This window comes from Sinohyriopsis cumingii, chromosome 5 (genome assembly GCF_028554795.1).
Source record: "Sinohyriopsis cumingii isolate HCF-2022 chromosome 5, ASM2855479v2, whole genome shotgun sequence".
Lineage (NCBI taxonomy): Eukaryota > Metazoa > Mollusca > Bivalvia > Unionida > Unionidae > Sinohyriopsis > Sinohyriopsis cumingii.
Window position 1 is genome coordinate 72,347,721 of NC_142965.1, and position 138,983 is coordinate 72,486,703.

The following is a 138,983-nucleotide window of genomic DNA, read 5'->3' on the forward strand; positions in this document are numbered from 1 at the left end:
AATATCGTCTAAACTTTGTATAATGTTTGAATGGTTCCTTTCACAACACATTGTAAGTATTGTCTGTAATTAATGAGGTGAATATCAACGAAAAGCACCATCCATGTACATAGGCAACGTAACAAATCTAATTTGTTAAGTTCTCAGATTCCGCTTGAGAGAGAAGGAGCGAGAGGGACAGAACGAGAGAGAGAGAGAGAGAGAGAGAGAAGAGAGAGAGAAGGAGAGAGAGGAGAGAGAATATTAATGTTAATTAAAGCAGAATAACAACAGATAAACAAAATATTTTAAACATTTTTAATTACCTCTTGTAGGTTCGCCATTTCGCTTAGTTTCTATTCCACGCTAATTTCCATACGCCAGTATGTAAATACCTACGCGTTCAGTGTGTACAAGAAGCTAACGCGTTCGTAGTGCTCTACATTCTTAGTAAAAGCAATCTGTCATCTTTAAATCTCACAGTAATATCTGTATCCCAGGAATCCGGTGATAGTGGTAATGGTATCGAAATGGTCATCGTGATGATAGACGTGAATGTATTTTCCATCCTTAAAGTCTTGGCCTCGAAACAACAGAGGCCCACGCATTTCTTGAGGGTGCACTTTCAAGGTGTAGCGTGGAACTTGGGCATCTTGCAATTTTTGCATTTCAGGAATGCCACAGGGTGTGTCTTTGGGGAAGCCAGCTTGTTGTAACAGGAGTTCTGCTTCGTTTCGTTGTTTGGCTCGATCGGATTGTCGAATAGTTTTCCAGGTTCTTTTCCATTCTACCGTGTCGTTCTTGTTGGCATAGGTTAGTCCCACCACGATGGCACGGGCTAAACACATCTGGTCTTCAGGGTTGTGAATTCGGACGAGACTTGTTTTGGTGCTGCGAAGCTCGTCCACCAATAACATCTTTTTGCGTCCAGTCCCTTGATGAGGAGAGACGTGGGTCATGTCCAGTGTGGCTTTTCCATCGGTGATGTCAAACTGGTCATTGGATTGTTGTACGTGTTGAATCTTGTCCATGACTTTGGAAGCGGTCAATTCTGCAGGGCTGCTAAACTCGATCCAAACAGGGGATTTCAAACCGTCGTGTTGTATGGAAAGTCTCAAGCGATCGTCTTCTTTGGGTTGACATTGTCGCTTGAGTGTGGTAAGTAAAGAATCCCACACCCCAGTGATGAACCCTTCTGCTTTATCCAACGGTACTTCGGACTTGAAATCTTTAAACTTCACCGTGTATTTGTAAGCCGTGGTTCTAAATTTTCTAGAGGAGCGCTTTTCTGTATCTCGAATGTCATAGTACTTTTCAGGGTTAACTAAGGGTGGTGAACTTTGTTTAGAGGGTTTGGATTCTGGTTCACTCATGTCCTCTTCAAAATCACTGGCATGAATCTGTGCCAAGACTTCAGCCCTGGTACGAGGCAATAGATCACGTTTCTGCGTCTTACTTTCTTCTTTCTTCTCAAATGAATTGGATCGTTTCATCTTGATAGAAAAACGTCAAATGACTAAAGTTTAAACACCATGGACTAATTTATAGTCCTAGCAGACCAGCGTATATAAAAGGGTGTGTGTCTTGTCCTTTCACTATTCATTTCACTCTCAAACCGAACACAGCGATGGAAGAGACTACCCAAATCGAACATTTCATCAGAGCTTTGCGAGGGGTCATTAGAAAATTTTCTTCAGACCAGCCGATGGACTACTCTCTTTCCTTGCGAGATAAAAATCAAGATACTTGCTATATCTGTCAGAAGAAAGGGCATCGGTCTTCAGAGTGTCCAGACCGTCAAAAAAGAAAAAAAAGGGCTAAAAGAGACAAAAGTCAAGATACCTGTTATTATTGTCAAGAAAAAGGACATTGGTCTCCAGATTGCCCAAAAAAGAAACAAAAGGAGTCAGAAGAAGAGAGGGATTCTTCAGAGGAAGAAGAGGAAGAAAGAAGACAATTCTATTTATAAGAGGCAAAGAAAAAGAAACAGGAGAAGAAAAGAAGGGAAGAAAGTGAGGAGGAAGAAGAGGAAAAGCCTGTGACGGTGAAGAAATTCAAAAAACAGAGAGAGTGAACAATGAGACAGAAGAAGTCTATGAACTTTTTAAAGGGATTTGTTGTGAACTGTGAATTGGATTGTAACTATTGATAAAAGAATAAATTAGATATAAAGGTAAGTGTCTTTGGGTTTTGATTTTAAAATAAGAACGTACACTCACACACCCATACACAGACACGTACTATAGGGGTAAAATGTTTTTTTTTTTTTAGTTATTGGCAATTGAAAGTCTATCTCTTTTCGAGAGACGTGGGTGGCCCCGAAAAGGGCCTTTGGTTTTTGGTGTAGGGGTGAGTTTAAGCAATCAACTTTAACTGTCTTAAGCCTTTACCACGGCCGAGGCCTACTTCTGGACTGCGTACTGTTGATGATGATGATTTAGTTGAAATCACTAAGGGTAGCACGATAGGCTTAGTCACAAGGTTGGAGTGTTTAGCTCGGGAAGGTCGTATTCTCTTCGGTCGTGATAAAGAAGTCTGATACATTTGTTTCAGACTTCTTAACTCCCCTAAAATGTCCAACAGTACCGTGGCCGTTTGGTTTTCACACCCTTGTTTCTTTGCTAGTGCTACTTCTTCTTCTTCTTGTTTTTTTCTTACCTCTTCTTCTTGCTGCTGTTGCTGTAGGAGAAAAGCTTGTTCCGCTTCCTTTTGTCGTTGTATAGATTTCTCCAATTCTTCTTTCTGTCTCTGTCTAAAATTCTACACGTGCGGTAATGAAGAAGGTGACGAAGGTTCCGGAACAAATTCTTGCGAGGTAAGAAAATCCACAAAATCCCAATTTACCTCTTCTGAAAGTAAGTCCGGGTTCCTTGGGTGGTCTCCACTGCTGGTGCACCCCAATTTATCGTTTTCTGAGTTTCCGTCATGTTGAATAACTGTCGCATGGATTGACAGCGCACATGCGCTAGCGAATCTATATAGACCACGTGACGTCACAGACTGTTCTCTTCGGATTGGATGCGGGCTGACTGAATTTTGTAACGTGTGTTTGGATTGGTCAATGAACTCAATCCGTTTCAATCCTTCCTCTACCTATAAATAGGTAGATTGCTTCACCTGTTCTCGGCGCCTCAAGATGTGGACCACAGTCGAATCATAAACCCTTGTGTCAACAATGATGTTCAGGACGGACATACCGATGTATGTCCGATCCAAATGGACAGTTATCCATAGGTCCGACACCAGCCTATGGATACGAAGAGTCTATGTGGAGAGGCAAGGATGCCTCAAAAGAGTGTTAATGTATGGTCCTACAGTGAGGCGAAGCTTAAGAAGAAGAAGAAGAAGATGTCACAGATGCCCTTTACGTTAAGGGTGTATTAACAAATCCAAAGGCCCTTTTCAGGGCCACCCACATTTCTCGAAAAGAGATAGACTTTCAATTGCCTACCCCATTTTTTATTTTTTTTTGTTTTAAAAAAATAGAGACCCCTCCCTGTTTCAATTTTCGTATGTTCCATTTCCATAGACCCATCAGGTCGGGACCCTATTAAAATAGGGTCCCGACCCTGTTCCATTTTCCCTTGTCGCTCAACAGACCCAAGATTTTTTTTTCCATGTTCAATTCCCCTTGAGGCTAGAGTGGCCCAAGACTCTTTCATGTTCAATTCCCCTTGAGGCTAGAGTGGCCCAAGGGGTCCTGTAATGCTAATTTCCATTGAGGCTAGGGTGGCCCACCTTACTACTCATGTTCCCATCGCCGAATGAATGGGATATTTTCCAACATGTACGAGATCTTTGTTGGATGGTCGAGAACTCTTCTCTGGTTAACTTAAGCAGATCCTTGTAAGTGTTTGGATAGTGGTCAAAATGTGGATGATGGTATACATTTTTGGTCTGCTTTTATAGTAGTCAAAAACTTGTTATTGGATTGTATATGTGCAGATTGTTGTATCTAAAACTTTTAACGGTACATTCCTATCGTGATATACAGATTGTGAATCTAAAACAAACTTTTGAAATCAAACGCTGACTAAACTTCGTTTGCTTGCTCGTAGTTGTCTTAAAAGCGTAAACTCGTAACATGACAAGAAATAAAAATATATATATATACCTCCGCTCACATAAAATAAAATCGTTGCGTAAGTTATAATGTATGATCTGTAATAAACGTGAGATGACTAAGCTACTATTCTAGCTGACATTCTATAAAAGACACTTTGCCGACATTGGAGAGATTGTTGATAAAACAAGTGTTGGTAATGAATGCAACAATTTACAAGTTATTCCATTGATACAGTAGGCAAATATATATTGATATTATAGGAGGGAAACTTTCAGTACGATTTCAAGATATATGCATGCCAGTTATCAGAGATTATAGTAAACATAACATACACTCAATAAACAACAGGCGATAAAATATATGGTGGACTTAAGAAATTAGATAAAAGTAAAATGGAACACAATTACTCTCGCGAAAATCTTACCATATTTTCACAGTGTTACAATAGCTCCATTTCCTTATCACAAAATCACATGGTAGTAAATTTAAAAATATTAAAATGTACGAAAGGTTTTTGAAAACGTTTAATTGTGCACTTACTGTTTTTACAACATCCCATTTTAACACAATGTCTGCATAAATGAGACGTGCCAGACTATGCAATTCCGGATCATACATAGAGATGTAGGTGTGACATTCAAAATTCATTAGTGAAAAATACACCTGTTTTTATCTTCTCGTCTTACTCGGGAATTTCCGTAATGACGTAAACTACATAGTTACACATCGATTACTTATTATATATATATATATATATATATATATATATATATATATATATATATATATATATATATATATATATATATATATATATATATATCGGTGTGCATTTGTGTCCGTGTTTGAGTCTGTGTGTGCAGATTGTGCTAGGAGCATGATTGATCTTAGTATAAAGTTAAGAATATGAACAGCTCGACGTGAAGGAAATATTTCATGAATTAGTCGCCTGTGCAGGCACTGGTACTTTGAGTATAAATCACGAATATCTGGAGTCTGAGAGGTCCTGCGGTTGAGTCTCTGTTTTCTCTGGGAAGATCGCTTAAAGATGTACGACTTGTGTATTAAGTAGCTATTTACTGGAAATTACTAACACAACTAAATTAGGTAGATCTAACTTCAAAACAGTAGTTTTGCGTTAATTGATTGTCATTACATTTATTCATTTTAAAGAATGCCTTTTGCTGTTGTTGGTTTATTTTGCTTTTATTCTTGCAAATACTTTCCTAACGAGATAACTGGTTACAAACGTTAACACTCCCATTTAATTTTCAGATTTATTATAGTATTTGTCTCTGCCTTATCTAAAGTTAACATCTATATTCTCATTTATAACGAGAACAGACACCCAGATCTGGTATAATCGAGGATTCAAGCCGCTGGCCTTTACAAGAAAGAATTCTGCACAACGAACACCCTATCTCTAATCTGCAGGCAAAATGGATTCAATCGTTGTCCTGATTATTGTTATTCTCCTTCTGAGTGCCAGAGGTGTCGTACTCAAAGGTAAGTTAAATCTGAGTAAGCGTTACTTTGCTTGGGTAAAATAGAGACTTGAAATGATTGCAAATCTTTACAGAAAGGCTAAGGGTTTCTTATTCCTCGTTGACAGTTATAGTGAATAGGTGGTACTGAATCGATTTGTTTATGAAGTGACCCTTAATAACAAACAATATTTTAAGCTATGAAAGCAGTGTCGTACACTGAAGTCATTATTACACACGTCCAGTGTTTCAATTCAACACAGGTATAATTTTATTCTTAATTATTAATTTATTCATCCTCTCTACAATTTTCATATCTTTCAGGGACACAATGGGACAATCTCAGAGGTAAGAACTATCCTATAAAATATTCGAATGTTGAATAATAAACGGTCTAAATAACAATTATCTTTATATTGGTTGGCAGGTCTTAATGTTTTAATTAATCTTAAAACTGATTATTAAGCCATAGGTTTTATTCATTTTGATTTTTATGCTGGGAATCCTTAAATTAGCGCCATTATTGAAAATCTAACACATTCATGATATTAGGGACAAACTATGTACTTTACATTCGAGATTCTCGAAATACAAAATCTTCTGTATGATAGCAGGTTTTATTATTTTTGCGTATTCTAGCGACACCATAGTATGCTACTAACATGGATTAACCTAACCCTCAGTGTTATTTATTTATTTATATCATTTAGTGACGTGGGGAATGGATTCATTCAACCCGAATAACTTCGCCTCCATGCCAAAAACAGAGCAGGACGCCATGTCTGAAGGGTGGGTCATAAAGTCGGATTGCAGTGGTAGGCAATACAGTACGAATACATATCCTGGAAATGCAAACAATTTCACGATTTTATATCCTCTTTTCGGTTGGTTTAGATGATATGCATGTAGACGAACTTTATTCCTAATATAACTAATTCCGTTTACACACTCTTACACAGTCATTACAGATAAATGTAGATTTATTCGTAATTTATAGGAATTATTTTTGGCTTCGTAAGACAATGCAACACGTGAGATATTTAGAGGATCAATACCTCCGAGAGTTCTCTGTCGACTTTAATAAGAAATTTAAAGTTTCAGCCTGCTCGTACTAATGATTTTTAGTGACTCTGATTTGTCAATTCATAATCCAGTAGACGCTTCTGAGGCAAAACTGTGTCGTGAATAACAACTATTAACTGACTATGCAGAATTTTATACAATATTAATCACCATATTGGTTATAACAAACACGTAAATTTAGCATGCACTTCGTTTAATGCTCAACTGAGAGCGAAACTTTGGGTAGTACTCTCGTCTTCAACTTTTATATTTAGTCACACCAATGTATACGATTTGAGTTGAGCATGTTGGTTGTTGTGTTTGGGCAGAACGTTGATACTTGTATAGCGTAAACCTTACTTAGAACATGTTTATACTTCGCAATTTCAGCTTGGAGACATTTTGCTGGCAAGAGATATTGGAAAAACGATTACCCTTCCGTGATGTTGCTATACGATGTTAATGGCTAAATAGGTGGGATACAGATGGGGGTAGGTGTAGATCATCAGCCATTCACATCTAGTTATTTATGTTGTAATATTTATGAGCCAAACAACACAATTTGTAATTTGTTTGAAAAGGATACAGGTCATTTTAGTTCTCTTATATTTAAGATAGTAGTCTCATAGCAAAAGGAAATTCATTCCTTTCTCAACACGTTTTCAAAACAATAACCTTTAGCAGCTGCAATGTTTTGGGAATAGTTTAATCGGAATAATCATAGATACTACTAAATGGCCTAACATGAATGCAACAAATTTCTGTACATAGCTACTGATATAAAAAGATACATGGCTATGGAATGGTGGGTTGTTGGTGGTTGTTTTAGGGTTTAAAGCCAGTGGCGAACGAAAGCTAAATGAAGATAAAGGCCTAAAAAGGTTTTGGCGCCACGATCTCTGCTGCCCGTGGAATTGGTGCCCCAAGACCTCTGGCGCAAGGAGCAAAATACTTATCACCCTCCATCCCCCTTATGAACCTACTGGTCATCGCCATTTCACATCACACAACAGGCTATATATGGCAGCCAATGGTGGATCTATTTCAGGTTAACCCAGGAAAACCCAGTGAGAACCACCAATACACCAGAACGACTGTCTCACGTACCAGCATAGGCCAAGCCTGAGCCTGGAATCCACTAGGATATATATTACATGAAAACAATCCTATATATATATATATATATATATATATATATATATATATATATATATATATATATATATATATATATATATATGAAAACAATCCTATATCGAATGTACTGAGTGAATGGAAGTATACCCCCATATTCAATTTCATTCCAATTAGATATATCTTAAATATAGTGTTAATTAATGTTAAACAATCTTGAAACTGGTCTGTGATACGAAGTGGAGGTGTTTTTTATTGCTTGTGACATGGGAAAGACGCATCACGTCTGATGTTTTCATACATTGATCTGACAAATTGCTATATTAATAAAGATAATATGGCAACTGCCAAATTATTTACAGCAGAAACTATTAATATATTTAGTAAATAAGTAATATAATTATGGTGGATTGAGACAAGGAAATCCTAGTCAAGGGATAATATATATTATTTGTCTCCCCATAAGGATATGCCATGTGGGGAGACAAATAATGTTCCTCCGCGATTTTGATTTCCTTGTCTTGGTACAAACAACGTGGCCATTGTTATTACCTGGAGTTCAGAAGTAATTTTTTAAAAGAAAACTAAGCCGATTACTTTTAAAATTTCTTTTTATGCATTTGGTAACTAATCCATTGGACTTTTTTTTCAGAAGCTGATCTTGTCACGTCTGACAAAGTTAATTTTCCCTTTTTTAAGAACTGCTAACGATAGTGTATTTTAGACCAATGCATGCTGATTTTTCGATAACTTTGAATAATACATAGCTAATAGTTTATCAGAGTGCATGTTGAATATTAGGATCATTATCAAGGAGACTATGTTTACCATATTTTTATTATCATTTTTGAAACAATATATTCTTGAGATGAATGTTTTTCATATATCCTGGCTCTTAGTATGTGTCTTAGCTTTTAATATAATCTTGTTTATTTAAATATTATTCATTCCTGTTCTGTGAATAGAAAGCAGATTCGTTTGTATTGTGTGTTTAGTATTTGGATTTGGGTGAAATTATTTATTCAACTTAATTATGCACTGAAAATACAAAGTGGTCATAAAGTATTATTCAACAGAGACATTAACTGGGAATAATAGTGAATTTAAACAAAACCATCATGGATTATATTATTGTGACTCATTGAATGAGTGTGGACTTATCTCGACGTCACGGGGACATCAACAACTTCAGCGGTGAATGTTATCTCAAAAACCATTTGGAGGCAAATATACCTTTTTCATCATTACTGGTGATAGAACTTGCAAGCCTATTGGGAATTTAATTCTCAATGCTGGAATTTCTTTTAAACATTTTATTTTTGTGTTCTAGTAAATATTACTTGTTAAATTTTAAAAATCTTTTTGGTTTTACTCTATTTTATATAACTTTGTATTGTCGCAGAATAGAAACCAAGTGTGTCTCTGGACTAAATGAAGACAAATACAGTGTGAGAAAGATGGAAATTTATGAAATTAATGAATTAAAAAAAAATATATGATGTAAAAATACAATGATCCTCTCACGCTCTCAACATACGATTGACTCAAATCACTTTTCACAACATTCACACATTGAAAATAGACCAAAATATGAAATCAGTATGAAGTGCAAATCCAAGAAACCTCATGGACTGCAAATACGCTTCAAACAGTATTATACCAACAAGAGAGATTCACATAATCTCAAATATGAACTCCGAATAAGATTCAAAATAATCTTATGAACACAACTAAGATTCTAAATAATATTATTAACACAACTAAGATTCAAAATAATCTTATGAGCATAAAAATACAATTGGAACAATAATTGAACCAAACGTATGCTTCTAGACCCTTTGTACAGTCGCACGATTCTTTGGGTTGGCCCACACTCTTATCGGCCGCTCGCACCCTTTATGGATCCACCACATGTATAGTCATACGTATACACAAGTACATACAGCATGCAGCACCCTTTTGAATTTGCTACGTCTACGTCCGTGGAACATACATACGTACATACATACATACGTATCGACAGCACGCAGCCTTTAATACTCTGGAAACTCTAGACATCTCTAAACAACTTTAGACAGCTTCAGACAGCTTGAAGCAGCTTCAGACAGCTCTAGACATTTCTAGTAAACTCTAATCTGCTATAGTCTCTCACAGTCACAATCACAGCGACAGTCAAAATCAGCTACAATAAAACTAAATTGGTCATAATACTAGTTTCTATATAATCTCTATATATATGCCAATACATTAAACTCTAATAGTGACTTGTAATTCAACGTTCAAATCTGCGTTGTAATAAATGCATTATTACTCGATAAGACATTACAACCGAATATGCCTCGCATATCAAATGAAATGTAAATTTAACACTTACCCCTATGGCTGGAGAACAATAGAGAGCGTACACTCCTTGACGTAATCCAAAACGACCAGTGTCGGTTTTAGAAATTGATCTTACTTAAATCTATAGGAGAGTGAGCAAAAGTCAGGGTAAAATATCGGTGCATATCATGTTTTTAATGTCCCTTCGTCACAAGTAATGTCTTGCGAGGTACATGTTAATACAGTCGCTTACCTGGAAAAACACGTATTCACCTTAGATAACGTTGTACGCATGTACAGGGAGAAATAGTCAAATAGTTCTAAGGCAAAACCAAGTTATTTCTTTGCCTAATTCTGTGACATGTATAATACCATAATGTCGTAACGACTACTGGTCTGAATGAATCTTATGATAGTAAGTTCCATCGCTTAAGTGAATAGTATAATGTTCAAACGAAAGGAAGGAGGTTTTAGTGGTATTTATAATTATATGAAAGCAATAAAATAGTTTAACCACTTGGACACATGACATAGAACCCATCCAAAAATATCCAGTACGAATATACTTTTCTGGAACTACTGTTGTTGTACTGGCTTATATTGATTAAATCCTAGAATGATTTGTGTATGTCTTTGTTCGAAAACACTTATATACTCATGTGGTGGAATTTCTTACCCTTGGCATACTCAGATCCTTGTCACGTAAGTATATATTACTTATATCGGTTGATAAAATGGATATTTAATCGGTTTCCCAATGGATAATGATTCGTCCACTTCTCTAATATATCCTCCACCCCCATAACCCATATTCTATTCTATTCATCATAGTTTACATAGCGATTCACCTAATCGCAAAGAACTTGTTATCAAACAAACGTAAATGCTATTGGTTGGAAGAATGTCACAAAGTTGTTCCATCATGCTTTCATGGAAAGTGTAACGTCTATCATCTGTGAAAGTATTAGATGTAAACACTACATTTTACATCCCCCTCCCAGTTCGATCCTCACAATTCAGTAAATATGTCAATTAAACGCCTAACGGTAATATTTTTGTTCCTTGATACACTTAAGTTCGTAATAGATTTTTATTAAATTAGAACTAAATGTTGGATTCAGTTGTAGTAGCAACTTGTCATTTACATATAAAACATACAGTGTCATTTGGTTTTAAATAGTGTTGTTTTCAGTTGTGAAGATATATGTTTACAGATATCACTCAAATTTCGTAGATTGTTTACAAACTCTCTTTCAATTTTCATAAATTATATAATTTTGCAAAGGAACATGTCAGCCGTTATCAGGAACTTGAACTAATACAAAATATAACACACTTTTTCTAAGCTCTTTTATACACCAATGATGTACATTTGTTATCGATGATTGTCAGTTTCGGTCCTTATCTTATAAACATCTGGCAAATACTATCTTAGAAAGCAATAATAATTTTAGCAAAGTTTGGTCATAATCCCAAGGTATGTATTTATGATCCGTATATGCAGGTCTATCGCACAGCAGATGGATGAAAAAGACAGAACGGCGTAAAAAAGGAAAGGAAAAAAGAAAACTAGGGATAAAGGGATATCGTTTTTGCTGATTCAGCGAAGTATCCCAATTTTAGAAGAGATTGCATGGAAAAATTACTACATACAGAAAATTACTTTAGTTACATGGTAAATATACTATGACATCACTTTGCAGATGGAATGTCATTCATAAAAAGAATTAGTATCATGACACATTTAAAAATATTGCATATATAATGTGTTTCACGCTTAAAGAGAACTTCGCGTATTCTTGAACGGCTGCAATATATTGTACCATGATCAACATAATTGGTAAATATGCAGACATAATTAAATTCAGACTTGAACACTAAGTTGTCAAAGTATTATCTACTTTAGATTAAAAAAGATGTGAAAACCTGGAGTGGTGAGGATTACCCATTTCAACAGCAAATCAACGCTCCATTCGTGGATGACGGTATTCTATATCTCATCACAGCCTATTTTACAGAGCCAGGTAGGTTACCTTTTTCCAATGCAATGTCATTTGGATACATGTATCCCTACATTTCTAAAAATTGTTGTAAGTACTTATGCGGTCTAATCTTTAAAAATGCAGTATCCTACGAAGCAAACATTTACAAGAAAATATATTACACTGTAAGGGTATGATTATTTGGAAGAAAGTTCTAACATTGAAGATATCGACATATGTTCGGAAATATATTTTACTATTTACAAGTGTGCAGAAACAAAAATGAAAATGAAAATAGGGTCGCCTATGCAACATTTCGAACGGATGTTCCATACACAAACTATCATAAATTATTTCAATCACGGAAACTTGTAAGCGTATTCTCTTATATTTATTTGTTTTAATTATAAATTGTATTGTCTTCCTTGTTGGTACTAGATAAGTACCAGAGTGGTGTACACTAAGACTTTTATACCTGATTTACTCATATCTTTTCAATATCTAAAATATCCAATTGAGAGCAGTCTCAACATAATTGATCCAAATGATTATGAACAATTCTATAAGGGTAGGACTTTTTATAGGGATAGTAAACAGCCATTTTGTGTTTTATTGTAATAATGCATGAATATGAAAGTAATACATATGTTTATAATCATTTGATTTAAGCGATTGTATTCTTTTCTTTTACTACTACTCATTATCAATATTCGTTTCGTTTATTATTTTCCATCTTACCATACTTATGTGGAGATATTATAACAATTCCAGGATATAACGCAGATATTGTAAAGTCTCTTCTGAAACAAATCCAGGATCTAATCAGGATATTGCAATGACTAGACTGAAATAAATTCAGGATCTAACCAGGATATTGTAATTTCTCTACTCAAATAAATTCAGGATCTAAAAAGGATATTGCAATGATTCGACTGAAATAAAGTCAGGATCTAACCAGGAAATTGCAATGACTCTAATGAAATAAATTCAGGATATAACCAGGACATTGCCGTGATTCTACTGAAACAAATCCAGTATTAACCAAGGATATTGCAATGACTCGACTGAAATAAATTAAGGATCTAACCAGGATATTGTAATTGCTATACTGAAAAAAATCAGGATCTTAAATGAACATCGCATTAAGTCTGCTGACATAAATTCAGAACCTAACCAGGATATTGCAATGATTCAGCTAAACTAAATTCAGGATCTAAAAAAGGATATTGCACTGATTTTAGTAAAATAAATGTAGGATATCACCAATATATTGTAATTACTTTCATATTCAGTATAGCTTTTACAATTCACACAATCAGTACAAAACCTATGTGTTACTCTGGACAGTACTCTCACATTGCACCAACATGTCATGAACATATGCAAGGCTGCATATCTTGAGCTGAGACGCATCAGCTCCATTTGCAAATATCTTTCAGTTGATGCCACTAAAACACTTGTGTGTTCATTAGTACTTTCAAGACTGGACTATTGTAACTCAATTATGTCTGGTTCATCTCAATATCTGCTCCAGAAACTTCAAAAAGTTCAAAGCACAGCTGCTCGGATCATTCTTAGAGTACCACTACCAGAGCACACCTTCCCGCTGCTCTGTACCCTACACTGGCTATCCATTCGATCCAGAATCAAACACCAAATTGTTCTCTGTGCTACGTTTCACTGTTGGACTGTAGTCCAACATACGTATCCGACCTCACCCATGTGTACAAACCAGCAAGATAATTACGCTCCTCTTCTGACAATCGTATACTCATTATTCCCACTAAGAAAACAAAATCATATGGACAGCGTTCTTTTGCATACCAGGGCCCAGCAACGTGGAATAAATTGCACCCTGAACTTAGATAGAAATACACAGTTATCACACTCACGAGGGCTCTGAAAACTTACTTATTTCGACTGCAAGAAGACACTTAAAGACCTAATAATGTTTCCTACCTTAAATATTCTCAGCATGTTTTTTTAATGTTTCCTTATTTCATGGTGTTTGTTTTTTTAATCATATCATTATATGCTTTTTATCTTATAGGTGTTGTTTAATGTTGTTAGGCGCTTAGAGCTTCTAAAGATTAGGCGCTATACAAAGTCCTCATTATTATTATCATTATTATTATTTTTATTATTATTATTATTACTATTATTATTATTATTGTTGTTATTATTATTATTATTATTATTATTATTATTATTATTATTATTATTATATTGCAGTGATTTTGCACATAAGTATTAGATCAATCAAGAACAAAATCAATTTATTATTTAGAATTCTGTCTGAAGCTTTTCTCAACTGTATGCTTAAGTGGAGCGCTTTTGTAATTTAGCAACAATGCATGAAAATACAGGTGATATACAGCATACAAAGAATGCGTTTAACACGTTATATACCTATTTGAATTATTATTATCGTCTTTGTACTGTCCTCAAAACAAAACTGCTTCTTAGGCAGATTAACTATAACGCCTTTATTCCTTAATGTGCGTTTGAAAGAAAACCGGATTCAAAATTAGGCGAGTGTTTATACAGATAGGAGCGAACAGTTTCCTACTACTAAGTGTTACATTTGCAAATCAAAATTTAGAGTTTCATCTTCTTCCTCTGCCCCGAAGTTACGTAAGAGGTTATCTATCAGGTGATTGTCCTACTGATTTTATTCTAAGGTCACGACATTGATATTGGTTACTGTTAATACTATTAATAACAAAGTGTTTGCAATCATTTGACTGATAAAAGGAAAGGCTTTCATTTTGTTGAATCATCTTTTTAAGGTTGAGAAATTACATTCAGCTTTGACATTTTTGTGTATTCGAAATTAGAAAAAAGAGCGATACGGAAATAACTTGTTTTGATTTATTTCATTGTACAGTCGGGGCAGACAAGACGAGAGGGGCAACCGCGGAAATGTCTCGTAAGGGGGCCCAGGTCGAACAACACCTTTTAATTTTATAAAAGAAATGTTTTGTTTGAAAAAGATCTAAGAGAAGCCCAGGTATGTTTTACCCCAGGGACGGTGATCGCTCTCTACAGCCCTTTTTACGCTTCCCCATCAAAGGAGGAACAATTTCCTAAAAACAAACGAAGCGTTATAAACAATAATGTATAAAGAGATTTTATTTTTTATTTCCTTTCTCAGAACGGGTATCAGCCGCATTGTTTATAATACGAAGTGTGGGGGCAATCATTGCTAAACTTAACACTATCCTAACAGCTTATATTTGTAATTTCTCTAATCTCTACCTTATGTTGAAATATTCACCCATCCCACTCAAAATCCACATATTCTAACATAGACCTTTGTATATGCAGAAAAACTTAATTCTAATGATTTTCTGCACAGATTTTATTTTATGGCTCATAAATTAGTTAACAATATAGATTTTTTCGTAATCAAATTTGCAATATGCAGCTCCAAAGTGTATGCATTGTTAAGCTTACTGCAGAGCTTTGTCGGCAGCAATGTCATAAATATTACGCACTTTCACTTACACACACATATATACAAACACACTCACACACACAGATGCACAGAAGCTAACATAATATAAAATCTTCTTATTTAATCGCATATTATTGAATCAGCTTTTTACGAACTTGTTTCAAATTTCAATGAGTCTATGGTAGGGTTTGCATCGAGACAAGGAAGTCCCAGTCAAGGGATGACGTTATTAATGTTACCACGCGCTTGTTATTTCATTGTCTTCGCAAAACACTGACATGGATTAATTTTCTCACCATATTCTTCCACTTCGATTAAAAAAATACTCCGCGCATCTGTAATATAGTTCGAAGATTCAGCGCACTTATTGTTAACTAGATACTGTTATTGTCTTTCGATTTATATAATGATCATAGTGTCCTATACTAATATATGAAAATCTGAATAATTACCTATGTAGATATAGCTGTACAAACAGAGTAACATAAGTTACGTGTTGGAAGTATTCCACTTATTTGTATCGGTATCAACGTGAATTTGTTTGTTAGTACAGTCATTAATATGCTTTTGTTCACGAGGACAGTGGGGGTGACCTGTCGACCGTACGCAAACATACAATAACGTATATTTCTACAGTATTATCACATTTAATCGATGGATGTGATATAAAGATAAATCAAAGAATTAATTAATTAATATATTTTACAAGGATAATTGTTAAATTTCACCGGTTTCAATTCGGAGAAAGTTACATGATAAACATTAGTGAAATGAATAATGGGAAGAAAACTTCCAAGTGTGTAATGTCTGTGAGGACATTTCTAATTCACGAGTTTCTTGGAAATATCCATTGTTTGTCATAGAAGCATGGCAATACGCTACATTGAAATCGTCCTGTGGAATAGTGAATGAACCAAATTAATCAATAAGTGCCGGATATTTGACTTCAATGGCATTATTTTATTTGATTCAATTAGGGAGGTTAGGTGGTGTTGCACAAATGTTCCATGCTGCTGCTGTAGTGGTGATTAACGCCATTTCTCAGTACATGATAGGCTATATATGAGGCCACTATAACTGGTAGAGGGACAACCCGATAAAAACACTGGGAAGAGCTACCGACAAGCGGGAAGCTACTGACAAAATTTCACTCGAACCCACATTGGCTGACCGTGAGACTCGAATCCACTCAGACAGAGCTTAGACAACAGTGATCCGTAGCGGTGAGCGCTTTAGACCACTACGCCACCCGAGGCCCAGAAAATGTTGTACGAACGGAGGTCTAACAACAATACAGTTCTGATTGTTGCCATTTTTGCAGTAGCTTTTGAGAGAGTGGTATACTAGTGGTCTATGTTATGCTTGCATGTTTGAGCTCTATGAAATAGCTAGACGCCGTGTGCATGTGTGTCTCACTGTTTACAACGTTATAGAGACCTTAAGCTGCTTAGAAACATGCATATCATCTATATCACACAAAAACACAACAATATGGTTAGTTCTTTCGAATAGTCGTTCATAGAGCGAGGACACCATTGCTGAGACAACCAGACTTGTACAAAAATAATGATTTAAGTAAGGTAATTTTAAAAAATCGGCTAGATTTCTTTATTGTAGTAAATATAAAGTACATAACAAATCAGGAAGTACGCCAGAAAAAGACATATTTGCTTATATGTAAATTACCCATGACTATAGTAACATTTCATATTTTCGCAGCTATTGTCTCTACCGTCGGCCGAACACAGTCAGATATCAACACCCACGGTATAGGAGAGCATCTGTATATCCAAAACGGCACACTCCCCACTGACGTCATCACAGCACCTACAGGTGAGAGTGAAATGGCATCTACTGGGTGGACGAAAGGAAAATGCTTCACATCTTTGTATTTGTTAAATCTGGTGGAATTGCCATAGTTGTTTTCTTATTCTATCCGATGTCTAGATTTCCCACCATAGTATCACCGGAATTTATTTCAAAATTGTCCTTGACAAAGTTTACTTTTGTTATAAAATCGTTAGCGGTCAACGATGTATTATCGAGCTGAATATTAAATATTTATTTTCCACACGTATCTTTATTTCCAGCCATTCTTCCAACAATTAATGACAATTAGTTCTTATCGTCCGCGCTAAGCACTGCAAAAATGACTATTTGTGCGTTAGTTATGTTAGAAGGAGTTTATTTTGTTTCAAGATGTATTATTGTTTTTCCGTTCATATTGATATTTCCAGTCATTTTTCCGCGTTTTAGCGATAACTTGCTGTTATCGATCTACCTAATTTGAGCATGTAAGTTTGTATGTTATCTGTGTTGATAGTTGGATATGTGTTTTCAAGGTCTAACACTTGCAGATCTGACATATTTAAGTTACCTGTCATTGTATTGTATCTCCAACTTTTTTAATGTAATTTATGAATATGAATAAATAAGAGCTGCTTAGTGAGTATAACGAAAAACTCAAGAATGAACTATGCATTGGTGACGATATATTTATCATAAAACAACATGAAGATATCATTCATGTTACCGAGCTAGATTTTGACGAGCATAAAGTAATTACCTTTGATGACATCCCAGTCAGCAACAGGAGACGGATAAGATAAAATCTTACTTGTCACTGTCGCCAAACAGAAAATATAATGCTGTCTATCTGGCACAAGGTTTTAATACGTATCTCGATTTATTAGGAGAAATTCAGGTTTTTTGCATTATTCGCCGGACTCGACAACATCGACGTACACAATTATAGCACGAGCACAGTGTGGAGGTTTATTAAAAGATAATGTTGCTGAGAATTATCATGATGCTACTCACTGGTGTCGAATCAGTCTGCTGCTCAGGGTAATTATAATGTCTTTGTATTTGATAAACTAAGACGAGATGGAAATAACATGTTCAGATATGGAATAGACACGTTGTTTGGAATGTGTAAAATAATCTAACAGATAGTTATAAAACTGGATTCGAAACAAATAGATGTTCTAAAGAAAGTTGTTGCAACGAGAGCTGCATTTAAGACAAATGTTGAACAGGAAAGGCGAGGGCAACAACAGAGAGCAGAAGAAACTGCTAAACTGTTAAAACTAGTCAATGAAGCTGTACTTGGCAAACAACCAGATAGTTATGAGGCATCACCTGAAGATATCGAAAAGTTAAAAAGAAGAATTACTTGGTAGACTTGAAGAAGGACAACAAAAAACTCAGCAAATTATTGAGCGAATAAGTGATCCGAATGTTGCAGAACCAAGAATTTGACTAAAAAGTAAATATTAATGATATTATTGATGATGGTCTGGGCAATATCTTTCAAACAATTGTTGATAAAGAGTATGATGAATTGTACAATAAAACTATTTCAGCACATGCTATGGACACTACGATTACATGATTATCTAGAAAGAAGATCATAGGGCATTTTTAATGAATTTATTTGATGATATAAAAAAATAGTAATGAGGCTCCTTTGAAAATGTATAGACCATCATGACCAGGTTGAAAAGAAACGTTGTTATAGCTGATGCTCACAAAAAAAGGATGACGAAACTTTTAAGAAAAATTAGAGAGGCTAGTTTTAGCAAATGGAAATATTCTCAATACTTTAAAAGATCTGATTTTGATAGCAAAACTCCATGAATTGTTTTGGTCGTGGAATCAAAATCTATAACTCTCGAATAGATGATTGATTGATGCTATTAATCTCATCAAAATAAGCCGGAAATGTGAACACATATTTTATCAGATAATTTTGAGATTCTGAGCTCGTTCCAAACTATATCACATTATGATCAAGATGAACACTAAAATCAACCTGTTGTTCATCTCAGTAAACAAGATACAATCGAATCATTACTCGGATTCAATAAACAACAGTATGGATCTGCAACAGTGGCAACAATTCCGTATGATAGTGAATCAGCTGTCAACGCACATAAATATTTACAATTTTGATAAATTGTTCCATTGCCACATTATCGTATTCAGCACGGAGTAGGCAAGTACAAACAATTTATTATTTTAGTCCCCAGGTTGCAACTGGTTCAGTAAAACCAGTAAATCTAAGATTGATAATATACCATTTTGCTAATGTCGAAAGTCAAATATTGTCTGTGATGATGACGCTGAATGACCAATCAGGTTGACAGCTAAATCTCAATAACGAATTTGTAACATATTATCTGCCCTTGATGTAAGTGAGCTAACTGATAACAGTCAATTATGTCAGAGAATTTTATATAAGAACATGAAACAACGAACAATTTATGACAGACAATTTGTAGAGATCTTTTTGGAAATATATCATTTAACATAATTGAGAATGTACCTGGAATTGCAAATAATGTAACACCTATTGCGTTAGACGCACCAGACACTGTTGCCATAGCAGCCTCTTTTTCAGCAGGTGCAGCCTCGGACAAAACATATCTAATATTGCCCCAACATCAGAAACAGCTACGGTGTTGATACAAAAGACAAAAACACTGTTATCTCTGCCAGGCGAAGATATTTTTAGAAAATTAGTAATTTAAACACGACCTCAGACTGGGGTTCGGTTTGGTGATGTTGTGTCGTTTTAGTGTACAACGCTTGCGATTTTAGCAAACAATTACATAATATTGTCTATCAAAAATTACATTGACCTGACCGAGGAAAAAACTACATATACCTCAAGAACTAGATGACAATTCAAATGAGCCTGGGAAACAATTACCGGTAACGGTATCAATTAGGAATTTAATGAAATAAAATAAAAATGCCTGGAAATCCTAAAACAGGAGCGAAACATCAAAAAACACAACCAGAATAAAGAGAACCTCAACGACAACGAACCGATAAGCCGCCCAAGGTTTATTGATAGGTCCACTGCTTGCAGGAATTGCGGGAAGTTTACTTCCCAATATGTTGGGGACAGGACGTGGGACAGGATGCATGCTACATAGTACCCGCAGTTTAACAACTTTGACATTAGTCATAAACTAAAATATATCAACGGTCTTATCGGAGGATTTTCTCAAGATGAGTTATCACTTCGCTCAGGCAACAGCTGCAGCAAGTTGTTTAATAAATATTCAAATTTGTAACGATGAATCTGATGATATAAACGATTATTTTGGTTCCTTTGGTCTACTACCAAGTGATGTTGTCAAATAGTGCGTGCTATCATCCAAAAAGTACCAAACGTTATTACTCTTTTAACCAACTTCAGCCAGTAGGAACTGCAGCTTGTTCATATTATTATGTTTATTAAACTAATGTTTTTCTTCAGAAATTTGAATTGAAGTTTGCAACTAAATCAAGCTTGGAAAACGAGAAAATTGCAAATGTCTAATAAATAAATATAAAAATAGCTACATATTGCCTCAAGTGCAGAAGTAAAACGGAACATACAAACGAAACTACGGAGACAACTAAAACAATAGACTAAAGCTTAAAAGTATATTTGCTACCTGAGGCAGTAGAAATAGTTTGCTTCTAGAAAAAGCTAACAGAGTGGTTCACTGCCAGGAGGAATGCCAGAAATTTATGATGTTATTTTAGTCAACGATTAAACTATAATCACAATGTAAAGTGTAAAGCTGACTACAGTATGTGTATAGAGCTGGATAAAATAATAACTTATTGTCAGAGTTGTAATCAGCGAGCTGTAATATGATTCGGCATGGATATTCACAGGTTAATTGGAATCCGCTCGATATACAGCTTGTTTAAAACGCCAATCCAATTCCGGTTATAGTGAATGTTTTAATAGTTGGATGCCAATTAGTGAAATCAAACATTTTAATCGCAGAGTGGGGAACACCCCACGATCCAGTCACAATAAATCTTTCGTATTTCAAAAGGACAGACTTGCATTTCACTGGTCTGCATACTCATATCAAATGTTGTCTCTGCATTGTTATTAGTGATTAGTGCTCGCACTCTCGCATCAGGTAAAATATCTTAAACACAAAATCAAATTTTATATTTTTCGACGACCATTAACTTCTAGCTCTCCACAATTCATGAACGGCTTTAATATTTCCCAAAATATCTGATGCTCAGAGAAAGTAAAATTAAACTTTTAAAAATCTTTTTAGCAAGATGATATTTTAAATTGCACTGTGATTTTCTGCGACATAAACTTGCTCGTTTTCGGGTACTATACCTGGTTATCAGTAAAATTATCATCGACAACCGGAAATAGATACGTTTCTAGATCAAACCCGGAGTGTTTTGTATTGACATTCTTTGCATCGGGATGTAACTCACTCGGAGTGCTTGCACTCTACACTATTACGATCGGAATAGGACTAAAGATCTGATAATACTTTCGCCAACAACAAACTTGTTTGGGACATCGTATTGAAAAACACTTTAATATAATTAGTGTCAGATAATGTACGTTGAAATAATAAACTTCATCAGAGGTAAAATCTTAAATATCAACTGTCATTCGACGCTGTCAAGCTATTTATGAGCAACGAAAAACAAAGCAAAAATATATGAATTTTATAGTTAAATATTATCCTTATTCGGCGTTTAATGTGCTACTAAAATATTCCGAGGTAACGGAACTTAAGAAATCCCAACAAACATGTGTTCCATTAGAAAGGGAAACGGTAATGAAGTGGACTCACTGTTGTTTTACAAGGAAAGAAGGAAAAAATATTTTAAAATTGATCGGTGAATAAACTGCTAGCAGCAGAGAGCAAACCATTCTTGTGTGATAATTACTAAGATAATGTGTTAAAACCTAATCAGCTAGAAGAAATATATTATGCGGAGGGAGCAATGTTGTGAATTAGAACATAGTATTTTTGTTTATCTTGCTGAGCAATTTTAAGGTCAATACGGCAATATCCTGGTAGAATAAGATACGGAAACTTTAAGCAAAAATATCCATTTCTGTTTGACAAGCAACGACGTTGGGCAAATATTAAATAGCAGGTGATTTGTATTGAAAGAAGATTCTGAAATTAAATCTGTTTGATAATTCTGATTATGTCGTACTATCAGAAACATATTGTATTGGTGCTGAGCAAATAGCAAATGTTTCGCTACTGCTGAGATTGATGAAAATTATATTTCTTCAGCTATGATAGAATTATTTGCCATTACAGGTCTAAATTATTTCAAGTTGTCACAATTTCCAGCACTCACTCGCCTAGTTTTTTCTTTTTGTGTAACAAGGTCAAAATTCTCCAGACGGTTACCGGTTTTAGTATTTTTAAGATGATCAATAACTAAGCCAACTGAAATAATGCCATAAAATTCCTCAAACATGAACCTATGAGATATATAACAAACGTGATTAGCGTTAGTTCATCGAATCATCACGTTCAAATAACCATGATTATTATTATTTCCACCAACGTTTTTTGTTTTAATATTCCTAATAATGCCTCGATCGTTCGACTCGTAAAAATCATAGACCGAATGTGGTTGAAACTCGTCTTGGAATGATAAATTGGCGATATGGTTGCCAGTTACATGTCCATTCACTTGATAAACATGCATTCCCGTTGGAATCTTATCACAAACCAACGTTTAAATAAATTCGTGTAAGAACATTTCAGTGTGCTCGGTACCATCTTCACTTTTTACTCGAATTGTATAACCCTTTGAAGTTCTAATTACAATCGAGGCTTTAGTTTTAAGATTAATCACCACTTCCAGCATAGTTCAAGCATAACAATTGTACTTCTGGTGAACGTAGAATATATCCTGCTCACAAACCGTTGGTTTAAGTCTACTAAGCATAATTTTGCTCATGGTTTAATAATGACGATTTTGTTCCTTTTATTGATATTTTCGTATCATACTATTAGAGAACTGCAAAACAGCAGATGTAGCGATGTAGAAATTAAAAGATATTACAAAGAAAAATTTATTCTCGACAGAAAGCTATCAGTCTAACAAAATTGCAATAGCATTTGCTGGGATCGATAACATTGGGAGATTTGATAATAAGCTTGTTCTAACTAATTTATTTCTTATACCACATCAAAATCTCGTAGAATTTTAACTGGGACAGATTTGATATATTTGGCCGATATTATATTTAAGGAAATATGGGGAAAAACGATGAGTACACAGCATCAGGATCAGGTTGGAGATTTGATAAAATGACATAAACATTATTTCGCACTATTACATTTAATCCACTGCGATGTATCAAACATGTCGAGCTGCCAACTAAAATACAAAATCAAAATGTGAAGAACAGTGGCGATAATACTGTTTTTTCAATAGGCTATATTATCCAAGTTATTCCCAACACGGGATCGTCTTTATTGAGTATATAAATAATAGTCATATTAACAATCTAAACTCTAGCGGGATTGACTTTCCTGTTGCTGAGAATCAAATCACAAAATTTGAAAAACAAATCTATCTCCCGTTATCAAGGGGTATTAATGTCTTCTCAGTCGATGGTGAATCACAAAAGATATATATCAGATACATCAGCAAGCGAGCATCATCAGATTTCGCCATATCCGTACAAACAATAATACGTTTATTTTATACGAATCATTATGCGTGGATAAAAAACTTTAACGGGCTAGTCGGAGATCAGTACAAGAAAGATAAGTAAAATAAATATTAATGTTTGATATGCTTGCAAGGCTGTAAGTCGCAGCTGGTTATCGATCGACATCGCGAGTATTTCTCTGACGTACATAGGATAGTTATGCCTGGTGTGGATGAAAAAAGATTACAATTTACAGACTACATAATAAAATGAAAGTGCCTTTTGTTATTTAAGAAGATTTCGCGTCTGTTTTACTTCGAGCCAGTGCTAGGACCAGAAAATAACACTGATATATCTTAGACAAGAAAAATACAAGAACATATTCCTTATGGAGTAGCATACAAAGTTTTCTGTGCCACTGATAAACGTTTATTGAAATCGATAAAAATTTATCGAAGAGCGGATCTTGTTGCAGCAAACATATGTTATGTTTGTGAGTAGGCGCTTGATCACAATAAAGTAAAAGATCATTGTCACATAACTGGAAGCATCGCGTTCCAGCACATGCCAAGTTTAAGTTAAAATATATCGCACCAGATTTAGTTCCTGTAGTCTTTCACCATTTCGGAGGATATGATTCTCATATTAAAGTTGAAGCGTTCGGCAACAAGGATATAATAAACTGTCTGCAAATTAACAACAACAATATAATAAAGTTCATCCCAAATCACAATTAAAAATACATGGTTGTGACACTAGGTAAGATAACATATATATTGATAGTTTGCAGTTTATGGCTGCATCATTGGTAGAACTTGTAATTTTGATAATTTGATTGAGCATTTCAGTGACAAGTCAGGCTTGCTAACACGAACATGAATTTTCACTTATGAGTGTCTTGATAATTGAGATAAATGTTATGAAAACATTTTACCTGACAACGATAAGTTTCATTTCTCGGACAGATCTTTAGAGTGTCAGCGATGATAATTATTCCTATGCTAAATCAATATGGGATACGTTCGACCACAAAAACGTCGGTGATTATCATGACATGTATTTTATCACAAATGTGTTGTGCGTTCACAGATATATTTAAAAATGTCAGAAATATCAGCGCTGATAACTACAGACTCGACATAGCTTGGTACTGTTCTGCACCGGAACTAAGCTGGGATGAATTACTGAAACATAGCAAAATAAAACTGGAGTTGTTAATTGACCCAGATATGTTCTGTTTCATCGAGCTGGGAATCAGAAGCAGGATAATATTCATAACAAAAATATATAAAGACCAAAAACAAGTATTTACACGAATATGGTGATAAAGTGCCATCAGGTGTTATAACCTATCTCGATAGCAACAACATGTATGAATGTGGCATGTCCGAGACCATAACCGTTGGTGATATCAGATGGATCAGTGAAAAACAGTTTTCGGATGAAACTGATCACCTGCAAGCATCCTGATATTAGTTATTTATTAAAGTTGATCTTGACTATCATGTTGACCTTCATGATAAGCATAATGATTATCCATTTTATCCAGACTCAATTCTGATAGACTATAGTTTTACAGAAAAACAACACAATTATTTGCAGTGTAAATCTGTTGCAAACAACACTGTTGTTCGAACACTAGTTCCTAATCTGCTTGACAGGGAGAGACACATTTTATACAATAAAATCTGAAACAGGCACTAGATCATGGTCTGGCTTTAAGACAAGTTAATAGTGTGCTAAAATGTAATCAATCAAGTTGGATGAAATATTAAATCGACGTTAATACTTTATAGTGTCAGCAATGATAAGTATGCATATGAGTTAATATTGAGATTGTTAATAACGTGGAACGTCATAATAAACTTGTTGCATCTGATGATTTTGTTAGTATGAAAATATGTAATGAAAATCTAGCAACCGTTAATATAAGAAAGACAAACTTGAAGTTGATCAAGCTAGTTTATGTCAGAATGGCAGTACTTAGATACGAAAGAAGTTAATGTACTGGTTCCACTACGATATTTTTAAGGTTAAGGGGCCTGATGCAGACCTGTTATTTACAGACACTGACTCTCTAATGTGCAAGATATTATCTGATGATATTTATCAAGCGTGTTACAATAGCCTAGAACTATTTGATCTTTTATATTATCCAAGAAACAGCAGATCTCACTGTGACAATAACAAAACGTTTTATGAAAATTTAAAGATGAGACATATTTTGTTCCTATCGTCGAGTTTATCGGATTGCTAAGTAAGATGTATTGCTTATAAATGGCAGATAATAAAGTTTAAAAAAAACGAGCGAAAAGCATCAAAAGAAATTCCAGTAGGAAAGGTAATAGGTTTTGATAATTATATGGATGCGCTAGACTGATTTTCGGGTTTTGTTGAGATGATGGCAATAAGATTACATTGTCATAAAATTGAGACTGATGTTATTATAAAATATGGTCTGTGTGATAAGTGATATTGTTCTGATGGGTCAGTAACGTTCACTTTAGCAAAGTGGAATTTTTAGATTGATTATTACAGTACGCTTTGGGTGTATATTAGGTACAGTAACATTTTGTGTAAAATATAAAATATAAACCGCAGAAGACTTGTATAAGGGGATTGTTTCTTAGCCCAACCCCTATTTCGTCTGACGTCGATGATAATTTCCTTGATAGGTCCTCGAGTTTGATAATCGATAATGAAATCGACGTTGATGCCTCAACAAAGCAGACTACTGACGTTATCCTTTGTTTGGATATTAGATCTGCCACAAACAAAATAGCAAGCATCCTCCTACCGTCAAAGCACACCTCCCTCTATTATACCCATGCTTGTGGTGCGTGATCATTTCAATGCGTAATAATTTCACCAACTACTTTATTATTATCTAGATTGCTCTTAAATCAGATATCCCTTCATCAAGATTTCTCTTTTGTTTATTTTACAGATATGATGTTTGATATTTTGTTGCGGTTTGTTTTGTTTGATTTTTAGCTGTTGATGCTCTTTTAAACATATTGTTACTTTCTAAATATGTCAATATGATTAAATTCGAAATACCATAGATACAATCTTGATATGTGCCTACTTTGACACCGATCGTCACACTTTATTTGCTGGACACTGTTTTGTTGAATTATTATAGGGTTCATACCTAATATTATGGCTTCATTACGGTCATCATAAATGCACATATAAAAGTAATCATGCATTGTCGAAGTTGTCTCTGGAAAATACATACGATAATTTGCTTTAGTTGCAAAGACATTTTAAAAATATCCTCACATTCTCTGCCCTATTTTCATCGTCTATTGAGAAGAGATCTAAGCTAAAAGTAAACGAATATTACATAGAAAACTGAACTGCCGTATCTCTTCGTTCCATGTAAACATCAGTTAGATGAGGAGATATAACACAATATGTTGTCACTCTAACATCTTTGAACATTCGATATTTCGGTTTGATTTCTTTCATTCAACATAACCCTACAAAGAAGAGAATATATGAGTTGTATAACCTTGCAGTCCAGCAAATTATATAAAAAGTGGTGGTTCCTGAAAGATACATGTAATATGCTCCCACCTACATATACGTAGTTACATAGTTTGAAAGAAAGAACAGAGAACACGAACAAGTTCATATAATATTATATTTATTCAAAAATGTAATAAAACGGGGACAGATACAGATATTAGTTTAGTCAAACTGAAAAGAAATTACAGTTTTAAAATGCCATTGATTAATATAGTCGTTACCAACTAATATTATTACAATTAAAATATTCCTATTTTAGACCTGCACGTTGGTACCGATATTTTAAGAGCTGTTTGGTCTTTTCTCAATACTTTTAGAAAGATCCTGTTTAACGGTACCTCATTGTTTAGAAACGTTTAATTTCTTTCAAAGTAATTCAGAGTTCAATCACCGAAGTTTCTTTATGTTTTCATGTCCATAAGAAAGATTAGCACAGTGGGGTTTACAGTTGTGTGTAAATAATATATTTATATTTACAAATGGTCGGATATAGTATTTCAAAAATATCTTTTCAGACTTTCAGTGCAAAATGCATGTAACAATTTTTTGATAGTAAATATTATGACCGTCAAACATTTGATGTTTTATATTTGTGTACTAATATACTAACCTTTCTCAAGTTATAATACCTGCTGTTACTTCTACATTATTTTATGAAGTGAAATTGATTTAGTTGCATGTCTGCTACTTAATTATAGGACAACCGATAAGTTTGGGATATTAAACATATGGATAATTATGGGATATTTATTCTGTTTTTATAGTTTTCATATCAAAGATTACATCAGAAATACACCATAAAGGAAACAATATGTTAATTGAAGGGACAAAAATATCAAAAAAGTTGGCAGTAAGAGCACTCGTGCCAAATTTTAAAACAAAGTCAATGAAACCATGCTTTTAAAATTGAACCAAGATCTAGTTGGCTGCACAACTTACCAATTTTTATGACGTAGACCCTGACAAAAATATATTTCCTAGTTGGAACAAGAATTGTCATAGAAATGACACCTTTGTTAATTATTTGGCGAGAGCCAAAGATTTAACATCGCATGTGTTTTCGGTCGATAATGACATTTGTTTGGAAAATCATATACGGAAAACATATTTTAAATTGACACCATGCACCCATATCCTTTCCATGTTTTGCGAAACATTGCAAAGTTTTGATGTTCTCCAACAGAAAGCAACAGCTATGTTCAAACAATTTAAAAACAACCGTAAATAAATGAGTTACCTTTCAGAGCCAAAGTGTTCTTCTACACATGGATGAGATGTTATTGTCAACACATTTAACACGTAGACATACTATATATATATATATATATATATATATATATATATATATATATATATATATATATATATATATATATATATATATATATATATATATATATAATGTGTAAAGGAAAACACAAAAATGCCACAAGAGACTTTATAGGAGATTCGCAAATTTGAAAAGAATAACACATTCAATTCTAAAATATAAAACTACAAAGTTACAAGAGGGGACAAAGGTTTCATCAAGTGGATAAATAAATGGTGATGACATGATTATCATAAAGACAAAAGAATTTGAACTGTTTTCTGTTACTAAATGGGTTTTGTTGACATATCGAATCTTCGTATGAAATGTACATGTTGCCATCTTGAAGAATCATTAATTAATCCTTATCGTTTCTGTTTCATAAGCTTGCTGACTGCATATCAAATCATGAATGTAAAATAGATCCGATGCTCTCTAGTTATCATAATTAGTGGATTTTAAGACATACCGGGTGCTTATGAATGTTTCTTAAATGTTTCCAGTGATGTAAGTGAGACGAGCACAACAAGATGGATTGAACTTAAAAATATTAATCAGAAGAAGGTTTGTATCAGTAAATCAATGCGAATTGGGATAATTCCTCAGTTATTCCATCACTGGATTATATTAAAGGACATAAGAATAAAATATGATAATGTAAATGTCAATGAAGAAATCTAAGAGATAACAAGAAAATAAAATTTGCTTAACGAAAAGTGTATGATAAAGTTCCACACAAAAACATATATAAATCCAAAGCAGTATAATGAACCAACCTAACTGCAATATAAAAGCACACCATAATTTTAGAAAAAATGATAAAAAGGAGACAGTCTATATACAAAAGGGTGATATCGCATCAAATCACCGACATTCGATTCTGAGTTATTTATACTTTCTATCAAAACGCCTTTTTATATCAACTCATAACGTGAAAGGTAAAATCTAATTGCATTAACGTTAAAATACTTAAGTAATTAGATGTCAGAGGATAAATAAGTCAGTATGATGATCAGCATCTTAATCTAAAAGAACCAGATGATTGCAGTTTCTTTGAATCCGTCGCATTTATGATAGCATATATAGCAATATTACTCTCCTAAATGTTCCTTAACTTCATGGATAAGTACTGAAGCGCATTTGTAAAGGAAACAATGTACTAAAATGTAATATAAAAACCGGATGTGACAATATACAAATATTAATAAATTGATAGTCCTTTACCCAAATCCGTGCTATCCATTTGGTTTAATATTGTTGTCTTTTTCATTAGTTTATTTGCTATTCTGTATGTTAGTAGAACAATACAGCTATGAAGATTTAATGATAGTTGTGTCACATAAAAACCTTTGTTTAAAATAAAATATTATGACTGCTAAGAAGTGCCAATATATACATTAAAGTTAAAGGTCCGTGCAATTCGTTTATTTGAAATATCAATCAACAAACTTAAAGACCTAATATCGATTCCTACCTTAAATATTTTCAGCATGTTTCTTATATTTTCTCATTTCATGGTGTGTTTTTTTTATAATCATATCATTATATATGTATTTTATAGTATAGGTATTGTCTAATGTTTTAAAGCGCTTAGAGCTTCTAAAGATTAGGCGCTATTCAAAGTCCTCATTATTATTATTATTATTATTATTACTATGATCATAGAGTTCGTGATCTATTGTTCTTAGCAGAGTTATGGAACCAACGTTGTTTCGATCTGTTTCTGTTTCACTTTCGCACTTGCTCTGCAGACTGAAACATAGCAACGTCGAATTTCCTTCGGCCAGGTGTCTGTACTGTTAAGTAATTTTCACAATTTGCAACGATTCTGAAACGTTTAAAATCATATTCTCTTAATTAAATATGTAATATTAGAATTTACGATTCGTACTACAGTTTAGATTAGCTCGACAATGTAACTGGACACTAATTAATATTCGAAACATCTTTGAAGCCAAAACTATGCAAATAACGTCAAGATATTTGTATTTAATTCAATAATTAACGTGGGACGTTATAGCTATTTCAAATATATATATATATATATATATATATATATATATATATATATATATATATATATATATATATATATATATATATATTGTATTCATACTTACCGTTTCTCCTTTTGGAAGCAGCACTTCATGATAATTATTCCAACAATCACCAACGCAATGACGAAGGACACCACACTAACAGAAACTATTATAGTCGTAATTGCCATTGAGACTGGTAGATCAGTCTTGCTGCCTACACACTCTACAAGAAGAAACATTTTTAAGTTTGCAGTAGAATTGTTAGAATGAATTTGTTAACTATGTATAAGTCCACTGATATTTATTTTTATTTGTAATGTATTGCATAGAAGTCAGCAGTCAGTACTATTCGTGTTACTAGCATGGTCACTAATTGACTATTGTATATTCACTAAACACAAAATGCTCGTTCTTACTATACATGAGCTATATACAGGGACTTAATGCAAAATTATGAGATGTACCATCTCCTCGAAGAAAAGGTATTCCGTTCAGGCAATGATGGCTGAAACAAAATATGTATCAGAATACAATGTTATGTCTATGCAGAATGCATAAATTACTATTTGAATATAATCAAATCGCATAGAAGGAATAATATTACTAAAGATATGGTATTAATGTCAGCAGGATTAGGAGGTTATATTTAAAATAAAACACTCTTGGATAGTCTTGCCTAAATTCAGTGAAAGTGCTTATGTTTACACTTCTCCGACAATCCATATAATAACATTTAGTAGCATCCAAAACGATAATAATTTATATTTCAAGACCACGTACAACTGTTTCTGTCTACTGTCGTTGTTTTCAGGGATAAAGTTATTCTTGATTATACATTTCGGATGCTTTGTCATGCGAGTTATTCTTACTGATTAGTTTGATACCAATAGTCATCGCTTTAGCAACCGAAATCAGTACATCGAGGTGTATGTTGTTGATATGCTAATGCATTACTGACGATTTACGATGAATATTCGGCTTGGAAAGATTCTATATTTCAGTAAACATATGTTGTGTATATTTATGCTGTCAACGAAATCCATCTTATGCAGACTATATTACTTGTGTTTGTTTTACAGTTAGATAGGTTATGTATTTAACATCGTCTAAGTAAATAAAAGTAAGCAAAGATAATACAATGGATGAACAAATTCACTTACAATGATGTAAATGGTTACAAACCGAACGACCAAATATGTTCATTAAATATTATAATTCTTAATACCATTTAATTAAAACGTATGTATCATGCACATATATTCTAAGTAAGACACGTTTAGCGTCATGACGTTTTGTTTTCATTTTCGTATTCTTAACTTTAATTTTGTTTTAGAACTAAAATTATAGTGATGTTGCTTTGGTAAAATGCAGTGGTTTTTATGACAATTGAGAGTTGTGTATGTACCTTTAGGAGTTTTAACACAGAATAAAAGTCAATGAACATTACTTCACAGCAATGTGGTCCGAAGCTTAAGAAGAGACGTTTTATAATATGATGACAGGAAAACGAGAAAAAATTGTTCACATTTTTGAAAGCAACTGCTTCAAATGAGCATCATACGATATTTTCACGTTCGACGTCTAAAGAGAAGTTTGTGAAATAAGGAGACTTGGATCAAACTGGGAATGCATGTGCCGTTACCAACGTTGCAAATTACGCAGCTCAAGGATCTGCTATAAATATATTCTCACTTGTAAAGCGTGCAGGAAACATGTCATTCCCACACGTGAAACATAACAGGCGTGTGAAAGGCGGTTTACTGCAACATACGTCATTCATAGTTATTAATATAAACAATTCTTGGTGACAAGTCGAGTTATGCGGTTCTTTATCGTTTTATAGACGTGATTATTCCTATTCACGTTTTTATTTAAGGACCATTTGCAGAATATCTTACGTTTTTACTTCATATGTCAAGTTCTAAATAAAGTGCATCGTCTGCTAATTTAACACTATTGCTGACTCTTTTGGCAATCAATTAAAAGCTTAGAAGTTATAAAGTAAATTTAGATATGCTTTGCATTTGTAAATAAGAACACGAGAAGAAAGCATAAGGCGTCTGATCAAAAATATAATCACATTTTGCTTTGCAATATCTGATGGCACCAATAATGTTTTTTACTTGTATTCAAAAGTCTTATTTGAATAAGGTCAAAACACTGGCCGTACCTGATCTGATTGTAAATATTTGACAGTTTCCAGATAAGTACTATTACTTACTGTAAGTCCAAGAGAATTGATTGCTAGTCGGCTGACATTGCATACATGTATCAAGCGAGTCTTCTTCTCCTGCACTGTAGCACGTACCACTTATAAAACACGTTCCATCCTTTCAAGAAATATAACAAAATTATTAATAATACCACATACATGTTTTAATAGTCTTTCATATTAATTTACAAACGTACGAACGAAATATCATCCACTTTTTATCTTGATATTAACGGTATTTTTTAAATATTACTTAGTTGAAAAGCATTTTTCAGAAGGTATACACAGAAGTGGTGAATATGGAATCACATTTCTTTTAACCTTTTTTCACTTAACAGAAGATTACTCGTGTTACTTTTAAATTTGTACCATTTTAGTACACTTACGTCTTTAAGGTCATGAATAATTATTAATCAAAACGCGATGCATGCATGGTTTTCAATAAAAGACATGTTTGTAAGAAAATTATACCAAGCTATTAATATTTCTTAAAGTTCGAATGTTCTGGTTTCCTTTGTTATTTTTAGTTGTATATTTGTTATTGCCATGATTGATAAGATACAATTGGTTAATGTACCAGAAGATAAAATATGTATCCATTCGTATCATTCAAAATCCCCTGGCATTTGGTGTCAAAAATGTAATAAGATTTGGTGGAGCCGTAGTTTGTACCATCATTTGTCAAGGATACACGTGCTCCTGTGACAAATGGTATCGAACTGTTGTCTGAGTCTGTTGAGCGTCGAAGTCTATTTTGGCAAGGAACGTTTATCTGCCCTTCATAAGGGTTTATAATAAAAATGGCTTGTTCGCTTGGTTCCTCGACAACTGTGGTTCCATTGAGATATATCTGGAACAAATGTTTCACAAATCATACATATCTGTCATAATCATTGCTTTCACAATAAGAAAGTCATTAATTATAACTAAGACAACACACAGAGCAAAAACACGTAGATGTTTTAAAAGGAACATTGATGGTTACACTTGATTATTTTGATGTGATATTTAAAACCTTTGGCTTGACCATTAGTAAATCACTGCCCGTACAATACAATCATATATAAAAGGACTGACCAGCCATGTGTTATAAAGACAGATTAGTGATGTTTATTGAACTCTGTTCCGTTACTTTGCCCTGTATATATAAGCATATTCCAAAGTTTTGGTTTTAATTTATGCATTCGTTTTGTTATAGAATTATTATTGACAAAGGTATAAGACCAGTCGGTCACTGTTGGTTATATTGGTAACTGATTAAATTTGATTGAATACATTACGAAGGTGAACATAAGTTACATGCACGTGTCAAGCATTGTATGACTAACAAAACAATATTGGTAAGGTATGCAATATAGTGTCTATAGGTTAAAATGGCAGACATTCATGTATGATAATCGATCTATTAGGTGCTAACCTGCGATTGTCCGTTGTTTTCTTAATTGGTTTTTAATGTATAACAATTGACAGGCGTAATAAAAATAATTGTAAAGATGGAGTGGATTATAGTTTCTAAATAAACTAAAGCAACATATTGGCATAACATCTTTTAAGATAAGACCATGAAAAAGGTGTCTTCGGAGGTCCAAACAATGGACGGAACTCTTTGTTTAGAATTAAGATTATTATTCATTAAGAAGCAAATGATGAATATTGAACTTTGATGCTTACATCAAATATCTCTAGTCTTTGTTTGGTAATGCCCATAACAAATCGAGATCCATATATCGAAATTTCTCCGCAGCACTCATCCGTATCTTTCTGACACAGTCCGCCAGAGTACGTGTCTTCTACTTCAGGGTATTTGCTTAAGGACACGGAACAATCCTCCTCGATATACAAGTCATGACAAATACATGATCCTGCAATAATTAAGACAGAACTAAATAGTACATTACTGATACTAGAACTCAAAATAAACTATAAGTTGTAATTTATAAATTACTAACTGCAACAAGTTTACTTTAAATGCGCATATCAATTTCATTTTAACAAAATGATTTATTATTGTAACCTTATCTACGCTATAGTGTCGCATTGTATGATATTGCCGGAAAGAGTATAAATAGAGGATCTCAAATAGGTAATGATTTAATAGTGAATTTTTGAAACGAATGGAATAATGTCCAGCTTTTGCGAGTCACGGAGAACAAAAGCTGGATATTGTTTAACGAGTGTTATACATTAAATATTAAATCATTATCAGTTTGAGATTATTTGTATCAGAACGAATAATGAATTTTAAGTTAAACTAGTACAAAAAAGGCTTCCAGATGAATGAACAGAATATTTTTAACGACAAAGTCATTTTTAAAAACACGATGATCAATACGATGGTATGTCACATTGGTTGATACAGTATACAGTAGACATAGAGACAGTGTATCCCCCAGGCAGGTAAAACTGAGGGTAAAAAAGACCTTAGTGTCAGAACTGGGGGTCAAATAAAAAATGTGGGGGTGAAAAATGTACTGACAAATTTTCATCTCACTCGTACTTTTTCAGCTTGAAATAGGATATTGCAACTTGTACAACATAATCTCGCTCTCTTTCTCTTTCTCTCTAAACATACAAATAAACCAACATGCACAATCAACAAACAAATGCATTGTCCATTCATAGAATAATTTGATTACTTCATTTTTCTTTTAACAGTCTCCTTATAATTTTTTGAAGCAATAGTATAGACCAACACATTACATACATGCCAATATAAAAAGCCTAATAAATCATTTTAACCAAACGGCAGTTAATTTACTGCTTGTCATTAAATGCGTACTATCATCGGTTTTATTGTACTTCGTTCTAGAATAAATTTATCCAAAAATCAAGGCGGCTAATGATTCATCTTGTTTCTAATAAGTTGCACTTAAACATTAAGATCTTTCTTTTATTGCAGCAAAGTTAAAAACCAACAAATTCTGGAATGACCCCCTGACAGTGTAATCTCCAAATAAAAGCATTTGTCTCGGCAAGTTTACTGATTTATTTGTTGTGAAAGAATGTCTTGGGTTATAATGTGTTCTCTAGATATCTTGTGGCGAACGAGGGCAGATTTTTTAATTTTTTTAAACCCTGTCACGATAGGATAATTCACTTTTGTAGTCTTCGCGATTAGAAGTCTCACCGGTAATCCTAATGGATGTGCCGTATTCCAATCAAGGGAATTAGTTTCTCCATTGTTCATTAAGTTAGATCCACAGTTACTCTTTTGTGTTCTGCTTCTTTCACTTTCTTCGCTAATGATTCTTAGTGCACGACCTTTTAATCTGGAGATCACTTTCTAGTGCAACAAGCATTGATGTTAAACATCAAGATGACATCTTGCTGAGCTGGATGGGAATCGCGTGAGTGCTCGCGAGATAATGGGAATCTACTCCGTCATAACATTGCCTATACTAGTCTGGTTCCTTATTTCGTTTCTTCCCGGCGTTGCAATCCGCTATATTAATAGAGGAGCGCAACACAGGGAGTAAACAAAGTGGAGAACTAGTCAATGCATATGATGGAAGTATACACGATGCCACCCCTCGTCCAATGCATTGTATATTAAATAAATCCTGATCACATCAAGCGAATTCTTTGCGTCCAAAAGAACGCACGGCAACAAAATATGTACGTCAATTTTCTTCAGCGTTTCATGTTAAATAGGATTCCCAGATGCCAAAATTCCCTTATTGTCTGTATCGGATTTGTGACAAGTATATTTGCTGTATATTATTTGGAACAATTGACTGTACATAAGAAGCAATCAGATTTCTTTTTGAGTCGGATTTACATTCCATATATACTGCGTGAATAAGCTTTTGCTGGATATGTTCTGTCATTTAGGATACCAGTTTACGTCCACATTCTTCTGTGAACAGAGGTCAGATTATTTACTTCCGTAAGTAACATTTAAACCACGCTTGCATAAAGTGTAGATTCTATATCTATGACAAATATATGCCGCCACCCTCCCCCACTCCGCACCTAGCTATCACATAAACAATACACGTTCTTCTTACATTTGACATTGTCTTATATTTCTACGCCATTTTTCTCGTAATGATGTTGCAATACGTGACATAACAAACCCCTGTGGTGGTAACTTGTCCGAATTCAGACAGCCGATATATTTTCCTCATCTTCCTTATTGCGAGTCGAGTTGAAAAATGGCCGTCTAAATGTTCATTCAACATTAATGCACAATAATTTCATTAACTTTTATGACCAATCAAAATCACATAAAGGTATATGTTCACAAGTTATAATATCAAAAATATTAAACTGCACATACTATAGGAAAATTGAACTGGCTATGTGCTATACAGTTGCAAAGGATGAATCTGACATTAGCTAACTTTTCGCTCCCATTAAGTGCACCACCTTTAATACAGGATTGAAACGAAAATTGGGGTCGATGATATATATATATATATATATATATATATATATATATATATATATATATATATATATATATATATATATATCTGTGTGTGTTTGTCTGTGTGTGTGCATACAAAAATTGATACCGATGCAAATACAAAACGGTTTCCCAAATATTCACGCTAAATTAAGTCTTTTTCAACGGAGACTAAAATTCCATATACAATAACAAATATTTAACGCAAACTACTTATGGATTCCTACATGTTTCAATCACTAGGTTCGCTCTTGAACAAGAAATGTGATCTAAAATCTTTGTAAAAATAACAATCAAGCGGGTTCTTGTGTATATCTCACAGCGATGATTTATGTTTGATCCGATTCTATCCTGTGAGAAAAAAGGACGGAAAATGATCATCACCATCATAATTTGGTTAATAAACTATATCACAGCAGAGTTAAGCAAGGAAGTTTTGAATGAAAAATATTAAGGTAATTGTGTGTTGGGAGAATAGAAAAGAACTTCATTAATTGTTGTTGTTGTTGTTGTTGTTGTGTTTAACGCTATTTTTCAGCACACGATAGGCTATGCATGGCGGCCAGTATTAATGGTGGAGGAATAACCCAGAAAACGCCCGAGAAGAACCTCCGACCCACGAGAAACTACTCGCATAGTTTCTCACATACCCACATTGGCTGAATCCTAGATTCGAACCCACGCAGAGGTGAGATGGCAGTGATCCGTAACGGAGAGCGCTTTAGACCACTCGCCCACAAATTTAATTTGTTTTTTTTTTTGTTTTTTTTTTAAACGCAGCTTTAACAATTTTTCAGCCATATCGCTACGATGTCTGCAAGGTGGCAGTTTATAGTGATGTCTAGCACTGGGGCATCATGCCGCAGACATGTAGCATGATGTCCCACCCAGTCACATTATCCTGACACCGGGCCAACCAGTCCTAACACTAACCTCTTAATGCTGAGCGCCAAGCGAGGCAGCTGTTAGTACCGTTTTTGTAAGTCTTTATTATGGCTCGGCCGGGGATCGAACCCACGAGCGGTCACAAATTTAATAATAATAATAATAATAATAATAATAATCCAAAAATATCATACAAATATAATTACTTGGGGAGATATTATTGCGAAATTCGCGTCAGATGAGAAATTGATGAGTGGATTTAGTTTTGATCATGCTGTAACGGGAAGGGTCGATTTGTTAATATAGTCCAAACAATACTTATGATTCCGATATCGATGTTTTACCACTTACACGTATGTTTAATATATATATATATATATATATATATATATATATATATATATATATATATATATATATATATATATTACTTTTTAAATTTTAAAATAAATATATTAATATATGAATTTGATACTTAAGACTCGACCTAGATATAGTCCTTCATTCAACAACAGATCAAATAATGAATACACATTACCTCAGTTTTGCAACGGAAGTGGAGCTTTATCTCACTTTGTCTCCCCACGAACAAACCGTACTACTCAGTAACTGAGGTAGGAAATGATTCATAATAGTAATTCATGATATAATTATGAACGATTAGAATTAGAAATTGGTACGTTTATACTAATAAAAGTGCTAATTTCAACAAATAGATTGAATGCAAAATGCACATTATGGAAGACGAGATTACAATCACACGTATTGTAACTCATACCGTTCACACAATCACCGTGATTATTGCAATCGTTAATGCATGCCATGGCACGAAAGGACTCAACAACCTCCGGATTGACCTCTCTAAATGTACTGTTTCTTCCTATTTCTTCAGCAACTTCAGACCTGTAGGTTTCACAGTGAAGACTGGCCAATGACATGTCTCCTGTGTACTAAAATTATATCAACGACTCATTAACATTCCTCTCAAATTGTCATATTTTCCCCATTCAACTCATCGCCTTTCAGTATTACAATATTATTTATTTTTAGAAGCTTACCCCAAAAATTATAATTTGGTAATATAAAGCTACTATGCTTATCTGAATGATTTCCTATATAAAATATTTTGATATGGGTATCACTGTTCACGTTTTATGTGATCAAATTTCTAGCAAAATCAGTTGACATATATAAGGTCAGATATTAGAGTTGAACGATACAAATTGCTTCTCAAAATATCAAAAAAAGTCGATCGAATTTCATAAATGGATGCTCGTTTAAATCTAAGGATAACAAATTCAAAATCTTGGCTAATAACTCTGTGAGGATATATTTTCCTGGGTTCATGTTATATTCATTGAAATTCAACTTTTGTGGTATATTTACTTTCTAAATATTCAAAACGTCCATGTAAATGATATTAAATCCTTAACGACACTTTATGAGTTATACTGTATAAACATTTTGAAATGGGAAATATTTCTCACAACTATAATATCACTTGTGCCTTAGAGTTTTGTAATACAAATGAATAACGTATATGATTCTTATTTGTGGTTTGCAAGCTACGACGTTTACAGGATAGATATCAAAAACGGACATTGTGTCAGTGTAATAAATATTACTGTGACCAATATCTAATGATGCCATGATAACTCTAGTTATATTCATTTGTGCAACACCAGTTCCACATGACTAAGAGACTCCATTAGGCATGACTTTTATAAAACTATTGTGTAATTAAGCACGTATAACAATAACACCTACCGTGTAGTCTAGAGCACAATTTGTAATGGAACTGTTCATCGAATTGTGATTACTTTCAGGGAGACTTTCCTGGAACGAAGCTGTACTACAATTGGTGGAGAAGAAGTTTTTGCACTCTTCTAATGCGTCCTCTAATGTGATGTTAATGATTGATCTCTGTTAAAAAAGTAATAAAAAATGAGACGACAATGGCTAGACTCGTGTATATGCATCGGGGTCACTTTCGTATTATGATACAAATTAGTTCAATTTAGAATCATGATCGAATCTTGATTTCCTATCCACGGTATATAGACTTAGTTTTATCTCGACATAATATGTAAGTAATTGTTCAGACAATGATATAAGTGGAATCAAATATTTCCCGCTTGGTATGAGTTTAGAAGCAACAAGTGATATTTCTTTATTTTACTTAACGTATTGATACTACAAAGACAATTTAGTCAACACAAAATATAGTGGAGTGGTTACGGTTTATTACACGTTGTACAGGTTGTTTATTATTGATGTTACGACAAGAAGTAATTTCAAAGTGATTTAAGAAAATACATTAATACATATTGCAATAATCGTTAATACACTTTCAATACTACTAATGTTATTATTATTATTACTACTACTCCTTATTATTATTATTATTATTATTATTATTATTATTACTATTATTGTTGTTGTTGTTATTATTATTATCATTATTATTATTATTATTGTTGTTGTTGTTGGAAGGTCGATCGAAATCAAGGAAAGTTTTTTTGAACTATATATATTTATTAAGATTGAATAAAATAAAAACATTTGCAAGTAATAAATACATCTAATGTTTCCTTTTCTTAGTTTAATTAGTAACTCACGTTATTCAATTTTACTGAACATTTACAGTCATTTAATTGTGTTAAATGTAGCAAAGAAAGCAATTCTTCATAGTATTACAATTATATTTGTGTAAGGAAGGATATGTGAGACATAGTATAAATGTACAGCGAACAAGTCTACACATTTATTAGTCATGAAAGAGACACTCTTCTTTAGATGTTTGTTTTTGTTCACCTACCTTTTGTACATTATGACTCTTTATGTCACCGTGCACGACTTCTGTTCTTAAAATCCTTTCGATCTCTTTGGTCATTGACTGTTTGGACCTTTTTGTTTTGATTTTGCAAGACTGGTATTTTTCACCTTTTACTTCTGATTTTTTATTACAGGACAGAGAAAGGCTTGCTGAGCACAGAGGAACGAACTCACTTTCTGATGAATTACTCTCGAGTGTTGCCATTATCAAAGCAGCAGGACAAACACAAAAGAGAGATTGTTCGTCCCATTCGTCAGGATTGTGATTTTCTGGATCGAAGAAGGACTGCACCTGATTTATCCTTCAGTAATAATAATAATAATAATAATAATAATAATAGTATAAAGAACGATAATATGACAATTTGCACTAGAAAACACGAATAAACATTAACATTATTTCAATTTTGTTTCTTTTACTTACAAGATGATATATATTGTATCTCTCTCTTTACATTATTCTCAAGCTTTCACGAAATGCTGTTCATTATTGACTGTTGTCCTTTGTATAGAAGTGTTTTTGTATGTATGAGAACGCCCAAAATATGTATAATCGTCTTTATGGTATTTGCTCAGTAGATAAAGTGACCACCTATGCATGTTTAATGTATTATATTTATATCATCATGGCAAAACAAACCCGATATATTGTAAGATGCATGAAAGTAAGAAAGAAATAGTGAAATTGTTTGTAATATGTTGTCTTAAATTGCCTTTCTCCATGGCACGACTTGATTTTGGTTCATTTATTTCAATACATGAGCAACATTGCTGGTGTAACTATATTTTTTAACAGTATAGTAAATATATACGCTCATGGTACATATAAAGAAACGCGAATGAAGGAATGTGTATTTAATATCCTGCTGGAGACATATTGCAATTTTCCATGATGGTTTAATCTTCAGGTTTCATTCTACAAACGTGTGTTCCACATAACCAAAAGTCCATATATATTCTCATCTTCTTGGTATCAGAAGGTTAATTTATAAATTGAAATCCATAGATGTACATACCTTGCATTATCGATTATAGATTATGTTTTGCGGCCTATAGCGGAATGTTAAATTATGCCCCACCACAGCGTAAGCATTTGTGTTCTGTTTCAATGTGTGTGTGTTTGTGTGTGTGTGTGTGTGTGTGTGTGTGTGTAGAAACTGAATTAAAGACCTCAAAACATCATAAGGTCACTTGACTTACTTGGATTTTTAAATAACATTTTACAGTAACATATGTAATTACCTCCAAGACACAGAGAAAACGTTATTATCATATACTAAGGATCCATCTGACGTCATAAAATCATCGTCTTGATTATCATTCAGCACACCACATAGTCCTTGTGTTTCTTGCACATCCTTCACAGACGGGTAGATATTCAAATTTAAGGTTGATTCGTATCCCCACCAGTTATTTATTGCAACTGACACCATGGTCCCAAGGGGCATATAGATCTTTAAAAAAAATATATTATACTGATAATTTGTTGGTTACTGAACACCGTAGGTAATTTAATTCTATACACACATTTTATACTGAAAAGGACATGGTAACATTAATTCGTTTGGAGAGGCTGATGTTGATAAAACTGCAGTATTGTTGGAACATTAGACTACAACACAATATTTAGTGTATTATGCGAGTTTACTTTTTGTTGTATCTTAAAAAAGCATTCATCTTTGAGTGGGTTCTTTATTTTCGTGTGATAATGGTAGAATAGTAATTTCCTAATAAAAATGACACTCAACCAGAATATATATATTTACCCAGATCATGTAAAAATCAAATAGTGTAGGAACATTTCTGGAGAATCAACGTTTCCCGTATATTAATATTTTGTATCACTTGTGATTTGAGCTGTTACGTGTCAGTTATATTAGAAACTTTATTTATATGAAGTTTTCGAACGCCATTCAAAACATCCGCCATCACAATGGAGTTAATTAATTTTAAAGATCATCGAAAGTACTTCGTAGGAATAATTAGATTCTACAGAAAATGATTTGGTAATTCAATTGGAAATCACTTGTGATCCCGATTGTACCAATGAATATACAATATACGTAACATGCATCGAGCCCGATTATTTGCATTCTAAATTGTTCAAGCAATGTCATATACGTGCCATAGCAAAATATCTTAGTTACCAGTTATGTTTCGTCAAGCATTACATACTAATTAACGATTGCAAGTATGATTATCGTAGGAAATATAAGATTGGATATTTTGCTGATCACCCTTTCATCTAAACCTCGCATTTTGCATCAATCTGTGTAGATTACAAACGTTGTATTCCTTCATTCAAAAATATAAAATAAACTTCACGTGCAATTTAACCAGCATCATTTTAATACTTTTTTATTTCTTCATTTCGGTGATTAAAACCGTTATATTTCTATTCAGAGTTATAAATAACAAACATAAATTATATTACCTAATCCGGACTCTCACAACCGAAGCTGTCGACTGATGATATATTAACATACGCGAGGTGTGTGTATGTGTGTGTGTTTTCGTATTTTTAGTATGGGCATTTTTCTGACGTACTTTATATCTCTCTTTTGCAGCATAAACGCTTAAAAATAAAGTCACCTTATACGAATATGCATTTTCTTGTCTGACGTCAAGAATATTATCCTTGCAGGAAACATGTTTTATGAGAGCTGGACTTCTGCAGAGGTCAATTAAAAATATATCTCCTCCTGCTCGCACAGCCACTGCACATGCACAAGTTGCAACATTATTGCATTGTTTTGTTTTCATCTGAACCTGTAATGAGGATAGTATTGGTTTGCAAGACAAAATACCTCTGTGATGTTTGAATAGAAATACCAAATAAACACCATTAATGCTATAGAGTCAAGATGAACATCTAAGCAAACTACTGGACATGCCGTAAATGTTTATATCGGTATGTGATTCGCTTGGTAAGCAAACTAGTTTTTCAAAACCTAACACACACCATATGATGATTACTCACAAGAGACAATTACATCTAGTTCCCATGTCCTATTTAGTACACATCTTTAGTATAATTGTAAAACAAATGACAACCAAAAGACAGTTTTTAAATATTCGGATATTTCAAAATGTAGATTCCTGCAGATTCCAAGGAAAAACAAGAGCAAATATATACTTGAAACGAGTAAACTGGAGTGTGATGTAATCTAACATGTTCATTTTTGCTGCAGAAGTTGGGATGTTAATCGTTACCTTGTACAAAATGAATACCAAATTAGAAATTCGAAAATGTATTACATTGGTGAAGGCAGTACACGGGTTTATTATCCTAACATGCATATGATTTAATATCTGCACATTTCTCTATTGAGAACATGCTTCATTAAAACAAAATAAACAATCGAAACTAACACAAGAAAGCCCAAACGTAAATAAACTGTATAACACCAGATAGTACAGAACAATTGTTTCTGTTTTCTTTTCTTTGTGCTTGTATTTTCCAACTGCATTGTATTCAAAGATTCAGACAATGAAACATCTTATGTAAAAGTATATACTTCAGCCTTGTGTGTTACCTCTTGTTTGCTTGATCTATGACGGTAGAGGACAAATACACCAATATTTTGGTTTTCATAATATCTGAAAAAGTGTAACATTATGTAGTTATCAACTTTGAAAAAGGAAGCAGCATTAAAACCCGTTTTAGTCTTTATTTCGAAAATAGCTATTGACATATAAGAGGTTTGTATAAATCTACGGATGTAGTCAAGTATGAACTTACCGAATACAATTGTAAATAAGAGATAAAAGATAAAATAGCATCCTCATTTATCCCGTGGTCAATTCACAGGTTGGACATTTACAGATCACATCTTATGTCTTCATATCTTCCAATATATATTTATATATTTTTTTCAAGACGAATACGTAGCATAGTTTGAAGTTTTGTCATCCTGGATAAAGCAATTGAACCATATTCATATAGTTTTAACTTTCATTGCATCAAACATGTAACTTTCCAGGATAAATTTCGGTGATTCTTTATACCACGATTCCGCAACTGATGCATCATAATACTTTCTAAGTACCATTATGTTTCAGTTTGTCTAGATTTGCTGATGTACCATTCTTTACAGTTGTAACGTACTATACTTTCTTCATCGTTTACATTTTACCATGAAATCACACGTAAAGATTAATATATTTATTGATATACCAATTTTTTACAGTTGTAACGTACAATACTTTCTTTATCGGTTACAATTTACCGTGATTTCGTACGTAAAGATAGGAGATGGCTAATTGTTATCCCCTTCACGATTACATGTATATTTTGTTTTCGCCTTTTGCTTGTCTTGCATTAGAAAGTGTGTGGATTGGATGTTGTGCAAATATACTATGACAAAGTGTTTATAATTATTAAAGATGAATGCGTCATAATTTAAAAAGTCTTTCTGTTATGTCTTGACCATCAGAGCATTGTATAATATAGCATGTCTGATAATGGGCAAATCGAGAATGCATCCCAGATACTGATAAGAAAATATGAAGACAACAAACATTTTTATACACACTAATATCATCATTCAGACGATCATACTCCCGTATCATAAATATAATCAAGTTAGATCATAAGATCACAGTCCACTAATGTATACTAAGAACAAGCTTAAACAAGCATTACATTTCACACTGAAATCTCGTTTTCCTTTTCCACACACAAAGGCCTCGAGGTAGTGAAGTAAACTCCCCAAATTTCTGTCCAAGTCGTGAACGGACACATTAACAAAAGAGTGACTAGCTAATATTCTTAGGCTACATCCTTAGGCCAAACATTTTACAAACCTTCCATCAAATGATCTCATGTGAGGGTCTACATATGAGTAGCACGTCTTTGCTTGCCATGATGACACGGAGGACGTTGTGACCTGAAACAAAATTCGATATATATATATATATATATATATATATATATATATATATATATATATATATATATATATATAAAATTCAAAATCATTGAATCGTACATTTTAATTTCAAACTGCGTTGCTCAATTAAAATACAAACAATAAACACGAACGCGCAATTTCTAAATTAATTCAACACCTCAAGAGTTACGTGTAATGCATGCAGGACTCTCAACAGTTATTTATTTACATATACTGATTCATCCTGAGCAACTCAAAAAGTACTTATATTTGTAAATAGCTTCTACGTAATTAGTAACTGCAGAGGTGATATACACGCGTTATCTTTCAAGAGTCACATGACTGTGTAACTTAAAATATGTTAGGATGAAGTAGTTTCTTCGTTCTTCATATTTACAATTTGAATATGTTGAGAAACTACGGATGTATCAGATTCAATCTAACGCTGGTTAGTACTAAAATCCACTGAGTAAAGACGTGGTGATTTAGAATATCACATAATCGAATGACTATCCAGTTTAAGCTTGCTGAATTAAAATTGAATTTATTCCAAATAATTATGGGACATAATTGGTTTCCAATGTACCATAAGGTAGCTAAGAATATCTCAGGATTGTGTGTGCATGCATGTATGTGCGCATGCGTGTATGCTTATACGGGAGTTTGCAGTTTATTGTTTTCGTCATATCTTTTTCACATTAAGCTTCCAACAACTTTTAGCCATACATACGATTATATTATTGATATAGGTCCCCTGTACAATATCGTTCAATCCAACGCCTTTTGTTAAGAGTTTCAACACGAATCTGTTTCGTCCCAGTTGATAATCGTTAGAATCTCTAGTAGTAATTTTCAGTTCCGTCACATTGTTGTAAATAACTCCAGGTGTCCACTGATGATGATAAAATCCGGAGATTTGAACTCCACATCTCTGACCTTCCTGGACTGATATGCTGCTACCTTTACAGTCATTGGAATCGTCCTGATCAAACACATGGACTGACAACATGCACTTGGCCTTTGGGTTTCGATCGTTAGCCCGCGAAGAACATCCAAATGGAAAAGTTGGCTGCAGCTGTATGGTAGCTGATGATCCTTGTATCATGTTGACTGTTGGATTCAGGACCTTCAAATGAGAGCATTCTGTCGTCATTATCAACTCATAATTGGGACATCGGAAGATAATTTCTGATTTAGGAACTATTCTGTATTTTCATTGTAGATTAATGTAAATCTTTAAGAAAACATATTTCCGTAATTCTGAGTAATAAGTTCAATGGATGCCTTGTAAAGAAATCATTTTAAAAAAAAAGTTGTCGAAAGCAATATAAAATATTTCACACCCAAAACTAATACATTTTAAATATATTCATAGTATTGCAATTATTAAGCGAAAGATTTAATATATATTACAAAATGTCTGAAAATGATTAAGATACACGCATGTGCTGCATTATGTATTTGCTCATTTCAATAAAAGTCAAATATAACATGCATGCATAAAAACATTACAATTACATCAGTACATTCTTTTGCACTGCATCATGAATGATTTTTCCGACACTTGATGGCATTACCTGTTTAATTTCACGACATGTGTAACTGTATCAAAAATTTGAAAATCGCTATTTATATAAATCAAAACAGTCCGATTATTAAAATGCACCAGACCTAAAGAATGTTGGAAATAAGGCCATCAGATTTTTATTTGATAAAATACTAAACCTTCTATAACCAGTTTGAAGCAAACAAGCTTATATAACATATGCAACATGATATCGTTTTTATTTATGATACTTGTTTCATTAGGACGAGTGCATGACATTCATTTGAATGCAATAACGGAAATTAAGAGTATTTTTATTCAAAGGGCTAATGAGTCTCAATTACTGGTGTAGGCTTCGTAAATTGTTAAATAGTCTGCATAAACCTTTAAAGGCACCATTAACATACTAAAACACAGACTCTGTATTATTACAAGGAACGATCTTGTTTTGTCCTAGACAAAAATATCAGTCTTGATGAATTCAATCAGTGAATGTTATTTGTACGGATGATTAACATATATTAGCTACAAATAAATAATTATAGAGAAAAGATAATTACCCGTATTCCGAGCCATAAAACGAGACTTGTCGTTGAGTTACTGGTAGTGTCTTCTGTATTCCTGCTTGAGTTGATAATGCATTTGATCTTTAAAAGAAATAATGCATACAAGAATGTACATTATTAATAAGGTGAGCTTGCACAATTTTTTCGGATGTGTGGATTACCATTAATGAACAAAATTATCCGATGAGAATTGACCCCATATATTTTTTTAATTAATATTATTTTATAATATATTTCCTATGTTTTGATAATCTATTATAACTAGTATTTTTAATCAGTAAATGAAATGTTTGATTTGTCAGCAGGAAAGTCATTATATATACACGTATATTCAATTAGGTATATTTTCGATCGTCACGCTCTCTGGTAATCTCCTTGATACCTCTTTGGGAATCGTTCATACATACATACATACATACATACATACAGGACATAAATACATACATACATACATACATATATATTCTTTCTCTTTCAAACTGTACATATTAGAATACTCACGTTAATGTCCAATTTATAACCACCTTTGATTAGCTCAGGTTCATACAAGTCCGTACCATTTATAGCAGAACGTAGTACAGGCCCTTTGCTTACAAGGAAGTGGTCGTTCACATACCTGACAGAAAAGTATAAATATACCAAGACAAATATTTGATAGATACTATAGCCATGAATCACTTTGTATATATATCAGGGGCGTACCGAAACTATTTGGCACCTGGTGTGGATCCTACCTTTGGCACCCAGACAAATACTTTTAAAATGTAAGCACTAAGAAAAATATGATATGCTTATAAGTGGATCTTTAAACAGTACAATGATGTCATAAGGTAAATGGAAAAAAGTTTACTTTGGCGAATTTTTCGTTCGCTTTGAAAACCTGTAATGGTATTTCAACTCTCCCGATGGTACCCCCAGTTCTGGGTGTCACCCTGGACCGCTACCCTCGCACACACCTTAGTACGCAACAGACATATATATATATATATATATATATATATATATATATATATATATATATATATATATATATATATAAAAACATCATCACCGTATCAACACAACAAAGCTGCTTTGCAAGCTGCATTCTTTATTAGACATGTATACTTAGCCTACATGGCATGGATGATGGTGTTTGTAAGAAAGGCTTCGTAACACTTCTCTCATTATTAACGGAAGAGTTTAAAGTATTAGCTAACTTGTACTGCATTTATTGTTTCTCCGTATTTAGTTTAACTTCATATTGCATAGTTAGATAGATAGATAAATTGATAGATGGATGCACCCACATACTTACACGCACACACTCACACATACACCCACACATACATACATACATACATACATACATACATGTGCACATGCACTCATCCATCCATCCATCCATTAATCCATCCATCCATCCATCCATACATACATACACGTTCATTTATATATATTGCGGTAGATATCTTTTATGAAATATATTTCATAATAATTGAATATTTACCATGACACAAAGTAGTATAACTGATCTGTCTCTTGTTGATCAAGCTGACAACGAAAATACAATTGCGGTTTTTTGAAGGTTCCGCCAGCTACGCCCGGTGTATCTTTGAAGAAAAGTCCGGGTTCAACTGTAGCAGGTCCCGTCGAGGGAATCGTGGGATCTACAACGAAGTAAACAATCACTTAGCTCGATTTAAACTTCTTAAATGCAATTATCTGTATATTCTTCTTTAACGATAAATCTTGCTATTAAGCAAACAAACTATCATGAAATAATCGCTTCGATTATAACTGTTTGATATTGTAACAATGAAACCCACATACACACACAAATATATATATATATATGTGTGTGTGTGTGTGTGTGTGTGTGTATGACATAACTCTTTACCTAGTTTGTATTGTCTAAGTGGTCCATTAGAAAATTAGAGATTGTGTAATCGGTTGAGATGTATATATGTTTTCCGCATACTTCGCATATCTTGACTCACGTCTAATCTAATGAAATGCTCTGATTGTTACCAGTCAGTTATATGAAGAAAGAAAGGAAAATGTGCTTTCTATCTCTGTAAATTTTAACCAATTTGCTGCAGACAATGGCTAGGAGCTTATACAATAAGGTAAGATATATCTAGAGTAGAAACATTGAGATTACTAACTGATGCAGCGTACACCTGCGCAGTTTTGTAAATTATATATTTTTTGTTTGTCCCTGAAATTGAACTATCGTGCCAATTCATACTGTGCTCAGTCAATAATATCTCTCTACCTAATGACAAATCCTGGCGTCCTAGATAAAGTGAACATTATACAGCAATGTGTGCCCAGTGTTCGCTTCATTGCATTTTGTTGTACACTGAAATATTTGGTCAACGAAACGGTTTTCAGAGACGTTTGGACGAAAAATCTACATTTCCCAAGTTAGATCAAAATGAGTTATGGGCTTTTGTTTTAGGGCAATTTTTAAGACAGAAAGATTTACTATTTGCCCATAAAAAAACAAAACATAACAAAGCAAAAACAGAAACTCCAAGAGTCACTAACGCTGAATTATCAAACTACATTAAGTATCTTAGGTCACTAACCTCCATACCGGAAGCAAACCTGCTGGCCATTATGGCCATTAGAATTAAAACTCTATAAAAACAAAACTTACCCCATTTAAACTCAACATGTTACAAAAGAAAACTGCAGACCACAACCTTCCATACTTCTCTTACACGTGTCAGCTAGTCACTCAATAGCTTGTCTCTTTGCAATGAAATGTTGTCAATAAATCAACTTGAATGCTTTTTCGCTTGTAAGTCAACTTTGACAAGGATCTATTTTGACTGATGTTCTGTTCAGCTGTTAATGCAAAGTCACACTTAATGCATCCCTTTCGGTCATAATTTGGATTTTGCATGACTGGTTAAATTTTGCAGCGACGACAGAACAATCAATGCTTATGAAGGCTGACCTATACAGTGGAGAAATGAAACTAATTAAATTAAATTTATTGAGGTTCTTAAGTGACAGAGCCTAATCTTACAAACATGTTATGTAATGCAAATAAATACTAAAGATTAAATCGTACTAAATTAACGATTTTGCCAGCAATGTTTTTTTTCAGAAACTTTTACATGTAATTTACATGACACACAAATATACAAATCTAGCCACCCAGGTGAAGTTGATGCTACCATCCAAGGTGTAGAGAGGTGCGTTTCTGATATGAAATCATGGATGACAGGTAACAAGCTAGGTGCAGATGAATGATGATAAAACTGAGGCCGTTCTGATCACAACACAAATATTTTATCATTCACATCCTTTACCTCAAACAATAAATATCAGCAACGAAAACATTAAATTCACACAATCAGTACGAAACCTAGGTGTTACTATGGACAGTACTCTCAGACTGCACCAACATGTCATGCACATATGCAAGGCTGCATATCTTGAGCTAAGACGCATCAGCTCAATTTGGAAATATCGTTCAGTTGATGGCACTAAATCACTTGTGTGTATCGTTAGTACTTTCAAGACTGGACTATTGTAACCCAATTATGTCTGGTACATCTCAATATCTGCTCCAGAAACTTCAAAAAGTTCCAAACACAGCTGCTCGGATCATACTTAGAGTACCTCGATCAGATCACACCTCCCGCTGCTCTGTACCCTACATTGGCTATCCATTCGATCCAGAATCAAACACATAATTTGTTCTCTGTGCTACATTTCACTGTCGGACTCTAGTCCAACATACGTATCCGACCTTACACATGTGTAGACACCAGCAAGATACTTACGCTCCTCTTCTGACAATCGTATACTCATTATTCCCACTATGAAAACAAAGTCATATGGACAGCGTTCTTTTGCATACCAGGGCCCAATAACGTGGAATGAATTTCCTACTGAACTTAGACACAAAGACACAGTGATCACATTCAAGAGGGCTCTCAAAACTCACTTATTTTGACTGCAAGAACAAACTTAAAGACTTAATAATGTTTCCTACCTGAAATATTCTCAGCATGTTTTTTTTTATTGTTTAATGCTTTTATAATTTCATGGTGTTTGTTTTTGCAATAATATTATTATATGTTTTTATCTTAAAGGTGTTGTCAAATGTTGTAAAGCGCTTATAGCTTCTAAAGATTATACGCTGTACAAAAACCTCATTATTATCATTATTATTATTATAATTAGCCTACCATTTTTCATGAAATTCTTGGCTTTAGTGGGCTAGGACGGGTTTCTGGTCACGTCGATAAAATATAATGGTAATGGAAACATGTTTTGAAATCGAGAAAACAAGCATATAATACGCCGGAACTGTATTATATTACATTGCCAGAAAGGGAATCATCATCGGCAACAATGACCCAGGACGCCGGTTAATCGAACCGTTGACGTTTGCTCCATGTGTAGACGAGATATACTTAAATAAGACCTTGTTAGCCAAACAAAATTTAGAGACAAGGAAACTAAAAATATACAGAAATTGTTTGGCGACCCACTATTAAAATGTGTCTAAATAAGCAGTCACTATGGATTCATTTGATAGAAATTAAGTTTAATGCAAATTTCAGACATATTCGAAGTGAAGCAGAATGCTATATCCTTGGATGTTACAACTTGTTAAAGAACACACCCTCACACATACACATATGTATATATATATATATATATATATATATATATATATATATATATATATATATATATATATATATATATATGAAGCTATTTATTTGATTATATAAAAGATTGCCTTACAACTATAATTTAAGTGATATTCGATAATAAGTAAAAACCAGTTATTCATTTCTCTATAAAGAAAAGTGAAAATTTCAAATGCACTGTTAATTGTGAACCAAATCTCAAATACTAGTACATGTTTTTTTCACAAATGCAAATATATTGATTGTTAGGAAAATAGAAAATGTTCCGAATGAATTCCAATTGTCTTGAATTTCCCGATGTACCATAATTATGCAGTTTGGAATGTATATGAAGGCATTCATAATAATTGTGCAGTAGTCTATAGCAAAAGTAAATAAGCAATCTGTAATTACAATAAATGATTTTAAATAAATAATTTCTGTCGAATTATGTTTGAATGAAATTGTAAGTTTTGATCATGATTTCCACAAAATGATAAACGGGAACGAACTATTTGTTGATCATAACCCTACTTATATAAATTTTGCACTTGACGTACAACGTAACATGACCGACCGTGAACTCACTTGATATATAAACGCAATAATTTACAAATGACCGGCAGCCCTGGATGAAAGTTAGGTAGACCCCTTCCATCATAAAGAAAATTAAATCTTTATATAATAAATCTCTCTAGTAAACACTTGTCAAATTTGAATACGAGATCATAGTAATGCAAGTGTCATAGGATGTTATATCATAAATGACCCACCCTTCGGTAAATAATACAGACTAAATCAATAAAGTATGTATATAGACGTTGAGAGTACATCTCCATAATCACACAATCCTTTCCCCTGATGTATCTAATGTCATTGGTGTATTCCTATAGCAATGAACCCAGCTTCAACAATTTTTGATCTTCGCGTTTCATGTTTTGAATGACCACGGACAGTATGCACAAACACTAGTTCAAATGGTTAACTAACAGTCTTTCGTGAACTGATTCACTACTAGCAAACAACAGCAAAAGGAAAGTCTCGTTCCAATCACTACCGTTATCCAAAACAATAGGACTTAATCGTGTTTTTCAAAATTGGGTGAACTCTTCACAACGCCCCTTGACTTTCAATGTGATTGGCATGATATTTAAACTGTTGGATGCTTAATTCATGTACAACCTGTTGGAAAACTCCAGATAAATTTAAATTTTGATCAGACTGGAATGATTGATGAATGCCAGCAAGTCTAGAAATCTTACGTCCAGATGTTATTATGGTTTTAGTTTTAATATTTATCAAAGGAATTACCTCTTGGTGTCTTGAGGATACACACATTACTATTAATAAGAAGGGTTTGCTTGACTTGGTCTTAGGAAAGGGGGATAAACAGTCTAAGATTATTATGCGAAGGTGAGCTTAAGGTATTTTCTGATAGGGTTTTCCTATATTTGAAAGTGAGAAAAGATCGACCGCATTTTAAAACATCCCTTTTACTTTTTGGTTAATACAATTGATTCAAGATCTTGTGGTAAGTCGTACTGACTGCTACATGATGAACCAACACCTTTCATGCATAGAATAATAATATTCTATCGATATTAATTCCAAGCAACATTCGGAGAGCACATTGATCACTCGTCACGAGCGTTTGCCTCACGTGGTCGCCATTTTCTTACCACGACCCTATTTGTTTAGAAAGCGATACACTATGTCATGCCTGGCTTCATTTTAAGTAATCACCTGCTGAAAATGACATGATATCCAAAGATCGTGTTCCTTTTTATATCAGTGACTGTCTTCGATCGCACGGATTAAAATATGTTGAATAAGTAGTAGAACGATGATCATCCTGAATGAATTGATCAGTCTAGGTGCAAACGTGCCCTCAATAACAGTCTGATCAATAAATATGGCATCACGTAAATGAACAATTGCCATATCAACATCATTTTCACGAAGTCGTTTTGTCATAGCTACTGCAACTGCACGGTATGGACACAACTCAGGAATTATGCTCACAATATGACGCACGGCTTGATGTAAGCAATGCTTGTGAGATACAAATGGATAAGCCACGACCTTATTTCCAGTCTAGTAATAAATGCATAACCTCTTTAGGTACATACTTTATTGATCCAGCTGTCATAATTCATGTGATTAAGTATCAAGCCAAATTGACCCAATGAAGATGAACATTATCAAAGCCGCACTCTACCTTCCTAAATAAATACACTTTTACATGATAAAGGATTGTCAGACACCTTTACATGACGAAGACTGCTTACAAACAAAAACTCTGAGAAGCACCCGTGTCCTTCAAAATTTCAATAGGGATACTCTTGAAAAAGTCGCTAATAGCTGAGATAGAACAATATGACATTTCATTCATAAGTGTCTGAAAGAGACTCGGACTGTTGTCCATTTTAAACGACACATGTATTACTTTCAATGCAAAACGTGACTTTAATGTCTTTGAAATTTGGAACCATTCCGTCTTTATAAGGTGTTTATTATCCTACATTTAGCAGTCAGATATGACTTACCCTTTCCTTAACAACAAGTGCACTTATGACGATGTACATATTTCTGATCAGTCTTATCATATGTTTGATTTCCAAAATGTTTGCTGTTTTTATTTGAAAATACTCGGATGATGTTTTGATACAAAGATCTTAGAAGAAGATATACTGACAACTGCAACAGCTGCCAAAGATTCTACCTTTATCTCATCATTTTCAGTTATGGCATTGCCTTGTATAATCTTTATTAACCCTTCCCTTCTAAATCTGCATTTTATTCTCTTTCTCTATGTGCATATGTCTCTCTGCGGACTCTCTGATCTTTTCCTCTCCTTTTCAATTTCTCTCACTTCTCTCACTCTCTTTCTGAATCTTTCATTTTAAATTCTTATTTCCGAATCTGAAGCGTTGTTATCTTCAATTCAATATCATTTGTTTCTTCTCTATTTTACTGTAGTTCTTTTAACGCTCATCGAAACGAGAGACATACCTACAAATGAAACCGAAACCTATTTTATCCAAACTGTTTATTTCGAAATAATATCGAATAAGGATATTGCTAATCTCTTGATTTGTCAAAGATGCTTTCGCTTCAAAAAGATTATAATATCTTCCAAGAGAAAGAATCTTGTCATTTCCATGGACACTAAATCTTCCTGTTCGGGATTGGAAACAATGTTTTCCGAATCAGATGACATTTTGAATGCATGCTGACTTCACTAAGCATTTCGTGAAATGTATATAATAAAAATCGTTGCCAGAGATAATGAAATTTCCGAAATAAATCAATTTTAAACACAAAATCAAATAATATATTTCCAATGTTATAAAGAAAATCAGATCCGGGAGTATCCTTTTAATTCTCTCTTAATCTATTTCACAAGACGACTTTGAGCCAATAAGTTTTGTACAATCAGCAAAATATATACATTTCTCCGTTACAAAATGAAACTCTAAGAGACAGGGCGGTATATAATAAATACCAAATCATCCTGAATTCCATAATACAAGATCAAATGATTATAATGTTTCGAGGTAATTTCAACAGTCTCGAATGTCCGAATGCGAAGTAGTTCTGATGAATCTAATGAAATCCATGTCTTGAATGCCCCGAAACAAAATATTCGTGAAATTCCCCAATTATCACAACGATGCAATGCAGCAGATCTTTGAGAGCGTTCACAATATAGCTGCAACGTAGTGTGCTACATTAACTCAAGAACAAGCATAGGCCTTGAATTAACTTTCTAATAACCATTTTGTTTTCAACTTAGTAACATACCAAATGTCGACTATGCAGTGCTTGTGACTCTGATGCAATACTCACCGAAGCAATAGGCGAAATAAGACTGATGCGTTGGAGACAATTTGTACAACATATGTGTTCCACAATTTATGATTTCAACGTCATCAATTGGATAGACCTGTTGGTCGCACTGAGTCCAGGTAGTCATCAAACAGACCTTGCGCTTCACTTTTCCTTCACTCGTCCTAGGTATGGTGCCTTCATAATAAAACATCGATGAGATAAATGATAATAAATGGTTTGATATATGATATGTGCTTAATATTACTGCAGTAAGTATGTCCTTAAACTGTCATGATCTTGCCTACTATAAAGAACAGAAAGAATTTAAGCCAAGTTTGTAGAAACACTGCTTGCTGTCTTTTTGTTATTGCGGCAGCTACAAGAACTAATGCAGCACTCGATCCTTTTAATAACAATATTATTATGTATCCACGAGGTTCTTTACCAATATCATTGTTTATATCTTTCCAAATATGAATTTGAAAATACCGTCAATTATTTAAATATTTACAGCTAGCTCTGTCCTCATTATATTAACTCCACCTAGTCTATTTTTAATATATATTTGTCACAATAAATAATGTTTTGACTTCCGTTTATGAGTCTTTGGCTATTATTTTAAAGATTATAGAATTTCATTGTCAACAAGTTTGATTTTTAATAAAGCAACAAAAAGAACAACATAAAGAACTTCTATAGTCTTCTCAACTTTTTTTTGTTAGTGTGTGATGAATAATTATCGGACAGTTTCTTCATTTTATCTCCGGACTTTTCAGTGAAAGATATATTCATTCATGTATAATGTATTGTCCCAAGTAATTAACTTAAAACGGTGTTTTCTGTCCTTAGTATATTATTTAGGTGGGTCGTATGAGTAAACAATTGTTCTATTAGTTCTTTATTTTAAAATATATTTAATGGATCACCATTAATAAAGCTGCCTTTTCTAGGTTATATCACTGAACAGTCTTTAGGATGACGTTCTGCCGTTTCGTCTTTTGCCTCGAATCATTTTGGGACCTAATAATATAATCCATAAAGCAACAAGTATTCAGAGACCGTTTCTTTATTATTTACAATTATCTTGACCATAAGTCTTGTACGTAATGTTCTTATGTTCTGTGCCATGATTTCCCTCTTTAAGAAATACCAAAGCCGTACTTTCGTTAGTTTAAATAACACATTTTAATTAACGCACCATTTAGCCATATGGGCCAATGTGTACCGCAGGAATTGTAAGTATGCAGACCACTGGGGCTAGTCGGCATGTTTCTGCTTCCAACGTCATACCAGCCACTAGGGAGATAGTGATCTGTTATACAGCACAGGTCCGTATTATTTGAAAGTCTTTTTTCTATATCTGGAAGTGTCAAGTGGATTCCATTGCAGTTTTCGCCTGAAAAGATTCATCGTTTTTCTTGAAAATACACATGATAAAATGCAGATCTAGTTATTATTTTCAAATATTTCAAATTTGTTTTTCTCACTATATTTCAATGGACACCATATTGTACAAACGCCAATGACTTTTTATGCATCATGCAAATTGCGAAGTGGTATACATTAGAGTGAGGAATTAAGTAAATTGTATAATGCTATCTTGGATTCACGTATGGATTAAGAAAACATTATATTTTATTACGTGTTTAGGCTCTAATAAATAGTAACAAAGAAATAGTGAAAACAGCAAGTTTTGTAAAATTTAACGAATAATTTTTTCCTGGACAAACAATGTAAAAATGGAATAATGGACTTACAGTTTTAAGAATCAAATCCAAAAATAGTCCAAGAATAATCCATGAATAAAATTTTAAAATTCCTAGTAGTGAAATGTTCTAATGAATTCATGCTTGAGTCCCTATAAAAATCCAAGATGGAAGGTGATGACGTATGCTGTAACCTGTACAGTGCTGTAGTCTACAGTTGCTTGTTAAAGCAACAAGAAATAACACTCCGGTGTTTGAATTTCGAATAAAATTTCGAGAAATTTCTTTTTCCATGAATTCTGTATGAGCACTCAAATATTTCCAGAGAAACTGATCAATCTTTTAAAATCCAAATAATTTCGTAAAACAGAATTTTAACCATTCTAGTAACAACAAAAGAAAACATCTTAACATCAAGTGTTAAAAGCCCAAAACTTAAATTATTTATATAAGGCAAAAGGTTATACACTAATCTAAGAGGCATTCGGAAAAAATGGAAGGTTACGTGATCATGTTTACATCACGTAATCCTAAAATAACCTTGACAAAAACCAATTATTTTTCTTTAAGAATGAAATTGTTAAAAAATTGTTTACTTCACTGAGTGATATCTCAATCAAGGCAGAAGCTATTTACATGTGCTATATCACGTATTCCAATACACCCTCGGTCGCACTCTTATGTATCCCACAATACAAATAAATTTAAAACACTTGTTTACTTGCTGTTAATAATTTTGATTTAAGATCAGGAACTAGGTCACCCGTAGCTGTTTACGACAAAACAGTAAAGTGAAACTAATTTTCTGAAAAAAATAATTCCTAGTAAACTAAATAACTACATTGTGATGTAATAAAATATTTTGCATAAAACTTACAGACAATTACATTAAAATAAATATAAATTAAATCAGATATACGTAACATTTTTACTATGAATAGTACTCTCATATTTGCTAATTTATATCCTTTTCATTTGTCTAATATTAGTTAGTGTTTCACATCTTTACGCTTCATGGAGAGTTGGTTAGATATGTAAGTAGGTGAATTAAAAGCTTCATCTGAAACAAAGAGTAAACGTATTAAGAAATAAACGGAACCAAATTGTATTTCCATCTGGACGCCTTTGTTCCAACATTGTTTTGTTTCTCGTGTAGGGAAAATTACTTTTAAGTTCTTGTCTGGACTGTTTCTGCTTAGCAAGATTTTGAAAATTTTGAATGATGTATTGTTCTTTTGTATAACAAAACAGTATTTAATATTACATAGCATAATACAATCACTTTCCTCCTTGGTTCCTTCCAGTTTCAGGATAAGTATAAGTGATATATAGTTGTTGAGAGGCAAAGTTAATTTCTAGTGGATTATTCCGATTTAGACACAAATACATTCATAATCAAGGAACATGTAAAATATGTTGGTTGTGAATTTTATTTCTTCAGAGCCTACCTGTTGTTTTTTTTTTTTATAAAGAAATTCTAACTTCAGCACATCAACCTTTTCTGTGATACCTTTGAATCGCAGCATAACAGTAGCTAAATACTGTTAAACCATACCTTTTGTGATCGCCAGTCTCCATACAAGCATGAACAATACAATGTTCATTCTATGTTCATCTGTAATTCCTGCAACATAGACAATATATTTGTAGATGGTTTCGATTCCATCTGAAAGTAACACAGTGTCCATAGTCTGCCCTAAATATTACCATCGAATGACATCTAGGTGATATTATTATTATAATAGAGAGTGTCATCTCGATACCATCGTTTATGAAACTTTCGTAAGTGTAAAAATGTCCCACCTACTACTAAATAATCCGACTAAGTCTGTTCCTGTTACAGCTACTGCTTCTACTTCTACTTTTAATTATGAGACCTGAGGAATAACAACACCAAACACCACGACGACATATACTATTACCACTGATGTTACTGCAACTTCCAATACGCCAACACCACTATTAAATCACCAACACTTATATTCGTTTATTTTTTTCATATTTTAATAGTAAGTTTTGATTGAAGAAAAACTATCCCTTCCGTTTAGTCAATGTATGATTACGTTCTTTTTGTAGGAGATGTATACACAAGAAATTGAAGAGGTTAAGAAACCGCAAATACTATGTGAATCCGGAACTAAGGAGTTGACAAAGCATCTACTCCATTTATCATTAGTCACTTTCGTTTAAGAAAAAAAAACATGTTTCCAACGTATTAGGAAGAATGGTACCTAGTTAGTATTACAATCAGGACATGCATTATGCTGACCTTAGCGGGTTTTCACAACTAAAATGGTAAAATGACCAAGTTTTTGGAACTATTATGGGAAAGGTTTAATAATTATTTCGTGTCCTATCGGATGGTCGTTCAACAATGTATACCAGTTCAGCCGAGTGTGTATGAACTTACCAATCGGCGATCAAAAAGACTGAGTCCATTAATGGTTCCTCTGTTGGTTCATTAATCTATTTATCAAGCCATGTATATTTTATTTATTCAGTTTGATGTGTCTTGTTTGCTTAATATTTTCTTTTGTTCTAACATTTGTTTGTTATTTTGTCTATTCATCAAGAATTAATTTACTCATTAGTTCTTTTAATGCATTTGTTCCTTTGTCTATGAATAAATATATATGTTAGCTTCCTTGTTACATAGCATAGAGGATGGTTCGCCCAAATCAGTTGCTGTCGTTGTTCTGCGAGTTAATCAACGCTCGCTCTGTTGACGTTTGGACATAGCGCCAGCTGCAAAACGGGTGATACTGTCATAACCCAAGGGATAGGCAACAAACATAGACCCAGCCTGAATCCTTGTGCATGTATTGTTCAATTAGAATCGGTAAAGCAGCATTAGTCTGTGCTACCAAATTTCGTTGTGGTGTTCAAAGTTCCTTGTACATTGAGTCGTTACTGTAGTTTTGGAGGTATATCAGAAATAAAAACAAACCGTACTATGATTTATGAGCGTTATATTGGTGTTTACTATCGAGATGGTGCACAGTTTAAAACGTAACAGGGCAATACAATCCATTGCTATAGAGAAAAATACTAACAGTGTTTGCCGGTTCGTACTGTCATTCTAACTCTCTTTAATCCAATACACGTTCTTTGATTTAGACTTCAGACATTTGAAATGTGTTTGTTATTGTTATTTTCTTTGCTACATTCACACCGTTTATATAAAAATCTGATTCATCTGCATAATGTAACTAAGGAGATGAATAATGAACACAAGCATCTTTAATATCCTTTTATATTTAATAGCAAGACTTTTAGACAGTGCTCTTGTATTGTAGTATCATACTTTAGAAAATTAAATGACATAGTACATGCAAATATTATCCATTCCTCTTGTAGTACTTCGCTTTTGCCACTGAATATGATCAATGATGCAGATACATGTCTGAAAACTTCCTATCCCTACACAACAATGCTCCTTTTCTGAATTTCTTTACTCTAACGTTATCAACTTCCCCTTGCAAATAACAGAAAATACTCATGCACACGTCTGATATTTTTTTAATTGGTAGCAAGGATTGAATATGTAATAGCATATATGTCACTGAAATACGTGATTATGTTTACTAACTTGCATGCATCATGCACAAAATGTTCAATCCATTTTAAGCATAAAATAAAATAAACCAATACACACAGATATATATATATATATATATATATATATATATATATATATATATATATATATATATATATATATATATATATATATATATATATATATATAAACATACATTTATTTACACTTTAATGAAATATTTATAAATCAAAGTAACTATTTATATCTTCCATTGGCAAAAACACTTACAGAATGTTGACAGATGAATGAATTACATAGATCGTCTTCACTTTAATTAGCATCGAGAAACATGTTTGGATTTTTCCAGGGCATAATTTGATCGTTGATGTAGGACTAATTCTCGCATGTATGCCATGCGCCAGGCATGCAAACAGCACTAAAATTACTTTCTGTGTCTGAAACGTGCAAGATGCAAACAAAATCATCAAGATATATTATAATATCTTGTAACAGAAGATGTGCATTTTCACCCAACCCATAAAACAAGGTTTTAATTGTGTTTATCATCATAATATAATCTTCTTCGCTGTTAGTCTTAAACTATGTCTTCAAAGTTGTTATAGACACATAAGAGCATGTGGTAATATAAAAAAGTGAACACCACTCCAGGTAACCTTTCATCACTAAACTGATGTTTCGGACTCCATGTTCGATTTTAGACAATGGAAGCCATCCACTTCATCACGGAAATGCATTCTCTACTTGCCTTGTCCATTTCACTTTGTTTTCTCGGATTTGATTATTTTTCATGTTTACACATCCCTTGCTCCACTCGTGTGACCATGTGTGTCAATAACGGAAACGTTCTTTTGTTTTGAGATTACAGACAGATGCATCAGAAAATTTGTTGGACAAAGGAATGTGTAGTCACAAAACGTGTGACACCTTATTTGGAAAGTATTGACAATCAAGGTGATGAAATTTAATTAACATGTGAGTGATAAAGAAATGATTATTTTTAGCATTGTTCTGACTTTTGTTTTGTTTCTCTAAAAATCACCGCTCAAAATATAATCCTTCACGAATGAATTAGACCAGATAGTCGTACACTACAAAGACACCGAAATCCTCTAGGCTGTTCATTTTCCTCTTTTGGGTGAACACATATCCGAACTAGTAGAATGAGCCACTAAAGAATGAAATATAAACTTGCATTAAATATTCATAACTAGTATACAATACAAAGTTTTTATAGAAAGCAACAACAAAACCGAAAAAAAGTTTGTCATAGTTTGTTGTTCTTGGCACTATATTACCATTTATTTGGTTTGCAAAATCAAGCCATTCTTGTTTAAAGAAAACCTAATAATTTGCAACATATAGTAAACAATACAAGACCGACTGAAAACATTAAAAGATGTGTTTCGTGATCTAAATGTAACATACGTTGGTGCCAACAATGTACAAATCTTATATAAAGTGTCTATTCTACTAGTTCCAGTATAAAATATAATTTGTTCTTCTGTTATAACACTAACTGAAAATCAACGGATAAACTTTATTTTGATAACTTGTAAAAAAGTAGCATAAAATTTATACTTGAAAAAAAACATTTAACATTGTCCATATCTGTTGTTAAACATCTATATCCTTATATGGATGCAGGAAAATACAACCTATCTGTCATCTATGCGACAGACTTTGATGCTTTCTTTGGGAAATATATTTCATTCAGTTAAAAGATGGTTCAATTCAGAATAGTTTATCTTATTTTGCTAGTTTAATGTAGTCAGCCAATTTATTTATATTAAGAAAAACAACTGTACGGTTAACTGCCAGTCGTTAAAACAAATTCTTTATGTGATATCACATTCCAACATGCACATAATGTTTTCAACAATTTCCCACGTTTCTTTAATCCTTTCTGACTATGAAACATTTCAGATTTATGTCATAGTTTACTATTTGTATTGTCGCTGCAGTCAATTTTGCAAAACATGACTCCGCTATAATTATTTCATATAATGTGCGTATTTAAATCGAACCTTTTCCTCGATGTATGTGGTCTCTCATGTCGAATTATTGTAGATCTTCAAATTGTATAGTACATTTATTGGAGTGCAAATATGTGCATTCTTCAACATTAAGTGCGCAGTCAAGTCTTTCTTTGTACTGAACGGTTTTACAATTAGTTATATTAAAAGATACTATTTCATTCACTGTTATCATCACATTAAGCTCAAAATATTAAATACCACCCATCTATTAAAACTTTGTGCATGTATTTATAACAAAGTCAAATTAATGTTATATAAATATTTTATATGCTAAGTAATATTTTATATGCTAAGGAAGCATCAATGTCTATCGCATGGATGACAAATAAGAAAGAGGTTGTACTTTCGTGCATGCATATAACGATATCAATGATTAACAATATATATTGACCATGATAAATGCTTGTTTCTTCAAATAAAGCGTGAAATGATAAGTTCAGTTGGAAATATGAAATGAAATGTACGTTCAGATACATAGTTAAACAAGTAGTGAAAGTGTCAGTCTGATGAATAAGCATTTACATCATGAACAAGCTGAATGTATTTTGTTCCACATAAAACACATAATATGGGCCGTTGTTATGCAATGTATTGAGGGATATAGTAACGGTACATGATGCCAATTCAAGAAAGCGGGGAAGAAAATAATCCAGCTGGATGGATGACTCATTTTGTTAAATGACAACCTCTCAATGTCGAAAACCTATATTGGAATTGGTGAACCAGTACAGTTTCCAATTCCAACTCAAATGTTGCCACGAACTACGTTCTCATCGTATTGGAAGAAGGTTGTAAATGAAAGAAACAGATTTATGTCATACAGTGTTTCATACACTAGAATATCTAAATATGAATATATTAGGGGACGTTTTATGAACATGATTTATCTTAATGTAAAAACAAAATGATTTAATCTAAGTTAAAAAAAGCTGTATGAGCGTCAAAGAGTATATACTTCTTAAATGGAAAGGATATAATGAAATGCTTAACATTTCGGGACCAATTGAAAATAGTATGGTATTCAAATACATTATATATGTCACGTTATAAGTGAGGAACAATAGCCAGATTGCAACATGTATATGCTACACCCTGAGGCTAATTATTCGCGTCATAAATGTTGCGAGTGTTAGCCTTGCGAATAATGAGTGTCAAAGCGATGTGTACACAGCTGGCCGGCCGGCTTATATTACGATAGTGTCAGCCGACATCAAAAAGGATGGATGGGAACATGACCTTAGGAACTTGGTACTGGCGCATTATTTGGCTGCGTGCGACTCACAGGTAAGTGGCATGAATTGCCGGTGTTGGGCTCAAAGGAACATCATGTCGGGGGCGTAAATCCACACTTGACATACAGCCGGGAAGGCGGCAATGTCTGCTAATTATGTAGACCATGGGTGAATCGACATACACTCGGAATTGAGCAAGGCGTGGCAACCATTGGAATCGCAAGTTGAAATCTAGTGTCTTGAAACTAAACGTCAGTAGTCTCTAAACCATCTTGCGGGAATTACATAAGGAAGTTATAAGCTACTCTGACGTCATTCGTAATTGGCGGGAAACATTGTCATTCTGGGAATTACATAGGAGCTTCGGAAAGGAATCTTTTAGGGACCGGAGGAGCTGTAGGAGACAGAGAAGGGAAATACGATGGTACATTTAGTGACGAGTCTCTGAGAGACAAGGAAATGAGAGAACGGAAGTGGAGGAAGTGGAAGGTTGAAGGACGTGGTTGTTGGACTGAAGGGGTACTGGCTACCAGTCAAGGAATACTACTGATGAGTAAAAACACAGGACATGAGGAAAATATATCAAACTAAGTCAGATGATGAAATAGGTCGTCACTTGGTCGAGTGAAAGACGAGTGATAGAGTTTTGAATATTGAATTTCATTGGAGGAAGGACTATCTGTAATTGAATGGCATTAAATTAGTTGTTTATTTGCATTTCACCTTTTGTGTATTCAGTAATTTAACTGTCTGCATCGCTCACTTGGGGCTTGGAGCTTAGTATCTCTATCACTACTTCAATTTCTAACAAAAACGAGCCAGGGTGGGTCTTCTGTAATAATTAAAGAAAATACTGGAAGCATCCCGTCCCAATCTAAGGTGTCTACGAGACCTTTACAATATACTAAAACGTATCATCTACTCCTTAACCTGGGTGTCACAAGTATCTCCTCCAGAGGACATTGACCAAAATTTCACGTGTCCCCTTGAGACCAAGCAGTATCAGGAATCAGGATAAAATTAGCGTTTGGAAAGAACATAATTGTATCGAATATCACAAGTGTGGCAAATAAAAATGCTGACAAATGCATCACAAACACGAGAAGGAAAAAGAAAGTATATACAGGATACATATGATAATATAATGGTAAGCACGAATAAACGTGGGATAGGATAATTTAGGACATCACTGAAAAAATGAAATGACAAACTGTAAGTAAGATACGCTAGGTTATAAAACGAACAGAAATGCAAGAGAGGCAAATCGATAGAGGAAATGTTGCCAAAGTAATGTTTCAGTGTAATGGCCATAGCCTAACATATAGATATACCATGTTTATTTGCAATCGCAGAAACTAATCTGCTTTATATACCCTGCATGTACGGCGAAATACTTTGCACAAGGTTGTAACTACGGCCACAGAGTTTAAGGGTTCTAGTCCTAACATAATATGTTTTACTTTAATTGTGTTTCTGAGTACATCGACGAATCATACCCTTATCCTGCATATCAGTTTAATACAATAGATTGGCTAAGACAAGTAGTTCAATGTCATCAGTAAGGCTTTAAGCCAGATACAAATTTAATTTACAAATTTAATGTATTGAAACTCAGTTTTTGACATAAAAGCCAGCAAATTTATTCGATAACTACGTTGGTACAGGTGACGACGATGACTCAATCGGTGATGTTAGATTCTCTAAACATACAGTTTCGATCTTTAGCTTCATCTTTAGGATTAGGCTGGACCATTTGTTTTCTAACGTCCAGTTATTTTCTCTTGAACCTTAAAATGTGTGAAGCGAAACTGTTCAGAAACTGTGGTTTGCTTCCATACAGTGCATCATTGTATTAGTAAACTGTTGCAACCTCCAACGGCGCTGCTTTCACGAAGCTGAACATTGTTTTACACGTTAGTTACAGATAAAGATCAAATTTTGCACAATTGTCCTTAATTGCGATTAAAATAGTAGGCAGTATATGATCACCCTATTTGGTCATGATATTTTGCTTTCTCGCTTACCACCCAATGTATACGAACCCCTATTCTGAAATGTTACATGTGGTATTGCTATTAACTTAGATATTTTTTCTCTGACAAAAATATGTAGTGGCTAAATGAAACATCGTTGCTTCTCGCCGTCCATTAATTTCTTACTTTGAGGTGACATTACCACTGGGTATAAAAATATCAATCTCTGCATACTTTCTATTAACCCAAATGCCTTTTATGTCCACGTAAAAATTCAAGGTTGTGAAATATCTCCTATCAAAACAATGATCAGCTAAGATATCATGTCGCTAACTAATGTTGAATATTCTACTCAGGTGACTACTTACATATAACCCACCCCTGATTAAAAAAATTAGACACCAGATCGCATAACATGCCTCCTGAATCAGCCGTAGCTTTGAAACATAATACGTGCAAAATGACCTAGGTATGAAGTGCTTAGGATACAAAATGGCTTGGCACCAAATATTTATTAATGTACTGTTTTATTTGTAATAATCTACGCGTTTGTATTTTACAAAGGAAACGTAATGGATAGCAAAATATGGAAGTATGATTTAGTTAAGATATATATATATATATATATATATATATATATATATATATATATATATATATATACGCATACACCAGAAGCATATTTCAAACAGGAGTATAATGTGTAATTTGTGATACGTGGTAACCATATCCAGAATATGATTCGACCTCAGTTGATAACCATATATATTTTCGGATTGAGACCATACACCATTGTAGCTCGAGTAAACTACGTTGCTAATTCACACAATGTAGCTATGGTTGCCGAGACATGAATAAAATCATATCAATGTAGTTTCTAATGCATATTTATCGACGTGACAAAGAAATAAGAGAGCTACAAAATCAAATTGCTTTGCAAGACAGACATCATTGCATGACAGATACATTCAGTTCAAAACATAAGCAAGCAAAATAGTTTAGAAATTGCAGTAACTATAAGTGAATTTAGTGTTTAAGTATCAAAAGGCACAGGATAGGACCTGTAATATGTTCGTACCTAAACACATTTATCGAGATTTCACAGGATTAACTGCAAGCCCTGTTTTATGAAAGGAGCTAAAGGTAGGCCATCTAATGGGACAAAATAAATTATGCTTAATACTTTTAAAATGCATTCATTGAATGAAAATTGAATAACAATATAGCATGTCATAGAGGCTCTTCTCGTGAAAGATAATAACAAATATTTCCAAAGTATGCAAACATCAAAGTCGACAAATGAAACAACGTATGCATAAAGTCTGGCGATTTACAAGGCCTGCATGAGCAATATGAGCCTTTTCAAACAAGCAGGTAGAATCACGGATTGATTGGTTCTTTAATCGGCGTTCTAAAAAAACCTTAGACCTCAAACATGCCAAATTTCCAGTTATGAACAGAGGCTAAATATATTTTTGGTCAGCGTAGGTATATCCAAGTCCCTCGAGAGACTGCTTAACGAGACTTCTTTGGCGTACGCAACAGCACATAGCCCATTCTTAATTGTCTCGAGTACTGGTGACCAGAGTGTAGAACATGTGCTCATTTCATAACAGTTTTAACATAAGACGATTTGTGCTCAATTTAAAACCTCGTGCACCTTAAAGGGCGTATTAGACCCGATCAATAACCGGATAATTACTTTATACACAGTACATATGTACATCCTGGAAAAGAAAGGTTCCATTACAAAACATGCACGTTTGCTGAGTGTTATCCATATTATTCTCACTGCATCACAAAGGTTTCCTTAAAATAAAACTAGCAAAACATTGATAATCTATGTAAATGTTCGTAGATGCGAAATTGTTTTTTATTTTTACGAACTACATTGAACACCCTCGTGTTGCTTAGAGGAAATTTGAAAGCAAGCAAGTGACATTAAGATTAATGCTGTAAAAATATATTTGTCTTCTTTTTCATGAAATGAGTTTACCGTATTCTATTTAAGCAACAAAGAAAAAACAAGCAACGTGTATAAAATACACAGACAAAATGTTAATTGGACAGCCACTACAACAAGTCCTTCTTGATCTGCTGACACAGAGGCGAAAGTTTCGAAGGATTTTCATAAATGCATGGATTTAAAACTAGAAAACAGACACAGCTCATGAAAACTCACAATCGATTCATCGCGGAAACCTTTGATTTTCTTTGCCGCAAAGAGAAAACTAAAACGAACGTAACTATAAATTCGAAAATCCAATGCTAGTTTTGTCTTAGATGACTGAGAATTGTATTATATTTCAAGACATAGAGACAAAATTGCATGCAATTTACATTTTAAGTCAATTGCATTGCTTAGAGGACCACGATATACCATGACTTATATACAGAATCTCAAAAAATGCGGGGCCCCGAGTAGCCGAGTGGTCTGAAGCGCGCACCGTTACGGACCATTGCCATCTCACCTCTGTTTGTGTGGGTTCGAGTTTCGGGTTCGGCCAAGGTTAGGTCAGAAAGCATGTCAGTAGCTTCTCGAGGGTATGTGGTTCTTTTCGGGGTTTTCCCGGATTCTACCTTCACCGATTATACTGTCCGCCATGTATAGCCTTTCTTGTGATGCAAAATGGCGTCAAACCATAGAACAACAACAACAACTCAAATAATGCTGGCTGTTTTGTTGTATTGTTTCGTTAAACGACAACGGATGCGGGAGGTCGTGGGTTCGATCCCCGGCCGAGTCATACCAGAGACTTAAAAAATGGTACTAACATCTGCCTCGCTTGGCGTTCAGCATTAAGAGGTTAGTGTTAGGACTGGTTGGCCTGTTGCCAGGATAATGTGACTGGGTGGGACATCATGCTACATGTCTGCGGCATGATGACCCAGTGCTAGACATCACTATAAACTGCCACATTGCAGACATCGTAGCGATATGACTGAAAAATTGTTAAAGCTACGTTAAAAATCAAAATCACATCACATCACACATCGTTAAACGACAATATCTGTATCGTCTTAAAATTATGTTGTTTTAGTTTCAATTGGTTTCTTATTGCACAGCAACAAAAGTGGGTTACTTAACATTGATGCAATTAAAGCAAAGTGCTTTGCCCATAGTCAAAAAAACAGTTGCTGACCAAGGCTGGTCAAATGATAGGATTCAAATCCTCACCCTTTCGATCATTAGTAACGCACACGCTAACCACAGAGTTAAATTGTACATAATACAAAAAAAATCTGGAAACAATAATGATAATGACGAAAAGGTTAACCATTGCTTTTTGTCGTTTGAATTTCTTCAACAAATTGGAGCAATGCAGCTCAGATTATGAAAGCTTTAATACAAACCGCTCGTTCGGTTAGTCTAGTATAAAGCTGGCAAACATTTCGGATTGGTCAATATTGATTTTCAGAAAATAAAATAGCTGAATACTTCCGGGTCAATAAAGAAAACAAGATAATTAAGTGGTAAACCTAAGTCATTAGCTGTCAATTTATAACAACAATGTAATTCATTAACTAGGACAGTCAAATTTAAAAAGAAGTGACAAAAATAATTTAAAAACAATTTACATGATTTATCTAATACGTTTGTGGCCTGACCGTACTGTGTGTTAAAACATATTACACAATACAAAAAGTGGTATTATAAGAATGACCAAATTAGGTGCTTGAAAGAGAGTGATTTTCCTAAATGGATATATATATATATATATATATATATATATATATATATATATATATATATATATATATATATATATATATATATTGTTATGTATATTGTATTTAATTTATATTTGATGAATATTTCATTTAATTTATATTTGATTTAATGTTATTGTTTGTTTGTTAGTTTTATTTATTTATATTCCATTAAATACTGTTGTAATGTGATTTTATTTACGGGAATTTGAAATTATCAAGAAATTAAATGTTACTTTGTATTCGAGCCTAAACACGCAAGAGTCTGAAGAAAGTTACAGTTGCTTTCTACACCATCTTAATGCTCTTAACTCTTCAAGAGCATTGATATAGTTATCAAGTACACTTTCAAGAATTAAGGTTTGGAAGGAAGACCTGTATCCCGTTAAGAATTTCAAGAGGTATGGACGAAATATAGAATAGCAATATCATTAAAACCGTCTTTTAGAGACGTAAACAATATACAGATCTTCCTTTCGTATTCTTGTCACGTAATGGCTAATGTTCTTGCAGAATTTGAAAAATGTCATCATGAGCAGTAAAGATAAAGTTTCTTATTTTGCAAGGATATGCAAAATTCAAAATAATTCTTTAGTCACCATGATTTAGTGACGTCATATTGTTGATATGTTAACCCTACATAAGCTCAAAGATCGATGATTTTGTTTATTCCTAACCACTCAGGATTGAACTAATAATATCAACGGCTGTTTAGAGAACATGGCTGGGGGCTCCGAGTGGCCGAGTGGTCTAACGCGCTCACCGTTACGGATCACTGCCATATCACCTCTGTCTGCGAGGGTTCGAGTCTCGGATTCAGCCAATGTGGGTATGTGAGTAAGCTTGCCAGTAGCTTCTCGTGGGTGGGTGGTTCTTTCCGGGGTTTTCTCGGGTTATTCCTCCATCATTAATAATGGCCGCCATGTATAGCCTATCGTGTGCTGCAAAATGGCGTTAAACCCTACTACAACAACAACAACAAAGAGAACATGGCTCGTGAACGAAGTTAAAAAATGTAAACTTACCGTGAACATAATTTTTTATATATTAGTCGTTTAATGCACATATGTATTAATAGTAACGTACATGAGCTACGAAGCCGTGAATACTGTAAAAAACGTCCACTGGCAATTGACCTTTCAAATGTTAACACCGAAAATAACTTTCATTAATAATATATAATTTTGTTCACCGAGTAAGATTGTAATTTAGTCTTGCATTCAAGAATCACCGTGCACAAAAGTAAATGAAAGAGTATCTACCCAGAACACTCTATTTTTAACCATGAACCTGACATATCCATTCAGTTAAATAATTTGTTTTGTTTTTCATACTTAAATTCAACACAATTAGCAAATAACACTTCTAAAATGTTAATGCACACCATGGCAGAGTAGCCGCTTTCAAAACCTAGGTTTAGTGTGGACTAAAATCAAGTTGAAAATTGTCATTAAGTGGTACGCAATTGCGTGTCACTACATCTCTATTAACATCACCACTACATGGCCCTAAACTTGCAATCCATAGTCAAACCTAGTTGCCCAACTAACATAACCTCAAATCCAATGTGTCTGGATGAACAGAGTTGGTCAACACATCCTAATAAAAATAAATTAATTACGGCAGTGTCAATAGTTCGTCACATCTTCATTGTTACCTGTTTTTCAGAGCCTTTTATGTTTGAAATACTATAGTACATTAAAGTCTAAAATTGAATCAATGGCCCTTGATTCGACCTAGATGATGACACGCTATAATAATGTATCATCATTTTACCCTTATTGATACTGGGACCACTATGACTATGCATTGTTTATATGCATGATATGTCCTCCATTATTAAAGAACTGTACTAGAAAGGGAACAAAGCATGCAAGTTTGAGTAAATCATGTCACCGTTGAATCTTTGAAATAAAGGTAGTATGTAAAATAAAATATCATCATCTATTTTATTTCAGTCTCTCTCTTACTTGTTCAAAAAGGGAACACAATGTGTGTAGTTGCTTATAATATTTTCCTGATCCTTTAATACATTTTACACTGAAAGCATGTTAACTATCGAAAAAGTTCCGACCAAGAAAACAAAACGAGCTGACTTTTATTTTTTCTTTGGTACAGCATTTGTATCGTTGAATGTAATCGGATTTTGCGATACTGATTCAGTACATTGCCATATCCTGTTTCAATAGCATATATCACTATTCCAGTTTCTTATCGTTTCTAACTATCCATTTGCCATCGCTTTGTCAAAGTATGGCTTTGTACATTGCCATACTGCTTCTTATTGTTTTAAGATTGTTCCCAGCGTTTCGACAATCCTAGTTTGGTGGCGACACGCACACATCTTGAAACAATACGACATGGTTCAAAACCAAGATTCTGTTTGTGAATGAAATTAGTTTTTCCTTTCTCATTACATTTAAACCAATATAATCGATTCCTCGCGAGATATATTTAACTGATTATAACTAGCAAGAAATGAAAACAATATGTTTGTAGGAGACGAAACGTATCCACCATTGTTTCATTCCTGACATGTGTTGCACCGTTCGAAACGAATATACGACTATAAATTAATGTTAGTAGCATTGTTTCTGTCATTATGATTATTTGTCTTACACTTGATATGTTATGAACTCTGGCATGAACAATAGCTGGAAATTAGGAGAATCATATTATTAATTCGTTCTTTAATTATTCATTTATTTTTTGATCTATGAGTATAACTATCTATATGTCAATGCGCACTTAAATGATGGAAAAGATGAAGAGAAGGAAGGAAAACTAAAGAATTGTTGTTATAAAGTACTCTAAAATTAAATTGTATACGTGAATGTTTGTTTTACGCATGATGAAATTAGGAATTATTTTTAATGAAACATTTAAAACGAATAATAAAAGCTAACTGGGAAATCTATAGTTCAGAATGAGACTATATGCTAAAATAAAATATAATTTCAAATCTGGTGATTATGACATTGTGCATATCCGGCCAGCTTGAATGTGTTACCAGTCATAATTGCATAAACCAAGTTAACTGACCAAATAACTTTGATAAATATTTTACTATTATCTTGAGATGTCTTAGTTGCGTATAACCGTGACAACGTCCTGAAGGACCAATCTCAGTGGCTTTTATTTATTTAACATATCGATAGCCAATCGTGAGATATTGACCATTTTAGAAGCCATGACTTTTATATATTAAATACTAAAGATGTGCCATTTCTATGTCAAAGCCGAAATGGAATATAAAAAAGGCTTAAAATCTGCATAATTTAATGTGATCTCTATTTCAACTGCGGTTAAATAAAAAAAATCCAGATTTTAATCCATCTTGTATATATCAATTTCAAGAAGTTATTTCGCAGTGCTTAAAGTCTTAGTGCTTCTCTTCATTGCGTACATTATATTAATCACGTAAGGTATTTCAAGAAATAGTACATAAGAGTGAATACAGTCGATACGCAAAAGCACAGCTGTTTAGGCGAACATCATGAAAAGAAGAAAATCTCATAAAATAACTACGTGACAATGTTTTGGTTCGTAGGGTACACGCTTACTTAGACAATCTACATAAAGGCACGTGGATAACAATAATAACATGCAATTAGGTGCCACCATAAAATCACTGCTTAGGTAATGTTATTTCGCTCTGAATATGTTTATGATTTTGGCCAATCTTGAAAGTAGTTGTCTAAGAATGTGTCAGTAATAGAAACTCAGGATTGCATAGGTTCAGGTACATTCATTTACGCACTAATAAAGCTTCTTTGCTGTCATGCATATTTACGAGCCAATGTGATGTCAGTCAACGTTACAAATTAAGATTTTTCAAAATGTCTTCTATATTAGCACTGCTATTGTAATAAAATTTACAAACTCTGGGGATTCCATTAATAACTTCAATCTCGAGACGGTGAAAAGTGTAAACATCTTAGATTGTAATGTAGTCGGATATTCATGTTACGTTGATTATATATGAAATAGCACTATCGTGCAACTTGGTCATGAAACTGAGTCGGAACAATACAGTGTACATGCACTCACTGGAACATGTTAATATTGTCACTATCTCCTGATCATGACATCAGTCAGTAGTATTATCAAATCAAAAGCCAAATACGTGCTCCACATAGTTATAAGAATATGTCTGTCTTAATTAGATTATACTGTCTGAATTCTTCTACTTCCCCATGCTTATTATTTTCCTTTCTTTCCCATATCAGCAATCAATTGTACATAGAGGGTCCCTCGGGCTATTTGGACATCTAACGTTACAACTCTTCAATAACGTTTTGAAGTTATTACTAAATATATTTACCTCGAAACATTAAACAAGCTTGTGAATATTAACTATATAAATACAGATTTTCTTAGTATCGTTGTTTGTATGCATTTAAGGACAGATTATTTCAATGCGTATACCGTTGTAGCGGTAAGTGACAAAGCAAACAACATATTTTTATGTCAATGCAACCCTGCTAATAGACTTTTACTCTAGTATCTCTCAACAAACGTAATCTATACATCAATGATACAGTTATGTCAAATAACCCCAATACTATTACTTTCTTTTTGGAAATTATAGAAGAATCCTTGCAATAACAGTGCATATGTTCTACATAATTCAGTCTTCTCATGGTTTCTCCCTACTCGTGCTAACTGTGTGATCCTCAACACCAAGGCAATTTCGGATGGTAAAATTGTTATAGTTTCACGGAAATAGAGCATCTAATTATCATAATCTCGCAAACACAAAAAATTACGTAAAATGATCTCCAAATCAGAGCGAAATATACTGCAAACACGAAAACACTGTCAATGAGCATTGCAAACAATATTTTCCATTTTTCTCCTTTTATCGTAATTCTGTCTAGAAATCTATTCCAAGCCGGAAGTACTACCGGCACTCTGGTCTCTTTAAGGCCAGCCACATGTAACCTATACCGTACTTTATGGTTTTCAAACATACTTCGAAAGTTTGTCCCTAATGTATACATGAATTGACTTGAGAGGTTGGGAGACATAGACAGAGAGAGTCTATAATCAGGAAAAATACAAATCATATGGCGAGAGACAGAGAGATAGAACATTAAAAGAAAGCATGCATGGGTTGGTTTTTCATGGGTGGTGAATTTGATTTGTATATTGTACAGCGGAATAGCAGAACGGACATGTATTAATAAATCAGACTAAGATAAATTATTTCCTGCTTGGTCAAACTTTATAAGTGTTTCAAATAATCGAGATGTTCGAAGAACGTTTTTTGCACATATGAGATGTGCTCATTAACATCAATGTGCAATTAATTATTTACAATTATTCATGTTAGTCTTAAAGAACATTTATATGATTGAAGAATAAATTACAAATCATCAACCTGCGCTATTTATACGTGTTATGTTCAGCGTGTCTGACAAGCTATGAATTCTTATTTGACAGATATTGACAAACGTGTGACTGGACACTTATCAGCATGCCATTGAGCTCACTCCACGTAACAACCCGCTCAACCACATCCCATTTCATAAGATCACCTCACTTTTCGTAGGAACAATGTAAATATACGCAACATGAGAAAAGTGACAGGATTTGGTTAACCTAATTCGTCACAGTAAATTACATTTTCTTGCGATTTTGGGAACTATTTGAACCTATCTGAAACCAATGCGAGTGCGATTCATAGATGCATCTGAGGTCAAATAATTAGGGAAAAATAACTTCAACAATATGCGAACGACATCGGGTGATACTGATTTAGCAAATATTAATCTACATTAATCTATATATATGGATTAAACGATACGAGTACACGCCACTCAAGCAATATGCGTGTTAAATTATTATATGTACCGTGTAATAACGTATTGTATCTTTGCTCCAAGCCATTCAAAGACATTAAATAGTAATTTGGTATAGTGGGCATTGAAATATAGACTAAAATATATCGATAAATATTATATATTCAGGTCATAGCAATTGATACACAAGACACATCTCTCGTTAAGCCCCCTTCATATTTACTTCTTTGTAAGACCACAGTATAGCAGTGAGGTGAATGGAACGTTACAGAGCGTAGCCGTTTCAAATACAATTGTTCTTGGCATGGCTTACCTACTTAACTGTAAATAAGTATTCGTTACCGCTAATTGAACATAATATTTTCTTCAATTGCAATGGTACACGACCAACTCTAGATTGTAAATCATGGATGCATACGTATTTTAAGAGGAACCTGTGTCACTTGTTAGCAACTTCATGTGTTGTCTGATAAAATACAAAGAGAAGGCAATCGGTTATTTTGAAACCTCCGTCCAAACGGCGGCTACACTGCCAGCACCCACATCACAGTAGGAATTGCTCCACAAATCTAAAACATCGCGATTTGGTTTCATGGTAATCGGCATCTCAGCATCCCAATATTCTGTATTATACGGAAGTCATATGTCAAAATGTTTGGCAACGACATTTTCATAAGGTTGGCTAAAATATGATCTTAATTACATGAAAAAGTCATATAAGGAAAACAGACAAATTTTGTATGCATCTTTGAATGAGTAAGTGGGTGACTGGGTTCAAGTTTCTTACAAATATTATATATATATATATATATATATATATATATATATATATATATATATATATATATATATATATATAAATTTGTATAGTATTTTAATTTTTTTGCATCTTAAGTCTACAACACTTGGTCTACAAACACAAACGTACCTAATGGACTAATTATTCTTGATTAACTTAATTAAATAATCGAGGTTGTCGTTATTATTATATGAATCTAAACCATCTTATTATGATCGTGTGTGAGAGAATTGTACAAAATCTGATTCAAACACTAAATATGTTTCTACCAGATTTGACAAGAGATTCAGCAAAGGTTATTTTATGCATACATATTGATAATAAATATTGAAATCCTCCATACAACAGGAGTACTATGGAACCCATCGATTTTATATGACAGATCGGGAACCAAGCTTTAAATCGTTATTTAAAAGGTTCTATTACTTAATAAAAGAACACTGAAGTGATCTCCGAAATCTCTGATGAATTAGAACTGATACAAAGTTAAATTACAAAGCTTATTTGTTGTTAATAAAAACATACCTTACCAGCATTGACAATGACTTTAATTCAAACAATCTATGTTCGTGTAGATTAGAGTTCGATCCCCAAATGGATAGTGATAAACAAACTTATCGATGATGCCAAATGTACATAGAAAGCAGATTTTGTTTATGGATACAAAAACTCAACAGGTAGGCACAGGATCAATTACAAATTTATCTTTGCAAGAAGAGACACTACTTCCAAATACCTGTTACCATGAAGATTTAGACGGATATTTTGTTATAGAATGGTACTTTGTTAAGAATAACTATGATTCTAACCCGAAAAAAAATGACTTCTCAAGAGGTTTTCGAAATGACTCCAAACCTCTTTCCATGCAAAATTAGGATTGATTATAATGATGAATATATATGGTTGACTGTGGATACGTCTTAAATTAGTCAACAAAGTCAATTCTTTTCAATGAAAACGCGTTGAGATCAGGCAAAATTGAATATGGTCTGAATGTACGATGTATAATTGGATTGATTGATGGATAGGTGGACAGGTATATTGATGGAATTAGTTGTGTCAGTAGGTATGTACATTCGTAAACGCAGGTACACATATACACTCTATTAAACTGCATTGTAAGCTATCACTAGTTTGATAGATACATTTATAAATGGATTGATACAATAGATTCATTAATATAAGGGTGAATGTATTAATATGTTCATGGAAAAGATTAATAAGCGGTTGAGGGTACATATGTCTATGAATTGATAGCAGGGTATACCTTTCTGTGGGTTGCTTAATGGCGAATGATGCTATAAACGCATATTGGTAAGCTGGTATGTAGATAGGTGATTGCTTTCAGTTCCCAATTTGAGAATCAAAGGCTCTAGTTTGGTGTATGCAACTGCTTCCACGCTAGTCTTCCAATTTTCATCCGAAATGTGTAAGCAAACATTAGAATGCTTGTAAGCGATCTCGATAAATAAAGTAAAAATATTTTAACCCTAATTCAGACATAAAGCACGTAAGAAAGCTAGTTATTTTCTCAAATCAGAATCATGTTACAAGTCACAAATCCATATCCATGTGTCATTTGAATTATCTTAATAGCTGAGACCGGATGAACATAATTGAAAACAGTATATACCATATTGCGTTTATCATCTCTTCTTTCGTTTTCTTTAGTTTCTTCATGAACCTTTTTGATACGATAATCAACTGACCTGAATTGATCTATTGCACACCAATGACACTACAGCTAACCGTGATCAAACCAATGTATTTATTTTGGGATAAAATTGATACATGTGTACTGGGGGAATTTTAAATCAATAATATTTTTAACAATATTGAATATGTAAATGCATGCGTTCTACTAAGAAGTAAAGCACTGTGCTTTTTAGAATATTAACGATAATGCGAGTCCACATGATTAATAGATATCAAATTTATAAAGAGACAGGATAATGTTTCATTATATAGTTTTGTAATACATTTTCAGAATAACAGTAGTGTAAGATGCGTTATGATACATCATAACATAACAAATAAAAGGGGTACATCTTTGAGGAGAATGAATATTGTACGCTTTTAGAAATAATAATTAAATAATCCGGTGTTGTGTGCAATCTAAACATATCAACATATACGACTAAACAATTGTTAAATATATGTAGAGTACTATGTGACGAATTACCTAATTCAATTATTTTCCATTCTTGTCAAGAGTTGAGAACCTTTTATTTTAAAATACATAAACTTCAAGATTGAACGTTTAAAAAGACATAAATACCTACTTACCTATCTAGATATCTAGATACCTACCTACCAACCTAGATACATACATACATATCTACCTACCTACTTCCTACATACATACCTGCCTGACTGCCTGCAAAATACATACATACATACATACATACATACATACTTGTATGCATGTATGTATGTACGTACGTACTTAAGTACGTACGCACGCATGGATGCACGCTCGAAATAAATAAGTAAATAAGTTTTTATATATGTGTGTAGGTAGATAGGGTCAGGATACGTCACCGATATAATATTTTTGACAAAAGTTTTTCCTATCACCTCTCTATAGACAAAGTTTGAAGCAAATATAATGTTTTATATTTATTTTAATTAAGAGGTACATATCTAGACTCCGAAAACTGGATATTTACCCTCATAGCTTAGTTTCGTATTCGATCGACGTAGTAATTGCAGATAGGAAGATAGCTGTATCTTGTGTAAATTCAATCGTTCTAAGAAAGAAGCTCAGGATAATGCTACTGGGTGGGACATCATGCTACTTGTCTGCTGCATTATGCCGCAGTGCTAGGCATCACTATATATAATGCTCCTTATTCATTATTACTATGGTACTAGACTTATCAGCTTTTCAATAATAATACTTTCGTCTTGTGACAGGGTACGTAAAGCATTTAGTTCTTCTTTACATATGTTTGTAAAATGTTTCTTTTAGAACTGCTATTGTTTAGTTGCTTCAATATAAAAATCAAGATAAATATCTCGTCTACTAGAAGGTGTAAATGATGATTCTTTTTAATTAAAATAGGGCCTATTTTGTAGATGAAAACTACTTTCAAATTGTGAATATATACATGATTGTGAGAAAAATTCTTTAAATTTTAATGATCTCCAGTGACATATATTTTTTAAATATTTTTATTTCAATTTTTGAATTATTTTAATTTATTTATCTTAAATGTGTATTATTCAAAAATCAAATATTAAAAAAAAATGTTTATCTCTAATTATTCATAAATTTTATATATATATATATATATATATATATATATATATATATATATATATATATATATATATATATATATCAAAGACTTACACAAATGGTAATAACAGCTGCCTCGCCTGGCGCTCAGCATTGATAGGTTAGTGTTAGGACTGGTTGGCCTGGTGTAAGGATAATGTACTGGGTACATGTATGCGGCATGATGCCCCAGTGCTAGATATCACTATAAATTGTCACATTGCAGACATCGTAGCAATATGACTGAAGAAATATTAAAGCTACGTTAAAAATCCAAATCACACACACACACACACACACACACACACACACACACACACACACATATATATATATATATATATATATATATATATATATATATATATATATATATATATATATATATATATGTGTGTGTGTGTGTGTACTGCTTTCTGTCGTACGAACTTGGAGTGAATGTGAATGTGTCCTCAGATGAGAATTTGTTATGGTTTCTATATGACAAACACAAACTCCTACTCAACTGAATCTGTAGGTGTTGCATGCAAAGGCGGACAGAGTACATGTGTTTGTGCTCGGGTAGGTTGATTGATGTGTTAACCCCACGGATACAATCTCTAATCTCGTAAAGTGCAAGTTAAAATTAGCTCACCTGGATGGAAGTATTATTTCTTATTCTTTTTAAATAGGGACCCCTAATCCAAGGCACTCGCCTTTTCTGATCACTAGCGTCCTGGACAGATAAATGTTGCTATATGAAAATAATTTGCCAGTACCTTCCCTTGTTGCGGTAGTTTTAACAGTTTTGTCTAGACGTTTTCCTCAGTCAAATGCAATGACCGTCATGCAATGTCTATCATGTGTAAAAATTAAGTTGAATCCCAAATATCAAGCCAAATTATTATTTAATAATAAGGTCAAAATATTGTTTAACTTCTCTATAATTTACGTGTTATTTCATCATTGTCGCAATCGCTCTTGCCAGATAAATGGATATAATGTCATTATCGATTTCTTCGATTTTCTCCTCTGCCTTTATTATATCAAAGTGTACAGTCCTGATTTGATGACGTACCTGCGGATGATGTTCCAAGTAACAGAAGCAATGTGCGCAACAAATTGGAAATAGACACCCTAGTAGCGAATAAGACGTCGTTAATATTCGCTTCATATTGTGATATTTGTTGTTGTTGGTGGTGGTGTAGGGTTTGATGCCATTTTTCAGCACATGCTAGGCTATACATGGCGGCCACTATTAATGTTGGAGGAAGAACCCGGGAAAACCCCGGAAAGAACCATCAACCCACTAGAAGCTACTGGCAAGCTTTCTCACATATCCACGTTAGCCGAATCCGAGACTCGAACCCACGCAGCCAGAGGTGAGATGGTAGTGATTTAGACCACCCGCACACTCGGGGGCCCCTGCGATATTTGTAATTTCCCACAGGAACAGCTTTGCTAAATACAACCCTCTGTAGCGGCTTGTTGTTGATTTTTTAGTGTTTATACTGTAATTTACGTGTTCTAGCTTCTTACGTGACTAAATACATTTTTTAGATGTCGTTTTGAACCACGCTGTAAATACTCCACCCACTTTGCTTCATGTTCGACAGCGTCATGTCTCCCAAATGACGAGTCAGGCAGACCTTACTTGTTAGGCTATACGTCATTAAACATCAAGAATGTAGGGGGTCACTTTAGCGACAATGGGAATTAGCATTAAAAACCACCCTGGGTCACTTTAGCGACAATGGGAAATTTAACATTACGAAAACCCCTGGGTCACCTTAGCGACAATGGGAAATTAACATGGGAATATATTTTGGGTCTGTTGAGCGACAAGGGAAATTAACATGGGAACAGAGTGTGGGTCTGTCTAGGGACAATGGGAATTTAACATGGGAACAGAGTGTGGGTCTGTCTAGGGACAAGGGGAATGGAACAGGGAACTAGAGTGTGGGTCTGTCTAGGGACAAGGGGAATGGAACAGGGGACTATGGGAATTTAACATGGGGAATAGATCGTGGGACTGTCTAGGGACAGTGGGAAATTTAACATGGGGAATAGATCGTGGGACTGTCTAGGGACAATGGAAAATTTAACATTACGGAAACCCCTGGGATACTCTGGCGTCAAGAGGAATTTAACATGGAAATAAATCGTGGGACTGTCTAGCGTCAAAGGGAATTTAACATATGGAAATTTAACATGGTGGGTCTGTATAGCGTCAAGGGGAATTGAACATGGTGGGACTGTCTAGGGACAATGATGGTAGAGGGTCAAGCACAACAGAGACAGAGACATACATTCACTAGAACAATCGTGAGATTTATATATGAAGCATTACGAAGACCTGAAATCTTGCTGGGGTGTTCAAAAATTTGCATAATTGTAATGATGCTATAAATAGCTATAATCAAGGAAATGCTCAACGACAAAATGGATGTGACTAAAAGTAACGCTAAAATGACGAAATTGTCCCAGAATTTAAAGGAAAATGAACATATCCCCGAAAATTAAGTTACAATGGTTTAGACTAAAATGGATACAATTAGTAACTACTTACAATATCAACTTGTGTGACGATCGTGCATAAACACCCATGTATCTATTTATAGCTATAATCAGCTAAAATTCCTATGAAATCTCACCATCTTTTTATAGCCACAACTTGTGGGTTATTCCTTTGGAAAACCCCACTATCTTTTTAAGCCTCAGCTTGAGTGACGTTCCTGTTTATGAACTCTAGTACATATGTATAGCTACAACCTGTGGAAAACCTCAAGTCCATATTTATAGTCTGAAAATGTCCAGCGTCAGTGACGTCACTGTACTGGAAACTAGGGGATAAATGGCAACAGTGTTGCAAGTGGCTGACCTGAATACGCGCTACTGTAGGTAGGTAGGTAGAATGTATTTGATAGGGATAAAGGGAGTTTTATAGGGAAAAACAGAGACCAATACACACACACACTCACACTCACACACACACACACACACACACACACACACACATCGAAGGATAAAACCAAAATTAAAATATACTATCCAAACAAACGTACGCTAACGCATACAAACCCAAAATATAGTAGCCATACAAACGTACGCTAATGCATGCAAACCCCAAATATACTATCCATACAAACGTACGCCAACGCATACAAACCCCAAATATACTATCCGTACAAACGTACGCGAACGCATACAAACCCCAAATATACTATCCACACAACGTCACCTAACACATACAAACCAAAATATACTATCAACACGGAAGGAAGGGAAAACAAATCCAAAATATACTATCCACACGGAAGGGACGGAAAACAAAACCAAATATACTATCCATACAAACGTACGCGAACGCATACAAACCCCAAATATACTATCCATACAAACCTACGCCAACGCATACAAACCGCAAATATACTATTCACACAACGTCGCTAACGCATACAAACCCCAAATATACTATCCACACAAACGTATGCGAGCGCATACAAACCCCAAATATACTATCCATACAAACCTACGCCAACGCATACAAACCCCAAATATACTATCCACACAACGTCGCTAACGCGTACAAACACCAAATATACTATCCACACAAACGTACGCTAACGCATACAAACCCCAAATATACTATCCAAACAAACCTACGCCAACGCATACAAACCCCAAATATACTATCCACACAACGTCGCTAACGCGTACAAACCCCAAATATACTATCCACACAAACGTACGCTAACGCATATAAACCCCAAATATACTATCCATACAAACCTACGCCAACGCATACAAACCCAAAATATACTATTCATACAAACGTACGCTAACACATACAAGCCCCAAATATACTATCCATACAAACGTACGCCAACGCATACAAACTCCAAATATACTATCCATACAAACGTACGCTAACGCATGCAAACCCCAAATATGCTATCCATACAAACGTACGCTAACGCATGCAAACCCCAAATATACTATCCATACAAACGTACGCTAACGCATACAAACCCCAAATATACTATCCGTACAAACGTACGCGAACGCATACAGACAACAAATATACTATCCACACAACGTCGCTAACGCTTACAAACCCCAAATACAATATTCACACAACGTCGCTAACACATACAAACCGAAAATATACTATCCACACGGAAGGGAGGGAAAACAAAACCAAATATACTATCCATACAAACGGACGCGAACGCATACTAACCCCAAATATACTATCCACACAACGTCGCTAACGCGTACAAACCCCAAATATACTATCCACACAACGTCGCTAACGCATAAAAACCCCAAATATACTATCCACACAAGGTCGCTAATGCATACAAACCCCAAATGTACTATGCACACTCGGGAGGAAGAAGAAAAAAAAACAGCCAAATATACGATCTACACAACCTACGCGAACACACACACACACACACACACACACACGCACACCACAGACGGAAGAAGAAAACCATTATACACTATCCACACGGAGTGAGGAAATAACCCTTTATATAGACTATCAACACAGAGTGAAGAAGAAAAAGTTTTTTGAAAGTACTCACCTGCAATGACCAACTCTGCCAAACACCTACAACCCACACCCCACCCCCAACACTACAAAACCCATTTAACCCGTTATTTTATGGCATCAGTGTGTGATTTAGGAAACATCAAGACACAAAATGATGGATGAATAGACTGACTATTGTTTACCGACTTGCATGCCTAAAGAGCGTGCGTGAAGGAAAACATCCTTCCATTTCAATTCTAACTAAAACATGATCCAGAGGGATAGAGAGAGGTGAAAGAGCACAATTTCATAAAGTGTGAGTAAAAACAAACACGCCATCCTTATTATACAATGTCAAGACCAAGAGACACTTAGGTTTTCTTTCTGGTCTATTCTCTTTTAGAAGGTAGTATGAAATTTCACATCAGGGCCAACGCATCGGCTCACATTGTCAATTTTTCCATTTCCATGTCTTCACTGGCACAAGTTTTTCCTCATCTTCAATTTCTTCTTCTTCTGAATCCCTCTTCTCTTTTTCGTCTTGTTTCTGTTTCTTCCCTTTTCTCTTAGGGCACTCTGAATCCCAGTGTCCTTTCTCCTGACAACGATATTAGGTATCTTGACTTTTGTCTCTCTTTCTTAGACGAAGCAGGTATTCTGGAGACAAATACCCATTTACCTTTGCAGATATAGCAAACTTCATCAGCACTTACACACTTTCGTATGACTCTCATCACATCAACGACCAAAAGAGTAAGTTTCGTTGCCACTTTCGCCTGTGAATTATGCTTTCGTATGACTTTTAGCATATATTTGACCAGCAGGTCGATCTGTGCTGACTCTTCCATCTTCTTGATCGTTTGAGACTGGATACTCTGACGCTAAGACACTCTCCCTATATACAGGGACCTGCTGCGTATGAAACCTAGTCAAATGTAATTTTGCAATAAGATGAAACAATTTCATTGAGAAAGTAAAAGGCAATGACGTGCCGTGTCACCTCACACAAGACCTGAAGTGTTAGCTCAAATCCGTGTCAGCGATTTCGAAGACGACATAACTGAGCTTTAATCAATGCTCTCCATTTATGCCACAAAACCGCGAGTCCTGATTCACGCCAAAAGAAATTTCGTTCGGTCCATAAAAAATAGTATCACATCTGAGAAACGTAAAAACAAACTTCCAGAAAACTGAGAACGACGGCTTACACCTACAACGTGAAATGTATGAGTTCAAGTAGTGCGTAAAACTTAGTCAAATTAAATTTTTATAGTCAAGACGAAACGATCTCTTTTCGAAGAAGAAAGCAGACACCAAGCGACAATAGCGATCCGTGTCACACAACACTTTTCAAAATGTGTATTATTAGAGGTTTGTTCTAGCGATCTGCACGGTTAAATTAAATGTTGATGTATTTTGCAATAAGACGGACACAATTTACATGGGATCGCCCATGGCACCATTGTCCGCGCATTAGTTTAATTTTTTAAAATATTTTTCGTATAAATCGCTCATAGGATAGACCCAGTAAAGCATGGTCATTCTCGTCACTGTGCGAATAGCTACTCAAGTCAATTCGAAGTGAACGCAGTAAGAAAATAAGTATAGCCAATGAAATGGCTTACAACGGGTGATGCATTGTTTTGTTCTAGGACTGTGTGGCATAATAATCCCTACGCTCTTGCGTTGTTACCGTTACAGTGCAGACAGACTGGAATGTGAACTTACAAGCCCTCTTTGTGTATTGTACCATTTCTACTTACCAATTCAAAATACTGAGCGTCACAGTATTGGTTCGCGTTTTCAAGCTGACCATTTTTTTATATCTTACTTAAGCATTTTAACATAAACATTCACATTCACATCGGTAGAGTCAGAACAGACGTGTTAGAGTATTGAGGGGCATGTTATCTTTTTTTTCTTCAAACTAATAAATTTGGGGTTTGTATGAAGTAAAGAACCGAAGGTACAGTGAACCTCAAGGATGATGACCCAATCTGTCTGTCTATTGATGCGTGTATTTACTTAAGAAGAAATATGACCTCTAAAACACAAAGAGATACGGCAAGCATGATTAGAATGAACATAACGATGTTTTCCTTCACGTCCGTGTAATTTAGAGTTTCAATCCTCTTTCAAGACAAACTTGGTCTCCTTTTGTAGGGCCTGAAATAAAAAAACTAAAAAATCTTAAGCACTTTGCTATAGATAATTTCATCATCAGACTAAACAACATAAATACCGTTATAACACCAGAAAGCCTTAAATCTTCTATCAAAAGGAAATGCATCAAAAAATTAAAGATTAACGATAACTAACCAATGAAACAGAATTTAAGAAAGGCAATGACATGTGAAGAAATGTCTCTCACTTTGGAAAGGTAGGCGAATGTAATCTGTCATGTACCATCAACTTGAAAAAGTTATAAACAGAGAGAAATCTGAATTCAAAATTCCTTTTTTTTAAAAAAATTGTTTCGTTTCTCTTTTCTTTTGTGGAACAAATCTAAGCACTAATATAGAGTGGAAAAGGGAAAATGCACATAAAAGCTTTGATATTTCTGAAAAAATGAGGGGATATTCCTAACGTTCATAATCACCTATATATGCTTGGACTTGTCTGTGACTTATCCACAAAACAAGATGTACATATTTCTGGTCAAGCTGCAAGTGTGTGCGTGTTTTGGAAAATTGTAAAAATTGGATATACAATTTTCTCGTGACACTTATAAAGTGAAAAGTCTGTGCAAGTGTCAAAAGCCAAAGTCATATAAGTTTTGTATTTTGTACGGCTTGTAAAGATTTCCACTTTAGAAAATGTGAAGTATCACAAGTTATTATCACAAACAGAAGTGGAACATAGGGGCTTGCAAGAAAGAAAATAACCCAGACAGTTGGTGTCATCAAGAGTGCTAAAGACGGTACCCGAACTTGCTTGCTTGCTTACTTGAATTAAAGTGATTTTCGCTCCAATGGAGCATGTATCACTGGTTTAATCACGCACCGCGTGATTTTTAATTACTCCTGGGGAAGGAAAGAGAGCCTCATTCCCCAGGCTTTTATGTACTCACAGACTACTTTTAAATTTAGCCACTCAGGTGTAGGACTAACTAGTCCTTAACAACCTGACGGAAAGGCTTTAAACATGAGTGGGAATAGTCTCACCACACACTCATTTTTCTTAGTTGGTTTGAAATGCCTCAGGTGTCAACCCAAGCTGTTTGTAAAGCCCGCTACGATTGGTCGGTAGCGATGACGTCACATTAGGACACATGGGCGTGTGGCAGGTGGAAATCGTTCCACATTCTGCCACGTGTACGATGTCCGAGCGTGGTAAAGGAGGAAAAAAGGTGCTCAGCAAGCCAGCGATGGATGTTAAGTACTCCCCAAAACGCCAGCCCGTACTTATTTCAAATCGGCTGTTGACTAGATGTTATTTGCGGTCTCGAAGTGTGTGGAGTGCTAACTGACTGGGTCTGCATTTCTTGCTCCCGCTGCTGTTGCGTATATTTCTTCCCTCCACGCAGAATTCTGGGTCTAATGCTTTTAATTTCGTTGTACCCGTACTTACATTATCCATATTATCACCAAAAAAAAAAAACGAAAAAAAAAAAAAAAAACAAACCGCACAGACCTAAAAGAAACACTCACTCACGTTTTACTGACCATCACTATTTTAAAAATGTTGATAGGAGACGGAAACGAATGGCTTAGAGTCACACTTTCTAACCAAGATAAAGAAATCATGTGCTTATAGACTCACTTCTGTTTTTTCTTCTAACTGACTAACATATCCTATGCAATGGAATGTTATTTCTTTTCGAGAGTATGGGGCAGCCCTGAAAAAAATTTTGTTTTTATTCTTTTTTTTTTTGGTGAACTTGAAGCTATGGCGATCTTTTAGATTATAAGATGGCTGCCTCCTCTGACGACAGGCTTTCTCACAGGATAAGGTCTGCTTGTTCGGAAAGAGAAGAAGAAGAACTCTTTGGTATCGATACGACAGTCGACAAAGCCTCTGTCAGGTTCATGCTGCTGCTCTGTTGCTGCTGTTGCTGCTCTCTCTGCTGTTTCTGAAATCTGTACTTCTCCGTCCATTCTTCGTTCTCCTTCTTTATTTCCTCCTTGAAGAGCTCTTCTTTCAGGTCTTCAGTGACGTTCAACATTCTCACATTGTCTATCTCTTCAGGTCGCGATATCAGACTTGTCATGACCCTATGCAAATTCGCATAGGCTTCGTTCAACTTAGCTAGTCTGGAGCACATCTTCGTAGGAAGATGAGTCGACAATGGATGGGCAGACTGCCCCGTTTTTACAGTCAAAGCGCGGACGCGAAGGAAAACATCCCTACACGGTTTTCGAGTCGGAACGTTCAATGAGTGTCATGAGAGGGATAGTAAGAAGTCAAAGAGCATGAATCAGGATACCTATAGCCCAAACAAATCACAAAGGCATTTTTCTTTCTTCAAAACAACATTTTTTATTCAAAATCACTTAATTATTGTTAGTGTTAAGTGTGCGTTTTTTTTTTTTTGGTAATAATATGGATAATGTAAGTTCTGGTACAACGAAATTAAAAGAATTAGACCCAGAACTCTGCGTGGAGGGAAGAAATATACGCAACAGCAGCGGGAGCAAGAAATGCAGACGCAGCCAGTTAGCACTCCACCCACCTCGAGACCACAAATAACATCTAGTCAACAGCCGAACAAAGGCGGCAGACCAAAGGGCCAATTATGTTAGACAAACGGTATGGCAAACTCAGACTCAATTATCGGAGGCACTACGTTCTTCTCTCACTCCGATACTACAGGCAATCCCAGCTGAAAGAACAATCACAACAACAATAACAGCGACAGACACCATAGAAGCGGATTTGAAACTATCTACCTCAACTGAAGAATTAGTATCAGAACCAGAAGAGGAAATAGAGGCGGTTGAGGAGGAGGAGGGGGACGCTGACCCTCGTTCAGAAGTACACCGAAATGGGGCTAGATCAAGCATTGTATGACGTCAACAAAGCAAGACAGTGTATAAGAGCCATACAATTCGTTGCCTACAAATCTCTAGGCACCTTTAAACCAAGACCTTCTCAATGGGGATTTGGGGTCAGAGTTCTCCCCCCCCCCCCAATTCTACAGACAAGCCTACACTGGATACCCCCTCAGTGAACTTGTAGAAGCCGCTGCTTACATTGTCGCCCATCATGGCTACGCATTTCCTGATATCAAGAATCATGAGACTAGGAGTGCGGGAAAGATCGTGAGGGCGAAAGAGAGACGTGGTACCTTCTAGCAGAAAAAAACAGCCCATTTTAGGGCTCCAAAAGATTGCCTTTTATTAAATAGGGAACCATATTTGGCTTGGTATCCCTCCTTGACTAAACTATTCTCGAAACAAACTTGACCCATTGGAACACCAAAACAAACTTAACTTGTTAAACCTAACAGTGACAAAACTTCTATATGTCGCTTAGACATATTAATTTAAATAAGACCAGTATGGTTATTTTTATGTATACTAAGTACTAATATTAGATAGATACGTTAGGATGTAGGAAATTTAACAGACTCGTTAGATTTGAACTAATTGCACAGGTGGAAAACACATCATTGGTACTTTTTATTGTCCATTAGAAAAACGGGACTTGATTTGAAATAAGTACGGGCTGGCGTTTTGGGGAGTACTTAACATCCATCGCTGGCTTGCTGAGCACCTTTTTTCCTCCTTTACCACGCTCGGACATCGTACACGTGGCAGAATGTGGAACGATTTCCACCTGCCACACGCCCATGTGTCCTAATGTGACGTCATCGCTACCGACCAATCGTAGCGGGCTTTACAAACAGCTTGGGTTGACACCTGAGGCATTTCAAACCAACTAAGAAAAATGAGTGTGTGGTGAGACTATTCCCACTCATGTTTAAAGCCTTTCCGTCAGGTTGTTAAGGACTAGTTAGTCCTACACCTGAGTGGCTAAATTTAAAAGTAGTCTGTGAGTACATAAAAGCCTGGGGAATGAGGCTCTCTTTCCTTCCCCAGGAGTAATTAAAAATCACGCGGTGCGTGATTAAACCAGTGATACATGCTCCATTGGAGCGAAAATCACTTTAATTCAAGTAAGCAAGCAAGCAAGTTCGGGTACCGTCTTTAGCACTCTTGATGACACCAACTGTCTGGGTTATTTTCTTTCTTGCAAGCCCCTATGTTCCACTTCTGTTTGTGATAATAACTTGTGATACTTCACATTTTCTAAAGTGGAAATCTTTACAAGCCGTACAAAATACAAAACTTATATGACTTTGGCTTTTGACACTTGCACAGACTTTTCACTTTATAAGTGTCACGAGAAAATTGTATATCCAATTTTTACAATTTTCCAAAACACGCACACACTTGCAGCTTGACCAGAAATATGTACATCTTGTTTTGTGGATAAGTCACAGACAAGTCCAAGCATATATAGGTGATTATGAACGTTAGGAATATCCCCTCATTTTTTCAGAAATATCAAAGCTTTTATGTGCATTTTCCCTTTTCCACTCTATATTAGTGCTTAGATTTGTTCCACAAAAGAAAAGAGAAACGAAACAATTTTTTTTACAAAAAAGGAATTTTGAATTCAGATTTCTCTCTGTTTATAACTTTTTCAAGTTGATGGTACATGACAGATTACATTCACCTACCTTTCCAAAGTGAGAGACATTTCTTCACATGTCATTGCCTTTCTTAAATTCTGTTTCATTGGTTAGTCATCGTTAATCTTTAATTTTTTGATGCATTTCCTTTTGATAGAAGATTTAAGGCTTTCTGGTGTTATAACGGTATTTATGTTGTTTAGTCTGGTGATGAAATTATCTATAGCAAAGTGCTTAAGATTTTTCATTTTTTTTTATTTTAGGCCCTTCAAAAGGAGACCAAGTTTGTCTTCAAAGAGGATTGAAACTCTAAATTACACGGGCGTGAAGGAAAACATCGTTGTGTTCATTCTAATCATGCTTGCCGTATCTCTTTGTGTTTTAGAGGTCATATTTCTTCTTAAGTAAATACACGCATCAATAGACAGACAGATTGGGTCATCATCCTTGAGGTTCACTGTACTTTCGGTTCTTTACTTCATACAAACCCCAAATTTATTAGTTTGAATAAAAAAAAAGATAACATGCCCCTCAATACTCTAACACGTCTGTTCTGACTCTACCGATGTGAATGTGAATGTTTATGTTAAAATGCTTAAGTAAGATATAAAAAAATGGTCAGCTTGAAAACGCGAACCAATACTGTGACGCTCAGTATTTTGAATTGGTAAGTAGAAATGGTACAATACACAAAGAGGGCTTGTAAGTTCACATTCCAGTCTGTCTGCACTGTAACGGTAACAACGCAAGAGCGTAGGGATTATTATGCCACACAGTCCTAGAACAAAACAATGCATCACCCGTTGTAAGCCATTTCATTGGCTATACTTATTTTCTTACTGCGTTCACTTCGAATTGACTTGAGTAGCTATTCGCACAGTGACGAGAATGACCATGCTTTACTGGGTCTATCCTATAAGCGATTTATATGAAAAATATTTAAAACATTCAACTAATGCGCGAACAATGGTACCATGGGCGATCCCATGTAAATTGTGTCCGTCTTATTGCAAAATACATCAACATTTAATTTAACCGTGCAGATCGCTAGGACAAATCTCTAATAATACACATTTTGAAAAGTGTTGTGTGACACGGATCGCCATTGTCGCTTGGTGTCTGCTTTCTTCTTCGAAAAGAGATCGTTTCGTCTTGACTATAAAAATTTAATTTGACTAAGTTTTACGCACTACTTGAACTCATACATTTCACGTTGTAGGTGTAAGCCGTCGTTCTCAGTTTTCTGGAAGTTTGTTTTTACGTTTCTCAGATGTGATACTATTTTTTATGGACCGAACGAAATTTCTTTTGGCGTGAATCAGGACTCGCGGTTTTGTGGCATAAATGGAGAGCATTGATTAAAGCTCAGTTATGTCGTCTTCGAAATCGCTGACACGGATTTGAGCTAACACTTCAGGTCTTGTGTGAGGTGACACGGCACGTCATTGCCTTTTACTTTCTCAATGAAATTGTTTCATCTTATTGCAAAATTACATTTGACTAGGTTTCATACGCAGCAGGTCCCTGTATATAGGGAGAGTGTCTTAGCGTCAGAGTATCCAGTCTCAAACGATCAAGAAGATGGAAGAGTCAGCACAGATCGACCTGCTGGTCAAATATATGCTAAAAGTCATACGAAAGCATAATTCACAGGCGAAAGTGGCAACGAAACTTACTCTTTTGGTCGTTGATGTGATGAGAGTCATACGAAAGTGTGTAAGTGCTGATGAAGTTTGCTATATCTGCAAAGGTAAATGGGTATTTGTCTCCAGAATACCTGCTTCGTCTAAGAAAGAGAGACAAAAGTCAAGATACCTAATATCGTTGTCAGGAGAAAGGACACTGGGATTCAGAGTGCCCTAAGAGAAAAGGGAAGAAACAGAAACAAGACGAAAAAGAGAAGAGGGATTCAGAAGAAGAAGAAATTGAAGATGAGGAAAAACTTGTGCCAGTGAAGACATGGAAATGGAAAAATTGACAATGTGAGCCGATGCGTTGGCCCTGATGTGAAATTTCATACTACCTTCTAAAAGAGAATAGACCAGAAAGAAAACCTAAGTGTCTCTTGGTCTTGACATTGTATAATAAGGATGGCGTGTTTGTTTTTACTCACACTTTATGAAATTGTGCTCTTTCACCTCTCTCTATCCCTCTGGATCATGTTTTAGTTAGAATTGAAATGGAAGGATGTTTTCCTTCACGCACGCTCTTTAGGCATGCAAGTCGGTAAACAATAGTCAGTCTATTCATCCATCATTTTGTGTCTTGATGTTTCCAAAATCACACACTGATGCCATAAAATAACGGGTTAAATGGGTTTGTAGTGGTGGGGGTGGGGTGTGGGGTGTAGGTGTTTGGCAGAGTTGGTCATTGCAGGTGAGTGCTTTCAAAAAACTTTTTCTTCTTCACTCTGTGTTGATAGTATATATAAAGGGTTATTTCTTCACTCCGTGTGGATAGTGTATAATGGTTTTCTTCTTCAGTCTGTGATGTGCGTGTGTGTGTGTATGTGTGTGTGTGTGTGTGTGTGTGTGTGTGTTCGCGTACGTTGTGTACATCATATATTTGGTTGTTTTTTTTTTTCTTCCTCCCGAGTGTGCATAGTATATTTGGGTTTTGTATGCATTAGCGACGTTGTGTGGTTAGTATATTTGGGGTTTGTATGCGTTCGCGTACGCTTGTATGGATAGTATATTTCGTTTTGTTTTCCCTCCCTTCCGTGTGGATAGTATATTTTGGGTTCTTTTCCCTTCCTTCCTTGTGGATAGTATATTTTGGGTTTGTATGTGTTAGCGACGTTGTGTGGATATTATATTTGGGTTTGTATGCGTTCGCGGCGTACGTTTGTACGGATAGTATATTTGGGGCTTGTATGCGTTGGCGTACGTTTGTATGGATAGTATATTTGGGGTTTGCATGCGTTAGCTTACGTTTGTATGGATAGTATATTTGGGGTTTTTATGCGTTAGCGTACGTTTGTATGGATAGTATATTTTGGTTTGTATGCGTTGGCGTAGGTTTGTATGGATAGTATATTTGGGGTTTGTATGCTTTCGCGTACGTTTGTGTAGATAGTATATTTGGGGTTTGTACGCGTTAGCGACGTTGTGTGGATAGTATATTTGGGGTTTGCATGTGTTGGCGTACGTTTGAATGGATAGTATAATTGGGGTTTGTATGCGTTCGCGTACGTTTTTGTTGATAGTTTATTTGCGGTTTGTACGCGTTAGCGACGTTGTGTGGACAGTATATTTGGGGTTTGTATGCGTTCGCGTACGTTTGTATGGATAGTATATTTGGTTTTGTTTTGCCTCCCTTCCGTGTGGATAGTATATTTTGGGTTTGTTTTCCCTTCCTTCCGTGTGGATAGTATATTTTGGGTTTGCATGTGTTAGCGACATTGTGTGGATAGTGTATTTGGGGTTTGTACGTGTTAGCGACGTTGTGTGGATAGTATATTTGGGGTTTGTATGCGTTCGCGTACGTTTGTACGGATAGTATATTTGGGTTTGTATGCGTTAGCGTACGTTTGTATGGATAGTATATTTGGGGTTTGCATGCATTAGCGTACGTTTATATGGATAGTATATTTGGGGTTTGTATGCGTTAGCGTAGGTTTGTATGGATAGTATATTTTGGGTTTGTATGCGTTGGCATACGTTTGTATGGATAGTATATTTTGGGTTTGTATGCGTTAGCGTACGTTTGTTTGGATAGTATATTTTAATTTTGGTTTTATTCTTCGATGTGTGTGTATGTATGTGTTAGTGTAAGAAAGTCTGGATAGTATATTTGTTGGTTTTTTTCCTCTTCCCTGTGTGAATAGTATATTTTGGGTTTGTTTTTTCTTCTTCCCTTTGTGGTGTGCGTGCGCGCGTGTGTATGTGTGTGTATTGGTCTCTGTTTTTCCCTATAAAACTCCTTTTATCCCTATCAAATACATTCTACCTACCTGCCTACAGTAGCGCGTATTCAGGTCAGCCACTTGCAACACTGTTGACATTTTTCCCCTAGTTTCCAGTACAGTGACGTCACTGACGCTGGACATTTTCAGACTATAAATATGGACTTGGGGTTTTCCACAGGTTGTAGCTATACATATGTACTAGAGTTCATAAACAGGAACGTCACTCAAGCTGAGGCTATGAAAAGATAGTGGGGTTTTCCAAAAGAATAACCTACAAGTTGTATCTATAAATAGATAGTGAGATTTCATAGGAATTTTAGCTGATTATAGCTATAAATAGATACATGGGTGTTTATGCACGATCGTCACACAAGTTGATATTGTAAGTAGTTACTAATTGTATCCATTTTAGTCTAAACCATTGTAACTTAATTTTCGGGGATATGTTCATTTTCCTTTAAATTCTGGGACAATTTCGTCATTTTAGCTTTACTTTTAGACACATCCATTTTGTCGTTGAGCATTTCCTTGATTATAGCTATTTATAGCATCATTACAATTATGCAAATGTTTGGTCACCCCAGCAAGATTCAGGTCTTGGTAATGCTTTATATATAAATCTCACGCTTGTACTAGTGTATGTATGTCTCTGTCTCTGTTGTGTTTGACCCTCTACCATCATTGTCCCTAGACAGTCCCACCATGTTCAATTCCCCTTGACGCTATACAGACCCACCATGTTAAATTTCCATATGTTAAATTCCCCTTGACGCTAGACAATCTCTCGATTTATTCCCATGTTAAATTCCCCTTGACGCTAGACAGTTCCACGACTTATTTCCATGTTAAATTCCCCTTGACGCTAGACAGTCCCACGATATATTACCATGTTAAATTCCCCTTGACGCTAGAGTATCCCAGGGGTTTCCGTAATGTTAAATTTTCCATTGTCCTTAGACAGTCCCACGATCTATTCCCCATGTTAAATTTCCCATTGTCCCTAGACAGTCCAACGATCTATTCCCCATGTTAAATTCCCATTGTCCCTAGACAGACCCACACTATAGTCCCCTGTTCCATTCCCCTTGTCCCTAGACAGACCCACACTCTAGTCCCCAGTTCCATTCCCCTTGTCCCTAGACAGACCCACACTCTATTCCCATGCTAAATTCCCATTGTCCCTAGACAGACCCACACTCTATTGCCATGTTAATTTCCCTTGTCGCTCAACAGACCCAAATATATTCCCATGTTAATTTCCCATTGTCGCTAAAGTGGCCCAGGGGTTTTCGTAATGTTAAATTTCCCATTGTCGCTAAAGTGACCCAGGGTGGTTTTTAATGCTTTTTAATGCTAATTCCCATTGTCGCTAAAGTGACCCCCTACACTACTAACATCCATTTGCCTGACTCCTACGATCAGGAATATCAGCTTTGTCGTATATATACTATGTCCCTCGAAATTCCTTCGTATTGCACTTGGTACGCGTTTTTATGAAAAACGAATGTGCCTATAATAACGCTAACACTGAACAATGTAATACAAATCACTGCAGAATACAGTCTCATACAATTAAACTTGCAATGGTATTACAAATATAATAATTGTCTTCCTAGTGTAAAAATAAACATAATTGTTGAGGCGATAGGGTACAATTTAGAAATATTTAATTTGTCATTCCTCTATCCACAGCTAAAGAGCACGATTAAAGCCATTATGTAGGCTTTGCTACGTATTAAACAGTCACTCATCAATGAATAGTAACTCAACACGTGAGAAACGATAACCATCCACCGTCACTGGTGTAAATAGGATCCGCGTCAAAAGTATTTACCTTGATCAACATCATTTGACACGATTGACAAAACGCTATGTAATAGGATATAATTCAATAGTGATCCTATCAAAGGAGTATTCATACTTTTAACATGTACAATACTGGACTTTTATAACTGAGCTAATATTGCCTTTTTCAGAATCTTTTCTGCTTTATATGGATTGTGCGTACCACAGGAACATATATGCATTCATGTATCACATTTCGGTAGAACGAGCCAAAATAATACACCATATATATATATATATATATATATATATATATATATATATTGGCTTCAGTAAGCACATCATAGCTTGTTATATTCTAAGAGCCTTAAATGTATTAAAATCCACCATACGTTCTAGCAAAATATTTGTCTGAAAGTAATTATTAGTGACATAACGTTTCTATTTGTAACTTTACGTAAAACGAAATGAAACGCATTGTCGTATGCGTTGCTACCACAAATGGACCTAGAAGGAAAACTATAACCAGAACATAAATATATCAGTGCCAATCAGATACATTTATCATCAACAGATCTGTATTGGGATAAAATTATATCATTTAGAAGTCTGGCTCTTTAACAGAAAATTAAAGGTACGTCCCGTAGAAACATATAAATTACAAGTGACTGGATGATCCATTATAATCAATATTTTTTTTTTACAAACACGAAGGATGCTGGAAAATATTAGAAAGTGTATCGTTGTTCGTACTCCTTCCTGTATGTTGTATATTGTATTCACTTAATGAACGGGGTCCAAATTTATATTGCAGCAGTTCCATTTGTCATCATCATCATAATATTCATGATCAACAACAACAGCAACAGCAACCGCAGCTTCGGCTTATTTCAATACTAAAATAAGTGATATATGGTTTATCAAGTTACTGTGAAATGCAATTGAATTAAAATTAGATATCCACTATCCTAGTTGAAGAGCTGACAGCAACGCTCAGGTGTCAGGATCGTGTGACCTTAGAACTAGCAGGTGGAAATGCAGCTTTCACATATTTGAATGTGAGGCAAAGCAATAGGCACACACTGATGCTCTTCACTTCTACTGATCAGTATCCTAAACTCGAAGATAGAAAACTTCATCCGATTGGCTTATACAATTAGCTATTATGGTAATAACATAGGTCAGGAAGGCATGACCCCTATGTGGTCGCTGTGAGATCTTCATGCAGGACAGTGGACTTCAAATTTTAAGCAGATTGGTGGGAAATAATACAATGCTAGTACGTATGTATGCTTGCGCGTATTTATACTTTAAAGACTATCAATATAATACATTGTTTGAACTTCTTATGTTATTCATTTTGATTAAATAATATAAGACATTCTTGTCTTTTGTCTTGTTTAACGTCCTATTTATTGGAGGCCGGTTTGTTTAATACCGATTAAACATGTTTTCCACTGTTTGAGCAGTTTTCCTACTGCAATCTAATGAAGCTACCTTATATATGGTGTCGCAGTCAGACTATGGACTGAAGCTTGCCATCAAGGCAATAGGTTCCCTTTATCTTCAGAACTGTGTTCGTATCTCCATAGGGTCAGAATTACGATTAACTAAGTTTTATTTATGATATTTGATATATATGCTTTTTGATAGTTTATATATATATATATATATATATATATATATATATATATATATATATATATATATATATATATATATATATATATATATATAAATAATTGCATGCATGAGTTATATTCACCTTAAAATATCGTGTATGACCAAGGGGCCAATCTGTATGTGATTTAATACATGTCAAGCAATGAGTGGATATGATATATGAAGCTATCAAACACGTGTTCATCATCAGTATGTATGTATGTATGTATGTATGTATGTATGTATGTATGTATGTATCTAACGGTATGGCTAAATGAATTTTCCTCAAACAATATGCATAATGTTTCACCAATACCAGTCTAAAATTGTAATCGATGCAAATCGATGGTAATATAAATTGAATAACATAACTTGTATTTACTTCAAACCAAGGAAAGACAGTCAGATATAATTTGGTTTAGTCATCATTTAAACTAATACAAAATAGTTATGTCTGTTATTTGAAGATGCAGCTATACCTCTTACCGCTTGTACAATTTCATTTCTTTATCAGCCCCCCCACCCCCCGCCACCACGTAAATGGTGAATCCATTGAATTCCGAGACTTAGCTAGTTGATTTCCTGTTCATCAACAGCTCTTGATTGTACTTCGTTATTCTGTATACATAGTCGTCATTCATAACGTGGTTGGCAACGATACTTGTACAACTTTAGGCCCAATATGATTTCATCGAAATGCAAAAAACATAATTCTCACACGATGTATAAACATACATTTATTATCCAATTTTATATGCGTACGCCGATAGATTAATCTTTCAAAGAAATAATAATGTTTGGTTTCTTTTCCTAACTTTCTAATTACTTCCGGTCTTTGGTGGAACATACGTGATTTGTAAAATCAGGTTTTGTTATTGTTTGAATACATACTTTGTTCTGAAAAGATTATTTCAGTAATTGCCGATGTGAATACTATTATACGAATCATATGTTAGTGAGCGTATTGTAGAGTAACCATCATATACCGTATTAGAGAGGAACCTTGAATATTCTCGTTTCAGAGTTTACTTGCGAGTCATCAACGATTTCATTACATACATGCTGGTAATAAATATTGAAATCTTCCATAAAGCAAACTCGTTATTAGTCCCATAATCATTCAACACAGAAGAGTAGGACTTGAGCTTGACATATTTGATAAATGAGGCTATATTAGCTATCAAAAAGACATGGAAATGATCCATAAAGTCTATGATGAAGCTGACTTGGAAACAGTCCTAATATTCAAGTAAAATGCTAACTTGTAGCTGATTCCAATCATATCTTGCTAGTATTGACAAAATCTTGGTCCCGAAATTCTAAAATATTCAAACTCGAGATATATCCCAAAAGTCACTTCCCAGGCAGATTTTCGATTGATACAAAAAGACAGATCGCGTGTACTCTCTGGATGAAACCCAACAGTTTCTTCTAATGAATGCGAGGCATAACCAAAATTTCGCTTACCATGGACGCTTACGCTTGACATGGGATTTAACCCGAGAAAATATTTATCAGTAAAGTTTAGTACTGAACCCACACGTTGTTCCTCAAGAGGATTTCGAACTCACTCTCAACATGTCTGTCCCAAACGTTTGTTATCAGACAAATGTGGGATTGATCACAAGAATGACCCTACTCGGCCCTGTCAGTATATCCACTAAACGAATGAATGTAAACTAACTTCTTTATAGCAAAACGATTGGATAAGGTAAAATGAATATGCTCTAAAGATATGAATGCATGCATGAGTTAAGTGATGAAGATATGTGGGAGGTTTATTGATGGAATTAGTTGTGTTGATAGGTATGTACATTCGTAAGCGTAATACATAAGATTCTTAGCCGGATTGATAAAAACATGTACAAATTGATAGTTAAATCAGATCTATTGATATAAGCGTGTCCTAAATAAAAATAATTCATAAACTTAATGCATAGCTAGAACATTGTAATCATGAAATAATGGACGAGTGCGTACATCTGTGAAGTAATATGTGATTATCCTATATAGCGGTTTGACGGCATTTATATATATATATATATATATATATATATATATATATATAGAGAGAGAGAGAGAGAGAGAGAGAGAGAGAGAGAGGTAAGGAAAGAGATTGAGAGAAAGGGAGCTGTAAATATTGTTCACTATACATTAAACTGACATGTGAATGAAGTTATGTACATATTTATGCTAGGTATTATTTAGGTAGGTTTCCATGTTTTCAGATCCTCAATAAAGTCACTTCATGTCTGTTGTCTTATTCCATATTTTATTATTTTTGATAACTGATCGTAATTGTTGTAATACGTTAGTCTATGTATCTCCTTCTACAGACGTTTATTACTTCACCTAAAGTTGTAAAACAATGAAAAGCCACTGCCACTTGACACAGGTAAGAAATGGGGGTATCACATTTTAGTCACCTGTCATGAAGAGTGTAACAAGATAACCGGGTAGGATATTTCGGATTGACAACAGAACACGTTTTGACGACACAGATATGGTTTAATGTGGCGATTTATATGAGTAGTGGATTATGAAGATGTGTGCGTATTTATAATCCAAATATTGGATCTATTTAACATAAAAACGCACAGTTTCAAAGATGGAAACAATATACAAATAAATTAGTTCAGTAACCCTAAAACACAGGATAAATGATTTCACAAATGATTCAATAATGGAAAGATGAATATAGTTCACTCAAATAGTAAACGATGCAAGTCTTTACACATAGTCAAAAATGTATTCGCTCAGGTAGCGAAATTATGTCACTAAACACAAGGACGGATATACAATCTATCCTTCCAGTCCTGAATAATACACTGGGTCATACTGACCCAAAATTAGCATACAGCTAATAAAATACATGTGTGGAGATGCACTCCGTCACCCGTGCACCATATCCGCTCCACAGCTCCTCCGAATCAATTTCACAACTGCTATAGACTCCGGACCCTCGGAATACTATGATCACTCGGAACATTAGACCCTCCGGACACTTGAAATATTAGACCCTCCGGACCCCCTGGTCCTTTGACGGCTCTACAGCTGGGTCACCTTAGTCACTCTGGACACTCCGGACGCTAGACATTAGACGCTCCGGCACCTTAAACGCTCCGGACACACGGACGTTTCTACACTCTGACAACACCGGACACCCCGGATATTCCTACTCTCAGACAACACCGGCCACCCCGGATATTCCTACCATCAAAAACAGCCCTACAGCTGGAGTTGTGCGAATCCTTTTAGCAGGCCGCTTGCTGACAAAACCATTAGTATTGTAAAGGTCCTTTACATGCAGTAACGTATTTATACCTTTAGAATTTTCGTTTTGCCTTATCGAAGGCACCTTGCACGTGTGGCATAGGACGAATCGTACTCAAGATTTCGAAATACAATAGACCCTAATATAATCACCCTCGGGTATCGTTGTACAGCGAAAAGAAACGAAACCCGAGTACATGTATTTAATTAACAACATTTACACCATTCCGTGACAATACCTGCCCCCTAAAAAAAGTGGTATCACTTTTAGAACAATCACGGAATGTGAACAATGAATCATTATTAAAACTACCAATTTTCAGACCGAACGAAATGATCTGCTAATTACACCCTACTTAAAAAATCAGCTCCCACATTTTCTGACCCTCGAATTGCCTCGATTCGGAAACTGTATGGTTGCAAAGACAACGCCCAACGCATCAATCTTGCATTGGTGACCTTTGCTTTATTCAAGTATGAAAGCGGCTGATGGTCCGTTTGCAAGGTAAACTCCCTCCCAAAAAGATACGTATGGAATTTTTCTATTCCCCATACTAAACCTAGGCACTCCTTTTCAATCACGGAGTACTTTTTCTCTCTAGGGAGCAATTTCCTACTTGCATAAGCAATGGGCAATTTCATCCCCCCTTTAAATTGAAAAAGTGCTTTGGGAGTCGCGAATGCCGTCAACTCGCGGGCATTATCGGCGATGGGTATCTGCCAATATCCCTTGCTTAGATCTAATTTGGAAATGTATTTATGACCTGCCAATTTTGAAAATACACTTTCCATATCTGGCATTGGTTCTGCGTCAAATACGGTGATCTTGTTTAATTGCCGAAAGTCGATGCAAAACCGGTTGGTCCCGTCTTTCTTTCTGACTAACACCACGGGGGACGAGTATGGGGAATTTGAAGGTTCGATCACTCCCTGGTCTAACATTTTCATCACTTCTTCGCTTATTGTCTACAGTGCATTAAAGGGTATCGGATATCCTTTAATCCTGATAGGCTCAGTGGTCTTCAATTTGATCTCGTGTCGAATTAGACCCGTACGGCCTGGTCTGTCCGTGAACACATCTGGATATTTGGACAAAACCTCCATAATCTGTGTACGTTGACCCTCCGATGAATCCGGGCATACATTTATCTGGTCAATACTTTCTTTACCAACGTCCATGGGGTATTCAAGGGGCATTTCTGTGCTAGAGACGAATTCCGCTTTGTCACCAGACCTATCCTCTGTCACCGCTACGCATGCTACATTCAAAATCCCTTTATCAGTCGTTTGTCCAGGTCTCGCTACGTAGAGTTTAAGCATATTGGCATGAAAAGTCTTGGACTTCCCCTCCACATCAATGATATAATCCATTTCGCCTTTCACCTGTCTGACTTCATATGGCCATTTCCATTGGACTAGCAGCTTGTTGTTATTCGTTGGGAGAAGCACCAACACTTGATCGCCTACGTCAAACATTTTACTCCGAGTTTCTCGGTTGTAGTACTTGGCGTACCTACGACTAGATTTCGCGAGTTCGTCTTGCGCCATTTGACAAGTACTTTCTAATCTTTCGCGCAAATCAACTACGTAATGGTATGTGGTCTTAACTTCTTCGTCCGCGACCTCGTCTGTCCTCAGTTCACGAAGTATGCGCATAGGACCACGAACTGTCCTACCGTACAATAGTTCAAACGCGGAGAAACCCAAGCTTTCCTGAGGAACCTCACGATATGCGAACAGAAGGGCGTTCAGATATCAATCCCAATCCTTCGGTCTTTCCGCACACATCCTCCGCAACATTTGCTTCAATGTGCCGTTGAATTTCTCGACCAATCCATTGCACATAGGATGGTAAGGTGTTGTGAGTAACTGTTTAAGGGACAACAACCTACTAATTTCTGCCATGAGATCTGAGGTGAATTGCGCTCCACAATCCGTAAGAACCTCTTCGGGCACTCCGACCCTACTGAACATGTCTACGAGCGCTTCGGCTACACGTTCGGTTTCAATTGATGGCAAAGCTATGGCTTCTGGATATCTGGTAGCGTAATCCACATATAAGACATACATGAGTACTAAGAATAGAAACGCAGTTTGTTTTACTGAACAACGTTCTTTTAAAACGTCATATAAGGCCAAGAGCTATTCTGCATGCAAGATAAAACATGTTAATCAATGCATGGGCATGATATATCAGTATATAAATATCGAGTTATGTACGTCCAAATAAGATATAAATAGCTATCATTAGACTGAGAGAATGGATATAACGATATGAATACAGTTGATAAATCCCCATACGATATGCTTGTTTAATTATTATATTTGCAATGCCACTGCATACGGTGTGTCAAGGTACAAATATGGTAATTTAAATTCAATGACATGTTTTGTTTTTGCTTCAAGGCAACGAAAGACATTAAATTGTAATTTGGGTTAGTCGGCACTGATGTAATAACTTAAATATAACGGCACACATTACATATTCAACTCCTTGCGTTGAAATAGAATACCCCTTATTTTGTTGGGACTTTAGGAATACCCCTTATTCCTAATGTCCCAACACCTCTCCGGTAGCCTAGTGGTTAGAGCGTCCGCCTCGGATGCGGGAGGTCGTGGGTTCGATCCCAGGCCGAGTCATACCAAAGACTTACAAAAATGGTACTAACAGCTGCCTCGCTTGGCGCTCAGCATTAAGAGGTTAGTGTTAGGACTGGTCGGCCCGGTGTCAGGTTAATGTGACTGGGTGGGACATCATGCTACATGTCTGCGGCATGATGCCTCAGTGCTAGACATCACTATAAACTGCCACATTGCAGACATCGTAGCGATATGACTGAAAAAGTGTTAAAGCTACGTTAAAAATGAAAATCACATCACTTCAAATCACATCACCTAAAGTCCCATTCATTCTTACTACTTTTTGATACTAGACATTATAGTGGTAAGGTGAATGCCATGTTAAATAAAGTTGCCGTTGCAAATATAATTGTTCTTGTTCGCTTCCTTTACCGATCTAATTTACCGTGGCTAATTATGCGATTACGATACTCGAACATTTTGTTTCATTAGCAATGTTACAACATCAATTCTACATTGTATAATTTACACAGATATAGCGATACGCTTGAAGACAATCGCTTGAGCGGTGGCTACGCCGCCGACACCGGCATAACATTGGAATGTTCTCTAAATTCTGAAATATCGCGATTTGGTTTCATGATGTTCAGCTTCTATGGTCTAGATTAATCTGCATTATTTAGCAGTCAATCCTCCAATCGTTGACAACGATATTATCACAAGTTTGGCTACAATATTAACTTACTACGTGCAAATACAATATGAGGCATACAAATACAATTGTTATGCATATTTGTATACGCATTTCAATAAATTTTTGAATCCTTAGTGGACAGTAGTGTCTTCAAACACAAGCTTTGCTAATTTAATACGTTTTTTTGACTATATTATTAAATAATCGCAGTTGTCTTTAGTATTATATAACTTTAAACTTATTCCACTGATCATGTTTCAGGGAAGTTTACAAATTCAGATTCGGACCCTAAATATTTTTATGCCAGAGTTGAAGAGAGACTCATGCAAGGATTTTTTAGAATACAGATTGATAATATAAGTATTGAAATCTTCCATAAAAGCAAACGTGTTATCAAACCCATAAATAACAACATGGCAGATTTGGAACTGAGCTTCAATTATTAGATTAGTTAGGCTTTATTACGTAGCAAAAATACATGAAACTGATTAGCAAATTAAATTTTAGAGACTTTGAATCAATACAAAAGTTTAATTACAAGACATCCGGCGGCGGATCCAGTGCTGACAATAAGGCTAATACAAAAAAGGAATGTAGATTAGAGCTCGATCCCGAAAATCAAGATAAAAGCAAATTTGGGAACGATTCCAAAATAAAATTATTAAGCAGATTTTTTTATGAATACAAAAACTGAACCCAGTATCAATCACAACTTTCTCTTTTCAAAAAGACGAGACATTCGTACAAATTTCGGTTACCAGAAAGATTTGGGTTCGACAGAAATTGTTTACCCCAAACGTAGAACTGACTCAAACATCTTTCCTAGTAAACGCAGGATCGATGCAGGCATGGACTGATTGAAGAAGAGGTGGGCAGGTGTATGGTTTCAATTAATTTTGTTAATAGGTATGTATATTCGGAAATAATTATACAGATGCATTCTAATAAGATTTATTGAAAGCTTTGTAAGTTTGGTCGAAACATGTTATAAATGGAATGATAACATGAATTCATTACTATAAGGTTGAATACATCAATATGTTAATGAAAAAAATTTAAAAGGTTGTTGAAGCTACGTTGGTCTATGAATTGATGGCAAGGTCGTAATGAGTGCATTTTGTTTACTGGCAGATATTTTGACTTGTTAATGAAGTTATTAGCGCATGTTGAAACGATCGTATCTAGGTAGAAGATTGTTCCAAAATAGTAATTTGAGAACCACATGCTATATTTTATCATTACTGGTTTTAAAGTCAACCCAAATCACCTTTTGATGCTAAGGGCGAACTCTGCTGATGTCGTTTTAGTTATCCCATTTTTCAGATTCTTTTTGATAAATGAATGTATTCGTTGTAATATGTTGGCGAATGTATCTGCTTATTTCAGAGCTCCTCATGTTGAAAACAGAAAGACCGCAAAAAGCAACTGGCACTCTACCCGAATCGAGAATAGGAACACGTATGGCAAAATATCGTTCAGCTGTGATCGTTTATCTTAAATGTGTTCAGTCACTTATTATCAAGTCCATTTGATTTCACAATGTGAAGTGTCAGTAGATATGTAAACCAGTCATCCCTTTTCTTGTTGTTAGTAAATCATTGGATAGTGAATGCTGCAGTGTATAGAGGGAGCTCTATTATGCAGTGTTTGCGATGTTGGTGAAAAGTGACACAATCAAAGTGATCACCGATTACCGTTCTTCACAAACCTCTGAAAACGTTTGTTGGACGATCGGTAAATGAGAATGTTTAACATAGGTACGGCATATATAGAAATGACTTCACAGCTTGTCCTCTAATCTTCATCTTAAATGTGATATAAAACTTAAAATTGCATGTCAATTACTCTAAGAAATAAAGTAAAAATGTCAAATTCTAACAGAAAAAGAAAGCATGTTGGTACGCTAATTTGTCCCAAATATGCACCATGTTTAACGTCACAAACCAATACATATTTAATGATTGAATAGTTGCACTAGCAGAGACTGTGAAACATTTTAAAACGGTATATACCATGTTCTATTTATCTAACTCATCTTTCGTTTTCTTTCTCTTCTTCTTCAGCCTACTGATACGCTAATCATCTTGCTGGAACTGTTCTTTTTCACACCGATGGAACTACCACTAACTTTGACGAAAACAATACACTTATTACGGGGAAAAATTGATGCAAGATGTACAGAGGGTTTATCGGTCAACATTATTCTTAATAATATCGAGTATGTAAATGCACGTGTTCTACTGAGAACAGGAAAGCACTGTACTGATTTTTGTTAAATGGAAAAATACGAATCGACGTAATTATCAATTATTAAATGTATAAAGGGACACGATAATATTTCTTCATATAGGTATTTATTACATTTTCAACATTACAATAGTGTACGACACGTTATGCACTTGTTAAGATACATAATTAATAGAATTCATAATTAATAGGATACATGATTAATGGCAAATAAAATAGATCCTTGAAGTGAAATAATACTGTACTCTTTTTGGCAAACTATGTTTAAATTATCCGGTGTTTGGCAATATAAATATAACGACATCTATGACTACACAGTTATTAACATATCTAGATTACTGTGTGAATAATTATTTGATGAAGAATTGTTGCGTTCTTGTCAAGATCTGAAAACATTTTAACATAAAATAGAGGTACTTCAATATTGAACGCTTAAAAAAGATTTGTATGTGCCTATATATATATATATATATATATATATATATATATATATATATATATATATATATATATATGGATGCATGTATGTAAGCTGGTACATGTTTAGCTATTAGCAAGGATACTTATATTTTCTTGGTACATAATTTATAGTAATTTTCTTAATTTGTATTTATGTTTGTAAACTGTATAGGATATCTATTGTCTTAAATTGTATGTGAGCTGGCTTTGTTAAGACCCCAGATGGCTTGGATCCATAAAGGTATGTTTATACACGTGTTGACATTTAGTAATAATAATCGTAACAATGCGAACTAAAATGGTGCCTTCTCAGTGACTGATGGGATATGGAAATTTCAAGAAGAATTATGTCGATTCCCATTGGTTGAGTTAGGTCATGTAAATATACTTAGTTCGTCATAAATCAATAGTTGATGTTGTCACATGGAGTCTCTTGCGAAAAACAGTCGTATTATTCGGTGTATATACGGAGAAATTTAAGCATTTCGTTTCATTCCGATTTATGGAGTCATTCACACTTTTGTGCACCTGATGTAAGTCTGCAGACGTATTTTTTGTTGTGCTTAAATAGTTTCCGAGAGGGAAACCATTTGTTTGGACTGCTCAGTAGTGATAGAAAGTGGTCATTTTTTGGATAATAATATTATTTAGGAACCGAGATAAATTCTTAGAAGGAACGCTGGACATCGCCATTTTCATAACGTCACACCTTTTGGAGAACATTTCCGGTATTGAAAATTATAAGGGTCTTTTCATTCGTATAAGGGCTAATTTGGATTCACTTCATAATACTGAAAGTTCTCTCACACTTTTCATTTATAACTTTAATAATTAAATTGTTTGTTAAGTTTTACAAAACTTGTTGCTTCTGCTTCCTTTATATTCCTTACTATTGTCACCATAATGTCGTAAAAATATGTATATTTTTATTTTTCCAATCTTTTTTGTTATAAACAAAATGGACTTAAAATCGAACTCACACAACATCTGAACCTAATTAAATGATTTGAAAGACTGTACGCATAGATACATCAATCGCCAGACAAGAAACGATTGTATGCTTTGTGAAATAGAATTGATTCTCTGGACGATCTTTAATTGCTTCCTCATTCTATCAAAACCAAATATCGAACGAAAAGGCGATCACTCGAAAAGTCATTATCAATTCGGTTAGGTACGCGATTGAGAAACTTACTACTTATATTTAGCATATTCCTAGTTTTCATGTTTTTCATTAACGGTTGTCGGAGATCTAATAAATATCTCGGGTAATTGCAGATTATGTCGTATTCACTGCCTGTATGTTGCTGCGCAATGGATACAATTAGTTCAACAACAGACGGAATCTCTGAATGCTGCTAAGAATATTTGTACTGAAGCCGAACACTTTTCACCAATCATCTCCTCAGGCCCTTGAACATTCATGTTATTATCTTGTTGCATTTTGTACCGCTCCGGTAATCTAGTAGTTAGAGCGTCCGCCTTGGATGCGGGAGGTCGTGGGTTTGATCTACGACCGAGTCATACCCAAACTTACAAAAATGGTACTAACAGCATCCTCGCTTGGCGTTCAGCATTAAGAGGTTAGTATTAGGACTGGTCGGCCTGGTATCAGTATAATGTGACTGGGTGGGGCATCATACTATGTGTCTGCGGTATGATGCCCCAGTGCTAGACATCACTATAAACTGCCATATTGCAGACATCGCAGCGATATGACTGAATTTCTTTGAAGCTACGTTAAAAATCCAAATCACAACACACCTTGTTGCATTCTTCGGTATCAACACCTGTGCAAGCTACGCAGGTCGCAATACAACTCGCATACAGAAGTATCGCCTTCTCAAAACGACGAACATCTTTTATCTTTATATATTGTCCACATTCAAAAATAATTTCAAGTTTATCATCATTGTTCAAGTCTCTATATCTTTCTGATAATACTCGCAAAGAGTCAGCTGTAAAAATTGACAATTTAGAACTTGCCACTTCTCATGCTATTATTTGACGCTCTTAAATCCATCCAGTCTGCAAGGACATAAGGAGGCTAAATATAGAATTATATAAGTAAAAGCGTTCTTCCGCAAATAAACCGCCATATCACCTGGATAAAGTGTTCTGACTTTGCCTCAATCATTGTTCATTGGTTTTGATCTTCTTGTACCCCTAAAATGTTGGCTAACTAAATCGTCGTGCAGATTCATCATAACCAAAAACAATTTTTCGGGGCCCCATGTCGACGTGTGGTCTAAAGTGTTCACCATTACGGATCACGGCCATCTCACCTCTGTCTGCGTGGGGTCGAGTCTAGGATTCGGCCAATGTGGGTATGTGAGAAAGCTTGGCAGTAGCTAATACAATAATATTAATGAATGCACATTGCATACATGCTTTAATTTTCAAAATATTGTGTATGTTTGGGCGTGATTGCGCGGGTAAGTGGCAGGTAGGTAAGACTGTTGGTTGGTCTTCCAACAAGAATAAGGTGATCATATTATATCATGCAGAATGAATAGCGAGTTTGTCCGATTTTCGCTTGGCTTGGTACCAGATACAATAATATTATTTTAAAAATCCTGTTTTGTTTCAATGCATGTTTGTCGGCGACAAACACGCAGCGATCGTCGATCAATTTTTAAAATGAACAAAAGTCCCTCACACATATGGATATTGTATGCCTGCGTGGCATAATAAGGTTATATTATATGCATGTGTATGTATCATGTTGATTGGTAAATGTAACGTAACGTAAGTCACAAGTATCTAAAAAAATGAGCAGAAAAACTTCAAAACCTGCAGCATAAACGAAGAAAGAATATAACTTATGGGAATTTTACTAGATTTACGTTGAAAACGTGGACTTTTGCTATATGTACGTAATCGGTGAAATTTAAAGCACGCCAATGTAACAATGCTAAATACAGCTTAGGTGTAAGTAAAAAAATCATGTTTTATTTAAACCAGCAAGGAATAATTAACGATAATCATAACCTTTAATAGAAAGTTAATATTGTCTGTTACGGAAATTAACGAAAGTATTATTGAGCGTTACAAATATAGGGTTTATCCAGTTAGTGGGAAATACAACCGGATTAAAATGAGATATCCACTATCCTAGTTGAAGAGCTGACAGCGACGCTTACGTGTCAGGATCTTGTGACCTTTGAATTAGCAAGTGGAAATGCAGCTTTCAGAAATTCGAATGTGAATCAATAGGCACACACTGATGATCTTCACTTTTCCTGTTCAGTATCCTAAACTCGAAGATAGAAAACTTCATCCGATTGGCTTATACAATTAGCTATTATGGAAATAATATAGGTAAACAAACCATGACCACTATGTGGTCGCTGTGACATCTTCACGCAGGACAGTGGACTTCAAATTTTAATCAGATTGGCGGGAAATAATACAATACTAGTACGTATGTATGCTTGCGCGTATTTATATTTTAAAGACCATCAACATAATATATTGTTTGAACTTCTTTTGTTATTCATTTTGATTAAATAAATATAAGACATTTTTGTCTTGTGTCTTGTTTACCATTCTATTTATTAGACGTCGCATTTTTAACACCGATTAAACATGTTCTCCAGGGTTTGGCAGTTCCCCTACTGCAGGTTAATGAAGCTACCTTATATAGGGTGTCGCAGTCAGACAATGGACTGAAACGTGCCATCAAGGCGATATGGTTCCCTTTATATTGAGACTTGCGTTCGTATCACCGTAGGATCAGAATTACGTTTATCTAAGCTTTATGATAAGATATGTACCATCATCGGTTATGCTCAATTACGTACTTTACATTTATTTATCTTAAAGGGGGCCCCGAGTGGCTGAGTGGTCTCCGTTACGGATCACTGCCATTTCACCTCTGTCTGCGTGGGTTCGAGTCTCGGATTCGGCTAATGTGTGTATGTGAGAAAGCTTGCCAGTAGCTTCTAGTGGGTCGGTGGTTCTCTCCGGGGTTTTCCCAGGTTCTTCCTCCACCATTAATACTGTCAGCCATGTATAGCATATCGAGTGCTGAAAAATGGGGTTAAATCCTATAACAACAACAATAACAACAACAACAACAACAACAATCTATGTTAACGATCAACGCATGTAATTGGATTGAAGAATAAATTATATGTAGATTTCATCGTACTCCATTTGTATATTTTATTCATAGTCTGTCGCAAGTGCATGTAATCATTATTTGACATGTATTGACAACAATTTTGAACATACTGTTAAAAATTAATTGAATAGTGTTTTATCTGTTATTTGAAGTTGTTAGTTTGCTTGCGTGTCTTTAACAATACACCGCGCATATGTAATTCTTCAGGGAAGACATATATTTGAGACATTTAATGCACAGACACATCGGAATCTTCTTGGAGATATTTTTCACTTGCTGGTGAAAATAGGCTCAAACTATTATATCGAAACACTAAAAAACGATATATAAACTCGCATAAACATATTCAAGACACAGTCCAAACGACACACCTAAGATAATACACAACAGTCCAATTATTGAAGGTTCTTGCATAGTAGAATACGCATTGTCTTTGACATTGGTCCGCCAATGCCAGGATTTAGAGACTATAGAAGTAACATGATAAAAATACAATCATGCGCATTACTCAGTAATTTCGACTTCAGCTTATATATTATCCTTTGTTTCACCCATTTTCGTTAGAATACTTATATACATTATTCCTTCTGTCGCATATTTCTTCTCTTAGCGCCATTACTGTTTGTCATATTATCATGGGAAGTTTGTTCCTTTGTGGTCTTTCTTCACAAAGTAATGTTTTGTTTTAAATATTTTCTTGTCTGCGCACGTTTGCCTTCACCAAAACGGGGGAAGGAATTTAGACAGTTATTTTAATAAATATGGATACTTTAAGGTAACATATCATCTAAAACTTAGCGTCCCATGAAGACTCGAATTTCTTGCAAAGAGGTATCGTATTATTTTCGTATCTGTCAAGGATGAAAAACTTAAACCCAATGTTGATAAAAGATTCCGCATTGCTAATAGTGATAATATAATCCAAACAAACATCTCAGAAAATATATTTGTGATAAGGTACATCATCCTAAAACGCAAACGTATCAATTAAAAATTAATTTCACCATAGGTTAATTTTGAGTTGTTATATAAATTCGTTAAAAAGAGATGAGGAAATAATATAGATGACGATGATGTGATGCTGCCACTACGAATAATGATGAACGAAACCTACCTTGCTTTTGTTAGTTGAAATTCTTAAAGAAGTGTAGTCATGTTTCGTGATTTCCGAAGATTAATCAACTATCTCTCGTTCGGTTAGATCTCTTATAACACGAGCAAATGATTCTAATTGGTCGAATGTTTTTAAGAAACAGATACCCACTGAAGTACTCTAAACTTCCTGTTATGTACCGAACATTGGTTAGAAGAAAGGTACATTGCCGTAACATACTAAGAATCGAAAAACAGTTATTTCGAGTAAAATATAATTGATCTTAAAAGATCATGTACGACCAGGTGGCAAATCTCTGCTTTTTAATACATGTGATATGATATATGAAGCTATCAAACACGTGCTCATCATCATTATTTTCAATGTATGTATGTTACGGCATGGTTAAGGGTGAATGAATTTACTCAAACAATATACATATTAGTTCCCCAGCGTTAGACTAAACAAGGAATCAATGCAAATATATGGTAATATAAACTGAATACCATATCTTGTATTTACTTCAGACCAAGGAAAGACATTCAGTCCTAATTTGAATTAGTCGGCATTTAAAGATTAACTGATATATATTATTACGCATTTCAAATTCAACTCTTCGCGACTGATTTAAACTGGCAGCTCTCCTAAAACACTATCCATGCTAACTTCATTCGGGCACTGCATTATAACAGTAAGTTTAATTGAATGTTTCAGAGAATTGTCGTTGCAAAAACACAACTAGCCTTGTTCTTTGTTCACGTATCTAATTTAATGCAAATAATTAGGCTTTAACGATATGGCAACGGTACAACATCAACACTAACTAATACAAAATATATGTGTCTGTTATTGCAAGATGCAGCTATACCGCTTGTGCAATTTCATTTCTTTCTCAGCCCCCCCCCCCCCGGTCCCCACAGAAATAGTGAATGCATTAAATACCACTATGTAAATTTTGAAACACCGCAAGTTGAATTCCTGCAAATCAACATATCTTCAATGTATTTCATTATTCTGTATTATATAGTTGTCATTAATGAAACGGTTGGCAACGATAATTGCACAACTTTAGGTCCAATATGATCTAATCGAAATGCAAAAATGTCCCCACGCGCTGTATATATGGTATCCGCATTTATTGCGTATATTTAATTTATTTCCGGTAATTGTTCGAACATATGTCGTGTGCAAAAGCAAGTTTATTTAATAGTTTGAATGCATACTTATTTCTGAATAGATTATTTCAGTAATCGCCGATGTGAATAATATTATATGAACCGTTTCTTGCTGAGCATGTTGGAGAGAAACCAACATGTACCGTATTATAAAGTGACCTTAAATATTCTCGTTTCAGAGTAGATTTGCGAGTCATCCATCGCTTTCATTACATACAGATTGGTAATAAATATTGAAATATTCTAAAAAGCAAACTCCTTATGAGTACCATAAGTATTCAACATAGAAGAGTAGGACTTCAGCTTGACATATTTGATTAATGAAGTTATATTATCTATCAAGAATACATGGAAATGATCCATACAATCTATGACGAAGATGACATGGAATCAATACTAATGCTCAAGTAAAATTCAGACTTGTAGCTGAATCCAATCATAACTTCTTAGCATTGATAAAATCTCGCGCCCGAAATTCTAGAAATACGCAAATTCGGAAATATCCCAAAAGTCACTTACCAAACAGATTTTGTATGGATACGAAAAGTCAGATATCGTGTAGACTCTGGATGAATCCCAACATGATCACCTAATGAATACGAGGCATAACTCACATATTTAGCTTACCTGGAAAACTTAGGCCTGACATGGGATTTAACCCAAGATCTGTAAAATTTGGTATTGAACCTACACGTGGGATCTTGAGAAGATTTCGAACTGACTCTCAACAGATCTTTCCAGACAAACTTAGGATTGATTCCAAACATTTATTATCAGACAGACGTGGGATTATCACAAGAATGACCCTACCCGTCAGGATTTGGATACGCACTGTACAATTCAATCAAATAAACAATCTTCATATCAAAGCATTCGGATCTGGTAAAAATGAATATGGTCTAAATATATGAATGCATGCATGGGTTGCGTGATGAAGAGATGTGGCAGGTATATTGATGGAATTAGTTGTGTTGATAGGTATGTACATTCCTAGGCGCAATACATTCAAGTAATATTCTTACCCGGATTGATAGAAACATATACAAATGGATAGTTAATTCGGATCTATTGATAGAGGGGTATACGAAGCAATAATAGTAATTGATAACACAAATTCATTTCTAAAAGAAAATATTCATTAAAACATTGACGGTTGTTAGTGTGTACGTACATCTGTGAAGTGATATGTGGCTATACTATACAGAGTTATGACGGCATTTATATATATATATATATATATATATATATATATATATATATATATATATATATATATATATATATATATATATATATGTGTGTGTGTGTGTGTGTGTGTGTGTGTGTGTGTGGACATGTGAATAAAGTTCTGTACGTATTTTATGTTTGCTATTATTATTTGCTGTCTATTTTATTATTCCAGATTTTATTTTTTTCGATAACTTATCGTATTCGTTGTATTAATTTAGTCTATTTATCTCCTTCTACAGACCCTTTTCAGTTCACCTTGAGTTATAAAACAATGAATAGCCACTGCCACTTGACACAGGTAAAGAATGGGTATAGCACAGTTTAATAAACTGTCATCAAGAGTATTTTTTGATAATGAGTGCGGTAGATGTGTACATGGTAATGTAGAGTTAGGTAACGCATTTTTAATTACAAAATCATTGATAAATGAATGCTGCATTGTATATAAGTATCAATGTAATGCTTTGATGATGATGAAAATTGACAAGTTCAAGGTGACCTTACTTTAAAATCTTTAAACGCTGTTGACATTTGTGTTGCATGATCTGTCAATGATAATATTTAACACACCTATCGCAGATATCGAAAATACATCGGATTCAGTTAACACATTTTCATTTAATATTTGGTTAGATTGTTCATAAAGTATTCGATAAATAAGGAAACAAATTCAAACCCTGAAAAAAGGCATCATATAAGTAGGATAGTTTTTTCCCCAAGTCGACATTCTGTTTCAAGTCAGACAAAAATAACCCAATTAAAGTTTTCATTGTTGCTATAACAGACAGTGACATACACGGCATATTCTATTTTCTTCTTCTTCAATCCATCGATAAACGGATCTCCTTGAAGGAACTGATTTCTTTCACATTAACGAAACTACCACTAACTTTGAATACAACAGTACACGTATTTCGTGAGTAAATTGATACAAGTGCTCAGCGCGATTTTGAAGACAACATTATTGCTAATATTATCATGCAGTATCTATATTAAGTAAAGAACTGTGCCGATTTTAGATAATAAAAATTTTCATTGGTTTAAAATATGTATACGTAGCCAGCATTTATTCAGTTTACAAAGATACAGCATAATGTTTCATTATGTATGTTTCTATTACATTTTCAACATTACATTATTGTAAAGCACATTATGCAGGCATTCAGATACATAGCTACATTACGGTAAAAAGGGTATACCTTTCAAAAGAAAGTATATTGAAGACTTTTGCAATCTAAACTCCACGAGTGGTTATAATTTACATTCATTAAACATATGTAGATCACTTTTGGATGAATAAATTAATAAAGTATTGCTAGATTCCATTAAGACCTGATATTTTTTTATTGTAATTAAAAGTTACTTCAAAATTGAAGGTTAATAATGACGTATGTATGTATGTATGTATGTATGTAAGTAGTGAAGGGGGGCACTTTACGGACAATGGGAATTAGCATTAAAAACACCCCTGGGTCAATTTACGGACAATGGAAATTTAACATGGCGAAAAATCGTGGGTCAGATTACGGACAAGGGGAATTTAACATGGCGATAAATCGTGGGTCACTTTACGGACAAGGGGAATTTAACATGGCGATAAATCGTGGGTCACTCTACGGACAAGGGGAATTTAACATGGGATTTTTTTTTTAAAAATTTTTTTAAAAAAAGGGGTAGGCAATTCAAAGACTATCTCTTTTCGAGAAATATGGCTGGCCCTGAAAAGGGCCTTTGGTTTATGTTAATATGCCCTTAACATAAAGGGCATTTGCGACATCTTCTTTTCCTCAAACTTCGTCTTACAGCAGGGCCATACATCAGAGTCCTCTTGAGGCAACCTTGTCTCTCTATATAGACTCTTCTTATCCACAGGCTGCTGTTGGTCCTGTGGACAACGGTCCACTTGGATCGGATATACATGAGCATGTCCGTCCTGAACATCATTGTTGACACAAGGGTTGAAGATTCAACGTCTGTCCACATGTTGAGGCTCCGAGAATAGGTGAATCAATGCAGTGAACGGCGCTTATTTATAGGGACAGGAAGGATTGAAACGGATTGAGTTCATTCACCAATCCTAACACGCGTTACAGAATTCAGTCAGCCCGCATCCAATCCGAAGAGAGCAGTCTGTGACGTCACGTAGTCTATATAGATTCGCTAGCGCTTGTGTGCAGTCAATCTATGCGACAGTGATTCAACATGACGGAAACTCAGAAAACGATCCATTGGGGTGCACCAGCAGGGGAGACTGCCCAAGGGAACTCGGACTTACTTTCAGAAGAGGTGAATTGGGATTTTGTGGATTTTCTCTCCTCGCAAGAATTTGTTCCGGAACCTTCGTTACCTTCTTCATTACCGCAAGTGGAAAATTTTAGACAGAGACAAAAAGAAGAATTGGAGAAATTTATACAACGACAAAAGGAAGCGGAACAGGCTTTTCTCCTACAGCAACAGCAACAAGAAGAAGAGGTAAGAAAAAAACAACAGCAGCAACAGCAAGAAGAAGTAGCAGCAAAGAAACAAGAGGGTGAAAATCAAACGGTCACGGTACTGTTGGACATTTTAGCGGAGTTAAGAAGTCTGAAACAAATGTATCAGACTTCTTTATCACGACCGAAGAGAATACGACCTTCCCGAGCTAAACACGTTAACCCTGTGACTAAGCCTACCGTACCACCCTTAGTGATTTCAACCCAATCATCATCAACATTACGCAGTCCAGAAGTAGGCCTTGGCCGTGGCAAAGGCATAAGGCAGTTAAAGTTGATTGCTTAAACTCACCCTTTCACCATGAAGAAAAAAAGGCCCTTTTCAGGGCCACCCACATTTCTCGAAAAGAAATACAATTTCAATTTGCCAATAACTCAAAAAAAAAAAAAAAATAAACCCCACCCATTTTACCCTTATAGTACGTGTCTGTGTATGAGTGCGTGAGTGTACGTTCTTATTTTAAAATCATAACTCAAAGACACTTACCTTTTATCATTCATTTATTCTTTTCTCCATTTTTTACAATCCAATTCACAACACAACACTCTAATTAAAAGTTCATTGACTTCTTCTTTTCTCCTTGTTTAGTCTCTCTGTTTTTTGAATTTCTTCACCGTCACACTCTTTTCCTCTTCTTCTTCCTCCTCGCTTTCTTCCCTTCTTCTCTTCTCCTGTTTCTTTTTCTTCACCTGTCTTCTTTCTTCCTCAGAAGAATCCCTCTCTTCCTCTGAAGAATCCCTCTCTTCTTCTTCTGAAGAATTCCTCTGTTCTTCTGACTCCTCTTGTTTCTTTTTGGGGCAATCTGGAGAACAATGTCCTTTTTCTTTACAATAATAACAGGTATCTTGACTTTTGTCTTTTTTAGTCCCTGTTTTTGTTCTTTTTTGACGGTCTGGACACTCTGAAGACCAATGCCCTTTCTTCTGACAGATATAGCAAGTATCTTGACTTTTATCTCTAAAGGAAGGAGAGTAGTCCGTAGGCTGGTCTGAAGAGAATTTTCTAATGACCCCTCGCAAAGCTCTGACGAAACGTTCCATCTGGTTAGTCTCTTCTATCGTTGTGCTCGGCTTGAGAGTGAAATGAATAGTGAAAGGACAAGACACACACCCTTTTATATACGCTGGTCTGCTATGACTATAAAGTAGCTCATGGTGTTTGAACTTGAGTCATTTGACGTTTTTCACTCAAGATGAAACGAGCCCATTCATTCGAGAAGAAAGAAAAAGAAAGAAGTAAGAGGCAGAAACGTGATCTATCGCCTCGTACCAGGGCTGAAATCTTGGCACAAATTCATGCCAGTGATTTTGAACAGGACATGAGTGAACCAGAATCCGAACCCTCTAAACCAAGTCCACCACCCTTTGTCAACCCTGAAAAGTACTATTCCATTCGAGAGACGGAAAAGCGCTCCTCTAGAAAATTTAGAACCACGGCTTACAAATACACAGTGAAGTTTAAAGATTTCAAGGCTGAAGTGCCGTTAGAGAAAGCAGAAGTGTTCATCACCGAGGTGTGGGATTCTTTGCTCACCGCACTCAAGCGACAATGTCAACCCAAAGAAGACGATCGCTTGAGACTTTCCATACAACACGACGGTTTGAAATCCCCTGTTTGGATCGAGTTTAGCACCCCTGCAGAATTGACTGCTTCCAAAGTCATGGACAAGATTCAACACGTACAACAATCTAATGATCAGTTTGACATCACCGATGGTAAAGCCACACTGGACATGACCCACGTCTCTCCTCCTCAAGGGACAGGACGCAAAAAGATGTTATTGGTGGACGACCTTCGCAACACCAAAAAGAGTCTCGTCCGAATTGACAACCCTCATGACCAGATGTGCTTAGCCCGTGCCATCGTGGTGGGACGAACCTATGCCAACAAGAACGACACGGTAGAATGGAAAAGAACCTGGGACACTATTCAACGTTCCGACCGAGCCAAACAACGAAACGAAGCAGAACTCCTGTTACAACAAGCCGGACTGCCCAAAGACACACCCTGCGGCATTCCTGAGATGCAAAAATTGCAAGATGTCCTAGCTCCACGATACACCTTGAAAGTGCACCCTCAAGAAGTGCGCGGACCTCTATTGTTTCGAGGGCAAGACTTTAAGGACGGAAAATACATTCATGTCTATTATCACGATGACCATTTCGATACGATTACCACTATCACTGGATTCCTGGGATACAGTTATTACTGTGAGAAATGTGATCATGGTTATAACAATCGAGAGCAACACAAGCATTGCGGATCGAAATGCACAGGATGTTTGGCCTCTTCACCCTGTCTGAGCGAAGAACCAGTGTCTTGTTCAACTTGTCTGCGCACGTTTGTCAGCCCTACCTGTTACCAACAACATTTGAAGACGCAAGGTTCACAGAAGAAATGCGCTTGTCAACTGCTGAGATTGTGCTCTACGTGTGAACAAGTCATACGTACCAATAATACCAAGGCACACGTATGTTCAGGAAAGAAAAAATGTCACATTTGTCACCACATCGTGGACTTGGAACACCAATGTTACGTGCAAAAATACCAACCCCCACCAGAGAAAGAGGACGGTCACAAGAAGAAAGGCAATTTCATCTTTTTCGATTTCAAATGCATGCAAGAGACCGGCATTCACATTCCTAATTTCTGCGTGGCTCATCGAGCGTGCGAGAAGTGCATTCAAGAACCTATCTTCAGTCATTGCCCTCACTGCAGCAAGATTCCCGGAGGACGTGAAAAAATCTTTCGGGGGCCAAACACGTTAGCCGATTTTGCCCAATGGGTCTTAGACCCCGTCGACAAGACGTGGAGCCAAGAGGATATCGAACGTTACGGAGATTGTCATCGTCATGCCACGGTGATGGCTCACAATTTCTCCGGATACGATGGACAGTTTCTTTTGAGGTACTATACGGAACAAGGCACCGAGCGTCCTAAAGTGACTTTGAACGGAGCCAAAATCATTTTCATGCAAGTGGGACAAGTACAGTTTAAAGATTCGATGAGTTACTTGGCCATGCCTTTGAGTCGAATGCCTAAAACGTTTGGAATGACAGAAATGGCTAAAGGGTACTTTCCACACTTTTTCAATACGGAAGCCAATCAACACGCCGTTCTACCCCATTTACCTGAGGCTCACTATTACGACCCCGACAACATGCGTACCGAACAACGAGAAGCTTTCTACGCTTGGTACCAGATTCACGCTTCGGACCCCTTCGACTTTCAGGAAGAAATGCTAAAGTATTGTCGTTCCGACGTGGACATTTTACGGCGTTGCTGTGGAAAATTTCGAGAACTGTTCATGGAACACGGAGGGGTCGATCCTTTGAAAGAAGCTTGCACCATTGCCAAAGCGTGTTCCTTAGTGTATCGACAACGATTCATGCCTGAAAAGACCGTGGCTGTCATCAGTCCTCAAACGACCCACTTTGTCAAACGTCAATACTCGGTCAAAGCCCTACGTTGGTTACATTACTTGTGCGACAAGGAAGACAAGTGGATTCAGCATGCCCGCAACGGAGGGGGCGAAAAGACCATCGGAACGTATTCGGTCGATGGCTGGGACTTAGAAAACCCCAAGATCGTGTACGAGTTTAACGGTTGCTTATTTCACGGATGTCCCGTCTGTTACCCTGACCGTGGTACTAAAAATCAGTTTTTGCAACGAACCATGGAAGACTTGTACCAGGACACTTGTCAGCGACGCCTAAAGTTGGAACAGCAAGGATACCAAGTGGTGGAAATGTGGGAACACGAGTACGATCACCGTATGAAAACCGATCCCGAGTTTAAACGTCTCGTGGAAAGTTACCAGTTCATGGACCCGCTGAACCCGAGGGATAGTTTGTACGGAGGAAGGACCAATGCCACCTGTTTGCTGTACCAAGCCGACGAAGAGAAAGGAGAAGAAATCAAATACTTGGACGTGTGTTCGCTGTATCCCTACGTGTGTAAATATTGTCGCTTTCCTGTAGGGCACCCGCAATTGCTGACGGAACACATCGACCTGGTCAACATTCGACAATACGAAGGCTTGATCAAGTGTAAAGTTTTGCCTCCCACGAACCTATACCATCCCGTCTTACCTCACCATTGTCAAGGCAAACTGATGTTTCCCTTGTGCCGTACTTGTGCCGAAACGTGCAACCAAGACCAACCTTGCCATCACAGCCAGGAAGAACGGGCCTTGACGGGAACCTGGGTCAGCGTAGAATTGTTCAAAGCTCTGGACATGGGATACCAACTGTTAGAAGTGTACGAAATTTGTCACTTTCCCAAGACACAACAATACCACAAGGGTGATCCCAGTCAGAAAGGCATTTTCGCAGACTACGTGGATGCCTTTTTGAAACTGAAGCAAGAAGCCAGCGGCTATCCTTCCTGGTGTCACACTCCCGAAGACCAAATACAATTCAAAGAGAAATATTACGAACAAGAAGGCATCACTTTAGACCACATCGAGAAAAACGAAGGTAGGAGATCGTTTGCCAAAGTGATGTTAAATTGCTTGTGGGGTAAAATGGCACAACGACCGTGTTTACCCAAGACGGAATATTTGACAGAACCTTCCCGCTACTTCCAGATGATTCACGACAAAACCAAATACATGAAACACGTGGACGTCGTTCGAGAGAATTTGATCTTGGTCAATTACGAAGAAGATCTGGACTTTGTACAAGACGACCCTTTTGGAAATGTCATCATTGCGGCTTACGTGACAGCTCATGCTCGCTTAAAATTGTACGAAGCTTTAGAACTGTTAGAAGAACGCGTCCTGTACTTTGACACGGACAGTTGCATTTACATCCATCACCCGATTCAACAGCACCCTGACATCGAAGGAGACCGTTTAGGAGCCTGGACAGACGAGCATCCCGACGACAAGATTCTAAGTTTCGTCAGTGGCGGTCCCAAAAATTACGGCTACGAATACCGGGACAAACAAGGAGAAGTGCACACGACGTGCAAAGTGAAAGGACTGACTCTGAATTATCGTACCAGTCGAGTGGTCAACTTTGGGGTATTGAAAGAAGCCTTGCAATCGGGAGAGGATGGAAACTTTAAAGTGACCACCTATCAACCGAACAAGATTGTACGTTTACCCACTCACCACATCGTCAGTCGACCCTTGGAAAAAGTCTATCAAATCGTGTACCAGAAGCGAGTTCGACTTCCCAATCATTTCACCTTACCGTATGGACACGTTGGTATAAAACATTGGTTGTAAGAGGATAGTTACCCCACCGGAAAGATGACTTCGCCACAGCAAGAATCGAGTGAGAAACACGATGAGAACTCCAAGTTCAAACCCTACCATTTTCCAGTCTTCTTACCTGACTATTGTGATTGTGCCCGTCGATTGGACACGTTTCAGAAATGGCCTACGGATAGGGAAGGATTACCTTCTTCGCATGTTTTAGCTAGAACAGGATTTGTCTACTTGGGACCTGAGTCAGGATTGGGATACGAGGTACAGTGTTTTGCTTGCGGACTGAAGTTACGAATGGATCTATGTATCTATAAAGATTCAGCTATTCTGGAACATACTCGATGGTCTCCGCACTGCCCTTACCTTTCTATGGCCTTTCCACCCATTACACTACGTTACAATGTTGACGGTACCTTAGAGACGGTACCTTCCGAAACAAGACATAAAAAACGTAAAAAAGGAAAGATGTACAAGCTGGAGACTGCATTGCGACTAGTATAAAATGGGGGCTATGGTCAAGATCGATAGTTCATTGTGACTACCAAGACCGAGCGAACAAGATGAATACTTTGAAAAAGACATCGTTTCAGTTTGGGGATTGTAAAAAAGTTGTATCTTCCTCTAGTGTGACTAATATTGGATGGATAAGACCCAGGCATTGCGACGGAAAATGTCCGGAAGGAAACTGCGATTGTCCATGTGGTTACCATTGTAATTGCGTAACGGAGTTTGCAGACGAGTGCGATTGTGAGCCTTGCGATGGGACCGATGCTGTACGTTGTGACCTGAGCGATGCCGTAAAGCATCATGGGAACTTTGTTCTCACTGCCCCTGTCATGGAAAGTGATGCTGTGCGTGTCAAACCTGAGGGATGCGAAAGCGATGCCGCTCGTCCTCTTAGACATTTTACCGGGTTTAAAGGGGAATGTCAACCTTCACGTTTACCTCCCTACGGATGTCATCCAGCCCTGAACAAACTCCTGTTCCTGTCACCCAACCCTCATCGAAACGAACCTGTGAAAGACGAATATTCGTTCCCTGTGCGTTTGTCGGAATACTGCGACTTTGAAAATCGTCTTCAATCGTTCAAAGGAAAATGGCCAAAGTATCTGGGAGGACCGACCCCCGAAGAATTAGCCAGAGCCGGATTTTTCTACTTGGGCGAAGGAGATAAAGTCAAGTGCTTCAGTTGCGGTGTGTCACTTCACCACTGGGAACCGCAAGATTCGGCCTACGTAGAACATGCTCGATGGTCACCGAATTGTCATTACTTACCTTTAGTGGGACCGAGACATTGAAGTAACTTCTTACCATAATAATCTGTTCATGGATACTTTACAAGAGAACATTCGTGCTTTGCCTGTGGAGTTGAGAGAACGTATTTATCGAGAGCTGGTCAAAATACAAGTGAAACGTAAAGAACAATTGCATCCGTTACGTCACCGGTGTTTGAACCACTGGTACCTGAAGGCTATACAAGGATTGATTCAATTGAAAGTGTTCCATCGGACAGACATTGATCAACGATCCTCTAGTTTTAAAAAGGATTGGTTTGGTATGGACGATTGTAGTTACATCATTGTAAACGTACTGCATCGAATTCCAGAGGAAGAGTTAACGAATTACCAACATCTTGAACACAATGTCAACTTAGTGAAAGAGGAAACTTCTGAACGAATTGTAATGTGTAGATTAGTGACTCAACGATTTAAATTCGACACTGAAGTGAAACCATGTTTGTGCAAAGAGTACATTTCTTGTGTCAGACCAAAGAGGATTTAGTATGACCTATTCATGGATACTTTGCTAGAGAACATTCGTGCTTTGCCTGTGGAGTTGAGAGAACGCATTTACCGAGAGCTGGTGAAAATACAAGTGAAACGTAAAGAACAATTGCATCCGTTACGTCACCAGATTTTTAACCACTGGTACCTGAATGGTATAAGAGAACTGATTCGTCAGAAATTGTTTCAGTGGTCAGACCTTGTTCAATACTTCCAGGCCCCCGATGATTCACGTGTTGATCATTTTGGTTACTTCGAGATTCACCTAGAGCAACCCATTGAGGAAGACGAGGTAAAGGATTACCAACATATTTTACGTGGAATCTACTTAGCGGAAGAGGAAACTTCTAATCGAACTCTGACGTTTCGGTTACAGTATGCAAGATTTACATTCCCAACTGGAAAACGAACATCACTGGCTAGAAAGTACGTGTATTCTTTTCGAAACAAAGAGACTATAAAAACAGGCTGTTATGCCACGACTTATGTCGTATGTCATCCAACAGATTCCGTGGAAGGAACTCAATGACCATATTCAAACCGTGGATCATTACCATCAATTATTACAAGAACTGTATCCATTCAATTTGGGACGACAAGTGGTGTGTGCCTTAGTGACTTGTTTTCTGGGATTTCGTTTACCAGCCGATTCTTTGTGGACTCTTTACGATCAGTACTTACCACCTCCATGGCCTTAAATGGTCACGAAAAACTCCTTTTGCTCAAAGCCTTGCGTTTTCATCTGGATACTTCTCGACCTCAACAGGAAAAAAAGATTCGTCAACTTTTAGCGACCCAAGACGTGTATGACGACGTGTGTGTAGCTTGTGACTTACATCCCCATTGGACAGATGTCCGTGCCTGGAAAGAATGGGATTTTGAGGCTTGGACCCAAGAAGTGGCCCAGTATGCACGAGAGTTGTTCAAGGAAAAAAGTTACTTTTCAACCCGTGTTAGTAACGGTGCCAGAAGAAGAACCCGTCACCCAGGACAGGACTGTCGTGGACAGACCTGAAAGACCTTTTCGGGAGGACACTTGTGTGACTTTACCTCCTGTTGAACTGGTTAGAACATTACCCAAAACATGTGGTTGTTGTACAGACACTTGTGTTTATTCCACGTTCATCGTTATCATGTGCCTTTTATTCTTGTACTTAAGCCTTTGGCTTTTATGTATTTTTGTCTTTCGTATTCATGTTTGAAACATTCAATAAACGTGTTCTGAAAAAGTATATAAACTCTTGTCTTGTTTGTTTTTTCGTGTCACAAGTGACATTTCTCACACCATGGCTACCTCTGCTGTCTCTGCTCCCTCTTCCTCTACTGTCAAAGTCATCGACGAACACTTAGATCGTGCCAGTTGGGAGGCTTTGTATCTTCGCCATCCCTTTAACATGCTCATTGCTGGACCTAGCGGTTCAGGCAAAACCGAATTCGTCAAACGTTTGATCGAACATAAACATCATTTGATCGATCGACCCCCTCAACGGATCGTGTGGTGTTACAAAGAGTGGCAATCGGCGTACAGCCTCTTGCGAGAAAGTCAAGGCGATTCCATCGTGTTTGTGGAAGGCATTCCTAAAGAAGACGACGGCATCGTCTCTGACTCCCGTCTAACCCATTTGGTCATTTTCGACGACATGTTAGGAGAAGACGAAGAAGAAATTAAATTGTGGTTCACGCGCGAAGGGCATCACCGTAATGCCAGTGTCGTTTACATCACCCAAAATTTGTTTCAACAAAGTAAAGCCCATCGCACCATCAGTCTCAATGCGCATTACGTGGTCTTGTTTAAAAGCCCTCGAGATAAATCGCAAGTGCAAGTCTTAGCCAAACAGTTAGGAACGCCTTGGCTGACTCAGGCGTACGACGATGCCACTCAAACGCCACACGCCTATTTACTCGTCGATTTGAAACCTACGACCCCCGAGGATTTGCGATTTCGTACCCACTTGTTTCACCACTGGTGCCAAGACGGAGGGCCTGTCCTGTACACGTCTCCGTCCTCGACTTCATTTCACTCCTCCCATGAAAAAAATCTATAAAAACCTCAGACCCTTTTTCGTCTGTCTCACACAGTGCGAACATGACGTCCCTTCAGTCGCATCTTCCCGTCAAATTGATTCGTGCCTTGTATGGCATCAGTCGAGAAAAAGATCCACAAACACGAGCCCGTGTCTTAGAAGCTAGTCTCAAAGAAGTCTTACGATGGTTCACGGTGACGGCACGTCAATTACTCCAAGGAATCATTCAGATTCCTCATCAAACCCAACGCTTTTTTGATCGAAACAAAGTCGCTTTGGTCCAACTGGCCGATCCCCGCATCGACACTCAAACCAAAAAACAAATCATTTTGAAACCTGGAGGGAGCGGTACTCTAGGAGGGGTCATCATTCGCTCACTCTTAAGATGGGATCCTAATGCCCCCAAAGTTATCCCCAAGACAAAAGTCCAACGAAGCCCCAAGAAGAAAAAGAAAAAGACCAGGTCCCCAAGAAGAATAACTTCTCCAGTGGCAGGACCCTCCTCTTATCAGACACCATCACCCCGGAAAAAGAAAAGAAGCCCCCAGAAAAAGAAACAGAGAAAAAGTCCCCAGAAAAAGAAAAGTCCACAGAAGAAGAAAACTAGTCGCAAGAGAGGCACTTCGGCCAGGACGCAACCTTACACTCGCAAGCCACGACCTGCCACAGCGTCTCCGGCAGCCTCACGTTTGTCCACTTCTCCGTTGATGTCACCAGGAACTGAAGAGTACTTGGAGACGTTGATTACACCAAGAACTTCTCCGTTGATGACCCCCAAAAGAACTTCCCCAGTGGCAGGACCTTCCAATTTAGCGGCAGTGGCTGCTGCTCACAAAGTACCTTCTCCCAAAATCAAAGTCCATGAAAGATCGGGCATGTTACAAAGTTTACTGGATTTGTCCAAGCAAGAACTGGCTCGATTTAGTCCGTTACGTACCCCTGCACGACGTGTCATGCCTGTCCTCAAACTGATAAAACGTAAAGACAATCAGTGGCGACGCGTTCCAGTATAAAAAAGGCCTGTGACCGAGTAGGGTATCAGTGTTTTTAGGTGCTCCTAAAGACTCAAAGATGTCACCCTCCAGAAAACCCCAAGGAAAGAAAAGGAAAGGACTACCACCACGTTTAGCCAAACATGGGGACCTGTTATCTGTCCTGTCCAAAGCTTCTCCACCCCTACGAAAAAAACTCATTCAAACGGCCTCCAAAGAGGTCATCGATACCGTGTGCGAATGTTGTTTGAACGTTTTGAAAGGCACGATCCCTTTGTCCAAACACCAGAAACAATGCTTAGGCAAACATCGTCACGTTCTTCGCAAAATGGTTCAAAAGAAAATTCCCATTCATCAAAAAAAGAAGATGTTGGTCCAACGTGGAGGCATTTTACCTCTCTTGTTAGGCCCCATACTGAAATGAGTCTTGGGAACCATGTTGGGAGGACTGGTGGGAGCAAGATAAAAAGGCCCTCGGAAGTCCCAAGATCTCAGAATTCACCCCTGACAACCCCATGGAAGGACGAAAACTAGCTTTAGTGCCTTACAAACGATGGATGGAATACCATCGGTGGCAAGAACAACGCACCCCGCATTTACCTCCCAATCCCAATTTGAGCGAGATGTCCCAGTTACAACACGAATTGCAGTCCTTGATGGATCGCCAAGATTTGTCCGAAACAGAAAAATCGCAAAAGTACGGTCAACTCTTGCAACGACTACAACTCTTTCACCAGAAAGCTTTAGACGATACAGCTCTACCCACTTTGAAAGATTTTAAGACCTTGATGAAAAGTCCAGCACCAGTACCAGTACCCGTGACCAAAACAGAAAAAGGAAAAGAAGAAGAAGGGTTTCAAACTCCACCAGAAAAAGTACGCAAGTTAACAACACCACCTACCTCCAGAATTGGATGGATTAAAAAGATGATGGCCACCCCTTCTTCCTCACAAGAGAAAAAGAAAGTGAAGACAGAAGTGAAGACAGAAGTGAAACAAGAACCGATATCCCCTGCTCAGACATCCTCCTCTTCGACACCTATTGCTGGCCGCACACGCAAAGCATTGCAATCCAAGAAAGTACCCCAAGAGAAAAAGAGTAGCCTCTTCCAAGAGTGGGTGTCTTATTAAGACACCAATCAACACAAAAAAATGGAAAAAGTCTTAGCTAGCATTTACTACGATCCCTCCCATCCTGCAGGTTACGCAGGAGTTCAAAAATTGTATCGTGCTGCCAAAACGCGACTGAAAAGTCTCCGTTTACCTCAAGTGCAACGATGGTTACAAGAACAAGCTACCTACACTTTACACAAACCCATTCGACGCAAGTTTGCCAGAAGTCGCACCCGAGTGGAAGGCATCGATCATCAATGGCAAGCCGATTTAGCCGATGTCTCTCATTTGGTCAGCTACAATCGCGGTTACAAATATTTGTTTTGTGTCATCGACGTCTTTTCCAAATTTGCCTGGGTCGTGCCCTTGACTTCCAAATCGAGCAGCGAGTTAGTGCGAGCCCTGCAACGGGTGTTGAAACAAAGCGGTCGTCGCCCTCTTCGATGGCAAACGGACAAAGGCACCGAATTTCTGAATCAAGCTTTCCAAAAAGAATTAAAGAAACGTGACATTCATTTTTTTACCACCGAGAATCCCGAAACCAAAGCCAGCATCGTGGAACGTTTTCAACGCACTTTGAAAGAACGCATGTGGAAATATTTTACGCATCACCACACTCTGAAGTACATCGACATCTTACCGCACCTGGTGCAAGCGTACAACCAATCTTACCATCGAAGCATCGGACGTGCCCCGCAAGACGTGACTCCCGACAACGAAGTGCTGGTGTTCGAGCGTCTGTTCGGTACGTCCCCGACGAGGGCTGTCCCCAAGAAAAGTGGAGAGTTGACCGTAGGAGATTGGGTGCGCATTGGCAAAACCAAACGCACTTTCGACAAAGGTTACTTACCTAACTGGACGACCGAACTGTTTCGCGTCACTGGACGAGTACATGGCCGTCATCATGCCGTCTATAAATTGGAAGACATGAACGGAGAAGTACTCAAAGGAACGTTTTATTTGCCCGAGTTACAACGTGTCACCAAAAAAGAAGACGACGTGTACGACATCGAAAGCATTCTCGAACGCAGAACCCGTAAAGTGGGCAAACGACGTGTCAAAGAAGTCAAAGTACGTTGGAAATGATATCCACCCAGTTTCGATTCTTGGATCGACGCTTCGCAAGTCATCAACTATAAAAAGAAGAAGTGACCATCATGCCCTTTCACACATCAGACGCAGCTACGTTGACCACTCCTTCTTCCCCTAGTTCTTCTGTGCAAGATTTACAAAAACAACCCTTGTGGGTGTGGTGTGGAGAACGTGTGCCTAAAACGCAAATCGTCTTTTTCTGCCAAATCTTCGTGGTGTATTGTGTCATCGGGGCAGCCATCGCCAATTTGAGTTTGCAACAAGGAGACAAACAATTGTGGACCATTTTATTGAGCAGTTGCATCGGCTACCTGCTTCCCAATCCCTCCCTGAAATTCTCCTCGAACGGGAACGTTGTGTCCAGTGCCAGTCACCACTCCAACAACCACAACCAGAACCCCATTTTGGGCGGAGACACGCCTCTGACATCCACTAACCCCTCGGACAGCCACAGAACTCTAGAATTATGAGTCACCAAAACCAATTTTACTTAACCTTACCCAGTGACAGTTCCATGGAGGTGTTTCCCAACAACACGTTGTGCTGTTACACGGCCAAATTACCTCAAGCCATCCCCTTAGATCACGAAGCCCATTGGGAAGTGGCTTTAGTGGAAATGATTCACCCGACGCAAGTCCACAATGTCATTCCCAATCAAAATTATTTTAAGGTGGAAGTTCATGACAAACAATTGCAAGATGAGTTGGATAAGATTGGCACATATACCAATAGAACCTATGATGACAAAACTAAAACGTGGACCTACAACTTGTCCATTCTCCCAGGCTATTATTTCAGTGGTCATCATTTGGTCAGCGCCATAGCCTCCAGGTTTAATGGCGTGTTCCATAAAGCTTTGAGTAATGTCCAAAAAAGTGTCACCCTGGAATATCACAAAATAGCTCGTCGCTTTCTGATGAAATTTTCTGAGGGGTCCAAAAAATTCATGTCTTTCTTATTTTGTCCTGAATTGTTTGACATATTGGGCGGTGACACGGAGCTGAGGAAGATAGGAGAACAAAAACAAAGCCCCGAATTACCAGTCATTCATGACAACGACTCTTTTGCGAGGTATTTTCGTTTCCCGGTAGAACTGAACCAGGGACTGAATTTGATCTTCGTGTACTCCGATGTGGTGGAATACAACGTGGTGGGACACACCTCCGTGCCGTTACTGCGTGTCATTCCTTTCAAAGTGGATTCTGCCACAAACGCTGACGAGGAAGGTGGAAACACTTATCACGTCCACCGCGAATTTGTCCATCCTCACTATTTGCCGGTCAGCAAGTCGTATTTGGACACGGTCAACATTACTATAAAAGGAGATTTGGGACAAAATATTCCATTCACCAAAGGAAAAGTCACGGTGAAACTCCATTTTCGAAAACGGTTCTCTCACGACTCGTAAGTCATGTATCCAGTGTACCGAGGGGTGGCTCGACAGCGAGGACACGGTTTAGGAGACATGTTAAAATCGGCCTTTCGTTCGGTGGCCCCGGTGTTGAAACCGATGGTGACACGAGGATTGCACGCCTTGAAAGATGCGGCACTGACACAAGGCAAAGAATTTCTCCAAAATGTCATCATCGACAAACAAAACCCTAAAGAAGCCTTCATGAGGGCTGGCAAAAATGTCTTGCTGCAAACGGGCAAAGACATTTTAGGCCGACGAGACACACCTATAAATGCCCTGCACGCTACCGAGTCAAGCATTCAGCAAGGACAAGGCAGAAAGAGACGACGAAGAAGAAAACACCCTTTCACCAGACTTCAAGCGAGAAAGGCCAAGAAAAGAAGAACCGTTCGAGACTTAGACGTTTTCGATTATTGAAACACAAAACAAAATGATGCACCGAGAGTCTTGCGCCTGTTCCAAGACGGAACTGGATCTGTTTGCCATGCCCCCCACCATGATGACCATGCAAGAATCCCAATGGGTGGAATTTCATCCCGTCTCCTCATTGACCGATTCCGCTCCCATCGAGTTTGAAATCAAAGGACAGCCCGAAGATTACATCGATCTGAATAGCAGTTACTTGTACTTGAAAGTCCAAGTTCTAAAAAAAGATGATAAAGGAGTAGAAGACGATGATAATATAGCTCCCGTCAACAATTTCATGCATTCCTTGTTCAGCTCAGTGGATTTGTACTTGAATAACAAACTGGTCAGCAGCAGCATGGATACATACCCTTACCGTGCCTACCTGGAAAATCTCTTGACGTACGGAACAGATGCCAAGACAAGTCATCTCAATGCCTGTGTGCTGTGGGTAGATGACACACCAGACAAGTTCGACGAAATAGATCCAAGCAATTCCGGCTTTGAGGCAAGAGAAAGCAAAATCTTAGACAAGAAAAGTTTAGAACTGATGGATCGTTTGCATTTGGACATGTGGTTGCAAGAGAAATATTTGCTGAACGGAGTCAATGTCCGCTTGAGACTGAATCGCAGCAGTACCACTTTCCATTTGCAGGCTGCTGATCTTACTAAGGCTCCTAAAAGCACAATTTTAGAGGCCAAACTCTACGTACGACGCGTGGAAGTGTTACCCAAAGTAGGTAACGACATCAGTCAAACGTTGAGCAGAACGACCGCCAAGTATCCCATACGACGTGTGGAAGTGAAAACGTTCACCATTCCCGCTGGACAGCATTCCATGATTGAAGATCATCTGTTTCAAGGACAGCTACCCAAGCGTTTAATCCTTGGTATGGTCGAGAATTCAGCCTTCAACGGAGCTATCGCTAAAAATCCTTTTAACTTTCAACACTTCAACGTGAAGAAAATCGAAGTCAGTCGCGATGGCAAGACCTTGTGTACCCGACCTTTCGAACCCGACTTTGCCAACAAAAATTACTTGAGATCGTACTTGTCCCTGTACGAAGCCACGGGACAGTTAGGAACCAACACCAGTCACGGCATTGAGTACGACGAATATGACGGAGGCTATACTTTGTGGGCTTTCGATTTCACTCCAGACCAAGGCAGCGACGAGGGACATTTCCACCCTATAAAATCTGGCCAGATTCGTGTGGAACTTCAGTTTGCAGCAGAACTGAAACAGACAGTGAACGTCATCCTGTATGCAGAATTCGATAATGCCATAGAAATCAACAGTTTGAGAGAAGTCATTCTAGATTATTAGAAAGCCATGGAAGACTGTTATCCCTCTTTACCTAGTGGAGAAACTTTGGACATGAAATGTGAGGAGACTGTGGAAGAAGAAGTGATCATAATGAAGTCGAGATGGCCAGAACAAGAAGCCCATTTAGTCTCCTGTTTTGCCAAACACTTGGTCGATAAAATGACGGAATTGATCAAGAAAAATTGCTATGGATGTCAAAACGATCATCCCAGTCAAATTCAACACGATAAATGCCTAATGTTAAGTCAAGAAGAAAAATTGGACGAGTATCTGGACGAAGCTTGGAGTCTCATCTCGAACAAAGACGTGTTGCACCAGTGGTATAAAGACTTGCGTGAACATTCTTGTCCACCATTAACCACTCAAGAGATCCATCGTATCGAAGCTCTCCTGAATCAGAGTGAGGAAACAGAACGAATAACCGTTTATTCGTCAGACATTTTCAAGCAAAAAGTCAGGATCGAATTGACGACTTATTATTACCTGTGAAGAAGAAAACAACACAAATGGATACCTGGGAACTTTATTACCTTTTGAACCACAGTTCGTATACGGCTTCTTGGAATCCTGTCGTCTGTGCTAAAGATGAACTCCCTCATCGCAAACCTAAAGACCATCAAGCTTACGTGATCAACACGGACGAAAGTCATCTCCCAGGAACCCACTGGGTAGCCGTCTACTTTCCTCAAGAAGGATGTGTGGAATATTTCGATTCGTACGGATTGCCCCCTTTGGAAGACGATATCATCGACTTTATGAGAAGAAATGCTCAAACCACCCGATTCAATAACGTGAAATTACAAGGCACAGATTCCTTGGTGTGTGGACAGTACTGTGTGTATTTTCTGCATCATCGCAGCCTGGGCTATTCCTTAGAACATTTAGTGACTCATTTCGATCCTCGTTCTTCTGCTAGAAACGATGTGAAAGTAGATCGATGGTTTTGTGACCATTATGCTTATCTTTTGTCTCAAGCTAGGAAACGTAGTGTCCATCAATGGCCTAATGATTTCCAACAGTGGAAATCACAATTTCATTCACAACGTTGTCAGCCTTGTTTAAAGTAGATTGTATTTGAAAAAAAAATGTTTGTGATTTGAAAAAAATTGTTTGATGTTATAGTGTTGGATTATTGTTAAAAATGTTGTTGTTTAGTGTTAAGTGATTTTTGAATAAAAAATGTTGTGTTTAGAAAAAAAATGCCTTTGTCTTTTGTTTAGCTATAAGAATGTTGGATTGATGCTCTTTCATTTCTTACTATCCCTCTCATGAACGTTGCGGCTCGAAAACCGTGTGGGGATGTTTTCCTTCACGTCCGCGCTTTAACTTTAAGAACCGGGTTGTTCCCAGTCTAGCCATCCATTCTCGACTCATCCTCCTAAGAAGATGTGCTCCAAACTAGCTAAGCTCAACGAAGCCTACGTGAATCTGCATAGGGTCAGACACAGTCTGATACCGAAACCAGAAGAAATAGAGAATGTGAGAATGTTAAAAATCACTGAAGACCTGATAGAAGAGCTCTTCAGAGAAGAAATGAACAGGGAGAAAGAAGAATGGACAGAGAAGTACAGACTTCAGAGACAGCAGCAACAGCAGCAACAACAGCAGCAGCAGCAGCAACCTGAAGCTGACAGAGGCTTTGTCGATTGTCGTATCGACACCAAAGAATTCTTCTTCTCTTTCCGAAGAAGCAGACCTATCGCCAGAAAGTCTATCCTCAGAGGACATCGCATTCTTAGAAACTAAAAAAAGAATGCCATAGCAAAACAAAACAAAACAGCCCTTTTCAGGGCTACCCAATACTCTAGAAAAGAAATAACTATTAATTTGCCAATGTGTGTAGGTAGAGTAGTGTGAAAATAAACACTAACTCTTTCTTAAAAAAATGTGAGTGTATGTGTTTGTGTGTTTGTGTGTTTGTAAGTGATAAAGTAGGTTGGTGTGGATAGTAGATTAAAATGATGTTTGTTTTTTGGGCTGTTTGAGGTGTATATTTTGGGTTAGATTGGATTGCTTTGCGTATGTGGATAGTCTATTGAAGTGATTTATAAAAAAAATTTAAAATAGTGATGGGTAGCATAAAAAAGTGAGTGAGTGTTTCTTTTAGGTCCGCGCGTTGTTGTTTTTTTGGTCATGATCTAGGTAAGATGAATTTTATGTTTTTAGGGGATGTTTTCCATCACGTCCGCGCTTTCAGTATAAATTGAAACTCGCTGGGCAGTCAAGCTACCCTTGTTGATTGATCAACACAAGAATGAATAGCAGAATAGTGAAACTGTTAGAACTCCAGATGCACCTGGAATATGCCAGGCGCATAGTAAACGAACTATCAGCGGAGGCTATAGTAGAAGAAGCAAGAGTAAAGAAGGAAGAGGAGGAGAGAAGAGAGAGGGAAGAAGAGGAAAAGAAAAGAGAAGAGAGGATGTCGTTCAATATTCCCGAGACAGAGGATTGGGGTGTTGAAGCGAATCATCCTCCCTCTGCGCTCCCCAGAAGAAAGGTGAAAGAAGACTGGGGAAGAAGATGCGTGTGTGGCGCCAGGCCAGGACGGTGCAACCATTAGATAGGTGCATCAGGAGTTCAAAAAACAGCCCTTTTCAGGGCTACCCAATACTCTAGAAAAGAAATAACTATCGATTTGCCAATGTGCGTAGGTAGAGTAGTGTGTATATAAACACTAACTCTTTTTTAAGATAGTGTGAGGGTATGTGTTTGTGTTTGTAAGAGTAAAGGTATGTTTGTGCGAATAGTAGATTATGGGTTTCTTTAATGTTTCTTAGCAAATGTGGAGAGCATAGTTGGGGTTATATTATATGAAATGAAAAAGTAGGGGGATGTTTTCCTTCACGTCCGCGCGTTGTTCGGTCATGATCTAGGTAAGATCAATTTTATGTTTTTAGGGGATGTTTTCCTTCACGTACGCGCTTTCAGTATAAAACTAACAGTGTTGGCCATTGGAACCCATTCTACGGAATAAGCAAACAAGAAGATGCCAGCAGCTTCAGCTTTATACAACGATCTTATGGGAAGTTGGTATTGGATGGTAGATGGATTGAGTGTAGTAGAAAGGGTTGAACAGGAATGGAGGTATGCAGTGACAAAAGACTTCGTCTCAAGACAAGTAACCAGCCTCCACTTATCAGTAAATATTGTAAAAGAAATGATAGAGGATGAGGAGAAGAGAATCAGAGGTTTAATTAACCCACCGTATGTCAAAGTGGGTAAGTTAAAAGAAGCGATAGATCATGTGACGAGTGCAAGGTGCTTTCTAGAAGACATTGTAGAATGGACAGATTGGTGTTTCGCGAAGTGGGGGTTAGAAAAACTTAAGAAAGCTGAAGAACTAATGAGGAATGTGCTGACCGAAGAGGTCAAGAAGATCAAAGAAAAGTGGTCAAAGGAAAGAAAAGAATAAGAAAATAGAAAAAAAAGGGATGAATTCGAAAAACTGAACACGAACTGGATGAAAATCCAAGAGAAGTTCCGGGCCATGGGCCACCCGGACTGGTTGCCGGAAACAGAAAAGAAAAAGAAGAAAGGAATGATGGACAAAATAAGAGGATGGTGGAAGAAGTTAAGAATTTAAAAAAAGAAGAAGAAAAAACCCAAAGGCCCTTTTCAGGGTCAGCCATATTTCTCGAAAAGAGATAGCCTTTCCATTGCCTACCCCTTTTTTTAAAAAAATTTTTTAAAAAAAAAATCCCATGTTAAATTCCTCTTGTCCGTAGAGTGACCCACGATTTATCGCCATGTTAAATTCCCCTTGTCCGTAAAGTGACCCACGATTTATCGCCATGTTAAATTCCCCTTGTCCGTAAAGTGACCCACGATTTTTTGCCATGTTAATTCCCCTTGTCCGTAATCTGACCCACGATTTTTCGCCATGTTAAATTTCCATTGTCCGTAAATTGACCCAGGGGTGTTTTTAATGCTAATTCCCATTGTCCGTAAAGTGCCCCCCTTCACTACTTATGTATGTATGTATGTATGTCCGATAATGTATTTGCTAAATTATGTAAAAAGGCGTCGGGCTCCAAGTTTTCATAGAAACAGACAAACTCTTCCTTCTACTAATACAGTTTTAAGGAAAAGGAAAGAAACGCAACATCAGCACAAAATGTTTTGATAGTCAAAGGATAATGTTTCGGAAACCAGTGTTGATTATATGGGTTTATAGAAGAAAACTCAAACTATTTAGTTGATGATTATAGTTATCAAGACGTCTTGTGCATTAGTGACTTACATCATAAATGTCACTAAATCCGCTACACAAGGTCATGTTGTCCACAAGAACGAATGCGCGCTAGTGTGAAAAAACGGCTAGGATGGTAGTGTGATGCTGCTGCTGATTCTGATTTAAAAAAAAAAAAAAACATACCTTTGACCTGTCAATTGAAATTCTTAAAGAACTCAAATCATCCTTCATATTTCCGCATAATCGTCATCACTTTAATGTGTACCTCTCTTTTGGATAGCCTGCTTATAACACTAGCAAACTTTCTTGGACAGTCGATGCTTTTGAAATAAATGAAAACCAATCGAGTATTTTGACACCTATATTTTATATAAAGAACAGTAGATAAAAAAAGATATATTCCCGTTACAAACCTTGGACAAGTTCATGGTAATTGTACACATTATACATACGTAAATGAAATAGAATATAAAGGTACTTTTTTAGTAAATAACAAGCTTTTTAAAATATCTTGTATGGAGAAGGCCTAATTGTGAGGTGTGTTAAAATCAGATCAAACAACGAACGGACATGATATATCAAAGTATCAAAGCCGGATTCTTCACATCAGAAAGGAATCAAAATATCGTTGTATGTGTAATGTAACGTATATTTATAAGTTATTGAATCGCTACTGAACTTAGCATTTGTGCAATGTCAGTCTAAACAATGAGTCCATATAAAGATATGATAATATTATATCAATAACGTATTTTGTATTTGCTTTAAATCATGCAATGATATTAGAACGCAATTTGCATGA

General features: G+C 36.0%; 1 protein-coding gene across 1 annotated transcript; it reads right to left on the reverse strand.

Moving 5' to 3' along the window:
• Positions 1 to 27,580: 27,580 nt before the first annotated feature.
• Positions 27,581 to 113,862, reverse strand: LOC149799434 (von Willebrand factor D and EGF domain-containing protein-like). Its single transcript, XM_089958778.1, has 20 exons — positions 113,745 to 113,862; positions 59,900 to 59,968; positions 57,837 to 58,034; positions 56,657 to 56,833; positions 49,657 to 49,816; positions 48,669 to 48,783; positions 48,162 to 48,248; positions 46,786 to 47,181; positions 45,970 to 46,052; positions 44,700 to 44,763; positions 43,756 to 43,932; positions 42,406 to 42,617; positions 41,147 to 41,465; positions 40,096 to 40,251; positions 39,107 to 39,278; positions 34,707 to 34,897; positions 33,613 to 33,885; positions 33,045 to 33,153; positions 30,905 to 31,046; positions 27,581 to 30,612 (listed from the first exon to the last, which is right to left on the reverse strand). The coding sequence occupies exons 2-20, from the start codon at positions 59,946 to 59,948 to the stop codon at positions 30,513 to 30,515; spliced, it is 3,180 nt and encodes a 1,059-aa protein (XP_089814904.1). The 5' UTR covers positions 59,949 to 59,968; positions 113,745 to 113,862; the 3' UTR covers positions 27,581 to 30,512.
• Between the last annotated feature and the right edge of the window lie 25,121 nt (positions 113,863 to 138,983).

Excerpts from the sequence above, each read along its gene's own strand:
- LOC149799434 (XM_089958778.1), bottom strand. The coding sequence starts at position 59,948 with ATGAACATTGTATTGTTCATGCTTGTATGGAGACTGGCGATCACAAAA. Across the intron at positions 46,053-46,785 it reads CCTATATCAATAATATAATC|GTCACAACGTCCTCCGTGTC; the intron begins GTATGTATGGCT and ends ATTTTGTTTCAG. Across the intron at positions 31,047-33,044 it reads TCAATTCTCTTGGACTTACA|AGTGTGTAGGCAGCAAGACT; the intron begins GTAAGTAATAGT and ends TTCTTCTTGTAG.